The 144,179-nt window shown below is 36.0% G+C and overlaps 1 protein-coding gene across 2 annotated transcripts; it reads right to left on the reverse strand.

Annotated features, from left to right (window-relative positions):
* Positions 1–25,243: 25,243 nt before the first annotated feature.
* Positions 25,244–116,495, reverse strand: SNX13 (sorting nexin 13). Of its 2 annotated transcripts, none has more exons than XM_016217022.2 (26): positions 115,899–116,495; positions 96,493–96,605; positions 93,041–93,143; positions 90,809–90,898; positions 89,641–89,762; positions 77,763–77,884; positions 77,571–77,672; positions 76,191–76,279; positions 71,793–71,876; positions 69,857–69,995; positions 69,380–69,468; positions 65,603–65,702; positions 64,336–64,529; positions 56,556–56,660; positions 55,831–55,963; positions 53,624–53,661; positions 50,602–50,671; positions 46,402–46,574; positions 41,441–41,548; positions 40,886–40,996; positions 35,983–36,144; positions 34,448–34,519; positions 31,837–31,982; positions 31,502–31,570; positions 29,635–29,747; positions 25,244–28,784 (listed from the first exon to the last, which is right to left on the reverse strand). In XM_016217022.2, the coding sequence occupies exons 1-26, from the start codon at positions 116,493–116,495 to the stop codon at positions 28,537–28,539; spliced, it is 3,492 nt and encodes a 1,163-aa protein (XP_016072508.2). In that variant the 3' UTR covers positions 25,244–28,536. The 2 variants fall into 2 exon arrangements, with proteins under 2 accessions (XP_016072508.2, XP_016072509.1); XM_016217023.2 differs by having other exon boundaries at positions 46,402–46,541; positions 115,899–116,005.
* Between the last annotated feature and the right edge of the window lie 27,684 nt (positions 116,496–144,179).

Raw genomic sequence — 144,179 nt, forward strand, 5'->3', positions numbered from 1 at the left:
TAAAACCTTCTCATAGATGAGATGGAAAAGGAATAGAAATCACATGTTAATTATCAAATTAACAACAAATATTCCAAAAAAATAATCCCATCATTTAAAAATGCTGAGTTTATTATTATGATCAAAAATGTAAAAACTAATAGGAAAAAATTGTTTTTTGATGAAATAATGACAGAATAATAATATCTTGGTGACAATGAAATAATTTTTTTTAAAAAACTGATAAAAACTGACCTGAGAAAAACATAAAAATGAAATTGACACTGACTTCAAACAGTAAATATACTGACTTAAAATTGATAGAAAAATCCAGTTAGGCCAAGAGAACTGAATTTTAGAGAGATAATGGTCATACTGAAGAAAGTTCTATGAACTGGTTAGGAGTCATTCCCAGGCTATGTTGTTAAGTTTAAAAAAATTAAAGTTCAAAATAGTATATATAGAATTCTACTTATAGTGTAAGAAAGTCATAGGGACAAAGATAAGAAAATCTCTCAGTCTCTCTCTCTCTCTCTGGCTTATGAGAAACACAGGAAAGATAAACCAGCTCATGACAATAGTTACCAGTAGCAATAGGCAGGAATGAGGTGGAGGAGACAGGAATGGAAGTAACACTTTTCTGATTGCAACTTATTTTTTAACTTGACTTTTATACCAGATAAATGTTTTACATATCCAATAAATAAAGTTAAATCAGAAATGATAGAAAAAGTAAACCCTAAAATTAAACATAACCAGAAAGTAATTATCCCAACTGTATATATAATTAATAACCTAATCACACAGAGAAAATAGCTACTATGTGTAATTTGGAAATATTATAAACTTATCCTGAGAATGTGGCAAATGTTATCTTTTAAAAACCTGCGCCTTGGGGCATTGTTGTTGTTAGGTAAGGTGGCTATGGCTAGGCAATTAGTTAAGAAATCAACTTGGGAGAAGACAGAGGGGAACCCAGAGGATGTGGTGCCAGAGGGCACCTGCGAAAAAACCCGATTCATAGACTTCCACTTACTCCCCAGGGAGGGGACGGGAGCATGGGTTAGCTGCTCTCGTCTTCCCTACAGCAGTTTTGGGGTTTTTGCTCAATACTTTTAGGCTCCTAACCGATTCTCATTCTACCCTATGAAGAAATAACCGTTGGCCTCACTTTATAGATGAGAAAACTGAGGCTTTTAGGTGTTAAGAAACCGCCCCAAACTAAGGAAATGAAGCCTGACCCCATCCGGTTACCCCCTAAACTGGAACATGTTTAAAATGTAAAGTAATATTCGAGGCTCCAAGGGAAAGAGGTAATTTTCAGTATTATTCTAGGCTCTGCATTCTGTAATGATATTGATTAAATGAAGGACATGGTCTTTAAAAAAAAATTGATCTGTGCTTTTATTTTCCAGTCGCCATTAAGAAGTAGAGAAACCAGGATTTTGTTTTGTTATTAAATAATTGCTAATAGTCTTTGACTATCTTTATATAACAGGTAGATCAATTATCATTGTTCTAAAAAGACACTCAGAACAATAGGTATCCTGCCATTTGATAAATGATTAAATGCTTTGATAAATTCTTAAAATGAGTTGAAGATGATGGGTGAGTCCATATGAACCTCATGACAGTGTTCTTAGAATTTAAAACTTAACAAAAAAGTACCGAGAAATATTCTGTACTTCATCATAATGTGGCAGTTTGTGCTTATAAATTACCCTCAAGTCATCATACAGAGCAGAGGTCCAATTTAACAACACCGCTGAGCAATATTTGTTTAATGGTATCATTCTTACTGGCTACAAAATCATTAAAAACCACGGTACAGTTGGCCCTGGGAAGTCAAAATGTGAAGATTTCACATCAGCTTCTCTAGCCTGAACTGGGGGCCCAGCCTGCGTGTGCGTGTGTGTGTGTGTGTGAGGGGACAGGGAGGGGCTGCGGGAGTGGGGGTGAAGGCTGGGGGCGCCCCATGCCATGAAGCCCTTCACTTCAAAGGGGCGGCCGGCGGGGAGCAGGTGGCGGCCTCTCGGGAAGGTGCGGGGACAGTTGCTGTGCTGGAACACACATGTGGCGAGGCGGCACGTGAGGGGGGCCGGAGGTTCAAAGGGAACCTGCAAGTCACAGGTCACCCCCAATCTGTACCTCTCAACTAGGATTACACTGTCAGGCATTTGAAAGGGAGCGCCTGCCCTTTCCAAGGTCAAGAGCCACAGGCTCCGGCGAGTCTGTAACGGATCTGACTCGGCCCCTGGCATTACTGCCGAGGACGGGCCCAGTGCAGCGCGTGACACTCGGGGAGAAGGAACCCGCATTCCAGGGGCGTCCCGGGGCTCTTCTGAAGTGTCTCCAGGGCTAAAGCAGCCACGCCAGAGGGCTCATTGAGCAAAGCTCACAAAGAACGCTGACCGCCCTCCAAACTGGCCCCGGGTCATTCCTCCAGCGCTGCCATCCGGTACAAGAGGACAGCCTCCTGCCACTTGGCCCTTGCACAAGGTCGCCGATCAGGCAGCGACAGCATTTATAACCACCTCATGTATAAATGGCATCCGGCTTCAAGACATCACCCTTTAAGCCCTGGCCTTTTTTCTTGGTTAGAAAAAAAAAAAATAGACTGTTCCTAGGTTGATTTAGATTGAAGGGCCCATATGCAGTTGTAGCAGAGTCGAGTTGGTGAACAACCTGTCTTATGCATGGTGGGGATTGTTTCCTTATACATTACGAAAAGCAAAATAACCTAGTCATTCCTTTTGTTAATTAACTGTGCGAATATCACCAGTTGTTCATGGGTCTTTGTGTTCTGGTTTCTTACTTTTGAGAGCCCCCAAGCCAGTCTCAATGGAGGTATAGAGCATCTATGAAAAATTTTGCCCAGTTCAACATAACACCTTAACTAGGCTGGTTAAGGATTACAAAGTCAGTCAAATGTTTTGTTCATGCATATCTTGTAGATCTCATTTCCAAAATTAAATTTGTTTGAGTGACTTCTGTTTTTCTTTAACTAAATACATTGAAAACATCTGCAAAATGTAGTTACAATTTTGAGGTTCCTTGGAGGAAAGACCCTGTAGGCTGAAGAAAATCCACTTTTTTCTAGCTGTCATCAGACTTGTGCAGGTGATATAAGCCACCATAACTCAGGCCTTTTCTGGTGCTAAAAAATCTGGAGAGCTTAGATAAAAGTAGATTTTGCTTTGAGGATAATATGTGAGGTTTATCGCATTTCATGTCTCATCTTGCATGGTTCAGAGTGTCCATCAGCACAGTTCCACAAAATAACAAGTCCAGTCCAATAAATGTTTAAGTCATGTTCTCTCTGCCTGGGTACCCAGAAATGTTAGCTTATTTGATTTAATTACTGAAGAGGGTAATCAATCAAACACTATCGCCAGAAAATTTCAAGCTATGCACGCTCAATAAAATTATTCATTTAGTTGCCAGAAAACATGCCAAATACTCTGGCAGAAAAATCAAATTATCTGATTATATTTGATTAAAGCTGAAGTGAAACCAATGGGGAGAAAACATCGATTGTTTGTAGTGAAATCCCAACAGGGAAACAGCTCACATAATAATGCTGCTATTGGATAATGTTTAAGACACATAATTTGAAAAACCAGGTCTTTAGTGACAATAGGGACTAAAAAAAATTCAATTTGATTATAAAGGTCTCAATTTCTAAAATGCAAGCATTAACTTTTTATGATTTTCAGCAAAGAATAACAATGAGAATTCATTACCCAGTGGATGGGTGAGGTGGTTCACCATGGGGAGGGGCGTGGGGGGGGACAGGGCATCCAGCTGTATGGGGCAGGTGTAAGGTGGCAAGGCCGGCCACAGTGACACCCCAAGCAGCCACACCATGGCAGAATTCTGGCTGTGCTTTACCTGTCCTGATTCCTGCCCACAGTCCTTTCCAGCTTTCCCTTAGATTCTGTCAGCTGAGCAACACTTTTAATAGATTCAATTTCAGCTTAAATTAGCCACATTTTGAGCATTGTTTGCAACCAAGAATCCTAAAAGTACAAAATATGATACAAAAGCACAAAAATGTGAAAAGGAGGTATGGCGAATAAAGGAATGTAGAATGTAGGTTTTATTTGACTGGAAAATACAGGGAAGAAATAAATAAGAACCCAACTAATTTCTCTAGCTGGCAACTTTCCTTAGGAGATTGTGACAGGACTGACAAAACAGTTGAATTTTGTACCGTAGGATGCCGAAACTGTTGTATAAAGTGAAATAGGAAAAATTTATGATCTTGGAACATATGGCTGTTTATTTCTCAAAAAAAAAAAAAATAAGTAAAAAGGAAGAAAATCTGGGCAGATGGTAGCCTATTTGAAAGCAGAGAGCTTGAACATGATTCATCTGCTCAATCCACCAACTTCAGGGTTTCCTGGTATCTGAGTTAATACACTTTCCTATGATACCCCTCCCTTGAGTTAATGTCAGTTTCCATCAAATCCCTCCTAATGGAGTACCAAGAAAATTGGGTCTTCATCTGCTCAGGAGATGAGGGCCTACTATGTGTACTGTTGCTCATAGTGGGACCACAGAGAGCCTGCCTCCCTTCTCTATACACAGTGTTGACTGAATTTTGTCTTGACTCATGCTGAGGGGCCAGGCATTCGAGGGCTGGGCTGCCCAGGCACAAGTCACCTCCTCATCAGGACTCATACTTGCTCCCTCAGGTTCTCTTGGCAGCCCTGACCTCCAGGACACTTGGACATGTATTTTTACATTAGCTTCCATGGCACAAGCCCACAGTGCCCTGCCTCATGCCCTTCCCTTCTCTCCACCTATTGCTACTGCATCGTGGGGAGCCAGGAACCGTCTTAATGGTCAAGGGTGTGCACCCTGGACCTGCAGAGTTCATATCCTATGAAGAGTTAGCATCCCGTGGGGTAAATCTTTGACCAATGGGAAACGGGGATTGTCAGATAAATTATTCTCCTTTCTCCTCTCAGAAGAACTGTCCTAAAATGTGGTAGTTCATGTCCTCTCAGAAGATGGCTCTGTGGGGTGGAGCTGTCATTCACTCTTGATATCAAATGTGGCCGGTCTTGTAATGCAGTTCCTTGTATTTGGCCTCCCTCCTCCTCTGCCTCATTTTCTATCTCCTTCCCTCCTGCTTCCATGGCATTGAACTCCTTAATGATGTATCTGAGTATAAGATTTTCTGCCTCTATTTTCTACAGAATCAGGACTAAAATATCCCTGATATTTAAAAACAGATCACTTATTTCCAATCATCTTCTTAAATTTCAGCCTTGGCTCCTAATCTACCCCCTAAATTAAAAATGTGCTATAATCAAGTTGTATCTGTCAGTTGTATATTGAAGGTTTACAAACAGCAAATAATTTAGGGGAAGGTCTGGGAACTAAAGTGGTGTTTCTTTGAGTCCAGACCCCAAAAGAGGCCACTCTGCCAGCACTCCTCACACGCAGCCTTGGTGAACTCCCTGTTGTCGGGCTATACAGAGCTCTTATCTGTGTGTTTCCCACCCTTGCAAAGACCTTTCCTATTTATAAAGCTTCTTTTCCAGTTATGCACAAACAGGTACTTTGACTAGTTTCTCTCAGGTCCCAATGGAACCCCTCACCCCACCCCAGAGAGAGACTCTGAGCTTGGCAGTTATATTAGCTTTGGAAGCTACATCTTGACCATCTCGACTTTATGCGTTAAATATTAGCAGATGTCATCGCCAGAATACACTGTGTCAGAGCTTCTTAATCTCTTCTAATAAGTCAGATAACAAACCTGTAAATAAGTGTACTGACTACTACATTCTCTCCTTACATCTATTTTTCCAAGAGTATCGATGAGAAATGAAGCGACTAAAGGTTGTTATTGTTTGTCTGTTTGTTGATATAGGCCCCTCCTGTCATAGGAGAGGTAAAGTTAGAGTTAAGATAAAAAACTGCCTGTGCTTAAAAGAAATTTCCCATACCCGAAGCATGTCAGCTAACAGGGGCCAGGCTCGCTGCTGAACCTTCTCGCATCAAGGCTCTAACAGGGCTTCTGCGGTTTCACAGTTATTTTCTAATGCCATCACGCAATTACAGTGCATATGATGGAAATCCAAATCACTCGCTCTTTTTGCTTTATTCCACACATTCCTGAGTCCAAATACCACCATCAATGATGTATCAACAGATCTAAATTTAGGGGAAGAATCAACACTCCATTTCCAAATGATGGGGATTAACAAAGACATTGTTTTCTCCAGCAAATATTTGGATTAAACGGCTCAATTTATCCACTATGTTGATGATCCAAGTTTCTGCTAGAAATTATTTATCTCTAAATAGCAATCTCAGCCTATTTACAGAAATAATCAGCAACAGAAAGAGTTTAATTACTCCTGTATGAAAGCAAAACTCTGGTAATCAGTCCAAGAATTCCAGGAGCGGTGTGACAAAATGCAAAAGAAACCAACACCCCAAAAACAAAGCAAAACAAAGAAACATGGTTGGCTCAAGTTAATAGCTCAATTTCAAAAATCGAGAGGAAGAGACTTTTATAAAATAGAAGCTGCACGTAAAATCAAGGTTACAGGAGACAGTGGGACAAAAAACACACCAGAATATTAGCTGTGCTCTCAACTATTCACAGGATATATTTCCTGGGTCTGAGCAAAGTGGTAGCCTTTAGGCACCAGCCCCAAACCCATCCTCAGGGAACCCATGGGCTTGGAACCCAGCCATCAGGTTAACAGGTTAACAGCCATTGGCAGACAGATTTCCTGAGACTATGCCTTTCGCCTGAAGTGGGTAGCAATACCTATTCCAGATTAAGAAGTTGGGAGAGTTAAATAAAATTTAAAAATGTAAAACAATGATCATAGACCTGGCACAATTCTTCAATAAATTATAAGTCATTTTATTATCATTATTTTAGGAAAATCTCAAGTGCTCACAATGTGGTTTTTTTTTTCAGATAATGTCCTTCTTGCTACGTACTCTCATCTGTCCCTCACTATGGAGTTTAGGCTCATTTTGCCTCACCTTCCCTGTTTATATAAAAATGAGACAGGTTATTCTATTCTGGTTTTTTAAAGAGAGCAACTAAAACTAAATGTTTTGACTCTCAAGTCATCTTGATGGGCCAAAGCAGGAGATATACTAATATTTAATAATATATGCTAATCCAGTGTTTCTCCATGACAGCATTGCCCTTCATGGAAAATTCTGGAAACTTGTAGGCACATTTTTGGGTGTGCCAATGACTGAGGAATTCTATTGGTATTTAATGTGGTCCCAGAGATGCTGGACATTCCAGAACTACCAAAAAAAGCCCCACATTCCTCTAAATGTTCAAATATTTCTCCAGACATTCACATGAATAAGAAAAACATACATCATATCTTCTCAGAAACATCTGAGACAACACCCTACCATTGTTTCATAGATAAATACAAAATACACATGCACATACTGCTTTAAAAACTCAGAGATGCAGGACAGAAATCATTTACCAGCTGGAATGCGAATATTTCATTATTTTAACTAATATATCCATATTTAACTAATATATCCATAGTGGAACAAACCATCTATCAGCCCTGCAAATGTACACGAGTACTTTCTTTTTTAAACTGAGGCTACAATGACTCATCAAGATTAACTGAACATTTTACAAAAAACACGTAATGGAATTGTTGCAATAGAATTACCATCCTTGTGGGAGTCAAATGAGGGGTCTGAAAGCTATGCATATTGCCACTGAAAGTTTTAAAAACTCTTTTAATCAGGTCATCAAATAGTACTAATGATCACAGATGGAGAAAGTGATCTTACCAGGTGTATGATGGGCTTTTTAGTGTGACAAAGGGGGGGAAAATCTAACTGAAATAATGTGTTGTCCTCCACTGAAGAACGATACTGTTTTAGGAATAACTAATGAGATGCTGGAAGGTGGCAAAATTCAGCTGCTCAGTAAAGAGCCGTCAGATGAACATGTATTTTGCATGATCATCAGGCTTTTTACTTACATAACAGTTTTAAGGAGAAAAAGTTGTAAAGGCAAAGTTTTTCTTTAAAGTTATAGGCAATGGATAGCTTGAAGAGTTGTCAATGTTTGAAACCTTTACAATTAGGGAAAGCATTACCTTTCCCAACACTGTTACTTCTGCAAAAGGTAAAGTTGCAACTATAATTGGTTAGAACATAGTATTAAAAGATAAAGTGAGGCACATTAAAAATTTTAGGTTTATTTGAGCAAAAATTGATTCAAAATGGGCAGCATTCAATCTAGCAGATAAAAAGGAGCTCCAAGGAGCTGTACACAATGAGAGATTTCTATAGGCAAAGGGGAGCCAGGGACAAGGAATTTATATTGGGCAAAAACACACACAAAGCCCTGGGTTGGCTGTTGCAAGGTTACTCTCCTCTAGGGGGTCGGCAGGGACCTATCAGGCTGGTTTCCTACTGGGCTCCTCGGGAGAATTCTTACTGACTGGCTTAAGATTCCATTTCTGGGAAAACGGAAAACGACAATTAAGTCTTGTTTTGGTGACATGCGACTCCATTTTGAGCCTGTGTCTTGCGTTTTAACAATAGATTTATAGTAGTTTTTAAAAAGTAGCACCAAATATTTTAAGAATTGATGTTATTATTCCTTGACAATTAATCGCTAAGAATTATGAGAGATTGACAAATCAATAGACACTACCAGCTCTAGTTATAAAATAAGAGTAGTCTTTTAAATGACAGATTATTTTATCAAATGCTCAGTGATATGAAGACGAGTTTGTACATCTTACTCTACAAAAGTAAATAAGTTGACCCTTCAAAGGAAATCATTTGAATTTTTTTTTTTTAGTTTAATATTTGGTACTATTGTTGAGTACTACTGTTGATTTTTATTCTACCAAATAAAAAATTAAGAAAACTAAAATAAAATATTATGAAATTACATTAACCCTTCTAAAATATATTTAAAAGCTTAAATGAAATCCTTAAGCTGGAAGGAAATGAGATTATTAAAATAAAAGAAAGCTTAATGAGAATTAATAGACAAATTTACGTAATTTTAAAGTAAGCTTGACCACAGAGCTTCTGTTTTTACAGCAATTAGAAAATGATCGGCTTAAACTATTGATTTGAAAATATACTATTTCTATTTTTCCAAGTTACGCTTACTCCTGGGGTACATCCCAACATTCACATCGGCAAGAAGGGCAACCTAGCTGCCAATTCTCACCCTGAGGGTTGGTGTTTGGTGGCTCAGAGGTTTCACATTCGAAGGAAAACCTTGAGAATCCTTTCTGCACAAGCAGAGTTTCTGTCCCACTGGGGTGTCTGCATGTGTGTCCACCGGAAAAAGCCCTCTTGTTTCCTCTGACACTGGTTTTTGGAAGGACAGTAGGGTATTCCCAGCATTATTAATGCCAATTGACACTTTTATTTTTCAAAGTTTTCACTCTGGTTTCTTTGCTCTGTCACTACCTACATGTGATAATTGGTTGGTCAGTAACTAAAATTACTAACAGCAAACAATCAAATACATAGATGAACTCCAACATCAACCCTTCAAAAACTAGGAATTACCAGCCCCCCACACCAACCCCCTGCATTGCCATCAAATTCAGAGAAAAAAATATATATTTTATGCTATGGATTAGCAGACTTTGTGAGCCAACATGGTTTCCTAGGGCACATAAAAGGGAAAAAGTTTTACTGAGATTGGTATTTCTATGCTTTTTTGAGAAATTTTACTTTTCACTTTAATCAAGCTGTCGAATTACAAGCATGGAGGTAGTTACAAGCAGAAAAGTTGTATTATGAGCAAAAACCCCTTGAAATTAAAAGAAAAATGTTGGCTTATTTATGGGTATTCCAACATAATTTCAATATTTTCTTGAGGGAAGAATACTCCTCTAAAAAAGCAATGTGGATTCACACCAACAGCGGGAAATAAGCGTGTAGTTATACGTGAAAGGAAAGGTGTCAGGCACTTTTCTCCGTATTTAAATGTGATATCATTTATGTAAGACGGTTCTGTCAGTTTGTTCCAGATGTTTCCTTCAGCCCTACTAATCGCCCATTTAACTATGAATAAAAAAGATTTGCTTCTTTCTCGTTATTTCTGCAGATCAAGTTGAGCATTTCTCTCAAGAAACAACTAATGTCTTTAGGACCCATGGGAAATAAAAAAACATATTTCAAAACAAAATTTCTTTCACCGAATTTCTTTCTTAGATTAATTTACCTTTTGCTCTCAGTTAGACTCAGAAATTCCAGTCTCATGTAGATATTCCCCCAGGGCAAGAGCAGAAAATATTCTGTTGATTTCCCTGATTATAAGAAAAGTGATTATCCAGGCATAAAGTTTGTTTTGAAAAATTCTTGGATTTCTGACAGCAAACATTTATTGGGACCTTTCCAGTGCATGTTTATTACAAACTACAATGAGGTTTATGGAAGAGCTCATAACTTGATTGTTGCCCCAGTAGAATTACAGAATTGCAAAGAAATTACAGAGTGACAAAAAAACTAATAATCTGTCATGCATATAAAAAATTATAAATTTTTAAATAATTTATAAGCTTAAAATTTATAACCTCTCAACCACCACAATCTCATTTCTAGATACACATTCATGCACCTAGAAAGCATTCATGAAATTTTCTGACAACCATAATATTCCCCATGCTGCTAATCATTTATGGTAGAAATGAACTGTTTATTTCAATCTATTTTTTATTAGCTTTGCAATACACAAAGGGAAAAAGGGTAATGACATAAATATCAACGAAAATTTTGTGATCTGTGGATTTGGGATATGTACTTCAAAACTAGGATTGTTTTCATGCTTCATATAAAATGGTGACTGTTATGAAACTGTAGAAAATAAAACACAAGCTGTTTTGTTGGGTTTTTTTGTGTGTTTTTTCTATTAAAAAATAGTGTATTTTCTCCCTAAAACATGGAGGGGGGGATAAAGATTTTGAGGACGAGTTTATGAGACATGTACTGATTGTTCAGCCCACTTATGTGAAAGTAAGACTGTCTCTACGTGCTCGTAGGCTCAAGTCACATCACATCTGGGCTTGTGCTCATCAAAGTGTAAAACAATGTTTGCTCTGATGGAAAGATGTGGGATGAATGCTACTCAAAACTTCATATTTTTCTTGATTGTTTGAGTAGCTTTCCAGGAAAAACAGATTCTTTCATCAATATAGTCAAAGCATGGACTGCATCTCCCAAAATGAAAATTTTGCTTCTTGGTCCACTATTGTGGTTCCAACTTGGAGCAGGGCCTCCTGAGCACCTCAGACAATGGCTAGGGATCCCCTTCTTGCACCAACAGCCCATAGCTCCTAAGAGCATACCTAGGACAGGAGCTGGAATAATAAATATCCTATGGAGCTTTTTAGTTACCAATGTCTGTTTGCAGGAACCTATCAGTTATCACCAGATTCTCCACCCTCATCCCACCCAGCTGATAACACTCAGCAAGAGGCTATGCTCAGGTTTGAATTAAGTGTTTCTGGGGTGGAGCCTGGATGTTTGCATTGTGAGCAAGAATATCAGGTGATGCTGAAACACAGCAAAGTTTCAGAGCATCTGGACTTGGTATGTCCCCATGAATGTTCTCTGCAACGGAACAGAGCCTCCTGTGTCCCACCCATCAGTCTGTCTTCAGCATCCTGAGATGACTCCTCAGGGACGCAGTGAACCAGAAACATGTCAGAACAATGTGGCTTAGAAAGCAGGCTGAGCCATTAAGAAATGGCTCCCTCTTCAGCAGGTCCACAACCACAGGTCCCTGTAAAATTCCTTCAGGCTCGCTCCCTAGCTCAGGAAGGTCGAACAGCATTGGAACATTCTGGCCAAGGATCCAGGTTTTGAATTCTGGCTTCCTCATTAGCTTATTTGGCTGTTGGCAAGCTTAGTTACTTTATCTCCAAAACAGAAAACCTACTTCATTAAGATTTTTTTTGGAATTTTCATTTAATAACAGTTTTATTGAGTTCTAATGCACATACCATACAACTCACACGTTTAAAGAATACAATTCAGTGTCCTTTAGTATATCCACAGTGTTGTTCTACCATCACCACTATCTAATTTCAGAACATTTTCATAATCCCCAAAAGGAACTCCGTACCCATTAGCAGCCCCCCTACATCTCCCTTTCCAGGATAGGTTTCCCCATTTGGAGCATTTTAGATCAATGGAATCATACAGTATGTGGCCTTTTGTGACAGCTTTCTTTCAATTATGATGTTTTCAAGGTTTGTTTGCACTTACCAATATTTATCCCTTGTCATCGCCAAATAATATCCCATCGTGTGGCTATGCCACAGTGTCTGTCATTCATCAGCTGGTGGGAATCGTGTCGTTTCCAGCTTTGGGCTCTTTATTACGAATAGGGCCGCGTGGAGCATTCGAGCGCCAGCTTTCGTGTGGGTGCACGTTTGGGTGGAAGGCTCGATCACGCGGGAGCTCTCGGCTTAGCATTTTGAGGACCCGCCAGACCTTTCCCACCAGCAGTGCCCGAGGGGCCTCATCTCTCCACGTCCTCACACCCATTCTTGACTAAAGCCCTTCTGGTGACTACGCAGCGGCGCCTCATTGCGGGTTTGAGCTGCATTTCCCCGGTGGCCAGCGATGTTGGGCATCTGTTCACGGGCTACTGGCAACTTGCAGATCTCCTTCCAATGAGTGTTCAGATCCTTTGCCCATTTTTAACTGAGTAATTTGTCCTTTTATTAGTGAGTTGTAAGATTCCCTTATATATTCTGGATACAAGTCTCTTATCAGATACATATGATTTGCAAATATTTTCTCCCAGGGGGTTGTCTTTTCACTTTCTTGACAGTGCTCTTTGAAAGAAAACACTTTTCGTTTTGATGAAGCACAATTTATCTATTTTTTTCCTTTGGTTCCTTGTGTTTTTGGTACTGTAGCCTATTCCAGGGTCATGTAGATTTACTTCTATGTCCTACAGAATTTTGGTAAAGAGTAACTGAGATAATGCTTGTAAGTCCTGGACATGTAAATAAGAGCCGAAAGTAATGATCATAATTGATATTATCATTCAGAAAATCCTCGGCTCTGTCTTCCACCCTGATCTGGTTTCTCTGGTTCCCACCCCAGTGCCCTCTCCTGGATTTTCTTTGTGGTCTGACCGGCTCTCTGGCTTCGATTTCAGTCTCCTCCTGACCCACAGCATCAGGAAACTACAAGACCTTTAGTTGGAAGCAAGTGAGCTGACCGACCCTTGCTTGATCCAGGTTCTGGAGTGTCCAGGAGGGGGCATCAGATAACCAGAAGAGAGGCCCCTGGAAAAATCAGCCTTAATCACATGCTGTATCTACCATTCACTGAGCACCTGCTGTGTGATCTCCTGTCTATATTATCTCTAGTCAGTGGAACAACTGTGGGCATAAGTATTATCATCCCAATATTATGCATGAGCCAGCTGAGTTCGGGGAAGTATGGTAACTTTTTCAATATTTCGCAGTTTAGTAATCGATGAGCTGATTTGACTATTAAGCCTGTGGTCTTTCTTTTATGCCAGCAAGTCTCCACCTGACAGGACAATAAGAAATCTTGAAGCAGCATTAGAACTTTCTTCTTTCTTTAGTAGCTCTAAACAGCATCAACAGATTAACAAGAATGTGCTAAGAGAATATGCACTGGACTTGGAGGACACTGACAAAACTGGAAATCAAGTTCACTGGCCGCAAGGACTTGCAATATAAATAAATTAGAATGCAACAGTCAAACAAGCAACAAACCCTGGAAGCAGTTATGAAGTAATGATGCCTCAATAAAGTCAACCTTTTCTCTGGGCTGGGTTATGATATTTATTATTGTTGAACACTGGCTTCAGTTTTAAAAAACTTGCACCTGATCAATTTCTCTCAGTCACTATGCTTAAGACTTGACTATCTACCTACCCAGGGGACAGTCAGCAGTGCTTTCTCAAAATGCTGCCTGGGATCACTTGCAGCAGAATCCCGGGTATGCTCATTAAAATGCAGGCTCCAGAGCCACCCCCACAGTTGCTGACACCCAGGCCTGCTGCCTCCCGCTGCAGCTCTAAGCCCCTGTTCACTAAAAGGGAGAAACATCAAGTAGCAGAGGTCTTGCTCCATCACTGGATCTCACCAACTGCCTTTGGGGAACAACAGCTCCCACTTACTGTACTTTCTGTACTTTATTGTGATATACAGGTGAGGGTTGGAGGAGCTCGCCATTTCCACAAAACCCACTATTAAACTGCCCTTTGTCCCCCTGCTATGAGATGCCCTCTTTATCACCAAGTAAATTCTCCTATGTATTTCGGATCAAATCTGGACTTGCTGTGTCTCTCTCTCTTATCATGAGTCCTAAACAATTACTTAAAAATTTATAAAGCCAGTAAAATTTATATCATTTGTCACATAGTGATAATAATAACTAACATTCCCATAGCAATTACCATGGGCCAGGTAATATTCTAAGCCTTTTACCAAGGTTTTCCACACACTGAATTCTCACAACAATCTCATGTTGTGGATACTATCAACTTCAAACCCATTACGCAGATGAGTAAACAGAGGCCCAAGGTCAAGGTCATGCAGCTTGAAATTGATATTATTAGCCAAAATCTGAATCCACAGGCAACTAGACTTCATAAGCTCTTGGACAATATAATTCCTCTGCTGGAAAAAAATGATTTAAAGCAAAAGATTGGAAAAAACAAACCCGTATGTCTACCAACAGGGGCCTGGGTAAAGAAATTATGATTTTTTCCCCCCAAACAATGAAACACAGCAGTGAAAAACTATGAAGACACTATCACTAAGCTGAAAGGCAAGATGAGAATGTATATAATATGCTGCCTTTATGTTTAAAGCATTCCTTTTTTCAAATTGATTTTTGTTAGATCTTTATGTCCTGGGAGTTTAACCTTTGGCTGTGACAATTTTTCCCAGTTTGTCATTTGATTTTTATATCCTCATGGTATAATTTGCCATGCCACAGTTATTTTTACTCTTTGTACTTGAATTAACCTTTCATTTTATGGCTTTTGGATTTTGAACCATCTAATTAGGAAGACCTTCCCCACTCCAAGGATACAAAAGAATTCTCCCAATGTTCTCTTCTGGTGCTTTCAAGGTCTCTTTATAAATGTGGGATTTTTTCTGTACTTTAAGTTTATTGTGATATACAGGTGAGGGATGGAGGAGCTCGCCATTTCCACAAAACCCACTATTAAACTGCCCTTTGTCCCCCTGCTATGAGATGCCCTCTTTATCACCAAGTAAATTCTCCTATGTATTTCGGATCAAATCTGGACTTGCTGTGTCCCTTTGGGGACCATGTTTTTGATTTACGAGGCAGCCAGAGGCCATTGCCTTTGTACTTAAATATTATTTCAGTCCTAGAGTTAAATTTATGGCCTGTTTAATGAGCCAAGTTATTGCCAACATCCCTCATCAACCTGGGGAAGTTCCAGGAGTATGAACAGTGGTTTTACAGTGTGACTTTAGAAGGCAGCAGATCTAGAGAGACACTGTCCCTGTTGATCAAGATCTTGTGCCCCTCCCCTGAGGAGGCTTTCAAAGTCCTATCATTCTGTCCACTCAACTCGACAGGCATACAGGTAGCCTTTGGAAAACAGCAGCCACAAGGATTGGGTTCAATTCCCATCGTCTGCACCAAAAAGAGAAACTGCACTACCTCTGGCCATTCGCATCTCCTTGACTTTGTCTGGAGGTTGCAAAACCAAAATCAGACTTTCCAATTTTCCAAACTCCCAACTGGGCGTGTGTGTCTGCTGTTGGCTCCCTAGACCTGCCTGGAGTCCCCAGAAACCACAGTGAAACAGCAGCTTGACTCAGGCGCAGGGTGAGAGTGTCGCATTTTTCATGTCACAAAGTTCCCAGGTGGGCCACTCTGACCCAGACTCCCCTGAAGCCCCTAGAAAGCCCGGTTTGAATGGGCTGTACTTTCTGACCATTTTTGAACTTTGCAGACTCCATATAAGACTCCCCGTCTTAAGTTACCAGCTTGTGGTGGGATAGAGCAGGGGCAGGAGCGCTGGGCCTGGAGCCTGCGTGTGACCTGGCCAGTGCCCCGGCGCAGTCCCCGCCCGTGACAAGCTGCGGGAACCGCGGCCGGAATGTGGTGCGTGCTCTCCAGGCCTGCACGGCGGGGAGGAAGGGGCGAGTTACAAATTGAATTGGGAGGTGTAAAATGCTGCGGGAAGAAAACCAACCAGGATGGCTAAAACAGATGCCAAAGGGCGTTTGTTCACAACTCCGGCGCGGTTTCATTTCTTTGTGTATGATTAGCAGCTAAGCCGCATTAGGGAAAATTTCATGCTCCTTTAACCTTCGGGTGTCCTGAAGAGAGAAAGAAAGAACACCTGTTGCCGAAAAGAGTTTCCAAGAGAGGAGGCTCTGTTCCCCAGCAATCTCACAGGCTCTACGATCCCACACTTCGGATGGATCAAAAGACCCTGTCTTTGCCCTGGCTGGGTAGCTCAGCTGGTTAGAGTGTCGTCCCAATATGCCAAGGTTGCAGGTTCAATCCCTGGTCAGAATCAACCAATGAGTGCATAATTAAGTGGAACAACCACAAAATCAGTGTTTCTCTCTCACACACACACTCTCCTTTCCTCTGTCTCTCTAAAAATCGATCAATCAATACAAAAGATCCTGTCTTTTAGAAACCAACCTCTTCAAGGACTAGCTGACTAGTACAACTGTCCCTTTATTGTAATTTTTACAATTTATTGTCTGAGAATCATCTCATTAGGTCTGAACTTTTTATTAGACAGACCTTAAGAAGTCACAAGCCTGCATCACTATAGTTCTAATCAGTTTGTCATAGTCCAAAGCATCTCTCACATGCTCCTGATGATTCGTGGATTCTAAACAGGAGACCCAAGGGGCAACATTTCTAGACAACAGCCACACAACACCATCGCACAATGAGCTTTGGCAGCACAGCCTGCAGGTAAACACTGGGTTACAATTAAGCCACTAGTGACCGGCTCTCTGGCTCCACTGGTCCTTGCTGGGAGACCTGCACAGGCTTCAAATTTCCCCTCAACTGCCCTAGGAGGCAGCTTATGTGTTCCTCAGCCTGGTCTTCCTGCCTCGCCTTTAGTTTCCAGCTTTCTTCCTCGCCTGCTCTGGCTTGCTGCGTGTGGCTAATGCCTACACAAGGTACCCCCATGGCTGCTGAGGCCTCATTGTCACATCTTTTCGTCCACATTGCAAACTGGAGCTCTGTGCCAAGGGGTTGTTTCTTAGTGCTGACACCCAAGTTCCTGGTACCTTGTGCTCTCAGGATCCTGGCTTGATAAATCTTTGACCTGATTTTTCATTATAGCCTTCACCTAAATACTCAAAGTGAAAACAGGACTTGAGGACCATCTGACTGAGTGCCAGATATCTATCTTCCCTTGAGGCCCATCATTCTTTAATCTTCTGTGCTTAGAGGAGGTTCTAAGGACCCTCTTCCATCTCAAAAGGCTTCTCAGACCTCCATGCCAATGGGACCCCAGCTAGGCTGCTCCACCAGTGCTTGAGGCAGGTCTAAGTCCTAGGGCAAACTTATACAGGCCTTCTGCTATGAGTAAAAGCAACATTGACATAAAACAACTTTGAAAGTCTCCTCTCTTCTTGAAATCGGCGTTCTGAATGTGTAATCCTTATGGGTGTAAGACAATAATTCTACCTCTGGTATATATTGAAGTTCACCTGAATTTCTTTCTCAACCCCTGGAGGGGAGCAAGAGTTGATCGTTCATAGGGACTGGTCTGATGTACAGCATTGATAATGTCCTACATTCCTATGTCCAGCCCAGTTTTGGAGGAGCCATCTGCTTCATGGTGTTATATATTTAGGGCTCCCAGGTCCATTAACCAGTGAAGTTCATGTGCTTATATACCTCATGGGCCATGGGTTTTCCTGTCCTTTCCATTTGGCCTCGCTGTAACTCCGAACCCAGTCTCTTTGCTGCCAAGCTTGGCTTTGCAGCCAGTGGCATTTCCCTCACTCTTTGGAGGCAAGATGGCATAGTGAATTCTGGCTCCACAAAGCCTTAACAGTGTGGCCTTCCACTGATTATGAACCTTCCCCCAATGAATCTCTGCAGCTACAGAATGGGGATAATTAATAATAATAATAATAATAATACTTACCTCATGGTAATTTATCAAGGATTACATGAGGCAAAATATGTAAAAGCATATCAAATGTTAAGCATTCTTTAAATGTTAGCCAGGAATATTATTATTCATGAAAAGGCCTGCTATTAGCCCTCCATAAAGACCAGTCTCATGAATGACACTCTAAAGGGCCACTCTGAAGTACAGAGTTAGAGGATGTGATGTATAAGTACCTGGCTATTTCTTTGAAAATCGGCTCTTGGTAAATTTATCTCCATGACTACAGCTCAACAGAAATAAATTGAATGAGTCCATAAATGGAAGGCTCTGTCACTGTCCCCTTCCCAGCACCAAGATGAGAGGGTGTGTGCCCTGGACCATGCGGCTCAGTTGGCTGAGTGTCCTCCTATGTCACACCCAGAAGTTGCTGTTTGATTCCCAATCAGGGCACATGTTTGGGTCATGGGCTTGATTCCCAGTAGGGGACATGCAGGAGGTAGCCTACCAGTGTTTCTCTCTCATCCATGTTTCTCTCTCTCTCCCTCTGCCTCTTTCTCTCTAAAATCAAAAACATTTACAGCCCTAGCTGGTCTGGCTCAGTGGTTAGAGCATCAGCCTGCAGACTGAAGGGTCCTGGGTTCAATCCCGACCCAGGGCACATACCTCGGTTGTAGGGGCTGGGGTGCATGGGGGAGGCAACCGGTTGATGTGTCTCTCCCCCTCCCACTCTCTCTGAAAAGCAATGGCCTTGGGTGAGGATTTTTAAAAAATTTAAAAAGGCTCAGAAGAAAAACCAATGGCTGAGGCTGGCAGGAAAATAAGCCCTGCACAGAGGCAGGGCCAGGGCCCCGAGCTCAGCTGGGCCTCGGGCCGCCAGCTGGCAAGCAGCTCACAGTTGCTGACACGTGCTCCGGTCTTCAGAGCCCCCGGGAGCCAAAGCTGGGGTGGCGAGGTGAAGGGAATTCATCTCACTCCATCTCTGGGCCACACCCTTGGTTCCATGGGTCCCAAATAGTTGCCCTGTGACTCCGAGGTGTCGCAGAGATTTTGGATAGATCCCCCCTTGAAATGCCGCCCTCGGTACGTTCTTCCTTTCAGATCGCCTGGGCAACGCTTTCTGACCAAGCTTCTATTCAGAGTCCCTCTCCCTTCCCTGAGGACACACAATCTTCCAGAGCGTTCTAGAGCCTCTCCACATCACGTCAGTCCCATGTGCCCAAATGTGCCTGAATTCGAGCATGGGCGGGGCTGAGGCCTAAGCTGGCCCCTGCCCCAAAACAATTTTGTCAGTGACCAGGGTCCCAGAGCCAGCGGGTCACAGAACTACTACTTTTGCCACAAAAGTCTGATCCCAAGGCCCTTTTTCTTGCCCCCCCCCCCCACACTTACTGTCTCCCTCCATGAAACAGTACAAGTCAGTGACATGTAGGAGCAGTAGTCAGGAAGGGACAAGCCTCACTTGTCACAAGACAGCTAGCTAATAGATGGCTCTCTTTCCCCACAGTTCCCCTCCAGCAGGGGGCGTTAATGAGCAAAGTCCTTAAAAACTTCAACGTACCAACTTCAAAAAGTGTGGTTTTGGTATAACCCCAAACTAAAAACTTCTGAAAGGAAACATAAGGGAATATCTATGGTATTGAGTTGAGCAAATTTTTTTTAGACAAGACAGGAAAACAAAAAGAAAAAATTGGTAAATTTCACTTCTTCAACATTTAAAACCCCTGTTCTTTGAGACACTTTAAGAAAATTAAAAGATGAGTCACAGACTGGGAGAAAGCCTTCGTGAAACACACATCTGCTAAAGAACCTGTTTCCAGAATATATAGAGAACTCATTAAATTAATGAGAAAACAAACAGCTCAAAAAGAAATGAGCAAAATATTTGAGCACACACTTGGTCAAAGGAGAGATAAGATGGCAAATAAGCATCTAAAAAATGCACAACACATTAGTCATCAGGAAAACACAAATTAAAGCCACAATAAGAGACAAACATACACCCATTGGAATTGCTAATTAAAAGAAAAAATGCCAACTGCTGGCAAAAATGCAGAGTAACTGAAACTCTCCTAATTTGCTAGTGGGAACGTAAAATGCTACAACCACTATGGAAAATAGTTTGACAGCTTCTACTGAAATTAAATATATACTTATCATATAAGCAAGCATTTGAGTTTCCTTAAAGAGCTAACAAACATGCCTATTGGACTTTTTAAAAATTTACTTTCTGAAAATTATCTGGTTCTTTTATTTTAAATGTGTAAGTCCCACTTAGCCTACTTATGCAATCAAAATAGGAGCTCCATTAAATTTAAGACTTTATAACTCAATTTATTATAAATTAGGAGATAAGCAGAGGAATAACACATATCTATCAATAAACATATTTTATAAAATATTTCATATCCATGTGGTAAAAGAATTTTATCCAACTCCTAAGCAAACTAGGTAACTTTGGAGGAATTTAGTGATGGATTGCTTCCTATTATATATGTGTGTGTATTTTGTTTGCTTTTGACACAAAGCTCTTTTTCATATCTTCATCTGGTTCGTTGTGAGGTCTTGTTTGTTTTTAAAGAAATGAGAAAGGAAATTCAGCTGCTCAGCATCCTTCAGGCTGCAGAGGAAGTCCTGAAGCCCCTGGCAAGTCAGAAGTCAATTCCCCGTTCCATCTGCAGCCCCACACCACACACACGCACTGACAGAATTTCCTCCTTGGACTTGAGGAAAATTCTCAGGTCCCAACTCTTGTTCTAAAACCACATGAAACTAATCTCAACTATTTCTTAAATGTTTGTATGCACTCTCTTTTATTTGGTGGTAAATCTGTATTTTTGAATTAGATATCCCCAGTAGTGCATATGAATAAGTTCTTCTGCTCAATTAATTTCCAGAAGTTGAGAGACACCATAAAGTAGGTGAATGCCAGCCACAAACACAAGATTAGTCATAAAAAGACCATTTGCAAAAGGCTAATAATTGCTTGTCTTTTACAAGGAGAGATAAGGCTTTTTCCCGTCCTATTACACACACAAACACACACGGGGGGGGGGGGGGGGGACAGGTGCACTTCTGCAACTGCATCCAGGAATCAAAAATAAACAACAAAACTCACCAATTTGTTGCAGCAGCTTTGGGAGCTGGGAGGCCAGAGAACAGGATTACAGGGAGCCGCTTTCCTTCCAGCAGGCACAACCATTTTTTCTCGAATGCGTTTTAGCGTGCAGTACTGTGTAAATCAGACAAACCGCACAGAGCGCCCTACCTGGGCAGGAGAAACAGCATTACGGCTGCAGGCTGCAACCCGGCCGCCTTCCTAGCCCCCCAGGTGGGACCCACTACTGGCCTGATTCAGCCTGCGCCTGAAATGCCAGCAGATGCCGAGAATCGCAAGACAGGCAAACAAAAACACAAATGGCTTTTCGATGGAGAATCAGAAGTTCAGGCAGCAAAAATCAGCTTCCTAACGTTGCTCGCACCAATGGAGCTATAATGCAGGCAAGCTGTGCGTAATCAAAAGCAGAACCAGATTTGCCCAAGGCCCAGAAAAAGAACCAGGGGGGAAATAGAAGAGTCAACAAGGAGGAGAGCTTTGATAGTTGAAGGAGGCCCATCCACGGAGGCAGTCAGCACAGAAGGCGAGTCACCTGGGCAGCCCAGTGGATCTCCCACCTGTCAGAGGAAAACTCAGAAACAAGAGCATTTAGGACAGGCGTTCACTTGCAAAGGAGTCTGAAAGGGAATTGTCAGGCTTTAAAAGGACTGGCTCACAAAATAAAAAGACAAGGTATTTGAAAGGAAATTATCCCTCAAGTATAAATGACAGTTGAATTCACAGCCTGGTCATGAGAGTGTAAACAGCAATTTTTTCATTTAATCATTCATCTCACATCTTCCGAGAAAAACCCTGGTTTTATTTATCTCTGGTTGCCAAGTCCTTTTCTTCCCCTACCCCATCCTTACCTACGAGCTGCTCATTTAAAGAAAGGCAAGGTAAAATATTTGGTCCTGCAGCGAGCGCCCCGCTCCTCAGGCAGACTCAGGAACCCTGTTTACATTCTCTCCACAAGGCAAGCCCCAAAGAGGCCGGGTGTTTGATTATAAAGACAGGTGTCCATAGTTAAAGTCCTCAGTCCCTACTTGATCTTGTTTTCGTGGCTGAGAGCAGAGATTAGCGGTTCTCAACTAGTGGCAGCTTTGCCCCATACATCAGCTGGCCATGTCTGAAGGTGTATTTGGTTATTACAGCCGGGGGTCGGGGGGATGCTACTGACATTACCTAGTAAATAGAGCCTGGGATGCTGCTAAATGGACCACTGCATGTCCGAGTTTTCCCGTCTACAGACTGAAGACAACGGTGCCTACACCTCAGAAGGCTGTGATTGGTAAGTGCTATATAATTGTTTGCTATGGGAATCTTTATTGGAAACACACAAATCTGTTCCTCCAGCGTTCTATATATCCATACATATTCATGTCAATACCACTTGGTCTTTTTCCCCTCTAATCTACATCTAAATTCTTTCTGCCCTGTTTCTACTTCTAGGTACAGAGGCCCCTACACGGGATAAATCTGACTGACCTTCAGTGAGACTCATCCCTTTCTATCAGCCATTTCTTGACATCAAGGTGTAGAGCTGGACAGAAAAGAGTTAACACAGCAGGTAGGACTGCTGTCCTTTGGAAGGGTTACTTACACGGTTGGCCTTGTTCTCCAGTATCTGAGAAGTTAGATTTCGGGGGTATTCCTACAGTTCCCCAAGGTGATAAAAAAGGCTCCCTGTGCCTAAACTGTTTGCACAAAATACCGAGTGTCCCCCAAACATGTATGCACTTTAACAGCTGATACCTCAATTTTGAAAATGAGATGCACTTTAATAAGTACCGCCTTTAGAATGACTCAAACTGTCTGTACATATATGGGGATACCCTATACATGTGGTTTGTGCAGGACGCAGGCTCACCTTCTGAGAGGCCGGGATTTTGCTGTACGCCTGGCAGAGGGTGCCCACCTGCACTGCCCCTATGAAGGCCACAGGCAGTCTGCCCTGGCCGGGTGGCTTAGCTGGTTGGAGTGTTGTCCCGCACACTGAAAGGTACGGGTTTGACTCCGTCAGGGCACATATTGCAGGTTTAATCCTCGGTCCGGGTGAGCATGGGCTGCAACCTATAGATGTCTCTCTCTCTCCCTCTCTCTCTCCCCCCATCCCCCCTTCCTCTCTAACACTCAAGAAGCACATCCTTGTGTACGGATTAAAAAGAAAAAATCACAGGCAGTCCTGAATGAGCTTTCCCGGTCGGCAACACTCCACACTGTCAGTCACTGCCGGGGGTAATCGCATGTGTTCTTCCAGGCTCCTGGAGAAAACCTCGGAAGCTCGGGCCGGGCTCGCCCCACGCCCCGCACCCCTTCCCTTTGCTCCTGTTCTGCATCCCTTCGCTGTAACAGACCTTGGCGGTGAGTCCGACCATAGGCCGAGTCCTGCGAGCGCTCTCCGTGAAGCCCCAGGCGGTGGCCTTGGGGACTTCCAACACACAGTCCTGTTGATCTACTCCACCCGCTATGCAGAAGGAAATGTTTACCAACTTAGAATATCACGTTCCATACATTCCTCATGCACCGTGCATTGGTTGACAGACATGAGTTGATTCTAACTTTCATTCTATTAATTCTTTCCTGTGAAGAACTAGGTTTCAGCTGCTGTTTTCCCAGATCAAACACAGTATCTGCCATTATATGTGGGTTAATGTCAGCACACATCTTAAAGCCTGAACTGTACAGTATGACCTCTCTCCCCCTCCTGCGCATCCTGTTTCTCTTTTGATCCCATCAGCAAGGTCCTTGTAAGTATCTTTCCCACTGTCCCCACTGTCATGAGACATACTTCATTACCTCACTGAGTTCATTACTCTGGTACCTAGGGCCAGATTCAATTCTAACATCTACTATATAATCAGCCATTAATTTTTCATATTCCAAAAACTGAACTGTTCCACGTGAATGACAGGCAAAAAAAATAAAATCTTGTGTCCCAAATCCATCATTTTTTTTCTGTCTAGAGTTTATATTCCCTAACTAAAGATGCCTCACCTTTTATTTCTTCCTGGTTTTTTTCAAACCATGTTCCCTGGGAACACTATCCTCAAGCTATTAAAAGGTATTTATGAAAAAAAGATTCCATGATTAACCAAGTTTGGGAAGTTAGGTAAACAAAGTTAAACAGATTCATTTATTATAAAACTTTTCAGCCTGGTGGCTCAGAAGCTGAGCATCAACCTAGGATCCAGGAGATCTTGGTTCGATTCCCAGTCAGGGCACATGCCCAGGTTGTTGGCTCAATCCCCTGCAGGGGGCGTGCAGGAGGCAGCTGATCATTGACAGCTCTCTCATCATTGATGTTTCTCTCTCTCTCTCTCTTACTCTCCCTTCCTCTCTCTGAAATTAATAAAGATATATTTTTTAAAAAACAAAACAAACAAAAAGCCTTTTTAGAACCTTTGATGTAACCATTTGAATTGTGAACATTTTAGGGTTTTGGGTAGCATGTAGATTTTCATAAGTTACATAAAGTATAAAATTATTCTCCCAAGAACATCCTAGAGGGATGAAAATTTTACAGTGCACACTTGGAGAAATACTATGCCTGTCCCTGGTGGGGTAGCAGTAATCACATCTGATGTCTGAGACATCTGTGGATACAGGTCCAGGGAGGCTGCAAATATTCTGACCAACCAAATACAGTTACGCTGCTGAGTAAAGAACAAATTGCTTTTAGAACGGAAATGTCTAAAATATTAGGGAGACTATAAATTAAAAATGAGACCAAATAAAAATTCTTAATGGATTATTAGATCTTTCTATGAGAAAAATCACAATTCTGAATAACAGGGAAGGGTAGAATTTCTTTAACACTGTGGTGGTAAATTACTTGGCCCATAAAAGGAAAACCAAATTCAGTTAGTTGTAGGTCAGTAATCACTCAATAGCTCATCTAGCAAACTGGAACTTGCATTGCTTGATTTCTAAAATGAAAAGAAAAAAAAAAACATACACAGAGAAACTAAAAATAAGACCACTGAGCAAGCATTTTTTAAAGCAATAAAAATAAGTTTCTACTAAATAAATTCAACAAAGAGGTTTGTTAATACTTTATTAGTATTTTCTAATGGACAGAACATAACACAAACCAAATAAAATTTTTGCTCTTTTTAGTTCAATAAAAATAACTGACATTCTGATTGTAGTTTCTTCTTTGTTAAAGAAGGAAAGTATTGATAGAATAGTTAGGCACACAGTTGACACTTACTGTACAATGATATGCACAAGTTATCTTTTAACAATTATAATCCTAAAATGTGCTCTTTATATTTTTCCCTTGTAATACAGGAGTCATGCTCCTATAAGCAAAACTTACTATTAACAAAAGAATTTTACAAGGAGTGACAAAAAAGACTTTTAAAACAAGTCCTTAAATAAAAGGATGCAGCAACAACGGAATGTAAGTTGTTGGGTTAAGAAGACAGTTTAAATTAGATCTCAAAACATTAAAAATTCATTTATTTTACAGTTACTCAAATACACATGCATTAAATGAAAATATTGCACAAAATTAAAATTTTAGATTGTGAAATTTATATTGTTCTTAATTTTTTAAAAATCGGTACACCTTCTGGTAGCACTTAACTGTTTGATTTTTTTATTCCAAACACCAGCAGCACAACTTATAATGAGCAAAATGAAATAGTCAAGAAAGTTTTAATGTTTGTTTAAAAAAAAATTAAGGCTAACCAAGTGCATCCATCGGTCAATGGCACAATTATTTTCAGCAACTATTCGAAACACTCAAATTATAGGAAATGCCCATCTAATATATTTAAATCATACAATCCACTTTCTTAGGTAAGTAAACTATTAAAAGTTAGTTGTGATGGTTCCTAAATAGTTTTTACCTGAAAAATCAGAAAACCCAAAGAATGATTACTTTTGAAGGTTTTTGCCTAAAGGCACCACTGACTTAAAAAACACATTCAAAAATCAAATATCAGAAGACATAAAGCCTCTTCATGTATATTCATATATGCAATAAATGCATTAAATGTAATAACTTTATTAAACATAGTACACTGTACTTGACTTATGGGTTAAGTATTTTACACACAGCTTGACCAAGTCATTCAAAAAGTATCTCTAAGTTTAGCATGACCATGGCTCTCTCTGATGTAAAACACAGATGTGCACAGAGAAGATGCACAACTGTTTACATAGACTACCATTTGACATTTCTGCCTTTGAAATATAAACTCTTTTAAACAAATTATTTTAAAAACTCATTTACTCAAATATTTTTGGTGTGATGCAGTTCTCTTGCAGGGCTCTGTTATGAAAATTTGTAATCTCACATGACATTTCTTTCCCTGGTTGATGGCCAGTGCTCCTCACATTATCTAGAAATGTTTTTCACATGTACACACTAGACTCTTACATGAATTCTTCTGTTTACCCTTAGGTTTATTTATGTCAAAAATATACTTGAACTGGGCAGGGGCATATTTGAAAATCACTGCACTTGTGGCCATGCTGATGTTTTTTACAGACATGTTTTACACAGCCTCACTTTTAAAGCCTGGGGCACGGGGAGGAACCAGGGAAGGGAGACACACTGAGAAGAAGAAATTTCTTCCACCAGAGTCAGTGAGGAAAATCTTTCTCTTTTGCAAGTTGCAATTAAAGGGATTTCACTTATGCAATTCTGAAGACATGCAACACACGCTGAATAGATGCATACAACAAGTATGCACACTAGCATCATTAATAAATATGATTATTATTATAAAGCTTTAAAGGAAGGCTTTACTCTGTTATTAGGCTTCACTCTTTAAATAGGACCTCAGAGAAAACAAGACAATAATATCTTGTCCCAATCTTAAAGCTCCCAAATAACTGGGATACCAATACTTTGTCCCTTTATCTTAAGCACCCAGACGTTCTTTTAATACCCGGATCTTGGCTCAGTGGTCTGATAAGTAGCTTCACTATTTTAAGGTTTTAGTGTTAAATATTTTTAAAACAAAAAATGCTGACACACCCAAACCCTTAGTCAGTGGAAGTATTTAAAACTATGCAGAAATCCTGCATACAAGGGATAGAAAGACTTCCAGGATGGACACACAGAAAGTGAGAAAACTATGGGAAATGCAGAGGCTCCAAAACTGGAAAAGGTATTTTGTTGTTGTTGGTATAAAATTATTTTAGGGACTTAAGTGTATACACTGAGGAATTTTGCCAACTTGCTTTATTTAGTAGAATTTTACATTATGCAAAATATAAATAAAAGCATATTTTAAAAAATATTATAGTTCTGTTTTCATTATTTATTTTCATATATGTACACTATAACAGAATTAGGAATTTGTATGTTTACAGATGACTAATAAGCTCATTTAATCCTTTGATTTGCTAGTTTTGCAATCACCTAAGGTATGTCTAGATCACACAATTTAAAATTATCATATGGTAACTTTCAATAGAGTGCTATTTCCTTTTAAATTTTCATATTTTTAGGACAGAATTTATTTGGCAGTTCTTTCAACAAATTATACCCTACTTTATAAACAGTGATCTCTTAAAGATAAAGAAAACTGTAGTGATTTTGAACATTAAATGAGAGCCGCCATATGCTTCTTTTTGCACACAGAATGCCAAAAGAAAACGTGGATTGAGTACTGTAAGAGCAAAAGAGAGCCCTTAAAGCACATAAGAATCAATTAAAGTTTGTTTGATACCAGAGAACAAATCCAATCATTCTGGTTTTGATTGGCTTTATTTTATACTAGATTTAATTTTATGTCACAAAGCTGTAATTTGGGGTATAAGGTTACTTCACACTTTAAAGGCATTCTGTCACTTTTCCCAGACCCAAAACAGATGTTCCAAACATCATTCACCTGGCTAATCCACAATATGTTCAAATTCCAAGAGAGACCTATAAAATCATTATGCAAAACAAATCCCTCCAAATGGTACACTGCAGTCTCCCACTGTTGAACAAATTAGCCAACTGATCTGTGAACCGTTGTTTTGTGCTTTCCTTAGCTCCCCTCTACACACACTGCTCTGGCACTTTGTCACTGCTGGAGATCGCTGCTTCGTTTGAAACTAAAGAGGTCAACATCATTCTTGCTTGAGATGGGGGCAGTATCCTCTCAACGTCGCAAAATATGCACCAAATCATTTAAGACACGGCAACTCTCTTGGTAGTGACTGGATTACAGACAGGGATGAGAAGAACCACAGTCTTGCGGGTGTGTTAATAATCTATTTGAGACACTAAGAGACTGGTGCAGGCACAACAGTATATGAGTTAAGCCCCAGAAGATCTGTCCACACTTCAGTTCTGGACAAAGGAACACCAGCTTCACAGATTGGAGGGTCACCTTTTCTGTAAAGAAGGCGCTTGAGATGTTTGAAGTTTCTGTTTGTATTTCTGCATCTGCATTGACCGTGAATGCAGTTTGTTGAAAAGTTCACGAAATTTATACTGTGGAAATAAGGTTTCCAAAAAACCTTCCAAGAAGACATAGACCATTCTCCTATTTAACTGGTTGTGCTGAAACATTTCAAAAACACGAAGAATACCTTTCCGTGTTGTCTCAGCCCCAATAATGTGCTTCAGTTCATCTACATAGGGGGAAAATAAACATAATTCATTATCCACATTAAGGAAACAAAACAGAAACTATGCTCTAAGTTAAATCAAGAATGTAAAGAACACAGCAGAGTAACTAATAGTAGGTGTTCAGTTAATGCATTTCAGCTGTAACTGAGGCTTAGAATTTACACGTGTGTGTGCACGCATCCACCCACTTATGCGATAGACACTGGGAGAAAAGACAAAAGGGACAAAGTGAATTTAAGTTAGTGAATAGCAGTGTTCTGAGGAAGTAACAGAATGGCACTATGTGTACTTTCTTTGGGATCATGTTTTAATAAAGATTAATAATGGATCAATCAGTTGTTCCTATGTAAAAGGATTTTTTGAAAGAATTGGTTTGTTCTCTTAAGTAGAACAAACATTCTTCTTGAAAACCTCAAACTTCAGATTCCTTTATTAGCCCTTAAATCTGTTACATATTTTATCTGTCATCAACTTATTCTCAGAATGTTTCAAGGCAGCAAAGTGAAGTGGTTAAAAGCACCACTTTTTTTCAAGTGGTTAAAAGCAGTGGCTTTCAGGTCATTCAGAGCTGAGTCAGAATCCCACCACCTGCTCACTAGCTATAAACTCTGGGCAGCTTACTTAACCTCTTTGAGCTTCTGTTTCCTCACATATAAAGCTATAACACTAACAGTGCCTACCTTCATAATAATGTCATGAGGATTGGTTAAGAAAAAATGAGGAATGCTAGAACAGTGCCTAGTATATGGTAAGCAATCAAATGGTAGTTGTTACAATCAAACTAGCATGCTCAATGCCAAAATTCAGAAGAACTACAAATTAATGAGATTTTTACCCAACATGTTCACTCACCTGGCATAATTGAAAGTAATTTAGTTTTTCCTGCAATTCTTGTTCTCATTCGGATAGCTTTATCTCTGCATGGAACAGTTTCTGCTAAAATGCCATTTGGCCAAAAGGCATCTCTATTTAAAAAGATTAAATAAATTTTGTAATCATTGTCTTTTTCTAATGATACAAGTTGGTAAAATTATTCTAATTTTCTATAGAAAACACAAAGTAAAGAGGAAACATTTCTGAAATTTTATATAAGTATAAAATCCAACAAATAGTAACTAACTACAAGGTTCAATTTTAGGTATAAAAGGATATACACAAGAAAGATACAGATGAATTTTACCCTGAAATAACTTATAAACACGGACAAATGGTAAAGACAGCAAAACGGAATACATAAATGACTATATCACAGTCATTTAAACTCAAAGTAGGCCTCTCCTCTCATTGAGATTGAATAACTCATCTAAATACAACCCCACGACATCCTGAATTCAGGCAACTTCGAGTTAATCTCCCTCAGGTCCCTTATAACTAAGCCAACATAAAAAAAACTCTGCACCCACACCTTACAGCTGGATTGATTACAAGGTTCCTTTCACACATATAACCCATTCTCCTTCACTTTCACAGCATGCTTAATTCCTGGTTCCTTATTTATGAGGCCAAAAGCAGAGATTTAAGCACAATAACTAAGCTTCCATCTGGGAATCTGGTCTAAGGGAGAGAGAATCCCCAGAGCAGTCGTTCTTAACTTTACACATTAGAGACACCTGGGAGCTTTAAAACACTCTTAACGTGCAGGCCTTCCAACAGATTAATTAAGTCAGACTCTCTGGAGATGGGCCCAAGCACCAACACTTTTTAAAGCTTGTTTCCAAGTGATTTCAATGTGCAGCCAAGGTTGGGAATCACTGCTCACGAGGAACATCATTTACCTGGCCTGAAACAGAATCAACGTGTCAGGGCAGTGGTCCAATTTTTGGACACAGTATGGTATAATGAGGAAAACTGTAGCTTCAGGTTAGAGAAACCCAGTTCCCTATTTCCAGCACACAAGCCTCTGGGCAAGCTGCTTAACTTGTCTAATCCTCGATTTCCTCATAACAAAATGGAGACAAAAATCCCTACCTCGCGAAACATGAGAAAATCAGAAAGTGTACATAAAGTAGTTGGCACAGTACCAAGCAAATGGGGCTCAGTACTGATAGCTCCCTTCTTGCTTCTGCTATTTCAAAATACAAGATGCCATGAAGATTTAAGCCTTGCTTGTCTTTCATGTCTAGAGAAGAGGTCTCCTTCTCTGCTGTTCCATGTTTTTCTTCAGGAGCTGCATCTGAGTCCCTGGTGACTGGCAAAGTGCTAGGCACAGAGGAGGGGCTCAGAATATTTTTGTAGAATGAACATATAAAGTGGAATACTACTGCTCTTAATCTGTATTCTTTTACGAGGTTCAGATAGTTAAAAAATTAGACTATGGCCAGAGACATACATATTTTTAAACCTTTTCATTTAAAATTAAGGTTAGCAAATACAAGTGAGAAAAATTAATCCCAACACTAGGTATTCGATTATATACAACCATGCCTTGCCCACACTAATATTTCAATTATTTTAAAGCCACTTTACTGTGAGAAAATGTAGCCTGACATTTTAAGAATTTTCTTTTATACTTTTTTCTATTCTGGTTTTAAAGAAAACAAAGATCAATAGGCCCATGTAAAAAATGTTTATTACAATTCTTCCAAGTCTTTTGGCTCATTAGTGATAACTAAAACCAACTTTATGGCCAGGAAGAAAAGAAAAGCAATCAAAGTTAATCAGCAATAACTATGCTAAACTCTGTACTACCTGAAAGAAGTGACTGTGTCTTAAGATATACCTGAAACGTTTCACTAAGTCTGCTACTTGCTCAGGTGAGGTCATCCAATCAACATGGTCGACTATTTTTCTGAAAGTAAAGAAATTTAAATAAGTGAGATCATTTAAAATGAAATAATTTAAATTAGAAGATGAATAAAATGAACACTACTTTCATGGAGTACGCAACTTAGTTTGTATACGAATGCTCTCTGAGAGAGGCAGACTGCTTTAATGATGCTGAAAGGCCCAGAGGAGGAGATTCCCCTGTGAAGGTGGAGCAATCTACATCCAGAAGTAAAGTTTAACAGCTAAGCAAGGTCAGCCCTAAGTGGGGGAGGGTAAAAAACATGGCACCTATTGATAGTATCGCCGTACGTGGCTCGAATAAGCTGTTGAAGTAGGTTTTTGATATTTCTTCGCAGCCACTGATTCCTCTCTTTTAAGTCGAATACTTCATCCATGAGAAGCAGCATTACCCTCAGTGGAATATTGTCATCCACCTGACAATGCATGAGAAGAGATAAATGCATTTACTTGAGTTACCTGTGCACCTTAGATAGATACTTGTACAAAATGACTGCTGCTATTTCACTGTCAAAGAACAAGCTATACTATAGCTTTCATAACCTGACATTTCATCATAATTTAGAAAGACATTTTTAACACTCATTTGGACAGCATACAGAAATTTACAGCCCTACAATGATGAGTAAATTCCATGACTCTGATGATGGTCTTGGGGAATGATTTGACTCTTTTAGTAGAGTCTGTGCTACTTTGCTAAGGCAAATACCAGCCCCTTGCCTATATTCCTGGGGCATCTCTTTAAAAAAAACCAAAATATTCTCAATATTTCTCCTTATTTAATACAACAAAACACAATCTATACAGAATACTGTGTTTTGCTTGGTTAATGAGTTGCATGTATTTAGGTATTTTCAGGGAAAAGAACTGAATAAAATCTAGTACACAGCTAAGCTAACATTACATAAGACATATTTCACTACTAGAATTTTCTTTTCACAAGTAAAAATTTGAACACTTTTATAATGGGAATATTTGATTAATGATATAAAAGTAAAGGAAGACACTTAGAATGCTTTGATGTAAATATATATATAGCCAAAACAGGTACAGATTTAGAAATGCAACAAAACTGCATATACAAGGTGTCCCAAAAAAAGTATACACACTTTAACAGCTGAATCTATTACATTTTGAAAATAAAATGTATTTTAATAAGCACTACCTTTATAATTATTCAATGTGTATACATTTTTTGGGATACCCTGTAATTGCCAGTTAAGTTCATAACTCTTCACTTAAAATACTCTCTCCATTGATTTCTTCATCAATGTTGTAATTTAAATATTGAGAAAATAGCATGAGTTATGCATTTTTCACTGTCATGTTATTAACATTTTTTTAGTGTGCCTTCCCTTTCACCACATACTGAAAACTCATAGCTTAACCAAGAGGAGGGGAGACATGGCAGAGGGGCAGTGAGGAGAGACACATTTCATTACCGAGGCAAAACACTGTCCTATTGTCTGATCAAGTATATTCGAGTTTGGTGCCACATGACAATTCTAAGTTAAACTGTAAAAACCTTTAACAAAAGGTACAATGTTATGGATATTATACCAGCACAACTCATAATAAAACATTCTGAAACAGTCTTAATAAACAAATAAAAATATTATATTTTTAAAAACAGTTTATCATAAAGAAATTTAATGAAAAACTGAAGGGAAATAATTATAACTTTAAAATAAATCTGCCTGATAGAGGAGAATACAGCACCCAGACCCAAATATATACAATAATCTGATTTGTGACAAAGGAGAAGCACAGAAACGGGGGAAAGAGAGTCTTCTCAGTAACTGGTGTTTGGGTCAACTGGACCCCTACATCATTCCATAGACAAAAATCATGCCAAATATAAATGTTACATGGTAAAAACAAACAAACAAAATTAAAGAAAATCACATATCTTTGTGACCTTGCAATAGGCACAGATTGTATACACCGAACAAAAGCACACAAGGAAGATATTTGCAATACACAAATCTGACGTAGAACCGATATTCAGATTATATAAAGCACTCTTACTAATCATAAGACAAAGACAGCCAAGACAACAGAAAAAATGGGGGAAAGTGCTAGACACAAAAGACAAGACACCCAAAAGGCCAATGAACATATGAAAAGGGGTTCAATATTTCACACAGTCATCAGAGAAATGAAAATCCATATGAAATACAAACACCAGAATGGCTAAAGTAAAAAAACACAACACTAGCAGGCTGTGGACCACTGGAATTCTCATGCATTGCTGGTGGCAGTGTAAGTGGAACACACACTTTGGAAAACTATTGGACAACATCTATTAAAACTGAATTTTTGCATACCCTCCAATCAAGCAATTCTATTCCTAGGTGTAGGCCCAAAGGAAACAGGTTTATTTTTTTAATCAAAAGACACATACCAGAATGTTCATAGGAGTACTATTCATAATACAACAAATAAATTGTACAACAGTTACAAAATGGAGTACTGTAAGGCCACGAGAATGAAGAAAGTACAGTCACACGAAACAACATGAAGAGATAATCACAATGCTGAGCAAAAAAGGCAGACTTAAAGGAGTACATACCTTATAGTTTCATTTATATTAAGTATAAAAGCAGGGTAGAAGTCAGGATAGTGATTACCCTTGGTGGGGAGAGGATAGTGACAGGAAGAGAGCATTAGGGGCTTTCTGGGGCACAGACAACAACCTGTTTCTTGTTTAGTGTGCTGATTACATGGGTATGTTCAGTTTGTAAGAATTCCTCAAACTCAACACTTACAATATATGCATATTAATCATAGCTATACATTACTACACTTCATTAACATGTTAAGATCTGTAAAGTATGATTTGAATCACAACTGAATACTATCAAAAATAAAATTAACTCACAGTATCATCAAGTTGAGCTGAGACTCGACAATGTTCAGGATCTGAATCAGCCTTCGGAATTAAAGGAGGCATCTAACATTAAAAAAAATAAAAATAAAACAGAACAAAGTAAACACTCCGACAGTGAAAGAGCAAAATACAATAATAAACCAAAATGATTATCAAACATAATAAGTGGCATTTGATTTGATATTTGGGACAATATATAAACAAAGTATATTGTAAAAAGTATTAATAATCTGAAATTAGAAACCAAAATATAAAAGGGTGGCTACTTCATTACTGAAATATTTTTTTCCTTTAAAACACTTAACTTTTTAGTTGGAAGGGGAGATTACTTAGTCAAACACCCATAATTTTTAGAAGAATTTAAAGCTAAGAAAGGTTAAATGATTTAAAGACCAAAAGTTAGTAACACAGCCAGGGAATAGAACTCCAATCTTTCTTTTACCACAGAGAGCTTGATAGTATGTTAACAGGGTGACAGAACTAATTAACTGATTGTTGGACAGAGTAAATTACGGTAAAAGAAAAAGAAGAAAAAAAAAAGGACAGAAAGACCATGTTAGCTGATAATCATTTATCATCACAGAAAGAAACATCAAAATCACCTATTATCACCCTTCATGTTATTGGTGAGGAGAAAGAAGCCTGGAAAAGTCCAGGGACTTTCCTATGAAGTCATAAGGGCGATTATCAGCAGAAGGGGCACTGGAAATCCTCATTTCAGTGTGAGTGTACTTCCCATGATTAGAAATAAAGATGAAGCATTAGAGAAAGTATGAGAACTAACAGAAGAGTATGACTGATACACTATTTTAGGAGTTGTCTCTATAGTAAAAAAAGTCTGTGTTTCTATATATTTCCTCTTCATTCAAACTGATCTAACAAATAGGAAACTGTAATAGCTACATGTTTTCTTTTATAGTCTTGATTATAACCTTAAACATTTAGGTCAAAATTATGAAGGTACAAATTATGAAGCCACAAACTACTTGGTCCACTGCCTATATTTGCTAATGTAATGAAAAAGATTCCTAGGAAACTCTTCTACACCACTCAGGTACAGACTGGCAAGCATGGTCCCAGAGGCTCACAATAGTGAAAGACATTTCCTCCCTTTGATCGTTTATATCAGGAGAAATCAACCTTTATCTTTCCTCATGAATACTAGTATAACTAACTTGCACAATAGCTTTTAATTGTTTTGTTATAAAATTTAATAGCATTACAGGATTGAAAAAATGGCATAATGGAATAAAACAGAACAAAGAGTGTTAACTTTACCAATTTTAAATATTTGTTTTAAATAGATTTTAAAATTCTACCATAACAGAGACTGAGGAGTGACTGGATTTTATAGTATTCATTTCTGATAAGAATGTACTCTCTTTAGTTTTTTAAATTCTTTATGAGACTATGTGCTGGAGGACTTTGGACTTCCGTGAAAGAAATAGGTAAATCTAAGCAGGGGCTCAATAAATCTTAGTTGACTTAAAAGTAGTTTGCTTTAGACATTGCTGAAAATCTCTTACCTTGAAAAATGACTGCTTTATATCTTGACCTAATCTTTCTGACATTCTGCCCATGTTGTCCGACATTTTGGTCATCCCCTCTGCCAAGCTATCAGGAAGGGATTTAACCGCATTTGAAACGTTCCTCATAGAATTTCGAAGTGGGTTTACAAAAGTGTCCATCTACAGGGAAAAGATATTACACCATGACTTCACTATATCAGATTTGTTATTCAACTGAGAAGCCTGGGAAAACACAGCGTGTAATACATAGAAGATGCAATAATTAATTTTCCAGTCTATAATAGTTCACTTCATTTTAAAAGTATGTAACTGTTGTCTTCGATGTGTCTTAAAAATGTATTTTCACATACAAGTACATGACAAACTTGAGTGATAACATTATTGCTAGAAAATAAATATATATAAGCGTTGGCTGCCTTCTTATTAAAGAAATTCTGAAGAAAATAGTTTTTCAAAACAAAAACTGATGCAACTGGAATTAGCTATTAACATCCTTCTGCCACAATTCAAAGCAACAATGATACAGATATTTTTAGGAGCTACCGAACAGTTAACAAGGCAATAAAATAAACTGAAAGCTGAAATAACTAACAAGTGACTACTTAAATTTTTTAAAAATAATTTTTAGGATTCATACATCCAATAGAAGAAATTTGAAATCCATTATGAAGAAAAAGAGAAGTTACAAACCAGACATGTAAACCATATTTTAGTAACGAGAACAGAAACTGTCTAAAAGAAAATATGATCAGAGATATAAAATGAAATCATCTCCAGAGGATTTGGAAGCATTAAAATAGAACTGTGATTGTACAAATGTCAGATAATTTCAATTAGGAAAGAACGCTACATCTAAAGAGGCCAAAGTAGCTGAATATGGAACTTTCTGAGACCAAAAAAAGGGGAGGAGACCAAAAAAAAGGGGAGGAGACCAAAAAACCCAGTCATACAAGAATATTTTCTAGAAAGTGTTTAGTCTCATAAAAACTACCACAGAAACAAATTATGTGCCATGCAAAAAGCAAAAAGCAAATAGTAAACAAACCAACAAACCACTGTTTAAGGAACACAGCACAATGTTAATACAAGGTATCAAGAAGACAAAACTCCTTCACTCTTATATGCTTTATAGTGTCCATCAAGAAAAACATTCTGAAAATGTAGAGTAATACAGTAATAACAACAAAAACTGAATTTCAAGGTAACTGTAAAAAGGATGGAGTGTTGGTTACTCCCTGGCCTAAGCTGAGCAACAGAGCTATAGACATGCTTGACGGGAATCTATGGGGGACACTGTCAAAGTAGAATTTAGAGTAGAGCCAAAGGACGGACATCAGGACGAAGAAGGATGTGAACATTACTACTGCTGAAGAGAGATGGAAATAAAAATGAAGCTAACTCTTGTGTGTTCACGTGCGCTTGCGTGTGTGTGTGAATGTAAAATTATGTTTGTGTGTGTGTACGTGTGTGTGTGTAATTCTAATTCTATATACAGTAATTTTTGGTTAACCAAGACAGTACTCAAATCAGTCAAAACATTATTTCCAACACTGACATTATCACATTTTTATTGCCAAGAGTTTGTGTTGTTTTTTTAACTATAATGACATTATAAATGAACTAAGTCATAAGAACACAAGCAGAATTCTTGAGAGAGATAAACATGAGAATACCACATTTAAAATGCACAGCTTGAGGGAAAATTGCCACCTTTCTACTAAGATAATGTTCACAGAAGAGGTAGAATTTCAGAAGCATAGAAGGCACGGATTTCACTTTAATCCACAACCCACATTAAAAACTATTTGAATATCCTCAAAAATATTTTAGAATTTTATATATCTTACACTTCAGAAACATAATTTTAGTAGAAAAATGGATTCAACTAGTACAACCTTTAAAGTTGGTTAAATGAATACAACCTCACATGCTATCTAGGTATGAGGATAAACTACAACTGATAGAAACTAAATCTATATCAAGAATTAGAAAATTACTTAAGGCCTGGCTGGTGTGGCTCAGTTGTTGGGTGTCATCCCACACACCAAAAGCTGCTGGTTCGGTTCTTGGTCAGGGCACATGCCTGGGTTGCGGACTTGATATATGGCTCTAACATTGATGTTTCTCTCTCTCCCTCCCTCTCTCTCAAAATCAATAAAATATCTTCCCCCAAAAAAGACTATTTACAATAGTTGCTTGTGCACCATGCCAGACCTACAGAATCCATTTATCTCCTCCACCCTTTTCCCTTGTCTTTTCTTTTTCTTTCCCCAATTTCTGAGGGTAAAGCCCAACCATCTATATTAGGATAAAGATTGGGGGTACCAAGCAGGATATAGATAAATCACAGAAGACTGATGCCTAACCCTGAAGGAATTAGAATTTTAGAAGCATAAAAGCAGAGTCCATCACCATATGATAACATTTTTAACAACAGGATCTGTCTTAAAAACAGATGTTTAAAACAGAAAAAGAAAGAAACTTGCAAATTACCAAGCAGAGGAGTAAATTATGGATTGCTGGCACCTACCTGACTTACAAAGATGTTACCTATTCATTCAATTACCATCTCAGTTGAGTTATTTGTATCAATAACAACACAATCAAAGGAATTTTAACTTAAATTTAGGTTCCTAACTATAGCCTAAAATGCCTTCACACTGTGATATAAAACTGGACAGAAAGATACTGTGTGTGTACAGAGAAGACTGCTTGTCAGTTACTTTGTCATAGATTTTGCAAAGGTAGACAAATTGTATGATCAAGTTAATGTTTTACAAAAAATTATTTCTCAAGCTCTAAATAGCTGATAAAATGTTTACAATGTTTCTAATAGCTATTCAATTCCCACTAAAATATAATTAAGAAAACATATTAAACTATAATTTAGCCAAAAAGAAAATGTAGCTGAAAACCCCTAATTCTTGATATGCATAAAAATTATTCTGACAATCTAAAAAGCTTCAGGATGACCCTGGTCATTACTGAGATGATTTTTTTTTTTTTGGAAAAAGTATGTTATTGTGGATTTCCAAAAATGATTCAGAAGGGTCTTTACACTCTAGCAGTAATTTTTTAAAAGGTGATATATAACTGTTTGGATATATAAAAGCTACTGCTTGTTAGTAAAAAGTATTGTGTACATTTAACAATGATTCTTTTATTTCAAAAAGCTGTTATCATTTATTAGCTTATCTTAAAATTGATGCAATCTTTTAAAAAAAAATTTACCGATTGATTTTTAGAAAGAGAGAGAGAGAGAGAGAGAGAGATACTGATTTGTTGTTCAACTTATGCAGTCACTGGTTGATTCTTGTATGTGCCCTGACCAGGGACTGAACCCGCAACCTGTATATCAGGACAAGATGCTCTAACCAACTGAGCTACCTGGCCAGGGCTAAAACTGATGCAATCTTAAGAGAAAATAAGGTAAACATAAAAAAAGATGACATGTATTAATGCATCTCTATTGACAATAAAACCATTTAGAGCTGGAATTTAAACTCAATCACTTCAATCATGAATTACAAAGATAAGACCACCACATTTTTTTCCTATCATAAGGTTCAGGACCTGGAGTCATTAGTAAAACAAAACACTCCACCTAGAAATGTTAACATCCATTTGGATGTTAAAACCTAACAACTTCATTCACATGAAGTTTTTTTTTGCTTACAGTTAATTCATATTCTGTACCAATTCCTTAATGTTTTTAATTTTTACTGAATTTATTGGGCTAACACTGGTTAATAAAATTCTACAGGTTTCAGGTGTACAGTTCTGTAGCACATCATCTGTATATTGTACTGTGTGTTCACCACCCAAAGTCAAGTCTCCTTCCATCACCATTTATCGCCCCTTCTCCTCTTCTACCCCCCATCCTCACTTCCCACTGGCCATCACCATACCCTTGTTGGATGTATACCTACAAGTGGAATCTCTGGGTCATAAACCAGATCCATCTTTAATTTTTTGAGGTAACTTCTTAATGTTGTTTTTTAAAGTTAGTCTTTTTAGGCAGGGCTGGGGGAATGGCAAGGGAGTCTTTTTTCTTTTTAATTTTCATTTTGAAATAATTTCAGACTTCTAAAAAGTTGTAAAATTAGTACACAGAGTTCCTTTGCCCAGCTTCCCCAAATGCTGTTACTGCTGCTGCTAATATTGCTGCTGCTACTACTAACATCCAACATTTATTCAGCTTAGTTAGGTACCAGGCACTGCAATACACAGATTATCTCATTTGATTGACATGATGCTCTAAAATGAGGATTAACATCTTTATTTCCTGAGAAAACTAAAGGACCAAAAAGGTTAAGTAAAAGTTGCAGGTCACAGATGGTAAACGGAAGAGCAGCGATTTCAACCAAAGGCTACCTGATACAAAGTCTGTGTTCTCACCCACTAAGCTGTCTTGCCCAGTTTGAGTACCGAACCATTTATTGTCTTAACCTAGTATCTTATTCCAAGTATAGGTCTTGCATACAAAAAGGAATTTTAAATAATAAAGATTTCACTTAAGAGGCATGAAAAATATATCCCATTTAACATTCTTCTTATCCTTTCTCCAAGCAAGACAGTCCCTACTGGTAAGAAGCAGTTCCCTTCTGAAGCTAATGAAAAGCTTGTGACGACCTGTGTTAGGCAAACCTTCCTCAATGTATCATTTCAAAGTTTTTTTTCCCTTTCTTTGGAGCTACTGCTGGATTTAATTCACACGTAAAGACAGGAGTTTATACTTATTAGACACATCTACCAATAGCAGGCTTAATAAAACACACAAGATAAACATGCCAAGGTACATTTAATAAAACTGTCTAGTTTTAAAACATACATAAATTTATTTTCTTATATCAAAAACAGAATAGATCTGTAAAGAAAATCAATGCAATGGTCTGCTTACCTTGCGAGCAAAATCCCCTTTCCCTTTACTGTAGGCTTTGTTCTCAAGGAAATCATATACATAGTGAGCCAAAGCTGGGGAGGCTTTCATCATTTCAGGAGTTAACAGTAACTAACAGGAAAAAAAGGGTAAAAAATTTTAATTTTACACTAGAAAAACTATACAGTTAAAGTCATTAATAATTATATGACCATTAACAGTATGATGTATATTCTCCCCACCTGCTATTTTGCTTTCAGTATATCTAATGTGAAAGTTGTCCAAATATATTTACTATTCCATTTTCAGGTTTTATAACTAATCTTAAGATCCACATTAGTAAACTGTTATGTTATTCACATACTAATTTCAAATTTAACATTAATAGAAAGTACAAAATAATAATCCATAAAAAAACTTTTACGTGTTATTAAAACAAAATATTACTTTCACCAACTGTTCATGATACAACCTAACATTCTAGCTTAGTTCCTTCAATGAAGCATGTTTTGACATATTTAGTTCATTGGCTATATTAAAATGAAAATCTATGGGCAATAATACACATGAACTTACCTGCAAATATGCATTAAGATCCTTTTTTCTCTTTTCTAAAAAATCTCTGTCCATATTATTAAAAGTCTTTTTACCGGGAAGCTTCAATATACTCGACAGATTTTCAAACTAGAAAACAAAATACATTCAATAATCTTAATTTTTTACTAACAGATAAAAATATTTTCCCAGTGACAATCTTGCTACATATCAAAAGCATCTTGAACAGATCACTTTGCAATATATTTTATTAAGCAAAAATCAGAAAACAGAAAAATATTTTCCAAATATGTCCAAACCACAGTTCTATATTTATTATAAATTAATTTCAATAAAGAATGACACACATGGATAACTGATGAAGATGGGTGATATTCACATGGAGTGTCATATTAATACTTTCTCTAATTTTGAGATTGTTCAAAATTTTTATAATAAAACATTTTAAAAAATATTGTCCTTAACAATCCTTTGGTTTGTGAATAAAGTATTAGCAAATAAATTTTAATGATCAAAGTTATGAGTTCCTGGCTCATTAAAAAATCTTATAAAAATATTTTTATATTGATGACATCAAATAAATTAATCACTGTAATGGCTAATTATCAAAAGTAGAAAACAAAATGTAAAAATATAGCTTAAGCTGTATAACAACTCCATGTATATACAACTGTAGTACTACACTGATACTTTCCCACCAACCACATGAAAAATAAACCCTTAGATTACTAACAAAAAAACTAAGAGCCATCAGCATTTATAGACATTTGGGTACCCCTTCAAAGTGCCAGCTATGTAGTAATCTGCTGTGCCTTGCTGAAGCACAGTTTTAACCACACTAGCTGCTAACAAACAGTTTAAGAGTGAAGTAATTTTAGCCAGTGATTGTGCCTGGCCCACAGCCTAGCATCTGAAGCTTTAAGCAGTCTCATTGCTTTTCCCATGTGATACATATTCTGAAGTGAAACAACTTTCTAAAACCATCCTATGTTCAAAACTTCATCCACTTCTGGTGCAGAGATTAAAGAGAAGAGGAAATGAAAAGGTGTAGGATAATTTTCATTCCCAAACTGGAAAGTTCTGATAAATTATTAAATGGAATGGCAAATCAGATGGTTGCTTGGAGCTATAATGTGAACAAGTTCATAGTATGTTACACATGAAACGTAGAAGCAGTTCTTTTGCCCCAGCCAAGGCAAGAAAAACAAACAAGCGGAGAGGCAATTTTCAGGGGAAATGGTATGCTGCAGTGATACTCACAAATTTGGTGATTCACAAAACTATCAGAATAGGTCCTCCTTGGATATCAAATGGCCAATCAATTAATTTTTTTAAATCATACCTCACAGAGTGAATTTAATTTTTCAAGGTGTCCTAAAGATATTTAATTTCCTGGAATATTATTAATCTTCGTTATCTTAAATTATGGACTCAATTTTACAGAACACACAGTTTATTCTCGCATTACCAATATGTTATGGGCTGAACTGTAGTTCCCCAATATGAAGGTCTACTCTCCAGTACTTCGTGATTGTGACTGTATGAAGATACAGCCTTCAGAGAGGTGATAAAATTAAAATGAGCTTTTAGGGTAGGTCCTAAACTAATCTGGCTGTTATACTTATAAAAGGATGAAATTTGGATACAAAAAAATAGAGGGGATGAGAGCCCGTCAAGAAAAGGCCATGTGAGGCCACAATGAGAAGGGCAGTCAACTGAAAGCTAAACTGAGGAAACAAAGTAACCAACAAGGAGATCTTGGCCTTCCAGTCTCCAGAACTATGAGAAAATAAATGTCTGTTGTTTAAGCCACCCAGTATGTAGTATTTTGTTATGGCAGCCCTAGCAAACTATACACCAAAGGAATATAACAGTATCTAGCACAACAATTTATTTCAGAAACTTTAAAATATTAAACCTTATTAATAAAAAGAAAAAAATTCAATGCTACAATAACAATTATTTCCTTAAAGTCTAAATTATCAAAATCCTTTTTAAATTATCTGTCTGGAACAGAAGCATATATAATTAATAGTTTTCTCAAATATTGTTATTACAAAAGGAAAAAATGGGAAAATTTTATACTTCATGTTAATTTACTATAAGCTTGGTATTTAAAGTATTATTTATAAGTACAAGGTAGCCCATTCCAGAAAATTAATATAATTTCCTCTGCCAAAAATTCACAAAAATATTTTTATTTATTTATTTTTTAAAAAATATATCTTTATTGATTTCAGAGAGAGGAAAGGAGAGAGGGAGAGAGAGAGAGAGAAACATCAATGATGAGAGAGTCATTGATCGGCTGCAGCCCGCAACCCGGGCATGTGCCCTGACTGGGAATGGAACCCCAATCGCCTGGATCCTAGGTCAACGCTTAACCACTGAACCATGCCCAGCAGGGCCACAAAAATATTTTTAAAGGCATGTGAAAGAAATTAGAAATTTACCTAAAGAACCCTAAAGGAATTTACCTAAAGGAATTAAAATAAAGAATAAAAAGTAAGAGTATTTCAATGTTCACAAGAACTCAAATACTATATGTAAATCACAGACGTTCCAAAAACCAAAGATTTTATCTTTCCACATTGAGTATGTCAGGTTTAGATTCCTGACACACTACTGGAAAATTTAAAAAGCATGCTTGGGAAATTTTGTATCAGAAGAATTCAAAATGTGATTATATCCAGGCGCAAAAATATTTTTACTCAGTTATGTTAATGCATACTTAATATCTTTTAAATCCCTACTATTTTACCTATACTTATATACAGTTCACCCAATAAAAGACATGCACAGCATCTACTGGAATGTAAACTCCTGGAGGCAAGGACTTGTCTTGTTCACTATTATATTCTCAGCACTGAGAGCTGTGCCAGACCCATAGGAAAGGCTGGATAAATATGTTAAATAGATGAATGGGTAGTTCAGCCCATTTCTAAAATAATATGTTTCAGAAATTTAACATTTTCATTATTTCCTTTTAATTGTATCAATCTTTATCCATAAAGTAACAAATTAGACTTCTAAAAATATTTTAAGAAAATAAAAATGATAGTTCATATCTCTAGACTTGAAAAAAGTTATGTCACAAAGTAAAATAAAATGAAATCTATTTTAAAATTAATGTAATACTTTAAGAATTCAATGCAGTTAAAATTTGTGTCAACAGTTTGTATTGTTACCAAATGGTGAATTACAAGTCACCACATTTTTCTTCTGCTGTTACAGGGAATTTGAGTTTAAAAAAAATCGATAACGCAGAGCTAAAAGGCAAACACCCTGAGTCTTATTTAGAAATGCTTAGTATTTTGCTTAAACCTAAATTTACATTCTTGACAAGCTTAGTTTTTAATTTCTTAAGCTCTGTGAGCAATCTAAACACTTAAGTAATCACTATGTAAGGTAAACACTTAAGTAAATACTACTATGACTTTATAGCAAACACAGGGTCGAAACACATCCACTTTGCCTACACTGAGCCCTTTCAAAAATGAACTGTACATTATCAATTTCATTACATTTCTGGTTCTGCATTGAAAAGGGAAATTTCTGTACAAACTGTTCTATTTCTATTAAGTTTTTTAAAACTATATTCTTCGCTTACATTTGTAATATTTACAATCCTAGCCTAGAACATTTAAATTAGGCAATGATTATTCCTTTTAATAGCAGGAGGAAAATTAGAGCTATTCACACAAAGAAAATTTCATACTACAGAAAATTCCCATTAATTTGCAAGTAAATAAAATTACTTTGAGCAATTCAAATTTGTCCTCTTTGGTTAAAGTGAGAATGAGAAGAAATATCAGAGCTATGAGTTTTAAAACAATATCAAACAGATAATATTTGAAAAGAGTAAAAAATTATTTCTTCAATGTGGGGCAGAAAATTCTTTTACATCTGCAAACAAATCAAGAGAATCATAAAGACAAGATATACTCAACATGAACAGAAGAACAGACATATCCAAAGTTATTAATTTCCTTCTGAATATAATTCAAAATAGTCCTTTTAATATGGGCCTCTGGAGTCAACACTAACCTGTTTTTAATAATTTTTAAGCTATTAGTAGGTTATTTCACACTCATCCAAAAAGTATTTTAATGAGATCATCAGTGCCAACCATTTTTCTCCCACTACCATAAATGAAAAAGGTATTTTCTGATGACTAAACTAGTACAATGTCATTTCAAAGCTTTAGTCCACCCAGTCAAATATCACCATTAATTATTATAATTTGTATTGGTTTAATACCAGTTGTATATTTATAAACCTTTAATGAAATCAAACTCTCAAGAGTTAAAATTAATTTCATAGATCACCTATACTCCAATTCATATGATGGTAGTTTATTTTCTTCTAGGCTAAGGACAAGAAAAAATATTTAATAAAAAATAGAACAGAAACATTTATATTTGTTATCTTTAAGAGTTCTTATACTTCTATAAAGGATAACAAGAAGGTGGTATTTAGTAAAAATTAAAAACATTGTTTGATTAATGTTAAATTTAATTTAGGTTGTAGTTCTTAAAATAATTTAATGGATCAAAGATTTAACCATTACGCTATTAAATAAGGATGTAATTTAAAACCACTATAGATCTAAATTATACTGCTGAAAGCAAACCCACACAATGTCCTACAGTGACCCCCATCCTGACCTTAAACCAAGCCCAAACACATCTGCAAAGCATGCACGCGTGCACACACACAACTCTTAAAATGAGAAATATACACTCATTTTCATTTCCCAAGGTATACCACTGTTATTTTGTCTAGTCCACAATGGTTATGATTAAAGTCTGATTTATTGGTTAAATGCTCAAAATCATTCTAACATTTATGCTGATTATATGCAAATTCTTACCTTATTTTCTTTTACTTGCTTTGGTCAATACCTTAGCATCCTCAGAACTATTTAGAATCAAACATTGAATCAGGAAACAATTTACAGTACACAAACTTTAAGACCTCATTACCTGTTCAGTGATTCTCATGTGGAAGTCATGGAAGTCACTGTAACGACGATAGGTTTTCCACATCTCCTCACTGTTTAGATTGCGCCGATGTACAGTGATGGCATACAATGCGTATGTCTTGCCATGATCATTACAAACGCCTGCCACAGCATATGGGTCATAGTCAGCATATACTAGTCATTTAAAACAAAATGAAGAGGAACAAAAGACACAAAAAGGAGGAAGATGAAGAACAAAAACAAAAAGGACAACATGAAATGAAGAATTTGAAATGACAGACTGAGACAAAAGGATGTCACCAAGGGATAAAATAGATTCCCATCCTCTGTACTCGCACCCATAAGGTATTATACATGATGGCTACACTGCAAAATACACTACAAGCTTATGACACGACCAACCACACAACCAACCACACAGTGATGTCTACTTTGAACGATCTCCCCAAAGAGCTTTTACCTATATTATTAGTTATGATACCACAATACCACCGCCCAGGACAGCATTAACAGGACAGTATTAGGGCCTTAAATGTAATAGAGGAAAATAACAGAAATAAAACAATAACCTTTTGTACTAGCCTTCACTATTTAGTTATATTTCAATTAAAATCTCAACTGAACAGAAAGCAAAAGCCATAGGCTAAAATTTATCCGCTATTTTGGCAACTCTTATTTTTAATATTCAACAATCTACAAGCGTAGTTTATTTTGGAGATTTTTTCAAAAGGCATCTTCCTACTAATTTTCCACAAACCATCCAAGTACAGTAGTCTTTAGAATCAAAACTTGCTCATATTTTGTACTAACTAATCTTAAGAGGTGCCCCTTGAACCCTTTTCTTTGTCTTCCTAGTTTCTACTTTCTTATCTCTCTGCATTGTCTTCTATTCTAGATCAGTTCTTCAGGTCTATAAAAGCTTACTGAGTCTCCACTGTACTTATTCCACCCACTGACCTTAATTCCAATCACTATATTTTTTTATTTCAATAATTTTACTTGGTTCTTTTTTCAGTGTTGTACCCTTACCTCTATGAATATTTTAAACATACTCTCAGGCTAGGAGATGCTGTGGTATACAATCACTTGAGGGTAGATGAATCTAGACATACCTATGTTGGGATACAAGATAGGCTTTCAATTTCTTGGAGGTAATAGGTACTATTTCTAACCATGATCTTCACATTCTTTGTTCTTTTCCTGGACAGTAGGCTAAAATTTCTAGAATCTCTTTTCACATCAAGTTACTCTCGTGACTCTGGGCTTTATGCAAAGGTCTGGGTTCCAGCTTCCCATGGCTTTAGGCCCATTCTGCCTCTTCTATACTTTAGGACATAAAAATGCTGTCAAAATCAAGATAGCAATCTTTATGCTCCTATAAGCTCCTTGGCTTCAACAACTCTTCACTTCTCTAAATTTGTTTTTCCTCATGGTTTATGGCACCTGTAGATTTCCCCCTTTAGTTACTTGTATTTTATTGTTTTTAGCCTTTCTGTGTGTGGGAGGTGACATTTCCCATAATAGTTTAAACTACCATATTGACCAAAATTGCTCTGCTAAAATAGATTACACTGATTCATATTGTGAATAAAAAGTGGCCAAGTTTGGAGCTGACTATTTTTTATTTTCCATATAATTATGCAAAGAATTATCTGCGTAGCTTCTTAGTAAACTATTTAAATCACATAAAAGCTGAATATCTATACAGGCTTTCATCAAGTTTTTTCTGAGATTTACCACTTTTTACTCAAAATTGCCCTTCATTCCCTTTCCATCTAATATCAAGTGTTCCTGATTTGAGAAAATATAAAACTAAGGAGAAAAACTGGTTATGTTGCTCTAAGGGGCCTCAGCTATAGGTAACACTAGTTTTCACTCATCGCCTCTTCTGATCATCCTCCCAGAGACCTATGCATAAGAAACTGCAACACACTCTGTCATCATGTTGGAGAACCACCATCACTCAAGAGAGTAAGCATGGAACAAGGGAATGGCTTTAGCTGTTGTGGTTAAGATAGGTTTGGGAAAGGAAAACAGAAAGCAGAAGTCAATTAGGCAGCAAACCATAACCAATTAGGAGTTAATAAGAGCAAGGAGAATAGCACGGAACAGAAAAGGAAAGGAATGTAAGAAAGCATTCTAAAAAAGAATAATCAGGTTTGTCACATATTAATAGGCAGGTAGATCTTGGCCAGGATGCGTGCACAGTAGGAAGAATAATGAGGTTATTATAAAAGAAGCACAGGAGACAGAAGGTAATTTGATTTTAAAAGAAGATAAATGAGGTTACATACACTGATTCTGGGATGATGGTGAGATATTACAGAGGAAGTAGTAGGTTTTGTTTCCATTAGGACAACATTACTCATATCACATGATGTGCAAACTATGTTACTAATCTATAGCAAGATAAGAAAGTAGGACCAGAATATAAATCAATCTCTTCATTAAGCACATTGCTTAATTTAGCTAATATTTTTTAAAGCAAGATTTCTCAACAAAGGAAGCTGGTAAGCACTTGTCTATGGATAGCTCTTTGAGTAGCACTGCATGAGTTTCAGTTCTTCCTGTAATAAAGATGTTAAGGGCGTGTAGATCTAGCCTCAAAGAGACTCAGGAGGCCCATTGATAGCATAAATATGTATAGAACAAGCACTAACATAAAATCCCCATTATGTAATTACTAATATAATGAGTTGATTAGTCCCATAACAACCCTATGAGGTAAGAATTACAAATTACAAATTATTAGTATTATTAGTATTAGTATTAGTATTCACAGATGAGGAAATTGAAGTACAGAGGTTAAAGAACTCCCGCAATTTCACCCAGGTATTAGGTGACAGAGCTGGGGTTTCAACCCAAGCAATTTGGACAAAAAGTGCTCTTCACCACATATATGCAGCTTCTTTAGTATTTATATATGTTTGTCTGACAGGAATAACAATTTATTAAAAATGCTTAGCACTGTGCTTCCATACAAGAAGCTAATTAAAACTTGCTGAATAAATGGACAATGCAGTTGGAAAATTAGAACTCTCAGAGAAGAGAAAGATCCACATAAGAAATAGGACATGAGCACCTTCCTCTAGACATAAAAGCTTAAGGTCTTCAAGAAAGAAACAAAAGCACAAATACTAAACATCTGCACTTTAACAAAAGCTTTCACATTGGGAAAACAAGCCAACAAAGAAAATAGAGGTTTATAAAAGAATTTAAAATCTTAATGAAGGAAAAAGTTGGATAACTCTAGCAAAAGCTAGAAAGAAAAGCAACAAGACTTCTGGCTTTATTGACAGGGTTTCATCTAATGACCTTTCAAAGCAGAGTAACGTGTACACCAACTCCTTGTAAAAGATAAAGGTTTAGACAGCAATTATAGGTAAGTTACTCCAGAAATTTGGCAGAGAACAGAATGCAAAATGAGATTCCAGCTCTAGTGAGAAAAGAAAACAGAGATTAAAAAAAATAATGCAAATTATCTTTTAAACTGCACTTACACTGTAAATTTCATTTCAGTATCTAAAATGTAAGCATTAAATTGAACTGAGATCTATATCTCACTGTGTTTATACTTCAGTATGTAATCTGACACAACGCTTCTAAATTCTAGGACCAGGGAGAGACCACAAAAGAAAATGTCATTATCTACTACTTACTAACTTTATCTAATAACCTAATGGCAATGATGAATATTGATTTTTTTCTCAGTTCACTAACCATATTGCTGATTGAAAAATCTTAGAGGTTTCTCACCTAATCCAAGCATGTATTGAACTTTTGTAAACTCCTATACCCAAAAGCTTCATTTACCCAATTATCTAATTGGGCTCTGCATGCATGAAAACAAAATCTGAACTAAAATGTGTCCCCAAATGATTTAATAAGAGTTATATAGACAATTATCAGCTAGACAAACAAAAAGAGAGAAAGATTGGCTCCAGAGTTTATTAGCAATGCCAAATGCTTCAAACTTGAGCTTTTTAAAATGCTAACAGTGATAACCTTAGAGAAAGGATATACCCATATACACAAGTAAAAAAATCAAAGAATTTAATGAAGAACATGCTGCAGGGGAAAAAAGTAACTTAAAAATGAATACAGAACAGAATAATGGTTTGTAAAAATAAATGTGGAAAATAATATAAGAGTAATAATAATCAAAAATTTTAAGTAATAAATATACCACAAAGTCTCTTACCTGTGTCTGAAATGTAAGCATGAAGTTGTACTAAGTCATCAGAAGATACATTTGAAAGGTCATCTAAAGACTGGGGGGGGGGGGAATCAAAAATCAATAAACAAGATCTTTTTTATTATATAGAAAAAAGGTGTTAAAGAATTCCACAGCACATTCGCATTACTCATCTTTGCCGTATACAAGGTTTATGTTATTTGTATCCTCCCCCCTCCACAACAGTCCTTGCTAGTTACAGCACCACAAGAAAGAAAAGCCAAGATTAAGAAACTATAAAACAAAGTAATTTACAAATGCACTTAATAAATCAGATTATTTCTTCCTTCACTGTTTGTCCATATGCTAAAATTTGCCACTTCTCAGTTACATTCAATACATGGCAAGAAAAAAATGTGGATAAAAATAAGTGGACATATTCTTAAGTTAATGTTTCAATTTTTTAAATGCTGAAATATACTAAAGCCAACTCTGTATTTAATAGCGCTTTTGTTAATTTAAAAGTAATTTTAGTTAATTTAGATTCCTTACCTATAAAATGAGAATAGCACCTACATCATAGGGTTATGTGAGAATTAAAGCAGAAGACATGTAAAACATTTAAAAGACTAACACAAAAAAATGTTAACTATTATGACTACTTATTTTTTTTTTTTTTAATATATCTTTATTGATTTCAGAGAGAGGAAAGGAGATGGAGAGAGAGAGATAGAAACATCAATGATGAGAGTCACTGATCGGCTGCCTAGCCCGCAACCCGGGCATGTGCCCTGACCGGGAATCGAACCCCGATCACCTGGATCCTAGGTCGACGCTCAACCGCTGAGCCACACCCGGCCAGGCATGACTACTTATTAAATGAAGTGAATCCATAGCCTAAGATGGATTTGAAATAATTTTCAAAATTAATTTCACAAACAAAAATTATTATAAATTCATTGAAAATGAATCTTTTATAACTTTGGCCTTTGGGTCAAAATTTTAAAAATTTGCTACATATATATACACCCACACATTCAGAGAAAGGAAAATAGTCATATAATGAAGACAGACTGTACAGAAAAGAGTTAATATAGCAGGCTTGAAACTGCTTGAGACTTCTTGAAATGTTGGCCCTTGGATGGCATCTGGGAATTTAGATTTAGGGAAGGTTCCCACCGTTCATTACTGCTAAGAATGGCTCACACTACCTAAGCTGTTTACAATGTGGTTTACCCTGAACATCTGCTTTCCTTCTGGAAGTATGGAATTTTGGCTTATGACAGGCAGAAGGTGCATATGTGACATGCCTCCAATAAAAACCCTGGGCATTTAGTTTGGTGAGCTTTCCTAGTGGCATTTCACCTGTGTTGTCGCATTCACTGCTGGGAGAATTAAGTTTTTCCCATGGGACGTCTATGGGAGAGGAATCTTAGAAACTTCTGCCTGGTTTCCTCTGGGCTTTAGCCCACACACCTTTTCCCTTTGCTGATTCTGCTTTATGTCCTTTCGCTATGATAAATCCTAGCCATGAGTCGGACAATGCCGTGGTCTGTGACTCCTCTTAGTAAATCCTTGGACTTAGGAGTGGTGCTGGGTACCCTGACACACAAACATTATATGATTCAGACATATTTTACACTTTAAAAACCATATGATCTGAATGAACTTTGAAGCTCTAATGTGATATTACCAATTACTACTAAAAATCATCTAAATGACTTGAATGCAGCCATACTTACAACATAAAGCCATTTAAATTTGTCTATGTATTAAAAAAGAATCCAAAAACCTCCAGCTGCTTAAAAGCCTGAAGTTAACTGACTTATATGAATAACAAAATACTGCAAGTCAATGACCTCAAGTGTAACTTCTTCAATCCAGAGACTGTTCTGACTTATACCACTATTTGACAAAAGAGATGTATAGCTCTAATTTGAAAAAGCATTTATTCCAGATACGGAATAAAGAAAAAATTATTTTTTTTACTAGTGTTCAAACACTTGTATAAGCACTACAAATGTAAATACCAAAATATTTCAAACCAACCAAAGATTTTGTCACATTGGAAATTTTTTCTGTATAATGAAAATTATTGCTAACATTTTCTTCATACTCTAGGAGCTATTCCTTTTTGTTATAAAGCTATTGAATATAACAAGTAAATGGTATTGATACCAAACAATTTAGGAAAACATTTTAAATGTTACAAAATATCTGACATAACACTATGGCTGATCTTATGTAGTATTTTGTTAAAGGTTATACTTTGTACAGTAATAGAACATTTACTCAGTAAGGTTTTTTAGAAATAAGTGTATAGTACAGAAGACAACGTAAGATAGTGGACCTCTATACCACTTAGCTATTACAAAAAGTGAAAGAAAGTAATGTAGGTAGAAGGAAAAACACAGCAAACAATCTCCCTGCAAACTCTGGACTGAAACTTTTATAGGACACTAATATTTCTTCCTATCAGCATTTTATGAAATAAGTTATTAAATGGAAAGGATAGACATGCTATAAAAGAAGTGCAATGTTCAGTATTTCACACTTCACCTTGTATACATGAAACATCAATGACAGCTTATATGCTAAAAACATGTCATTCTTAAACCTGTAACCACAGATTAGTTGCTAAATTCACTATAAACCTCTCTACAATTAAAAAACCTGAATTTGTTATACTGTACACTTTAAGAAATATCTAGAAGTTTTCAGATACTCCAAATAGTTTTATAGTTCTTTTCTAAATATGAGAGAAGAAAAAACTAATTCCAATGTAAACATTTATATGTCACAAATTTAATGCCTATCATTGTACTAATCAGAGTCATTTAAAAATACTAAATGAAAATAAGTTTCATTTTTAAATTCTAATTCACAGACGCCTTATATGTGAATTTAACATTTCTTTAAAAGCACAACTTCCTCTAACACTAAAGGATGGTTTGGGGCTTCTAATATATTATTCACTTTCATATGTTAAGGCTCAACCTTTCATATTATTTTCAAGCCACTTTATTAAAGTACCCATAATAGTACTTACCAAATTTATGCTTCCTGTAGGAGACCCATTAAAAGATTCTGTGGGAAGGGAAATTCAACTTAGTATACAGTAAAACACTTTTGAAACATTTGTTTTATCTAAGGTCCAAACACCAAGAATGAAAGCCAAGTCAAGACATAACAGAACAGTAAAGAAAACTGTCACTCACTACTCCCGAACACCTGTTCCCTTAAGCCCCATGGGTTTCTCAGCTAGGAATTTCAGGTGAAAATATATATACAGGGTGAGGCAAAAGTAGGGTTACAGTTGTTTGTATGGAAGATAATATAATAATTAATAAATCATAAGAATAAACTCTGTATTTCATATACACAACTGTAAACCTACTTTTGCCCCACCATGTATGTATCTAAGTTGCCTCCACACACACACACACACGAAGGCATTAATGTATACAGAGAACAACTATTAAATATTTTATCCTCATAGTGCCATATTAAGTTGTCTAATGCAACATAAATATGAGAAAAACACTGCAGACTGAGTGTTGGGATATGTGATAAGTTATTTTGTTATTTCTGTCTCACTGGATTAAGAAATATTACAAATAAAGTTACCCTTTAGTGTGAAGAACAGACTTATTTTTAATATATCTTTAAGTCTACTTATTCTTGGTAGATGTGGTTCATAAACATTAGAAGTCTAGATTCTTAAATCACTACATAACTAATAGAACAAAATATATGTAAAACTCCACAGGCAATGCCATTTAATTAAAAGCAACTTAAATTATTTTAATTTATCTTTATTTTTGGAAGTATTACATTGCTGAATTCATTTATTAAATCTAGTAGTTTTCTGGTGGAGTCTTTAGGATTTTCTATGTACAATACCATGTCATCCGCAAATAATGACACTTTTACTTCCTCCTTTCCAATTTGGGTGCCTTTTATATTTTTCTTGTCTGATTACTATGGCAAGGACTTCCAGTACTATGCTGAATAAGAGTGGTGGAAGTGCACCACTCTTGTTGCACCACCAGTCTTGTTCTTGTTCTTAGGGGAAATGCTTTTAGTTTTTGCCCACTGGGTATGATGTTAGCTGTAGGTTTGGTTTGTCATATATGGCCTTTATTATGTTGATGTATGATCCCTCTATTCCCACTTTGCTGAGAGTTTTTATCAAAAATGGGTGTTGGATTTTGTCGAATGCTTTTTCTACATCTATTGATATGATCATGTGGTTTTTGTCTTTTAATTTGTTTATGTGATGTATCACGTTTATTGATTTGTGAATATTGTACCAGCCTTGTATCCATGGAATAAATCCCACTTGGTTATGATGTATGATCTTTTTAATATAATGCTGCATTCTGACTGTTGTAGCTTCTTCCAGCTTATACTGTACAGAATTTGGAAAATCATACAATTAAAGAGAAAAAAAACTATTTTTTTAATACAGCTTTATAGTTTGTGGTATACGCTCAGAATCATTACTTGTTATTCTCATTTAATCTTCTCAATAATCCTATTGTTAGTCATATTATTATTTACCATAAAAATATTTGCATGACAAAACTCAAAAAACATTTAAAAAAATTTTTTTAAATATATCTTTATTGATTTCAGAAAGAGGAAGGGGGAGAGAGAGAGAGAAACATCAATGATGAGAGAGTCACTGATTGGCGGCCTCCTGCACGCCCCCAACTGGGGATTGATCCCGCAACCCAGGCATGTGCTGTGACCGGGAATAGAACCATGATCTCCTGGACCCTAGGTTGAGGCTCAACCACTGAGCCATGCCTGGACAGGCAAAAACATTTTTTTTAAAGAATTCAAGGCTTCTATAGTTACATGTCCTAATCTGTTATTAAATTGTTGACATTTTAATTTAGTATAGTAACTAAATTTCGTCATTCGTTTATACATTTTTAAATATATTATAATTTATATTTGAACTTCAAGAACATTTTTTTTTAATATATCTTTATTGAGTTCAGAGAGAGGAATGGAGAGGGAGAGAGAGAGGTGAAACATCAATGATGAGAGAGTCACTGATCGAGCCCACAACCCGGGCATGTGCCCTGACCGGGAATCAAACCATGATCTCCTGGATCCTAGGTCGATGCTCAACCACTGAGCCATGCCCGGCCAGGAAAGAACATTTTTTATCTCATCTGAAAGGTCATTTATTTGGTAAGCAGAATAAATAGGAATACATATATATATGCAATGTGTGCCGCCTACCTCCATCACCATCATCTGATCCTCTGAAACTAGGGTCCTTCAGCATATCCAGCTCAGCTAACATGCGCACGTAAAGTGCGTTCTGTCTGAAGGAAGGATAAAACCTTTCATCTCGTAGCATCAATTCATACACCTATTGAGTAAATGAAGATATTCAATCATTAATACAGAAAACGTACTGATTTTCACTAGTAAGATTTTACCAAAAGCTAGACTTAGGTCTTGTTATAATGAATCACGGGCTCCATATCTACAAGATGTCACAACTAATGATTTCTCTGGTCCATGGGTACCTAAACTGCATTGAAAAGGGTCCTACTACAACATGTCACATGAGAGCAGGTTGTACATAATGTTCTAGGAAGCAGTGTTCTCTAAGACACAAGTCCACCTAAAGGCTCAAGCACATTAAAATAAATTTGAGTGATGTTATTTAATACATCATCAACTCATGAAATTCAAAAACTATGTATCTGGCTCTTCAGTCAGATTCAAATAAAACAGCCTAAAATAAGCATTTTCCTCATTTGTTAAATAATTAAATAAACAAACAAACATAACTGGCCTGCCTTTTTTTGTAATTGAGAAGCATTATTTCCATAACTCATCTGTTTAGTTACCTCTCTTTTATAACTTTCAACAACCTTTTTAAAAACAAATTACATGCATGTGGAAATACACATTTTTTTCAAGAAAGATCTATTAATAAATGTTGTATATAGTACCTTTCTTTGAATGTCATCGAAGATTTCCGGAGTTGGATCTTCATGATTCAAAGTATCTGCTAATTTTGCTACCAAATAATCATCAACAGTAACTCTTGGAGATGCCTAACAAACAGAAAAATAATAGTAATTATCTTTGGCATTTCTAAATACAAGTTAAGCCTTGATAATAGGAGAATTAAATAATGGAATCATATTATTGAAAGTAATTGGCAGAAAACGCTTGGTTGCTAAACGATAACTTGATGTTTAAGAAGGCTAAAACAAGAACTAGAATCTCCTCATCATCAGGTAATACAGTAGCCTGGTAGACAAGTATTTACTAAATCTGAAAAATGGAGATATTATTACATAAGATTATTATAAGGATTCAAAGAGATTTATGTAAACCATACAAACACAATGTCCAGCACATAGGAAATACTGTCATTAGGAGCTACTTTTTAGCATTCAGTAGTCCTGGATGTGTATTTACTGTAACTGCCAAAATAATACGCCATTGTTACTTACCGCTTACCACTAGAAACAATCCTTTTGAATGGCCTTTAGAAGAAACTATCTTAATCTTAAATTTGGTTTTATTCCACTGCGGCAAAGTCCCATTGTGATATGAGAGAAAATTTATCTGAAAAGTTAACCTGTTCCAACAACTTCCAAAATCTGATGTTCAATGTGAAAAATTACTGAAAGAAAAAAATTATGAAAATCTAGGAATATGGTTATCTTTAGGATGTCAACTTTGAATTTTTAGTTCTGAAGGCTCTGGAGAGTAAACAAGTGATAAGGATAGTAACTCCTAGAGAACTAGCAAAACAATGCATTGTTTAAATAATTTCTCCATGCTATCCAAGAAAGTACCTAAGGAACAAAATGAATAAATCAAGAAAAAGGAGAAGAGGAGAAAAAGTAAGTATACAGCAGGGTATAAATGTACAGAAAAATGACTATGGAAGTTCTAATGCTCCCTTGTTAATTCAACATTTTTTGGGGGGAAAGGGTGCTTATCTGTTGTTTGTGTACAGGAGGGTGGGGTGTGGTGTATGTGTATATGTTTTCCCCTGAAACAGGAAGAGGAGAGCTAAACAATGTGGAGTATGTGGCAAAAATTAGAGAGGAACATGATGTTAGTTGGCTTTGTACTTTCATTTGCCCTCTGAGCTCACTAAACTCAAGTTTCTAGGAAATAATGAGAGGCAAATTTGAAAATAACATTTTATATTTATTCAATTTTCCTGTAAAATCAGATACATAGAATTGGATTAAGGCTCTCTGATACAAGGTGACCAACACTATCAGAGAGCTATCATGGGTTACAACCTACCAGACTGCCCCACTCAAAAATATAGGAGAAATAGTTATACACGTTTGTTATTACTTTAACATAATAATACAAAAATGAGTGTTTTCCAAATTATCTATTAATCTGTATGCTTCACTTTTCTATTACACAAATATAGTTAAAAAAATAATAGGACTAGTTAACAATGGTAATTAGTAATTAATAGGACTAGTTAAACAAATAATATGAGAAATATATAAGAATGTATTTATAGTGTTTCTGTCCTCTGATACAGCAATTCATTTTAACTTTTTAATTATTAGATATTTAAATATTATAGGCTATACTATTCTGTATTCTTAAAATTCTTAAATGTAAGACTTAAAATGAGATTATACATATAATAGGACTAATTAAACAAATATCTATATTTAATAAAAAATTAACAATTACTTCTCTTTTTATTCCATGATCCCATAGGATATTTTTACTTTGTGTGTTTCCCTTTCAGTAAAACTCTGATCTGCCTGCAGCCTTTAGAACACCCTTTTCTTTTACACAGTGGTAAAACTGAGTATAATCAAATGTAAAAGTCACTTTCCCCTTCAGCTCTCCCGTTAAGGTTATTTCTCTTACCAGTCCAATGTGATGACATCAAGTTAAATATCCCTTCAATAAAATCATTTAGGCATAGAATAAGATTTTACTTACTAAAAACAGCAGGTTTTAAGAGCTGCAGGGATTTGTTTCCAGCTCTCCAAAAAATGTCCGTCGCCTTTGTAGCTAAAGGCTTGTTTGGTAGACCAGTTGTTTGTCAATTAGATCCTTTACATCTGGGAATTTATCATAAGCTACCTGTGTCTAAAATGGCCATTTTTTAATACTTCAAAGCTTAGTGATGTCATCATAAGTTAAACCTCTCCTCAAGGAAAATTGTTTTAAAATACACATATCCTTTAAACTTGTGAAGATTGAAGGCAGATTCTAAATAAATTAGTTTCAGTAAAGAAACAAAGAAAATCCTGTTTAAGCTGGCTGGCCCTTTCTGGTGATATTTTTTTGAGTTCTCAATAGTCTTGTATCCAAAAACCAAGTCATTTTTCAATGTATAAATTTTTGTTATAGCCTACATATCAACCACTCAGGTCAGTCCATCCCTTTCAAGATTCCCTTTAGCCTCTTCAAAGGTCATTCAATAGTTTTGGAGAAAAAATTCTGTTTAATCCTTTTTACCATACTCATTCCTGATGTATTTCTGAATTAAAGAAGGATATTATTCTTGTCTCATTCTTTGAAAATATAATTTTGCTGCAGGCCAACATTTTAGCATCTTTTCTATAACTGGCAACAACGCCCATCTCAAAGAGAAATGTATAAAGAAGAAGTTATTCCTGACATTTTTTATGTCAAAAATCTTATCATTTCTATGTTTTAAAACAAAAATTTTTTTTACAAAACCTCAGTAAGCAAATAAATATCTCCTTTTAGCAGTGTTATATAAAAGGAACACATGCTACTTAGCAGGTAAGATCTTTTTCTTTTTCTTTTTCTTTGCAAGAACTTTATGGACCAAATATAATTTGGTCAAATATATACTTACACTGTCTGCTAAACATGCAGATAGATGAGCAGAGTTTGTTTTATATTTTTACAGTTTATTAAAAATCTTAGAAATCAAGAAAATATCTAAAACTCCATTTTTTCAAATCAAAGTACTTAGGAGCTATGGCAAATACACTCATGTTTTTCCAATTTGATGTAACACAACATACTATAGAGAACATGATTGCTGGTAAGGTCTCACAGAAAAAGTTCTAAACTTTAAAGAGTGAAATCATGTTATCAAAATGTCCTCTCTTGCTTCCCCGCAGGATATTTCAGTTGAAACCTCTGAATCACAAGATATAACTCTACCCAGTTTACAAAATAATCAAGGGAAAGATAGGCCAATGCGTGTTCATTTGTGTGGTATGTCCAAGCTAATTCAACAGCCACTATTTTTTTGTTGTTATCCCCACCTGAGGATACTTCTTCCATTGCTTTTCACAGAGTTGAAGGGAAGGAGGGAGGAGGGAGGAGGAGGGAGGAGGAGAGAGAAAGGGAGAGAGAAAGAGAGACATACAGAAACATCGATGTGAGAGAGACACAGGAACTGGCTGCCTCCCATAAGCACCCCAACTAGGGAGCAAATCTGAAACCCAGGTACATGTCCTTGACCAGGAATTGAACCTGAGACCCTTCAGTGTGCGGGCTGACGCTCTAACCACTGAGCGCACTGGCCAGGGCCAACAGCCCTTCTTTTTAACTGATCACTGGGGTCTTAAAAGTATCTGTAATATTCAGCCTTCACTTTTGCTTTCATACCGTTCTCCACCATGTTTTTTGCACACTGTGCAGTGTGCTCTATTTGGTTATGTACTCTCTCTAATCCTGTTGTATGGTTCCTTCGATCTGTCATTAAAATAGTCCAGTCATTTAGTCTTCTTTTTCAGTGATGTCTAAGTCATGATGGTTTGGGTATTATAATCATTCTCATTTTCATTATCTGAACTTTTATAAAACATAACTGCAATATTCATAATGTTAAAAATTAAACACTCCTATCATAATACAAAGGCACAGGATAGGAAAAGTAAAAGATGAACTGTTAACACTCATGATAACAATGCACTTAAGTTGTACTCAGAGTGCTACACAATGGAAGATCCACTATAGTGAAGAGGAAACAATGGTTGCCACATTAGAGGTCAAGAGAAAAACAGCAGTGACTACAAAGGGTAGACTACCCATGCCATAGTCATTTGACACAAGAACATGTTGTTTCAGTTCTTATTTTTGGAATCATAGGATGGGTTTTGTACTTTTTCTCAATCTTCCACATCTATGGCTAAAATCTGGGACTTTTGGTGTCCCTGAGAACGGTTTCCTGAGACGAGGGATGTCTTCATTCAATAATAAAAAAAGATTATCTTCAAAAGAAGAAACATATTGATTTCTCAATGGAAACAATGAGACACAAAACAATAAAAAATCTTTAAAAAGCTGAAACCAACTTAAGTAACTTAATTTTCGGATTTTTCCATTATAATTGTAATGCATACTATTGGACTACAATAGAATTTATAACATACTTTAAGAATTAACATGCGCCCGGCTGACATGGCTCAGTGGTTGAGCATTCACCTATGATCCAGGAGATTGAGGTTCGATTCCCGGTCAGGGCACATGCCTGGGTTGCGAGCTCAATCCCCAGTAGGGGGTGTGCAGGAGGCAGCCGATCAATGACTCTCTCATCATCGATGTTTCTATCTATCTCCCTCTCTCCTCTCTCTGAAATCAATAAAGATATATTAAAAAAAAAAAAAAAAAAAATTAACATACAGAAGGCTTATACACTCCAAAGCAGTGTTTTCAAATAGCAGAAACTTGAATTTGAAACATGAACAACAATATTCAGAGCAGCAGTGCAATAGAAACCAAAATGCTCATAAACATTATCAATGGTAAATAAATTACTGTATACCTGTGTAATGAAATACTTCAGTGAAAATGACTATTCCTGCATGCATCAACATTATGGATTCCAATATAATGGTAGGGAGTGGGAGAAAATAAATACTTACAGTATCATTCCATTGATATAAAGTTTAAAAACAAAGCTAAGTCATATATGGTTTAGAACATACATGTATAGCAAAACTACATGAATAAAAAAGTGAATAACTACAGGAGCCTGGATTCATCAATAAGAAACAAGTGAACCTGACAGGTGATAACAGGTGGAGAATACACAGGGATCTTCAAAAGCACGTAAATGTTCTATTTCTTAAGCTGGATGGTATATAGGTGTTTGCTATACTTGCTATACTATTATTCTTTTTTTTTTAAATCCTCACCCAAGGACATTTTTTCAATTGTTTTTCAGAGAGTGGAAGGGAGAGAGAGAGAGAAACATCAATGTGAGAGACACACATAGATTGGTTGCCTCCAGCATGGGCCTGGGGCCAGGGATCGAGCTTGCAAACCGAAATACGTGCCCTTGGCCGGAATCAAAGCCAGGATCCTTCAGTCTGCAGGCTGAAGCTCTAACTACTGAGCCAAATTGGCTAGGGCTATACTATTGTTCTTAAAAATGCACTATTTAAGTATATTTCACAAGGCAAAAAAGTAAGCAAATTCACATATGATCAGTTTTCAAATAAAATTCATACTGAAAATTCAAATTTAATTTTTGTGCTAGTAACTATAGCTTAATAGGTATTACAGCATAGCCATTAAAAGTACTGAAGTAAAAAATTAATTAAGATATTTCTTTGGGTTAGGAAAAAAATACTGGAGCATGAGTCATCTTGAATCTTGGAAATTTCTACATCCATATTCACGGTATTGGTCTGTAGTTTTCTGAATGAAGTCTTCATCTGGCTTTGGTATCAGAATACTAGCCTCATAAAATGAGACAGAAAATGTATTTTTTTTTCCTATATGTTATGGAAGAGTTTGTGAAATATTAGTATTATTTCTTCTTGAAATATGATGCAATTCACCAGTGAAACTACGTAGGCCTTGGTTTTTCATGAGATGATTTTTAATTACTAATTAAAATTTTTTATTTATTATATGTTCTATTTTTTCTTGAGTCAGTTTGGCAACTTGTGTCTTTCTAGGCATTTGTCTATTTCATCTAAGGTGTCTGATTTGTCAGAGTTGTTTACATATTTGCTTACAGTCCTGTTCTTTTCATTTCTATAGGGTTGGTGACGCCCCCTTTCATTCATGATTTTCGTGATCTTTCTTTCTGTCTTGGCCAAACTAGCTAGAGGTTTATCATTTTTGTTGATCTTTTCAAAGAATAAATTTTTGGTTTTATTGACTTTTATCAGTTTTTCTCTTCTCTATTTCACAGATTTCCATTCCGGTCATTACTGTTTCCTTCGTTCTGTTGCCTTGGGTTTATTCTGATTTGCTTTTTTTAGATTTTTAAGGTGAAATCGTAAATTGTTGATTTGAGATTTTTCTTCTTTCTATTTAGGCATTTAAAGTTATACCTTGCCTTCTAAGCACTGCTTTAGTTGCACTCCATACACTGCAACATTGTTTTCATTTACATTCAGTTCAAAATAGTTCCCAACTTCCTTCTAATTTCTTTACTACCTAGAGGCTGTTTAGAATGTGTTAGTGTACAAATCTGTATAGGCTTCCAAAAATCCTTCTGTTGTTGATTTCTGATTAATTCTTTTATGAGAAAAGGACATACTTTGTATGATTTTCAATACTTTTACATTGAGAATTGTTGCACTGGCCAGGTGGCTCAGTTGGCTGGAGCAATGTCCTGAGCACCAAAATGTTGCAGGTTTGATTCTGTCAGGACACATACCTAGATTACAGGTTTGATCCCCAGCTGGGATGCATATATGGGAGGCAACTGATTGATGTTTCTCTCTCTCTCTTCCTCTCTCTCTAAAATCAATAAAAAAACATTGTAGGGTGAGGATTAAAACAACATTTTTTTTAAAACAATGTATCTGTAAATTGAGAGTTGTTTTATTGCCAAACTTATGGTCTATTCTGGAGAATGTTCCATGTGTGTTTGAAAATAATGTTTATTCTGGTATTGTTATGGTAAGTACTATGTAGATGTGAAAGATCTAGTTGGTTTATAGTGTTCTTTAATTCTTGTATATCCTTGGTGATTTTCTATCAAATTGTTCTATCAATTAATGACAGTGGGTACTGAAGTCTTAAACTGTTATTGCCGAATTACCTATTTCTCCCTTCAATTTTGTCAGTTTTTAAAAAAATGTTTTTATTTATTATTTTTAGAGAGAGGAAGGGAGAGTGATAGAAACACCAATGAGAAACACCATCGATCGGCTGCCTCCAGCATGCCCCCTAGTGGGGATCAAGCCTGCAACCCGGGCATGTGCCCTGACTAGGAATTGAACCAGTGACCTCTTGGTTCATGGGTCAATGCTCAACCACTGAGCCACACCTGCCGGGCAATTTTGTCAGTTTCTTGTTTCATGGATGTGGGGCTTTTTATGTTTCTGATTGTTTTATCACCCTGATCAATTAACCTTTTTATTATTATAAATGTTCCTTTTCTCTAGTAATAATTTTTGTCTTAAAATCTATTGTCTAATATTAGTATAGCCACTCCAGCTCTGTTTTAGTTACTGCTTGCATGATTTACCTTTTTCGTCCTTTTACTTTCAACTACTGTGCCTTTGAATCTAAAGTGTGTGTTACTTTGAATCTTGACTTTGTCATTTAGTATTTTCGTGACCTTGGCCAAGTTAATTCAATTTTTTGAACAATAGTTTCTTCACCTACAAAACGAAAATAATAATACACAATAAGACTTTTATCAGGATTATATGAGACAATGTTTCTGAAAAAGTTGTGCCTAGTGTAAGTAATGGATATTTATTAAGTACTATAAAAACTGTTATTAATGATACTGCCAAAGAAGATAAGAACACAGTAACCAAAATATATCCTCACCTTTTCTGATAAATACTGTTCATAAATTCCAACAGCAGCTGCTCTTAAAAGACCTTTGGTTTGGTTGGTTTGATGTTTTCCATCTTTCTGACGGCTTAATAAAACTTCTAGTTGTTGCTGGGCTGTAACCCGGTATCCTTCCACTGTCATCCAGAAGAAGAGATGTGCTTGACCTCCAGTTTGCTGCATATAATCTACCAAACCAAATCCATAACAACATAGATAATAATGTCACACACTTCTGGGTGCAAGTAGTTGTATGATAAGCTAAGAAGGATTAAAGTTTCAAATATTTAAAATGTTTAAGGTAAAAATATAGTTATATCATGAATTAGTTAAGCTAAAAAGACGAATTATGTAGGAAACACAAAAGCACATTTTTAAAAAAATCTATTTTTCATGATAAAATCTCGAGGGGATAAAATTGCTACACAAGGTTTCATCAGAAACAAACTGTTTCACAAACATTCAGCTTTTGTTCTCAATAAAGATTATTAATCATAATATGTATTAATATTTCCTTAAATGTTAAAAATAAGGATTGAAATCTTCAACAAATCAAATATATATAATTTTGTTAATCCTCACCAGAGGATATTTTTTCCATTCATTATTTTTTTAGAGAGAGTGGCAAGGGGGGGGGGGTGGAGAAAGAGAGAGAGAGACATGGGAAGAGAGAAATATCAATGTAAAGGAGACACATCAAATGGTTGCCTCTCACACACTCCCCAACAAGCGCCAGGGATCAAACCTCCAACCTTCAGTGCACGGGCTGATGCTCTAACCACTGAGAAACACTGGTCAGGACTGTATTTGTCTTTTTGATCATGAAAATTAAGATTCAGGAAGTTTTACTGAAAATATCCTCCAAATAAAAGGAATTTTGATGTAATAGTAATAAAATTCCCTTCCCACCCACATACAAAAATTATGCAAACAAGTGATATATATTGCATATTCCTCATAAAGTACTCTTCCTCAAATAATAACTTCAAAGTAGATTCTCCTTAGCTTTATTTTAAAAGCAATTTAGCAAATGCACATCAGAGTTATAATAAGCATTTATTTATTCAAAAGCATTTATTTATTGAAAAACAAAATAAATCTCTACCTATGTTTTCCAGTGAAAAAGGAACACTTCCAAGAATAGGGGGGAAAAGAGAGACAGATTTCACATGCTTAATATTAAGTATTTAAAATTTAATAAAATTTATAATTATTAAAAATTTTAGGGGTTATATTATTTTCACCAAATGGATTTACCTACCCATAAAAAATTGTAGTGCAACATTGTCTATGAGGATGCTGTCCAGAGGGACTGTGCAAAGTTTCCCAAAGTTTGCTGCCAGTTTCACAGTATTTATTTCCTACAGGTAAAAGGGAATGTAGGTTAATATTTCATCTATTCAGTCACTGGGTTAAAGATCTTTACCTAGGTGTAAAAAAATCAAATTACAAATTAAAATAGAATAAAAATAAAGTTTTTCCTTTCTCATACATGTGGCTTCCCAAGAAAATAGTCTCAGCTCAGTGAATGTTATTTCCAGAGTTGCTTAGTAAATATGTATTAAGTATGATATGCATTCATTTCTTCCAACACAAAATAAATCTAAATTACTGTATTTTCAAATATTCTCTATCTCTACATACTCCAAATGAAAATGAATATTTTATAGGCTCAAGAGGATGTTTAAAATACTTAACATGTCCAAGAATAAGCAAATTATAACATTTTTAAGTACATATTGAAGTCTATCTACTAGGAAAACAGAAAATATTCCCAAAGGGTAGTTTTGCTTCTAAAAGAGTAAAAACTCCACAAAATATTTTACAGAAATGTAAATGGAGAAAATGTATTTCTTCTCAGACTATGTAAACAATAAATTGCATATGCTTTTTGAAGTTATAAAGCACTGGTAACTTCCTACATATAAAACCAAAGGAGGAAAAAAGGGGTTCAAAATGTAGCAAATCTACACATCAAGCACTATGCTAGTACACTACACACATTACTTCATATAATCTCCACAACGATCCTACTGGATTAAGCACCATCAAAGCCATTTAAAATAAAAGAAAGCTGAAGATCAGAAAGGTTACCTATGATCACAAAGCTGGTAAGAATGAGTCTGATTTCAAAGCCTGCTGTCCTTTCCTCTAAAACCCATGATATTTCTGTGAACTATCTGTACCAGCTTCTCTGTACATATTCCCAAATCCGTATCTCACAACCCTCCATTTAAAAAAAAAAAAAGATAGGCAGGTTTTCTGAAAGTTAAATAAGCTGCCTTATTCAAGGACAGATACTAAATTAGGCAAAGGTAATACATAAAGAAGAAGGAAGATAATTTGAGGAAAGGAGGAAAAATAATTCTTGTGTAATTAGTGTCCCTTCACATAAGTACCGAATAATAACAGGTAACTGAATTAAAACATCTAGCAAAACACAAACCAGTGCCAGCACATGATTTCTCCTATATTTCTCCTGCCCAGCAGCAGCTCCACAGATAATAGGCTGGGGAAGAGTATTCACTATAACTTTATTTGTAAAAAAAAAAAAAGGGTATGATAAAGGGTCTTCTAAGAATTCAAGATGAGTAGCACAGTTAAAAAAAAATCTCTGTGGGGATTCTCAGGTTACTTCCAAAGGAAAATGCATGACCTGAACTATTGAAGAGGTAAAGCCTGGTATTCAAATAGAACTGACAGATTTCCAAACAAGGCACTTAATTTTAAAAGGATTCAATATAAAAAAGTGTATGGGCAAATAGACTTTAACTAATGATGATTAAGTATCACTAACTCTTAAGATTGAGATAGTGTACCTACTTAAAGAAACAATAAGCACTAGTGAAACCATATCATTCTTCTGTTCTGAATTTGCATAGGTATATAAACTAATTTTAAAATAGTCAGCTGAAACAAAGACAGGCATACATGCAAATGCGCACACACACATATACGACAAATGTGGGTCTCAAGTAATGTTAGTTAAAATTAATCTAGCAAACTAAACTTTTAAAAAAATATCTTCTATTCCTCAAGAAAAACTGCAAAACCACAAGACCAGAGAGAGAATCACAAATAAATTTTCAAAATTAGAAAACAAGCACAAAAAAGTGACACTATAAAAACTACACTTAAACATGTGTTTTCCTGTCTTACAGTCCCAAATCTCTGCTCTACTTTAAGTAAAACTCCTCCAAACAGTGAACAATAATTACTGTTTCTAATTCATCTCTTCCCATTTCCTCTTGGACTGACCCCCCCCATTAGAGTTGCTCTCCACTATTCCATCAAAATGTTATCATCAGATCAACAATAATCCCCTTGGTGGCAATTCTAAGTTTCATCTTACTCAACTTAACAGTAGCCTTTGACATTCCTGATCTCTCATGTCTTCTTTAAACACTTTCTACATTTGGCTTCTAGGATATCACACTCTCAGGTTTTCCTTCAATCTCACCAGCCACTTACTCTGTATCTTTGGGTAGATCTTCTACTTTGTCTTAAACTCTAGTAACTAAAGTGCCTCAGGACTGAGTTCTTGGTATCTTCTTCCTTACACTCACTCTTTTAGGTAACTTCATCCAGTCTCTTAACTTTAAATAAATATCTGATAACCCTGAGGATTCTCAAAGTTTATTTCCATCACTAACCTTTCCTTGAACTTGAGTTTACCAATAAGCATGTCTACTTGAGTGTCGAACTAAAACATCCAAAATTAGATTCACTCTTCCAAATCTCCTCCTCCCTCAGTTTTATCCATTTTAATAGAAATTGACACTATTCATGCAGCTGCTCAAGACAAAAAAACTACAAATCATTCTTGAGTTCTTCTTTAGTTTCTCACCCCATATTTAATCCATTTAATCCTGTTAGCACTATATCCAGTATCTACTTCTCACAAACTCTACAGACATCTCTTACAGGACTAAATGATCTCTTGTAAATGATCTCCTAGTTTCCATTCTTGCCCCTACCACTACACCACGATTTATTCATCACAAAGAGCCAAAGTAATCATTTTAACTCACAAATCAGATCACATCACTCACCAAGGAAAATCTCCAATGGATTCCCATCACAATTAGAACCTTAAAAAAATCTTACTATGGCAGGTAAAACCATATATAATCTACCCAAGGTTCCTCTCCAACTTCATTCCTACTAACAATTTCTCTCATTCATTCTATACCAGCTGCACTGACCTCCTCAAACTCACCAAACTTTCCTATCTCAGGATCTTTGCCTTTGCTCTCAGCTTGCCTGAAAGACTCTATTAAAAAATAAAATTCATAAGACTCTCATGTTATTTAGGCCTCCCTATGCTTAAAGGTCTCCAGATCTCTCAGTACTTACAGAAAACACTCCTAGACATTCTCTATGCCTTTACTTATATTTTTTCACATTTTCTTATTTTTTACATTATATATCAATTTACTTATTGGCTTACTTTATGACTCTGCAACTAAAATATAAGCTCCATGAAGAGAGACAATGGTTGCCGCAGGCACAAAATTCAATAAATACTGAATAAATGAAAGTGGGTAGATGAATAAATAAAATAAAATCTTTAATTATTTTAGCATTTTTTAGGCAGTGTTTCAAACTCTTCAGTGTGGTTTCACAAATACTTATACTATATTGTTCAAGACAAGTTTTTTTCTAAAAGTTCTTTTGTACAGTACTGCACTGGTTAATATCCTTTTTGTTATTTGCTAGAAATTTTAAAACTTTACTTTTATATTTTACATACAATATTACATTAGTTTCAGGTGTACAATATAGTAACTAGACATTTATATACCTTATGATGTGATCACCACCATAAGTCTAGTAATCATCTGCCCCTATACACAGTTATTACGATATCATTGACTGTGTTCCCTATGTTGTACATTACTTCTCCGTCACGTATTTTATAACTGGCAGTTTGTACTTATTAATCCCCTTCATCTTTTCTACCCATCCCCCCACCCTGCTAGACATTTTAATAAAAAATATTTATAATTAAATGTTAATTCAAAAATACTTTACTTACTTTGCCTGACTGCAACCGCTGTATTCTTGAATCACATACTTTCTTTACAAATAACAAACTATTTATTTGATTTTTGATAGTGTTGATATCTAAAAACAAACAAATTGATTATGAACTGGAAAGTGGTAATGTTATATGTGAAATACTTTAAATATGCACTTACTGTAATTTAACATAAAAACCAATGCATAGAGCAATATTTTACTTAATACCCTAAAATTTTATAGTGAAATTTATTTAATTAATATTAAACCATGCCAATTCTCTTTACTTCAGAGATAACTGCTATAATAGTTTCATTTAGAAATCATAATGCCTTATCTTAGCACATGTTAAAACAATAAGCCAGATTTCAATTTAGTCAAGGCAAAAACAACTAATAGCATAAAATGACATTTAGGTAAATTACAGTTTTGTTTAAAGATATAATAATCAATAATGAAGTAAAACATTCTTTTACTTAAACAAATTACTTACCATCACCAGCTGTATCTAGAGATCGAAGATACTGTAATTCTTCTACTGCCTTATCTCTGACTGCTTCTAGCTCTCCAATATTGTCACTCAATTTAATAATGTTCATGAAGGCCTCATAGTTGCAATTAGACTCACGGATCTGGAAAATAAAGTTTAAAAATCAGATAGGAGGGGTCTCACTTATTAAGGGAAAACAGAACTTTGAATGTCTTCCACGTGACAGGCACAACTTGTCATATTCCCAATGCTTGTAACAAAACAAAATGAAAATCTCTGTACTCATGGTACTTAAATTCTTGTGGGTCATAAACTGTAAAGAAAGTAAGTAAAATATACAGCACAACAGAAAGCAGAAAACCATGCTCAGAATGTTTAATAGCAAGGAAGCCATGACGGTTGAGCTATATCAAAGAAAGGTAGAAGAGTAGACAACAAGATCAGTGGTGAAGGAGGGCAAACCAGTAGGGTACAGTAAATGTTTTGACTTTGATTCTGAGTGGAATGAAAGTTACTTGAGGGTTTTAAACAGGCGAGAGGGATTCTCTGACCTCAATTTAACAGAATCACTGTGAAGATATGAATACTTTTTATTTTGTCTTTTTCTTCAGTCACTTGCTATTTAAGAATACGAATAGAGTAGATGGATATTTAAGTTGAATTTAACTTGAGTGTGGTTTCACCAAGCAAGTACAGTGAGAGAGAGAGATAAAAGGTAGTTGAGGATGTTGTGAAGGAACTAATCATTATTACTGCAAATAAAATTTAAACCAAGTAAAGCTGTAAGAGGAGCTACGAAAAGGTAGCAGACTTGGGATATACTATCATCATTTTGAATGGCTGTATAGTATTCTACTGTATCAATATACATAATTTATTAAACTAATCCTCTATGTGAGACACTTAAATTGCTCTCAATGTTTTAGTATTATAAAGCAATGTTTCTATTAGCGGCCTTAAATGTTGTTGCAAATTTATTATCACTTTAGAATAAATTTCAGGAGTAGAATTCCTAACCAAATGATATACATTTTTAAAATTTTACTTATGTGGATATGCATAGTTTTTTATAGACATTTTCCTCTATTTTTTTTTTAATCCTCACATGAGGATATTTTTTCCATTGCTTTTCAGAGAGTAGAAGGGAGAGAAGAGAGAAACATCAATGTGAGACACACTGATTGGTTGCCTCCTACATGTACCCCAACCTGAGCCCGGGATCGAGTCTACAACTGAGGTACATGGCCTTGGCCAGAATCGAACCCAGGACCTCTCAGTCCTTGGGCTGATGCTCTAACCACTGAGACAAACTGGTTAGAAGAGATATGCATATTTTTAAAGCTCTTGGTAGAGCCAGCAGGACTCTATAAAAGTTAACTAAAAAAAGAATATCAGGTTCTGTGACTTCCATGAAAGGGTCTAACTTTAAAAAATAACTCATCATCTATACACACAGGCAGTAAAATATCTTTTAAAATTTAAATAAGTAATAACAGCACCAAAACTGTAAAGATTATCTTACCTTTACACTTTTTTTAAAATATATCTTTATTGATTTCAGAGAGAGGAAGGGAGAGGGAGAGAGAGAGATAAAAACATCGATGATGATAGAGTTGTCATTGATCGGCTGCCTCCTGCACACCCCCCACTGGGGACTCAGCCCACAACCTGGGCATGTGCTCTGACTGGAAATCAGTGGTTGAGCATTGACCTGAAGCACTAAGCCATGCTGGCCAGGCATCTCTACACTTAAAGTGTAAAGATGACTAGCACATTCAACATAGTAGCAAACAGAAATACTGGAAATATACAGATTATCTCTAGATATGTTTTTATTTAATTTCTTTAATAAATTGTTACTTAATCATCCTAATTGCCAAATACTATTTCTACATTTTAAAAACCTGTTTTAAAGAGTTATAATTAAGAAAGTACATACCATCCATATGATATATTGATTAATATAATCAGGATCACTGAGTTGATTTATTAATGGAAGAAGAATTCCTTGTGCAAGGATTTCCTGGACAGAATTTTAAAAAACAAAACCAAATTTAATTGAATATACTTCTCAAATCAACAGCATAATATAAATTCCCTAACACAATACTGTTACTTAAGAAAAGTACAATACACGTAAAAGTAAAACTTGATAATCAACATAAGCTTACAAACAGATGAGCTAGTATACCACAGTTAAAATAAATTAAGTAAACTGAGATGAAGCTACCTATATCTGCGTGCATACATCTCCACAATGACACCTAGAGTTCAATGGAGAAAAGAAAAAAGACACCTCTAGTATGTTAGTATTTCTGTCAATTTTTAAAGGCAAAACATGGCAGTATAAGTATTTATGGATTCCTATATCTATATTAAAAATATAATAACAAAGAAGAAAAGGAAAAGATACACATCAATTTTAGAATAGTGATTACCTTCAAGGGAGAAACAAAGCCACTACAGTAAAATATTAATATTGGTTGAATCTGAGTAGTTGGTACATAAATGTCTATTATGCCCTATACTTGTCTGTTTGAAAATTTTCCTATTAGAAAATAATGAAAATAATATATTAACACAATTATTCACCATTCTCTAGACTATACCTTCCCATTTTTTACAGCTGTTTATGCTACCTATCAAAATTCTTCTCTTCCTTCAAGGACTGACTACAGAGTCAATTCTCCAGTTAAATAAACCCTGACCATTCCAACTAAACACTTTTTTACTTATATGTTGAAAATAACTTATACCCTGTATTTATGGCATTTATCACTTACCATTCTCTATGTAATTCTGTACCTTCCACTTCTCTAATACACTTACAACTCTCTAGGAACCTTCTGTATATGAATGAAACTAGTCAGTTGTTCTACTGATTTATGTATCTTCAAAATTATTTACCCTTCATTTTCTCAAGGTCATTGTCTTAAACATGGCAGACATTTGATAAATATAAAATGAATGAAAATAAACTAAGTATTTAGTGCTATGCTATTAACATATTTTCATCTGTTATTAATCTGTATACCTTTATGCCTGTAATATCTAAATTTACGAAACACTATTTCTTTAGAATACTGGAGAAGCTAAATAACTATAATCTTAACAGGATGTTTCACTTTTCTTAGTAAAAGACTGATTTACCTATTCCTTCTTTCCAGATCTCTAACTTCTCTGGGCCATTATGTAATATAAGTTCATAGAAGATGGCCTTCACTTTATTTTCCTTTAGAGGAATATTATAAATTCTACTTCTGTAAGCTGTATAAGTCTCTGAAAACTATTATACCATGATGAATCAATAATTTCAAGAGACACTAAAAAAGGCTCCAGTAACTTTCTGAAGTGTCCTTTGAAACATCTTACAGTCTCAAAAGAGAAGGAACTGCTTCTTTCAATTTGAGCTTTAGTCTCTAACTTCTTAAAAATTATTTTTAGTAATTATATAATTCCTTTCTTCAAATTATGTCTCTTTCCCATATGCTCAAATCTTAAAATGTAATTTGTAAGGAGAAAATACATAAACAAAAAACTTAAGTTTCTTTTCAAAATAATTTTTAAAAACACATGGGAAAAATTTTAAATAAATTTAATGCTTCTTATTACTTAATGCAATTAGTCAATCTGTTTTAGAAAACTACTTGGTCTTCTAACTTGCCTCAAAAAGGATTTAGTCAAGATGTAACCATATGACTCAACAATTCCTATGTAGGTTCTAGTGAGGCAAAGGATAGTACAAAGGAAAGAAGGCGTCTTTCATCCGTTATTTAATCTTAACAAATACATCTTTGTGGAAAACTTGAATTTAATTACCAGCAAAAGAAAACAGATAAAGTCCTATCAAATTAAAAGGTAAAAACCTAGTTTGCTGAATGCAGTGCTCTACAATTATACTGAATTAGATTCTACCAAAAAGAAATAATTGGTCTAAAAGAACAAGCTATGCTAAAACATATTTGCTCTTTAAACAATCCTACTTATTTTAAACTACAATCACGTATGACAAGGCAGATCTTCATTCGTGGATACTAAGAGTCAGCTTAATCTTCAGGGAGCTGCAGTAACATGTGCACCACTGCCAGCAAGGAAGGCAAACAGGTTTCCTCTTACATCAAAACTGATGTTCTGACTGGGTATCTGCTATGTGCCAGCTACTGGGATAACTACTAAGTACATAATAATGATAAATACAGATATATGGCCCCTGTCTTTGTAAGGGAAAGATGCATCAAGTGAGTAAATACAACAACCAGATTATCCTTTTAAAATATGGTAAATGCTATAAAGGAAAACAACTGGGTAATGACCTATGGTAGCAGGAAATTATGAGGGTGCTTTAGATTAGGTGGCCAGGAGAGGCATTTCTGAGGAAGTGAGATATGAGGGATAAATACAATTTAGCCAAAAGGATAAAGAAAACAATTCTGAAGGGGGGAGGGGGGGAGTATGAGACAGTCCTATGGTGGGGAGAAAAGGGCACTTACGGAGAAAAAAGACAATGTGGCTGGTTATAGTGACTGCACAGCACAAAGGCCAGAAAGGTAAACAAAGCCATACCACACCGGCCTTGTTAGCTTCTGAAAGAACTTGAGATATGAAAAATTTGCTAGAGGGTCATATCATTTACTGGGATGGAGAAAAAACTAAAAGGCAGACACGATATGGAGGCAAGAATAAGATTTCCATGTTGGACATTTAAAGGTTAAAAGGGCTGTAAGTCAATGAAATGGTGATTTCAGTGGGCAGCTAGGGCTTAGAAGGAAAGTCTGGACTAAAGATATAAATCTGGAAGATATTAGCATTTGAATGGCATTTAAAGCCTAAAGGATGGACGAGCAAGAAGCAAGTCCAGGCTTGAAAAACTTGGATATTTAAAAGTTAAATAAAAGTAGATGAGTTAAGGCATATAAAGATGACTAAAAAGGAGACCAAATGAAGAGACAAATGAGAAAAGAGTAATGACATGGAACCCAGGAAAGAGAGTTTCAGGAAGGAAAAGATTGCCAGCCATGTGAAATGCTGCTAAGATACTACCTAGCAGTGGCTGTCTAGAGGACGAGCTAAACAAAGATTCCGATGTCAAATAGATACTCAGCATGAATGAGTGCTACAATGGATTAGTAACATCTTCCTTAGTAGTAGAGGTGAATCAAGTGATAGACATGCCAGGTATTTACCACCCTTGAAAATGACTAGCCCAAATAACTGGTTTTATCGGTATATAATCTATTAGACTCTTCCCATCAAAACCAAGTATTTTCTAGTCACTTCAAAGTACCATTGCCCTAACTAAGAAGTGCGCTGAACTCAAGTTAGGTGGGTATTAGGAAACTGTGTGGTACTGCTTAAATAACAGCATACAAGCATAAAAGTACAACTCAGGAACTGAACTCCTGTTTTGCAGGAAGGCAGACTAAAGAGATCATAACTTTCATTTTACCCGTTCAACTATATAAGGTCTTATGTAGCTAGCATTTCTCAGTAATAACCAGCAGCCAAAGGCAAAATGTTATTCCTCTACATCTCCACACAGAATTTTTATCCAAAGGTTTATAGTCTGAGAGTAAAAAGTCCAACACTACTGTTCTCATTTGACTTATTAATTTTCCAATTACCAGTGGCAAAATCTCAGCTACCCAGTTTTTTTTCAAGTTTCTACCAGAAGCGTTTTTTTTTTAATTGAATGTTGTTGTTTTCCTCACCCGAGGATTTTTTTATTGATTTTAGAGGGAGAGGAAGGGAGAGACAGAGAAACAATGATCAGTGGCTTCCTGTACACACCACGACCAGAGATCAAACCCGAAACCTAGGTATGTGCCCTGACCAGTAATCAAGCCACAACCTTTTGGTGTACAGGACGATGTTCCAACCAACTGAGCTGCTTGGCCAGGGCCAGAAGTGTCATGTTAATCAGCCTAATTTAATTAGCATAAATTTATAGGTAAAGCCATGTTAAAGAAAATTTAAAACATCTTGGTATAACCAAAATCCAAGTACCTAACTAACTCTAAGTCAGGCAGTTCTCAAAGTGTTCTCCAGGGACCTCTGGGGAATCAGGGAGAGACAGGCATATAGTAATATTTTTCAAAAGAAACAAGATGTGATGGTATCATTTTAACTAATGAAATGTGTTTGTATATTCTTGTGTTTCAAAATGTCTTAGTTTTAATTTATAATATGGAAATAATGATAGATAAAACCAACATAAAAAAAGCTCCTTGGGGTCCTCAATAATTTGTAAAAGTGTAATAGGGTCCCGAGGCCAAAACTTTTGAGAAATGCTACTCTAAGTTTCTATACGGCCATTTATTTGGTATGAGTTTAAGCTTACCCTGACAAAGTATCGCATGGTCTTGTTCTGGAAATCTCCAGGAGGTAGCAGTAAATATAGTAAGACCTCACACAAATCCCTTAGGAATCCTAAAAATAAAAAGGTAGTTAAAATAACATTAGAAAACATGATATCTCCACCTATTCTTGATATAAAACACATAAATAAAGGTAGAAATAAGCAGTTTCTTGATTATACTGGCTTATTATTTTAGGAATTAATTAGTACATATCAGTATTCATTAAAAATTCCTCTATTCTCCAAATAGTAACTACTCATTAATCAAAATGGTATTTTTTATTCTGTTCAGTTACATCCCACTTTGTGAATCACTGAGAAACTTCAATTACAAAAGTGTCCCCAAAACAACTTTAGTTGAACTATGTATTCTGTACTCTACCACACAAATCAAATTATGTTTGCATACTTAAAAATTAATTACACACTTAAAAATATACCTGTAATTCTTCTTTCAAAAGAGAACCTCCACTATCTTGGCAGATAATAACAAAAGAAAAAAGAGTATGCTCTTCTAATTTACTGATTTATGAGGACCTGGTTTACATACAAGTACTGCACATCATTATATCTATTTCTCACATTTAGTTATTTCTTATCAATGCTATAAAATGGCAATTAAAAATTGAATTGCAAATAAATATAAAAAGGAAAGAAGAAAAAAGATGAAAAAAAGCAAATTAAAGAAATAAAAATGTTAAGCATTATAAAAATCAAAGAAAACAACTTCCATAACTAGAAATGCTTTTCTGTAGTTGTTCACATGCTGACACTTCATGGGAATATAATTATATAGCTGATGCTGTTCATCTAAAAATGTGCCAAGTAGGAAAGACTTTTAGCTGTTGCAAATCTAGGAAAAAAACAACACCCTTAGCTAAACCTTATCTGATCCAACCTCCCACAAAAAAGACAAGTTCATCCAACTCTAAAAATTTTATTTGAAATTATTATAAGCATTACCTTAGAAAATATTTTAGGGTAACATATATATTCTTGAAGTAGAAATAATAAATTCAAGGTGAAGATAAAATTACTATCGATCAAAAAAGTAAATTTATAATTATAAAATGTTTACGCTTGTTATATTTTATAAAACAAGCGAGGTGTCTTTAACGTATAAAGATAACCTTTAAAACAGAAAAAAAATTGGAAACTACTTTTAAGAATTAAAAGTATTTTAAGAATTAAACTATTTTAAGAATTAAAATATAAAATAAAGTGAATAGTAACAGTATCTTTACTACACTATCTGTCCTGTAAAAATAATTTAACCCTTTTATCTGTTACTGGTTCTGCTAACTCGTCTCTGACCAACTTGAACAGTTTCTATTCTCAAAAGAGTGAAAATGAAAACAAAACCTTCTTCATCTTTGGGAGAAGTGCATACTAGATCACGGCAAACGTCCTTCTCCATTTCAACTTCAACTTCAAAGAAGGTATCTACAAGATCTTCTGCTGTACCTGCACAAAGAAAGAAACAATTCAAGATACATGGAATGATAAGGAAAAACAGAATTTAAAAATCATAATTTTCAGGAATAAAGATATTACCTGTTACTTGATCATCTTTCTCTGTTATCTTCTGTTGAGCCTTTCTAAATACTCGTAGGTGTGTGCCAAAATCATCTACAATGCGTGTTGTAAAATAAGGTTGCCAGTCTATTTCTTTTGACCTTATAAAAAACACATTACAATAAAGCATTACTTAAATGCTTTTTAATAAAAAAGATATAAATTCATTTTAATGACCACTAAAAGACATCATTATCAGAGACTGGATTTATTTATACTGAGGTTTTGTTTATTTAATTAGAATTACATCTTAGCACTTCCTTTCACAAGACCCAAAGTGTATCAAAATCTATCTGACTAAGACTTCAAGCAGTATTAAGTATTTTATGTGCGAAAGCTTAAAGGTGAAAATAAACAGAAAAAAAAAATTTTTTCCAGTTAAATCTAAAATGAATCTAAGAGTTTTATCATGCAATTTCTCACCCCAGGCATAAGAATATATTAGGAATTCAGGACGTTTTTGCTTGCTTTTAAAAGAGCAGACAAACAGCCATCAGAGGGGAGGGGCATTGGGGAGCTGGGGGGGAAAGGTGAAGGAATTAAGAAAAAAAAATTATATACATATATACATATGAATGACACATAGACACAGCCAACAGTATGGTGACAGACAGAGGGAAAGGGGTAGGGGGAGGTAGAAGTGCGCAAATGGGGGGTAAATGGGGATGGAAAGATGCTTGACTTTGGGTGATGAACATACAATGCATGCTTTTATTTCCATCTCTAACATAGGATCTGATTCATTGCCTTTTAATCAGTCTCCCACGTCCACCCTTGTCTCCCCTCCATTCTATTTTCCATAGATCAGCCAGAGTGATCTTTTTAAAAATAAAAATGTGATAGCACAAAATAAAAGCTTTCAGTAACGCTCCATTGATCTTAAGCTTGAGCACAAACACTTTCTCTAAAATCTTATATACCAGGGACACCGCTTATTTCCTCATCATCATCTGTTCCACCCTCTTCCTTCCCTTCTGTTCTGCACATTCACAGGCTTTCTTCCCATTTCTCAAACTTAAATATGCCTTTTCTTATCTCAGTGCTTCTGGACAAAATATTCTCTCTGCCAAGTTTGCTCACCCTTGCCCACTCTCCACAAATTTCCCCTCTCTTCCCCGCATTCACTAGACAATTCCCACTTATACTTTAGAGTTCGTCTAGAACATCAATTCCACACATCAGCCTTTGTTGACCCTCTCCCTCTGCCTTATTCCTTCAGGTTTGGATCTCTGGTTATATATTCTCATGGCACCAAATTTTTCACTTTTTTATAGCAACCTGCAGTTAAAAACTCTATTGCTAGAAATAAACTCAATTACTGAGACAAAAATCTCAGGAAGTCAGGGACTTTGTTTAATTCTGTGTTCATTTTATTCACAGTGGTATCCCCAGCGGCTAAATAATGTGTTGAACATTGGGAGGCACTCAATACATATTGATTCATTGATTCCTCTTTCAGGGTCAGAACATTGTTAACAGGTGCTTGAAAAATGGCCACATGAGACACATACAACAGTTGTTTTTTACTTCTTAAAATTCTGAAATAGAATATAAACTGAGGGTTTTTTTGCCTCTCTAAATCCCAAAGCTACTTACTGCTAATGCCTAAAAAGGGCAATGAATGTCCCAAATATGTGGGCTGAGACTGAGATGATATAAATTGCTTCACTGGTTCTAACTACTCTAAGCAGTGTACAGCTTATCATCACAAAAAACACCACCACCAAAATCAACCAAGTATTTCTGTAAAAAACACTGGACTAGCATATGTGTGTGTGTGTGTGTGTGTGTATGTATATATGCGTGTGTATATATATGTATATACATACGCACGCACACACACACACATCCTTAATTAAAGTAAAATTCATCATTTCACTAGTTGTGAAATTCAGCAAGTCACATCACTTCCCAGGGTTTATTTTCTTTAAGGACACACAGTTTTAAGAGTGTATGATTACATGAACTAAATACCCATACACACACACAAGAACAGAGTACATGGAAAACTGATGACTGGTATGTACCTGTAAATAAAAATATTTGATCAAAAGAGGGAGTTATGAATATATTTCATTTTAACTTAAATCATATAAATCTTTCAGCATGAGGCTAAGACCTTTTACTTGACTGTTTTGCTTAGTGATATTAATGTAGCCTTTGTTGTGAATAAAACATTCCCACACTGTGAAGGTTATGCTTTCCAGTTTCTTTTAAGTAGCATGACAACTAAAGACACTTCTGAACAAATCTGAATGAAGAGTACTTCACAACTTTTCACCAATACTTCATAGTTGTCTTTTGCACACCTAATTCAACTGCAATCTACCTAGCAACTAGCTATAAGTAAAATTCCAAAGCAAGTGACAGTTTTCATAGGAACTACCTTGCCATACTCCTAGTTCTTCAATCTGCACAGGAGTAGATTAAATTATGTGATTATAATTAAAAGTATAACTGGGATAACAGGTTCAGAAACAAATACATTGTTTTTTAACACACTTAATTATCTTTCTCCTCTAAATCAGGAATGTTCAGCTCATACCACAGACCAATTGTATTAGATTTTCTAGGAGCAGGGCCCAGGGATCACATGACTTACTTCTGATAAGCTTAAAACTCAAAAGATAGGAACGGAAGTAAACAGAAGTACTAGAAAGTGGTCTATTAGCCTAGCCTTACTGCTAGGGGCATAAGTCAGTAAACCTTACAAAGTGAATGGAGAATACAGGCTAACAAAATATAAGTTAAAAGAATTTCTACTACGGTAGTACAGAATTGATACCAGTCCAAAAATAGTTAAAAATTTTGTTGACAGTAACCATACACAGAAATAAGTAGAGGTTAATTAAGTAATGTTGTAATTTATATAGGATTAAAGAACAAGTAGTATTTAAATGTGGAAAGAAACAATACAGGAATGAGCAAAAGAAATGGAATGAATATGGTATATGCCAGAGTCATCGTCTCGACTTGCCTGACTAGAGAAGTGGGTGGCTATATGGCAATCTTTACATTCTTGGCAGAATGCTTTCCTGGAAAAAGTCCTTTTCGTCAAAATGATAAAAGTAAAAACTGATTTTCCCATAGAAACAATCCTATAATAAATGTATGTTCCTGATGCCACATTATTTTTTCACAGAAGTGACTATTAAGACTTTTTTAAAACCAGTTAAGAATGTCACAGTATACTACTTACCGAATAGTGTGTGTATGTATATATATATACATACATATATAAATGGTTTTTTAAAGATATATTAATCAGTAAAGGCGAATATAATAACCAATCACATAAACTTAAAATAGTATGTATTAATTTCCCATATAAGGTTTTTTTATGTAGAAAAATCAGACATTTAAAAAAATCGTTAGTGTGGTAAAATTCCATTTTTCTGAGTAGATTCTGACAAGCATCTACAGGGAGTTTTTGAGAAAAGTTTTATTCCACTAGAGGGCTTTTTGATCTACTGACCCATGGTGATCTTTTGTTGAAAGCAGTGGCCTATGTGTGAAAGAAGAAATTCCTTCTTCCTTAAGCCAGTGAATCAGGCAGTAACTTCCCCCTCATAACTTACTATTAGAAAGGATATACTCTTTAAAATACATAAACCTTTACTTCTTTCCATTGTTCTAGAGTTCTTGAGAAACTACTCTGTTCCAGTGTCAAAAGAATCAACCGGAGATTGAATTTGAGTCAAATTTTAAAAGCACAAAATTATAAGTGTGCTACTAAACCCATTAAAAGAATTCCCCTTCTTCCAACCTCAATTCAGTCATAAATCCTGCATGTTACAACTCTCCAGAGCACCTTTGTTTCCCTTTTAAAATCTGTAAGGATTTACTTATAAGAACTGAACATAAAATAAACTGACTTTTTTTCAAAACCCTTTACCATAATCCTCAAAAATATATGGAGAATTCCTATTTTATTGAAGTTTAATAAGCAACTACACAAAGAAACAAGTCTCATTACCAATCTGCCTGCTCCCTTTACTGGGCTGCCCTCCTCCCAGTTGTGTGCTGAGTGGGAGAGCCAGAAGTGTGCATCTCTTTCCTAACTCCATGTTCATCAGTGATGTCATGCAGACAGCTTAAAATTAGCCATGGTGGGACTATTCACACCTCACAAAACTTATAGTAGTATACTTATAAAACTACAAATTTATTGTGTTTTCAGCATTCTATAAAGAATAGCAGTAATTTGGATCATTATAAAAAATTTTAAAGTTTCATCAATTCAAGATTTTTAACCATCAAGAAAAGATGAGTCTAAACTACGACATAGGAAATAGAGTCAGTAGTATTGTAATAACTATGTGTGGTACCAACTGGGTACTGGAAATATCAGGGAACACTTTGTAAAGTATATGATTGTCTAATTACTATGCTGTATGCCTGAAATTAATACAAAATAATAGTTAATAAAAAAGAAATAGGGCTGAAGATCATCACTTTTATTTATATTCCTTTTCTAGATAAAACTACCAAAGCCATGTTCCCATCAAAATAAGTATATAAGAGTGGAAGAAGTTTTATTATATCAATGACAATAAGTTTTTGAACTCCTTTCAAATTATGCATCCAAATCACATAGTTATATGTCATAAAAATTTAGTTTTAGTAATATATCAGCTAATAACTTGATTAGGTCCTCCTTTAATTCTGTTGAAATTAAGGAGTGGAAAAACCACCTGATTTCCAACTGGATTTGTTATGGAATCATTAGTTATACCCATTATTCTTTACTTTTAGTAAAGAATGATAAACTTAGAAAGGAGACTGGAAAACAGAAATATTAATTTTAAAACACTTCCGTCAATTCAACACTTTTTAAGTTGCTTTTATTTCTTCTCAAAGAAAAAAAAATAGACCAGTCTACTACACCTATGTTTGGGGTCAAGCATCCTACCTGACCATGTAGAAATAAATTAAAGGTTTAAATAAACTTTGTTATCATGTAAGATCTCCTACTAATAAAATAGACCTGGAGTACTTAGACCCAAAGTAAATTTAATCTAATTATTAACCCTACACACTATAAAAAATAACTCCCCAAATGGTATTCAAAATGTGGGGTGTGACAGAGTATATGAGTGTTTTTTGGAGGAGGCATGATTAAAAACAAACAAATCAAGATTAGTACCAACCTGACCTGGGAATCTCTAGTTTGTTACAACTGAAAGGGATCTGAAATAATTACCGTAAGCCCCTATAAATAAAGCCAGAACTTAATTTACTTAATCTAGATTACATAATGAAATTAAGACTTTATTTATAAAAAAAAATCAGGGTTCTTTTTCAATTCTGTGTTTTCTCTACGACACCTTAACAACATGAAACTTCCTGACTCATAAAAGTTACTTTACAAAACAGTGGAAATGGAGAAAAATGTAGGCATGCCGTTTTATATAACCATATTAAAGCAATGGTACCTAGTGAGCTACACCACCACATAGGAAGTCCAGGTCTATGTCCCAATGCTTCAGAGAAGTCAATATCCAGATGTTCTAAAGGACTTGGATCTCAGGATATAATGAACAACTTGGGTAGAGGAACACACATGAAGCACACTCTCCTATTTTAGGGGTGGAGTATAAAGAACACAGAGCTGAAAGCCATACTCGAGCTACAGGAAAGGGAAAAAATAACCTGGGGCTAAGTATGCATTCTCTTAAGTATAATGTTAAATAAAGTATTAAAAAATGAAATTCATGCTACCTATTAATAAACAAGATTTTTAGTGAATTTTTCTTGATAAAAAAAATAGTCCTAGGCCCAACAGTGAATATATTAAAATTTTATGGAAAAAAATTAACACAGAAATCATAAACGGGAACTTAATTTAAAAAAATATATTAGTATTCACTATTCTGTCATGTACAAAACACTATATTAAGCATTAGTTTCAAGATCACTTCCCAAGAAATAGAGGCTACCTATACCAAACATGTCACCTATAGTTGAAAAAATGATTCTTATATTTATGTTTTATTTATGTTTTCACAGAACATAAAAAGCCAAGAAACAGGTGAATTTATTTTTAAAAAGTCATCCTAGATATATTTATTGCTTATTACCAAATATTTCTAATAGATGCCCATTTTTAAATAATTTCCTTCTTTAGATTTTCTGCATCAGTTATAATCAGTCATGAAGCCACAATCCAAAGGTCACTGTTAATATTTCAGTGTATTTCCTTTTAGTCTCTTTGCTATCATACAGTTATAACTTTTTAGACAGATGAAATAACATAGTACCCACTATTCTGTATTATTTTTATTCTAATGTATTTCCCATTTGTTTAATAATGCTTCATAAATGATTTATGGCTGCAAAATTATCCATTCCAGAGGTCAGCAAATTTTTTCTCTAAAGAGCCAAATAGCAACTATTTTAGGCTTTGCAGGCCACATCATCTCGATCACAACAGTCAATTCTGCCACTGTAGTATAGGAACAGCCATGGACAAAATGCAAACAAATGAGCAGATTGTCCTATAAAACTATTTATGAAAACACGCAGCAGTACACTCAATAATAAAATTACAAATAATTTTAAAATGGGGGAAAGTGATAGTGAATACAGGTTATCTGAATAGACACTCTCTAAAGAAGATATACAAATGACTAATAAGTGCACAAAAAGATGCTCAAACCCATTAGCTATCAGGCAAATACAAATAAAATCCATAATGAAATGCCACTTTACACTCACTAGGAGGGCAAGGCAAGGATGTGGAGAAATTGAAACCCTCATACATTGTTGGTGGGAATGTAACACACTTTGAAAAATAGTGTGCAGTTCCTCAAAAGGTTAAACAGAGTTACTATACAACCCAGAAATTCCACTCATAGGTGGAATACACAACCAAGAGAAATGAAAACACGTTCACACAAAAACTTGTGCACAAATGCTCATAGTAGCATTCTTCATAATATCCAAAAGGTGGAAACAACTCATATGCCCACCAAGTGATGAACAGATAAACAAAAAAATGTGGTCTACCCATTCAGTGAATTGCTATTCTTATGAATAAGTACTAATACATGCTACAACATGGGTAAACCTTGAAAACACTATGCTAAGTGAAAGAAGGCAATCATAAAAGACCACATATTTTATTATTTCATTCATATAAAATGTCCAGCATAAGTAGGCAAATCCACAGAGATAAAAAGTAGTAAGTGGTTGCCTAGAGCTAGAAGCTTCTGAGGAATGGGGGAGTGACTGATAGTGGGTACAGGTCATAAAATGTTCTTACATTGTGATGATGGTTGCACAACTCTGTGAATATATTAAAAGCCACTGACTTTAAGGGGGTGAATTGAATGGTATATGAATTATATAACTATACAGTTGACCCTTGAACAACAGAGTTCTGAACTGCCTGAGTCCACTCATATATAGATTTTTTTTCAATAAATACTCAGCCGGCCCTCTATATCCCTGGGTTTTGCATCGAGGATTCAGAGGGCCAAATATATGCATTGTTCTATACCATTTTATATTAGGGACTTGAGCATCTATGGACTTTGGTATCCGTGGGGAGTCCCGGGAAAAAATCCCCCATGGCTACCCAGGAACGATTGTAGTTAAGCTTTGGGGGAGACAAAAGTTATATGCAGATTTTTGACTATGCAAGGGGTCAGCACTCCTAACCCATACGTTGTTCAAGGGTCAACTGTATAATTAACAATCCATCTATTCTGTAGATATAAAAACATTAACATTTCTCCTTCTTTTAAATATTTAGATGGTTCCTAATAGTTTTTGCTCTACTATAGTAAATATGACAATAATCATCTTTCCATTTAATATTAGTTTTGAGCTGTTTTCAAATGGTAAAGAATATAAAATGGCAAAAGAGTATAAACTTTACTGGTGCAAATGTCTATTATTTTTATTGTGCTTGCCTTTTGAACAAATTTAGGAACATACGACATTATTTCTAGGCAAAAGGTAATGAGAAAAATGGCAAAACTTTCAGAACATACTCCCTTTTGTTCTAGAAATAATGATACAGTTACGACCATAACTGCTGAATCCTGGGACCTACAGAACATCCAGACTTCTTCCCCCGAGGGGAAAGCCTTTCAGGACAGAATACAGTGGCATTAGAATATATCTTCTTTCCACTAATCTTGGGGTTAAAAGGAATAAAAATGGAGTGAGTTAGGAACCACTTTTCACTTTGGAGAGCAACAAGGTTCCTTGTTCATTTGTATCTCCTCATGGTTTCTACCACCTAATCTTATCCCCTTTTGTAGAACTTTGCTCACACTCTCTCTCTTTTCTAACATGTCCTTTATCCCTCTCTCTCTATCTCAATATACCCATTATTGAAGACTAGTTTTGGCCTCAATCCACATGGGGTCTTCATCAGTTACTCTGGTCTACTCTACCTCTAGATGAAAATTTGCTCAGTACCATACAAACGATGACTTATTTTCCATTTCATGTGCTTTAATTTTGTCTCCCCCAGCCCCACAATAAAAAAAAAAAGCTAAGACAAGGTCAAAGAATCTGTATCCATATCCTAGGAACATAATAAATAACAAAAATAGTAACCAAAATAGCCCTGGCTGGGTGGCCCAGTTGGCTGGAGCGTTGTTGCATATAGCAAAAAAAGTTGTGGGTTTGATTCCGTCAGGGCACATACCTTGGTTGTGGTTTGACCTCCAGTCGGGGCGCATATGGAGGGCAACCAATTAATGTTTCTCTCACATTGATGTATGTTTCTCTTTATCCCTTCCTCTCTCTCTTACAATCAATAAAAACATATCCTCAGTTGAAGATTAAAAAGAGCATAATAATGGTAACCAAGTTAACCTTTATTGAACACTTATTATGTGCTAGATCCTGTGGTATGCTACATGTACTTCACCCCCCACATGATCATTACAACAACCCTATGGGACAATTACCCCATTTTACTAATGCAGAGACTAAGGCACAGAAAGTCAGGTAACTTGTTCAAAATGTCATTCATTGATTAACAAAGACCTTATGAAATGTCTCATACACATCATCTCATTTGTCCCATACAAATAGTATTACTATTTTAGTAATAGATGTTAAGAAATTTCCTTTTAAATACACTGTAACTTAATGCTATAGGCAGAATTATAATACAGATATTCCAGGGCTTTCTGTCCTATGTCATGATATCTTATTTGAAGGGGGAATAAAAATACACAGGCTACTAAGTATTCATCAGCTAAGGCTCCAGCCTAATTCAAGTCCAGGCTGATAACACAGACTGCTACAGAAGAGGGGGGAAAAATTATGACATGAAGTTTAAAGAAAAGGTGATGGGGATCAAAAACAGGAAAAGCACTGCAAAGAGAGGAAAGAAAAGGTGGGGAGACTAAGATGAATAATCTAGATCATAACAGATATGATAGGGAATGGGGGGAAAGCAAGAACACTGGACTAAGAACAATCTGATTCTAATTCTTACTCTGCCCCCAACTCAATGGACTAACCACTTAATCTTTCTGGATCTTAGCTTCCTGATTTGTGAAACTGTGGATAATGGATGGCATAACAACTTAAATTTCTAAATTCCTTCACAATTTTTAAAACACTTCACAAGTATTATTTTCACTACATTTCACAAAGCAGGAATTTTGTTTGTCCCACTACTGCATACACAGCACCTGGTTGGTACAAAGTAGGCACAAAATATTAGCTGAATAGATGAATTTGATCCTGACAATAGCCCTTTGAGGAATGCAGAACAGGGTAGGCACCATTATGCTTATTTTACATATGAGAAAAATCAAGATTCAAGGAGTTTAAAATAGTTGCTCACAGTTCCACAGAAAAGTAGTAGAACAGGATGCAAACTCAGGTCTTCCAATTACTAGTTCAAAGTTCTTTCCATGTCAAAAATGTGTTATATTTTAAAATACTCTTAGGCAGTCAGACACAAGAATAATGAACTCATCTTATTCCCACCCTTTCAAAGGAAAATCATTACAATGGTGTTACTATAGAAAGCAGTAAATGACTGATTCAGAAGAGTTATCTAAAAGAATACCTAATGCTTATTATTGTTACATATATGAAATAAAAGAGATAAAACCCAATTTCTGACCTCCTTTGGTTATCCTTTATTATATTTCCTGTATTTCACAGTTAGTCTACATGCATAATCAAAGCTGGCTACCTTGCACATGTCTGCTGTCAATCATAAGGGAGAAGAAGCTCAAATCTATCGCCACAAGTACGATTATTGTTCAAACCATAAACCTTACTGCAGGCCTCCCCAATGACCTATGGTTGAGGAATTAACCTTCTACTCTAAAGCTCAGAATCAACTGAGTTATGGAGGAAAAGTCCTGAGAGAGCAGATGAGCTGGAAATATCTACGTGCACAGAGTGAGTTGCAGAGCAAATTAAGCCTGAAATTTTGCTGGAGGCAAAACTGACAAAACTGAAGCTGTCCTACTTTGGGCACATCATGAAAAGGCAGAGTTCTTTGGAAAAGACAATAACGTTGGGAAAAATAGCAGGCAGTAGGAAAAAGGAAGACCAAATATAAGACGGACTAACTCCATAAAAGGAGCCACAGGCATGAGTCTGCAGGAGCTGAGCAGCGCTGATGAGGACAGGATATGGTGGACATCACTCATCCACAGGGTCCTCAGTAGTCAAAGCCCATTCAAAGGTAAGGCAGCTAACATACACATAACAGAAATAAAGAAAACCAGTAAGAGCCCTAGGGAAAAAAGCTCCAAGATTCTCAAAAGTACAAGAAGGTATTTCAAGAACCAAAGTAAGAAAGAAGAAAGGGTGGCTAGAAAAAAACACTTTCAGATTTGAGAGTACTCATGGCCAAGGCATGCAGCCTAGGGCTTTGAGGATACATGTTAGTAGGAAAATCTTTATGTGCACTGGGAAGCAAAATCTTGGATTAAAAAAAAAAAAGGCCTGCAAACTCATAGAAACATAAGTCCATCCTTTCAAAAATAAATAATTCCTGGATATGAAATGGCCCTCCTCAAAAAATCAAGTAGTTTTACTAAAAGGATATAAACCAAAATATTTTGTTATATGGGAGATACTATATAAGTGGGTGTTTCTTACAGCAAAATAATCAAAATACACTTCTCTTCTATAAATAAATAATAAACTGAATAGTCTCCACTGACTTATGCTCCTTTGGTTTCTTCTTCCATTAAGAGGATTTCCATTAGGTATGTGCCTAAAGAGAAACTAATTTCCTTAGCACTCAAAGAAAACAGAGTATCTGGATAAGGAGAAATAAACGATCAATAAGTGGGGGGGAAGGCTCTGAAATGTCACATGATTGGTCCCTGAGAAAGAAACTGACATAGACTGAGAGAACAGGGCTTAATCAAAATAAACATTCTGTAAATGTCAAGGTTAAATTTAAAGGACTAACTCTAGTTCTATAATCCAAGTTATCTATATTCTACTATTCTACTTACCTTTAAATACAGTGGACCCTTGAACAACATGGGTTTGAACTACACAAGCTCACTTATATGCATATTTTTAAAAATTTACACAGTACTATAAAAGTATTTTCTTTACATTATGATTTTCTTAATAACATTTCCTTTCTCTAGTTTTATGGTAAAAATATATAATACAGATAACAGACAAAATAAATGTTAATCAATCACTTGTTATTGGTAAGGCTTACAGTTTGGGGGAGTAAAGTTACATGCAAATTTTCAACTGTGAAAGGGGTTGGGCTCCTAACCCCAGTGTTATTTCAAGGGTCAACTATAATTAATGTTCCCCTCTCGTTTAAGCTATTTTCCCCATTGGTACAAACAACATATTTAAGTTTTTCAGCATGAATACAATGCAGTGACCTTACCTAGTAGCAAACTGAATGAGTGCATTTTGAAGAGTCTGCCTAATTTCAAGAAGAAAAGATTCATCATCACTTAGTGTATAATACCAATACTGGACATAATCCCTCAAGGAAAACTGGATAACCTAAAACAAAAATATTGGGGGAACAAAAACAACTATTAGGATTTAAAAAGTAACAGTGGCAAATTAAAATCTAAAAAGATTATTTGCCAATTGATAATTACCTCTCTACACACTAAATTGTGGTGGCAACCTTTTTTTTATTTAAAAAACATAAATATGCCAAAAAACATTTCAAAAATTTTAAAATTACTTCGGTATCCCAATTCATACACTGCCCAAATTTTTTTTTACATTACTATCTACAGCCAAGCCTAACCCAAATTCGTAAAGACAGAGCTTGCAGAAAAAGTAAACTTTCAATGCTATAATATAATGGAGAGTTTTACTAGGTCTGATGTAATGAGATGCAAAGTAATGCCAGTGGTCCCTAATTCTCAAAAAGAAAACAATTTTTCCAATATTATATCGTCAGATTCCTTTCAGTCAAATTACAAAAATGACATACTTCAGTTAGGTCTAATACCTTTGATACTGCCAACAGTATTAAGTTAGCCAATAAATAGCAAATAATACAACTTAATGTATAATGTTTTTGTAATTCTGAGAAACTAAATATGGATTCATTTATGAAACTGTTAGAATCTTAAAGTACGCATTATAATTATCATATAATAAAAAAATCAGTGAAAAATACTATGGCGTAGAATAATTTTTTAAATTCTAACTTTTTAATGTTGTTGAATCAAAATAGGTATGTTTATTTTACAAAGTAATAAAGCTCACAGGGAATAAGGTCTGATTTACCAAAGCACTGAATCCGTTCATTAGCTAAAGATAACACTTTAATTGTAAAATAACTAGAAATATCATCAAATATATCAGTAAAAAGTTTTTTTCTAAATGCAAACTCAATCAAAAGGCTTTAATATTAAGTAAAATACCTCATTATAAATTAGTTCATAAATAAGGCATCTTTAAATATAGAATCCAAGAATAGCATTATATTTCTAGCATATTACATAAGTAGCAAAATTATTTAATATTTTCCAAAGAACTATACCTAGCACACAATATATGGAATTCAAATACCACATACTGAAACTCACTTGCTGGAGAGGTTCATCAATTATATTGGCACCAGTCAATCTTCTATCAATCTTTATAGTCCTGGCTTCCCGTTTCATTTCTTCTAAACACTTAAAGGAAACCATCACATCTTACTGTACAGTTTCTTGATTTAAAATCTATGTAGTTTACTTCTAACAGAACATTCATTATAACTTTCCCATCATTATCTTCAGGTAAATAAATAATCTGATTTCTTGAGACTAGCATAAAAGAAACACTATTTCTCAAGTTAACAAAACTACACATCCAAAAATACATATATTCTTAACTTAAAAAATTTAATAAAATCAGCAAATGAAAATATACAGATATACTGTTGCCATATTTCAATGAAACTTTAAAAGCATAAGTTAGTTTTTTAAGAGAGTTAAATTATTAATTTTCCTCTTCCCTTTTCCCCCTTCCCAAACCAAAACAGCTGCCAAAGGAATATATTTTAAATTGATTTTATTTAGGGATGATTTTTAACAAATAATGAAAATTAATTTCGCTATTTCTCTGTAGTCTTCAGAAAGAACAATGGTCTGGAAACAGGGTGAAAAGTAGTGAGACACTCTTCAATTAAAAATACAAACCAAAGCGCATATATATATATATATATATATATATATATATATATATATTTATATATTTATATATAACATATGCTTCACGTTTATATAACCTCTAAGATTTTTTTCATAAAGCATGCTTATAAATCATTTTAGAAAAATAAAATCAAGTCACTATTATTTATACCATCTACTAAAATACAGATTATAAATACTAGTTTTGACTATGATTTATTACTGTTAGGCATCTTTTTTTTTTCAAGATTTCTTTTTATTGACTTCTAGAGAGGAAGGGAGATGGAGGGGGAGACAGAAACACTGATGTGAGAGGAAAACAGATTGGCTGCCTCCTGCATCCCCCCCCCCCCCCGGGGATTGAGCCTGCAACCCTGGCATGTGCTCTGACCAGGGAATCGAACTGACAACCTTTCAGTGCACAGGACAATGCCCAACAAACTGAGCCACACCAGCCAGGGCTGAGATCTTAATTTTTACAATTTTTCCCATGTTCTATATTTATCACTCAAATGAATGGAAATTGTAAATGGTTAAGAAATGATTCAAACCAAGAAAATGTTCATTTCTTCCGAAAGATTTGCGAGCTATCTCAAAGAACACATATTAACAGGAGTTGTAAAGGAGGGCAAAAACACCTCAGTCGATTTTAAAAGTTACGGTAAGTATAGAAAAAAATTATTCATCAGTATGAAAATCAGTGGCATAGGGTTATTTCAGTAACGTAAAATAATACTTTATATATTATTTTCTCTGCACCTCTTATATCTTAGCACAAATTGAACAAAATAATGAAGTTAAATTCCTAGCATCAACTCCAGACCATTTGGCTCTCCTTATAAAAGATGAAGCCATTCCAATCCCACAGCAAGAATTGAAGCAATGCAAATCTGAAGCCTATCTATATTACTATCCATAGTACTCAATTCTGATTTTATTTATAAGATATGACATTAAAGAAAAGAATTTAAAAATAAAAATAGCAACATTCAAGGTGATATGTAATTGCCCTAACTTATTAAAATTATAACTAATGCATAGCCTAACTACAAGCTATATTTTTCAAGTGAGTTAAAGAAAAAGTACCCCTTTTCTCCCTCTGCTTCCTTTGCTATTTTATTCAAAACACTACATTCATTGACACAAATCATACATGTGATACTCTGAAATTCTCAGTTAAGATAGCAGGAAAACACTCCAATTTTCTGTCTTTACCTCAAATTTGCATTCCCACTTTTAACATCTGAGAAAATTTAAAAGGTAACTTGTTAGAATGCATTTTTCTAAGCACAATCATAAAGTCTCCCATAAATGTATAATGAGCATTAATGAGTTATAAAAAAATCTGCCAAACCATATACGGATGATCACATTTTAAATTATCATTGCAGCCGGGCCAGGCGTGGCTCAGTGGTTGAGCATCAACCTAGGATCCAGGTGATCGGGGTTCGATTCCCGGTCAGGGCACATGCCCGGGTTGCGGGCTGCAGCCGATCAATGACTCTGTCATCATTGATGTTTCTATCTCTTTCTCTCCCTCTCCTTTCCTCTCTCTGAAATAAAGATATATTTAAAAAAAAAAAAAAAAAATTATCATTGCACAGAACAGTATTTTAAGGTTTTGCATTCCTTTACCCTATTTACCTTAGGAATTCCAGTTGATGTTGGAGGAAGAAATGAGTGTTCACACTGCTCTAGGTACTTCTCTGAGTTTGTTTTTCCAAACAGGAGAGTGACCACAAAACCCCTGAAAAATATTTAATTATAGATACAAAAACAAAATTTTACTACAATCTAATACATCTATTACCAAATATATTTTTCAGATTTAACAGATCACTTATCGTTCACTAAAATATCAGTTTGCGACTTTGGCAAGGCAAGGAATTGACAGATTTTGCTACGTTCTGAAGCTTAAATCAACTGTATTTGTGAATTTACATAATAATGACTTTCAAAGTTTTCATCCAGTATATTTCATAAAAAAATCTCAGGGAACATTTTCAAATGTTAGGAAAATCAGTTCTCATTGAATAAGTAGGCTAATAAAAAAAAAAAAGACAAAAACAAATGAGAGCTAAATTTATAGCTAAATCATACACTTTCTACTGTGAACTAATTAACATGAGATATTAATATAACTTGCCACTATGAATACAGAACAAAGGCTATATATAAAAAAGTAATCCAACTTATGATTTATCAAATAAGCTTGGAATTAATAAGACAAAATTATAGGGTCAAGGTAAGATAAACACTGGTTTTGAACTACTTTACTATAAGTATTAACTAAATGCTACCAGTATTTCCTCTATTTAAAATTTACCAATTAAATCTAAGCACTACTAAGTAGACAGGAATCCAATAAGGAAGAAAAATAAATTTTAATTTTGTAATGATCATATAGTAATGTTAAAGAAATTCAAAGACTGTAGTGACAAGAAGGGAGCAGGGAAAAATTACATATGGGCATCCTCAACTATTGAAGATTCTCAATGTTTTCTGCTTTTTGTGGCTATCTGCCACTTCACTGATCTGCAGCACAGGCATCACAAAGGCAGGGAGGAGAGTGGAAAACAAAAATAAAATCAGCTCATGTCACTGATTCAGTTTTTGTTTCTTTTTTAAAAGGCTGGCCTCAGAATTATCAGTAAATTTCACCTGTGTTGTATCTGATGTCATTATTAAGAATCATGTTGGCTCTGTATTTCAGCTTTACCTGGTTAAGAGCACATTTACAGATATAATAAAATGTGTATATTAAGTAAACAATGTATTTCTAAAAACATCATAATGAAACTGATAAAACATAAACCTTTGTCCACAGTATAACAGTAGGGAAGTAGGCTAAAAAACAGTCTGATCTTCAAAGAACGTAAGTAATAAGCTTTAGCACTGAGGTTTAAGTAAAAACAGGTGCTACAAATGATTGCATAACCAAACAAACATAACAGAATGCCATTAAGTAGCTATATAATGATATGCCAAAATAATAACTAAATAAAACAAACAAAAATCCCTCAGTGGTTTTCTAATCATTTCTAAATGATTTGAATTATATGAAATGTTTTTACTTGAGATTGATATTTAAAGGCCTATTTTTGCTTTTAAAATTATAAGGCATTAAACTATATTAAGTTAAAGAAGGGACAATCATTCTTTGTAACTAGAACCAAAATAAAGATTTGACTCAGGTATGATAGTACTCATTGACCATAACTGAATAACCTAGAAGTGCTTAATTAATCTCTTCTTGAGAGGCTTGCTAGTATGCAAGTAGAAGTCCCCTACCGTGGCAGTGAGTTTCACAGTGAAACTGTTCACAGTCTGGAACAGAACATCAATTTATGAAATGCCACCAACTTGGAATTTCACACCCTACCATGTGACTTAATGTTATCCAAAGAGTTTTTAGTGTCTCTCCCACACTCTCAAATGTCCCATCTTTTTATCTAAATATGTTTACATACTTACAAGTATCCTCTAATTGTTTTGAAAATTATTCCTTAATAAATTAGTAGATGCAAAAAGGAAACAGAGGTTCCCATGACTCTGAAATGAATGCACTCATCACTTCTCTCTGTCCCAAATTTTATACAAAGCAGTTTAGTCTATCTAAAAGAAGTAATTCTCCACCTCTCCATTTTCCAAAAGTCCCTAGGTCTCCTACCTTCCTCTATAAACCTGAAATTTCCTCCTTTTCTGAAGTATTTTTCTCCTTCACTTTTCCCAAGGGCTTATTCAATTCGTGAAATAGAAGAAATCTCTCCTTCCACAGAAACACCTCAAAATAATCTCCTTTCCAATAAGTAAAAGCAGTTATGACCCTACATGGGAAAGATGCAACCATGCAGCTATGCAACCAATTAGCTCTGGCCTTAATTTAGGGCTAAGGAGTATAATTTAGAAGCCAAAATGCTACAGATCTATGGTCTTCAATCATCTTTATAATCAATAAAGATATTTAGAACTCCATTTATCTGATTCCTACTGCTTATTTCTTAATTGTTCAACAGTTATTTTATCTAAGCAATTCTAATAAAAACACTAAAACTAAAATAAAAAGTAGTTTTACAAATAGTCCTTTAATTCTTACTTGGTTCAACAATCAGTGGGTACACTCCCTATAAAATGGCTATGCATGACTTTCAAACCCATATCCTAAAAGAGGTAATAGGTAGTTAATATATTCAGAAGCCACCCTTTAGTTTCTTATACAGTTTTTTAGGCCATAGTTTATATAAGCTATTCAATTCAGCTAAGCCCTCTAAACCTATAGGATCAAATAACTCCTCCAAATTTGGGGGCTCTCATAAGATATTTTTAAAAGAACTTGTATTCATTTCACAAATAATTGCAAAAATTTACATAAATACATACATATACACATATATTAACAACAAAATGCTTATTTCAGCTAAGCTGGTTAGAGTATCTAAAACAAGCATCGCTCTTGTCTATACATTCTCTTACATGTAACTCATGCCTGACAAATGCTCTGCATGGGAAGCTATACAAAATCATGACTGAAACCTCTCTTGTAAAGGTTTATCAAGGTAAGATAAAAAGCATAAACATTGTAAACTAAATAACCATGAAGAGAAAACTGAAAATTCAGGTGTTTGTTTGAATTTTCTTAAATAAAATGACAGCATACACTAAGGAAAATAATTAACATTACTGTTTGAAGTCTAATCAATAACACAGTATCTCTATGTAACACTTGATTTGTCATCTCAATATAACTTACCTTGTTACTGTTATAATAGATAAGGTAATTTCAACCTTAAAGGAGTAATAACACCGAAAGGAATTTAAAAATCTTAAAAACTTTCCTTTATCACAAAAAAGTTTGTATCATTAAAAATTTTATTTTATTTTTGAAGATAACTAACCATATTTCTGCCACAAATAATAACCATCATCGCTTTATTTATATAAGTATCTTAATTTTACTTTTAAACTTTGGTAAAAAATAATCTGTAAAAAAAAGCATTCACAATAAATCATACTTCCATTTCTCTTGGTCATTTGTCTCAATTTTGAACAATAGAACATGACATATGAATTGTAAAATTATCACTGATTATACTTACCCACCCACAAAGCAGAAGATATAAAATGCCAAATAAAATATTACAAAGGGTCCAAAAGTTATTAGAGAAAGGACAATGCCAAGGCTTCCCCATCCCCATATGGATAGACTGGTCTGAAATAAAGCAAAAAAAAATTTTTTTAATAAATATGAATCAAAAAGAACCAACAAAATTTTTACATAGCTTTAAATTTCTCCTTTTGTATATTTATGGTATTGTTTCAATTACTGTTAAAGTATTTACTTTTGAAAATGTTAAGTATACTTTTGGAAATTTATCTCCAAGAAATGATATACAAAATCTGCGCATAGAACGAGATTTATAGAACATCAGCAATGATTTTTTTTAAATCTAGCGACAATGTAAAGGTACAAGAAATAGTTATACACATTGTTGAATAATATGCTGGAATGAGTAATGATAAAGTATTTATAAAAACATTTGGGTATTTATATATGCAAAAGCATATGTAAAGTGCAGATCAAAATTGTGCTTAAAACTAAGTTTAAACATAACTATAGTATGACAACTTTAAAAAAAAAATTCAAGGTAAGAAATCCGTATCTTACTGAAAATTTGTGACATTTTTAATTCAAACTGTATATAGAAATTTGTAAAATTATAATTACAAAACTTCCAACTTCCACTTAGCAAGATTTACCATGAGCTCAAACAAAACATCTCCAAAAATTCTCCACACTTAAAAAATAAACAAAAAAAACTATTTTGTTTAGAATTATGCTGTATTATCTAATAAAAATGCTCCTTTTGTTGACGGCAAACTGGATTTTAGCCATTTAAGTCATTATGAATAAATAAATGTATTCAACAAGTTATATCCATCTGCCTTGTATTGTGAGGTATACAAGGGAGCATTTGTCCCACTCTTTCCATCGAGAAGCACAGAGAAGACTATTTTATAGGAATGAGACAATTAAACAATGAACCCACAGAAAATAATAGAAAGCATTATAAATGCTAAACTAAACAAAATTAATGACCGAAAACTATGGAATAGACAGTAAGTGCTGTGGGTTATGAGAGAAACGACAGTTGTATTTATTCACTCATTCATTCAGTCATTGACTGCTTCCTCTGTGCTCTAAGTTCAAGGTGCTGCGGAAACAATAGTGAATAAAACATACCCTGATAAATCTACATTCAATAAGGGAAGAAAGATGAGCATACCCTCATTAATTTAAAAAAATGGCAAAGAGACTTTACACAAGGTTTGATTGCTTTCATGCTCCTACTCTGTACCCTACAGTAGTCTCCATGAGAATCTGGATAAAATTTCTTGCTGCTTGGAAATACTTTGCAGTGGTTACTTTGCTGCAGTCCAAGCACCGCCATTTGGTCTGAGCCTGGAGATGTTGTAGACCTACTTCTCACACTGCTGGGGTGAGAATGAGGGAAATGTGCAATTTCCCAATTAGAAGATTATAAGGTACCATCACATCATTCGTTGGCATTGGAATAAGTCTGTAGCTGGAATGGGGCACTGGATTGTGATCTTGCAGTTATTAGCGCATAAGCAGCCAAAATGCCTAATCCAGAAGTCAGTCTGTTAGAAAGGGAAACGGAAAGTGACCTCCTTCCTCTGTGTTACATGAGTTCCAGAAAAGGGAAGTCTGTTTACCTTGTAGTGGGATCCCTCTGACAGCTTTTTTTTCTCCCACTTGTAGTACAAGTTGGCAAAGCTTTTACCAGTGTTTCTAAACATGTTGCATTTTCTTCACAGGCATGTCATTTTGACTATTTTTTTTTTCAATCTTCTGTAAAGTAATGGAGGCATAAGTGGGTGGGACAGTTAGGACTCTGCTATCCTCTGATCTGGGTGTAGGATATATGCATATCTTTATAAGTTTACATTCCAGAAAGGGAAAAAAGACAAATAAGTAAGTAACTATACAGTTATGTAAGATAGGGATGAGTGTTATGGTGAAAAATAAAGCAACTTCCTCTGGTTGATCTAAGAAGCCCTCAAAGATTAGATGACACATGAACAGAAATCTTGGACAAGATTTAGGGAGAATTTATAATATTGAGCTTCCTACCCTAAAATAATATTTTTCCATTTATTTTTATCTTCTTTTATGTCACTGAGTGGTTTGTTGTTGCTGTTTTATTTCTTCTATATAGGGTTGGTACACACCACAGTACTGCCAGATGCCCAACTATGGGAAACAGATGCTATTTCCCAAGATTCACCCAGTCTTATACACGGACTTCCCTGAAAAGTTCTCGTAAATTCTCAGGAAAGCAGAAACCAGACTATGACCCAGATACTTTATTCAACCTGCCTCCTCGTGAGACTTGATCAAATATTAGCTATATTACCCTTTCTTTACACAGTTAGATTTATGCTTGCTAGTCAGTTTTTCAAAGTTAAACAACATATTAAGGATATATTCACAGGTCTTAAAAATAAAACCAAGCAAAGTGGCTATCTCTGGGGATAAAGGAAGAGAGCTTGCAATTGTAGGACAACACATGGGAGGCTTCTCACAGACTCAGTAGTGTTCTGTTTCTTAACCAGGTGTTTGCTTTTTTTTATTTAATATGTCTTTATTATTTTCAGAGAGAGGAAGGGAGAGGGAGAGAGAAATAGAAACATCAATGATGAGCGAGTCACTGATCAGCTGCCTCCTGCACGCCTCCCTCCCCCAGCTCGGGATCAAGCCCACAAACCGGGCATGTGTCCTGACCGGGAATAGAACCGCAATCTCCTGGATCATAGGTAGATGCTCAACCCCTGAGCTATGTCGGTTGGGCTGCTTTTTAAATTGTATAAATGTTTTATTTGTTCTTTTGTTTGAATTATATCTTCGACAATTAAAGAAACTATCAAAAAAGAATCACAGTATGGGGAAGATTATTTAATGCAACCATTAGTTAACATGGTGGAGATGCTCAACTGTCTAAAAACTCCTTTTCAGAATCTTGTAAGTATGTTATTCATTTGAAAACAGTGGCAAATTCACCAAAAACAAACCCTTATTCATTCACTTAACAAATATTTGTGAATACCTACCACATGCCAGGTGTTAGTGATTTAACAGTGAACAAAATAGACATTACCGTCACATTAAAAAAAAAAATCTTGGTAAGACCCTTTCCTTAATTTAGTTTGAGAGAAATTTTTATATTCTAATAAAATTAGAGACTAATAAAAGTAAACATTTCCAATCAAGCAAGTTTAGTGCTCATTTGCTCTGTAGGTAATCTGTTCATTGAAACATCAGAATAGTGAACTGGTCAAAAATAAGTTTTATGTTATTCTTAGTGTTCCCATATATATAACTGGCTGAAATTACAATCTTATTTGGTGATATTAAGAAAAACATTTGCCCTAATACCATTTAAAAATTTTGAGTTCTAATTATTTCCTCAGATAATACAGGATAAAATTTAGGATAATTTGGTACTATGTCAGAAACCCAAGTACTACATAATCTTGCATTATTTCAACATGCATAAGGATAATACATCCAACAGTCTATTTTTAATATCATAAGCATTTCACCTTCACCAACTTTCATGCAGCTCTACTTTAGTCATAATAGTCCACACTCTTAATTTCATCATCACCTTGTCTTCTCTGAATGGGAAATGGGAAAATTAACTTTTTCCCTTACCACAACCTTCCAGTTCTAAATTAGTCACACCCACTGCCCCTATTTCATTTCCATTCAGAGCTGTAAACTACTTTCTCCTTACTTAGCCCACTTCTATATTCACTTCCCTATCGAGACTGGACCCACGGTTCACCATTTCAACCATTCTCTTGCCAGTATCCTCATTTATCATATTAGGGTGTAACTGCCTGTTTATTTTCCTGCATATACCACCATACACTATAAGTCACATGAGGACATAAATTGTGTATGTTTTGTTCAATGAGGTATTCTTAGTGCCAAGTATAACATTTGGTACATACAGTATATTGTCAGTAAGTATTACTATATACACAGATCTTCTGATTAATAATCTAAATCAATGTTATATAAATCAAGATTTTTCTTCCCAAGTGATAATCTTCACTCGTTTATCTTCCTTTCTGATCATTAATTGGCACCTTAACACTTAGGTCCCACCTGCCCTTGGTTTCTCTGTCAAATCAATTCATTGAGCAACTACTATCCATAGGACAGAGGGAAGAGAAGAACATAAAATGTAAGAACAACCAGAAATTAATAGTAAAATTAAATAAACACTTCAAGAAACTTATCAAAGCAGGAAAAGACAATTCACATCACTATCCTGAAGAGCACTTTTTAAAAATTTAATGAAAATTCTCTCTCATGTGTGTTTGAACAAGAAAGGTATGAAAGTACCCAGAACTGTCTTTAAAATGAAGAAAGCAAATAATACTTTTACTTTTTACTAAATACACTTCTGCACTGATTTACTTTTCAAAAAGCATGTGATTTTTTAACAAAAACTATATTACAAATATTTTATTATTTTGTTATTTATTTTTAAATATGTTTTTATTGATTTCAGAGAGAGGAAGGGAGAGAGAGAGAAACACTGATGAGAGAGAAACATCCATCAACTGCCTCCTAAACACCCCCTACTGGGGATTGAGCCCACACCTGGGCATGTGCCCTGATGGGGAATCAAACTGGCTACCTCCTGGTGCATGGGCTGACACTCAACCAACTGAGCGACACTGGCTAGCATACTTTGTTATTTTTAGACTGCACATACCACTTTTCTACAAGACACACCATATCCTTACCTCATTTTATTAACATTCAATTAACAGTCATTTAAAACATTTAAGTGAATACACTATTATTTATTTCTATCAAACAATGATCATAAAGGCTGTCATAAAGCTTCTATTCCACCAAATGAAACACATGAAACTAACATCCTATTTGAGAAGGCAAAACAAAATTGTTGGTCCAATTATGGTAATAACAAGGAAAAAGCTTAACATACACAACCTTTAAAACAAATTTGTATGAGGAAAATCTTAAAAAGAAAAAAATTATATGTATTTGTATACTGTCAAGGTTCAATTATGTAAGTAGTAAATAAAAATTTTTAAAACATTTAATAAGTATGACACTAAGAAGATGGAGGTGATGACGGCAGACACACTACGGCAAGTGACCGCAAAGAGGCAGCTGGACCACAAACAGAGATGTACTCAAGAATATTATGATCTGAGCTATGATTCCTGAACCTGGAATGCTGATAAAATAACAAGCCAGCCTAGTAAGGAATCCTCAAAATTAAGACCCAGAGACTCAGAATGTGCTTGGAGAAAAAAATCATGGATAAGCACCCCAATAATCATGAAATAATGCAGACAGGAATTCAGCAAGGAGGAATTAAGGGATTATACAGGTAAAGGAGGGGAGGGTTGGAATTGTATGGTCTCTGCTTTTGGAAGATTCTTCCTCCCCTCAAGGGTGTGGCTAACCATGAAAACACTCACAGCAGGGCAACTGAAGACAAGAACACTGTGGTGTTTTGGGTTACTGTAGTTCCCTTCCCCGCTACAGAGAACAGTGATTGTAAATTATCCAGCATTGCTACAATGTAAAACCCCAACCCCTCTTCTCCCTCAAATTCTCAGTAGTCTTCTGTAAACACACACACACACACCATCTAGATACAATAACAAAACTCACAAAAAATTATTTTTCAAAATTTAAACTAGAAAAACTATAATGGCTTAATTTCAGCCGTACTTTTTATCTATTTATTTTGTCTTGCTTATGTGATACTTGATACCATCTCCTGAAGCTAACTAAAGAAAATGCATTGCAAAATTTAAAAATAGCTTTTGACACCAAAAACACAATCAACAGAAGTAGATAAATTTCACTACAACAAAATTAGAAAATTTTGTGCTACAAATGATACCATGAAGAAAATGAAAAGTGAACCCACAGAATGGGAGAAAATGCTTGTAAATCATCTATCTGATAATGAACTTCTACCTGAAATATACAAAAAACTAAATAAAAAATAGACCAAAAAAAACAATTTTAAAATGAGACAAGGATAAGGGCGTTTCTGTTTGGGGTAATGAAGCCTACAACTTATTGTGGCAATACATACACAACTCTGTGAATATACTAAAAGCCACTGAATTGTACACTTTAATTGGATGAATTGCATGATATGCCAATTATATCTCAATAAAGTTATTTTTTAAATTACTACTTACTGGTTAAACAACAAAGAAAAGTAAAATAAGCAAAATAGGCTAAAGGCTAGATATACAGAATAGATTCAAGATATAAACAATTCTAAGAAATAAGTATTTTAAAAAATAAAGTGCAGAAAAGGTACTATCTTGAATGCACTGGTTCTCAGCCAAGGGGAGTTCTTCCCCCTAAGAGGCATTTATCAATGCATAAAAACATTTTTGGTTATCAAAATGGAGTGAGGGGGCTATCATAGCAGCCAAGGACGTTGCTGTGTGCATCCTACACAGCATCCTAATGCACAGGACAACCACCCACAACAATGAAGAGGAAGAAGGAGAAAGAGGAAGAAAGATGGGAGGTTATCTATTTTGGATTAAAGAGACATAGTAATAATATTGCTAGATTAGATAATGGTTCAAACTGGGGAAATTTTTATATACTAAATATTAGATGATAGTAGGGAATTGCTTGTAATTTTATTCAGTGTGACAATAATGCTATAGTTCTGTTAAAAAACTCCCTTATTCTTGGGATATTCAGGAAAGTACTTTGAGGAGAAGTGATATAAAATATGCAATTTAATTTAATATGGTTCAGCTACAATAACAACAAAAATGACACAGAGAATCAGGTCTGAAGCAAACATGACAAAATGTTAAGAAATCTAAGTAACTGATACATGGATTGATTCTGATGGCAATATTTCTTAAGATTTCTGTATGTCTGAAATTTTGCATTATTAAAACTTGATAAAAATTATGAATATTTTCCCCTAAAAATATGGAGAAAACAGCTTAAATTTTTCTGATTAAAAAAATTATAAATCATTGTATAATCTAGAGCCAGGAAAGATCTTTTTTAACATGGTAAAAATCTGCAGGAAAAGGATCACTTATTTAACAACATAAAATAAATGTATATTATAGCAAAAAAATCCATAAACTTATATATATCCTTGTAAAAATATATAAACCAATTATAACAAAAGGTTAAAATCCACAAGAAAAGAGGTTATAAATCATTACGATATAGAGCAATATTTCAAAAGGAAAACAGAATAGGAACAGGCAATTCAAAACAAAATACAAATGGCCTATAAGCAAATAAAATATTATCAACCCCATCAATAATCAAAGAAATTCAACTTTTAAAGCAAAAATATAATTTTCACCTATGTGATAGACAAAGATGAAAAACTTTAAGTCAAATTTGTTCATGATGAATAAAAGCTAAATAAAATATTTAAAAAATAGGAAGTGTGCTGTTGACATGGGTTTTAACATACAATTTTTAATAGAGTATTCATCTATTTTTATTTTATTAAATATATTTAATCAGGAGAGAGGTTGAATTTTATCAAATGCCTTCTTGGTATTATTTCCGACAATACTCAGGATTTTTTTCTGCACTGACCAATCAATAAAGTTATGTTATAATAACACTTCTAAAAAATGAGCCATTTTTGCTATCTGCAATGACTCCTACTTAAGTATAGCACAGTCTTCCTTTAATATACAATCTTACATTAATCTATTTTACTTACAACTTTTACATGAATATTCAAATATAAAATTGTTCTTTAAATTTATATTAAGTGAAGACAGGTGGGTATACAAATTTGTTTGTACATATGATCCACTTTAAAAAGTGTACAAATATAACACAGAATACTGAAGATAGGAAATGTAAAATGTGGTTATTCTGGGTGATAAAATTACAAGCAATTAATATTTCTTTTTTATATTTGACTTTATGCTTCAAATTTTATAACCATAAATTATTTTAAAAACTAACTACCAAAAAAGCTATCTTTGTTTGAAAAATAACTAGTTGTGAATGCCTACATAAAGAAAAGGAGCCCTCTGTATAAACTACTTGAAGTTCAACAACAGAAATAAGTCTTCGAATTAAAATGATAGAATCTCTAACAGGTTACCCTACTCCTGTACCTAGAAGGCTAAATGTATCTGAATAAAGGAAAAAAAAAAACTGAATTTCCTCCAATGGTTTGTGAGAATTTTAAAAGACTGAAAATTATGTTACTAGATTTTTCAATCCTATTCTTAGAAATAATTAAACATTAAAAACTGCCAGGCTGGCATGGTTAAGTGGTTGAGCATCGACCTAGGAACCAGGAGTTCAAGATTCAATCCCACCTGGGGCTCATGCCCAGGTTTCCTGCTTGATCCCCAGCAAATGCATTTCTTATAAAATATTTAACAACAAAATAATTTTTTTAAATAAATCTTTATTGATTTCAGAGAGAGGAAAGGAGAGGGATAGAGAGATAGAAACATCAATGATGAGAGTCATTGACCAGCTTCAGCCCGCAACTCGGGCATGTGCCCTGACCTGGAATCGAACTCCTATCACCTCAATCCTAGGTCGACGCTCAACCGCTGAGCCACGCCTGGCCAGGCGACAAAATAATTTTTAAAATTACATTTAAATCATTTCTTTAAAAACCTCTCTCTGAATAATGGAATTTTAATTCATTATTTTTTCTTGAAACAACTATGGAAATGTTTTAATGGGGAAGAGGGCATTATTCCACTATATTTTTCAAGGCCAGAAAGAAAACATCAAAAGGAAATTACAATCTTGAATACCCAAGTTCCTTAATAATTTTCCTCCTATTCCATAAATTCTCTGTTCTTTTTAGATCCTGTCATTATGACACTACACTGAAACAAAATTATTTTGATATAATACAGTATTGTGCTTGTCATTTCTAACCCAACAATCTGTCTACTCCCTACCCACTCTGTTTGGGCCACATAAAGATCCTCAAACATCAAGACCATTCTCTATCATTACCTCATGAAAAACAAGCTGTTATGTGGCAATTCATCTTAAACTCCTTTAACAAAAGTGAATTAGAAAGAAAAGGAAAGCATAGATTCAGTTTATATCAGAATACTTTCAGTCACAAAAATGTTCCTCTACTAAAGTATACACAACTTTTACCACAGCATTTCACTGGTGCAAAAGTGAGATAAAACAGGTGTATTTGTAAACGGTCCCCTTTTCCCCCCTCATTCATATAAGACTGTAACAATACAAGAATGAAAGTCCCAATACTCACTACTCAACTTCTACTTTTCCCCATAATATGTAATCCAAGGAGAAATCAAACAACACAGCCTATTACAGTACCAAGAGCTAGATCTTCACTTCAATTCATAGCCTAACTGAACTGTCACCAATCTCCTACCCTTCATTCATTCCTTATGATAAAGGGCACCCTCTAACGCATCATTTATTGAGTGTTTAGGATTGGCTAGGACCTTTGCTAACAACTTAATATATTATAAATATATGTATAAATATGTAGATTATAAATACATATTATATATATCTAATTCTCACAACTCTATAAGTTATATTACTAACTATTCTATAGATGAGGAAATAGCTAAGTCATAGAACTGAACCATGAACTGAGCTTGGTTTCAAATTCAAGCAAGTTCTGAACCATTATTTTACATTGACCACTGACTCTCAAGAAGGTTTTCAAAGGAGTGGGGGGAAGGTGGGCAAAATTCTGCACACAACATCTGAATAATCAAATAAAAGCAATTTATTTTTTTTATTTTTTTAAATATATATTTATTGATTTCAGAGAGAGGAAGAGAGAGGGATAGAGAGACAGAAACATCAATGATGAGAGAGTCATTGATCGGCTGCCTCCTGCATGCCCGAGTGGGGATGGAGCCCACAACCCGGGCATGTGCCCTGACCAGGAATCGAACCCCGATCGCCTGGATCCTAGGTAGATGCTCAACCGCTGAGCCACGCCCAGTCGGGCTAAACGTAATTTATTAAGATTAAAAAATTCAGTTTATCAGAAAAACCTAAACTAACTAAACTGACACTGACACCTTCAAGTCCTGGTACTCTTTAATACGATGTAGATTTTGTAGGTATTAGTATTCAGATAACTTCCAGGGTATGTTCTAGAGTTGATACAGATTCAGATAAATTTTCTTCACATTCCTGAAGGCTATACAGTAACTCAGTATCAGAACAATGATCCTGAAAGTACTATAAGATGCCTTAATTCACAATAAAAAATAAAGCTCAAAAGTGTTCATTAACTCGGAGATTATGAGTCTTTTTAATCAAGATAAATTCAGACAAGAGGCATACAATCATAAAAGGAAATTACACTAAGCTGGATTGTTTTAAAAATATATATAAAATGTTTTGTTTGCTTTCAAAATTAACAATGAAAAATATTTTTAAACCCATAAGTGAAGTATAACTTAAAAAATAAAAGTTAAATTCTCTATTGTGGCCAATTTGATTTATTTGAGACAGGAGGAAAAGGTAAAGGTTGGGGAAAAACGGAGAGAGCAAGAGGCAGACCTACAGACATAGAGTAAGATAATAAAAGACAGAGAGTGGGAGGTGAGGAGGTAGAGAATCAACACATCCACTAAGTGACAGGGTAAAAAAGGAAAAAATTGGTATAGAAAGGAAAAGAGAGACAGACATAGATTCACCCACAAAGGACCTAGATAATCTCCAGCTAAGTAAAATGTTGTTATAATATGAACACCCCACTCCTCTTTGAGAGTAACAGTTTACTGTACTATTACATGAATGCAGATAAGCACCTACTGTATAAAGGGGCTGAAATTATTTATATGCTTAATACCCATATTCAGAGTTATAAGTACAAATTTTATTTGTAGTAACTCAGCCCTAAGTTCTTTTCTTAACCCACTACACAGTTCTCCTAATACCAATCAAACCAACTACATACTTTTTACACAAAGGATTTTAATGTTCCTCACCTTTCTATTCCCTATAAAAGGAACAATTCAATAAAAGAGCTTATATAAATTTAGAGCTACTTTACATAAAATGTTATCAAACTGACAAGAACCACAGTGCTTTCCATAGCAGAAAAAAATATATAACACTGGCATTTTTAAAACATGAGATTATACTACAACTTTCCCTTTCACTTCATCTATAGTAAAAGCTTTAATGGCCAGAAGAAATTATTGGTTAGTCAAAAGTTCTAGTTATGACCAATTCATATTATAGAGGTGTAAACTCTTAATTTCATCCTGAATTCAGTCTAAATCTAAATCTTAATAAAATACATAAATTAGAAAGTTAATAAGAACAGAAAGAGAAGAATTAGATCATCTGAGCCAAAGAACATTTTAAAACTTCCTCAATGAAACAGAGCACACAAAAACAGCTTCAAACATTAAATTCTAAGTTACAAAAATAAACCACGTGCTATTTACATTTGAGGACGTAATAATAAAACTTCACATTTATTGAGTGTTACTGTGGGAAACACTGTGCACAGTACTTAAAATGTGTTATTTCACTGAATACTTATAAAAACCTATGGGGCTAATAAGTATCATCAACTTACTAGTGACACAGATAAGAAAACTGAGGCTCAAAAAGTTAAAGCCAAAATGCTCTGAAGTGACAAAACTTAGATTCAAAGCCAAATAATCAGACATAAGCCATCATTCTTAACCAAAAAGCATATATTCTTCTTCAGAAACCAGGAATATTCAATTTATGATTAGAGGTATGTGTGTATGGAGAGAGAGGTATAATTGATTAACACTCTGAGTCCCAATACAAAGACAATCTCACTAATTTGAGGAGTCCTGTATTTTCTGCATTAATTCCTATTACTTGAATGAATATTCTCAACTATCAGACATTAACTTCTAGAGCTTTATTTGGTTCATAAAATACATTAATAAATTAAGCCAAATGGATTTTCCTAAAATTGCTATGTAATCAGCACATCCACTATTTGTAAAGTATACTATTTGTTTCTTTTTCTGTATATTTGTTGTGTTCCACCTCTCAAGTTCCAACCTCCCTCTAGCCCATTTTCTCTTATTCTAACTTGTACCAAGATTAGACCACTGCAATGGTTTAAGTGTTGAGCACTTAGGTACTATTAGTCAAGAAAAAGCATTAGGTGTTAGTAATTAAAATAACATTGATATAAAACTAGTTGATTGTATTAATAGTTGCAATCTGATTAAACATCCTGAGAAAAATTATGAGAACAAAATGCCATTTCAAACTCAGGAAAAGAAATCAAGAACAAATTCTAACGTACAGTATTATGATTTAAAGAAACACTGGAGAACACATAGTATCTTAAAATCAGTCCATGATTTCCCAAAATGTATGTAATAACTAAAATGAGGTGAAATTTTATTTCATACTTAACTCTTCCATTAAAACTGTAGAACTTCAATCAGTTTTATAATTTCTAAGCCTCAAATGATGGTGAATCCAAAAGCCATTCTCCACATGCATATTGTCACACAACTCTAGCCTGAAAATAAAAGTCACAATACACAGAATCACACACTCTCTCATGTGCCAAACCACAGTCAGGACAAAAATAGCCCCAGGGTTCCAGGAGCAAAAGGAATTCAGGTTTAAATAGAGTAACATTCAAGGACTCTCCAACAATGCAGGGCTAAGGTCAAAAGCAAAGCAGGATTCGCCTTAGGGATTTCACAGAGGTATCAGAATAAAAAGGTCCCTCAGGAAACTGGAGAAAACAGTGCAATATGCCCACAGCTGTGAATTACTCCATTTGACATATATGAGTCTTTAGTACTAACTTAAAGATCACTAGACCAGTTTAATTTTCACAGTTGAACACAGCAGAATTACTACTGAACTTTTCTGGCACACATTATTTCTTAATACGCAATGCAACTGTATACGGATGGAACGATCTAACATTAAAATAACAAGTGAGAGGCACACTTCAGTCAAGAGATTGTGGTAGCAGCTGCACTCCTTGAAAATGTGCCCCCAAATTTTCCGATTTGTTGAAATCCATGACCAAATGTTTACCCATACTTGCAACTTTCAAGACAGCATACAAACTGTGAAACATTCAACAAAGTGCCACAAAAATCAGAATTATTGTACTATTATAAATGAAGCTTTCTTTCAGTTTATCTCATTTAGGAGTGCATTTTTAAGCTGTATACATGAAGTCATAATAAAGTTTAAAGCTGTACAAGGTACAAGATAAAATCCAAGTTGTTTTGCATTTATAATTGGCTATATGAAGATAACATCAATCTATTCAGATTTTTTTTCATGTAGGAAAAATTAAGACTTTCATTCTAACTAAAAGCTTGATATTCAACTTTTTTGGTCAATTTTTTTGTGTGTTTTGTGATCCCAAACACAATATTAAACCACACTGCACTATTAAAAAATGTCTACTGGACACTAATAGGAAACAATCCTTGAAGGGTAATTAATGTGATAGTTTAAATTTACCATAGACAATGATTGTCTCGGTAATTTTTCACTTTTACCTTAATTTTACTGCAGGAAATATTCAACATTCATTCAACAGATGTTGAGTGAGGACTACTAAGCATCCAGTTCTGTTCCAGGCACTGGGAATACAACTATAAGGCCCATCTTCAGGAGTTTACAGTCAAGTAGGGAAGAAATGAAAAATAAGGAAATAAATGAAAGGTGGGTGGAGACTAAGTTTACTTTCAACAGGGTAATAAAATTCAGCTGGGTCTTTTGGTAAAATTTGGTAGACCTCTTAAGGAGATTTTAAAGTCTTTTCAAGAAGAAGAAAAAAGACAAATTCACAGATTTTTCTTCTTCTCTGTTCTCACTTTTTCTTTCACTTCACACTATGAATTAGCTTGGAGCAAAAACAGACAGTAACTAGCTCATTTTAAAGTTGCCATCTATCCAAACTGGTTGCTTTACCTGGAGTTATAAAGCTAATACAAGTAATTACCTTTTAATTACATTCTCCAACCTTTTATTCCTCTTCACTTTTCACCCTTTAATTATGTTATTTGTTTTATTCTGACAAAATACCTCAAAGGCTTCAGCTGAATGATGGCCAAACTGGCACAATTTAATTCTGATAGTTAATTTTCTGAGGGCAGGTTTTAGGTCTGACTCACCACTTTAGCAGCAGAACTGAGCATGTGCCTACCACACAGTAGGTGTATTTGTGTTTGGTGGACAAGTTAATCCACAAAAATCAATGTCCAGAACAAGTCATAGCCAAAGCCTTATAAAAATTATCCTAAACAACAGCTTTTCCTTTTAAGAGTACCAGGATTTTTAAAATTACCAGGATTGATTAAAAATAAAAATTTCTGCCCTAGCCAGTAAGGCTCAGTGCTTAGAGCGTTGGCCCTCGGACTGAAGGGTCCCAGGTTCAGTTCCAGCCAAGGACATGTACCTCGGTTGCAGGCTTGATCCCTGGACCCACTCAGGGTGCATGAGGGAGGCAACCAATAAACGTCTCTCTCTCACAATGATCTCTCCCTACCTCCCCACCCCCACCCTCTGCTTCCACTCTCTCTGAAAGGCAATGGAAAAAATATCCTCAGGTGAGGATTTTAAAAAACAAATAAATAATAAATAAAATAAAAGATTTTCCACAAATATTTATGAATATACACACACAAATGACTGCTAACCTTCAAATAAGTAAACCTCTTACAAAATATTTTTTGGAACTTCCCTTTCAGAAATTCTTTGGCATCAGTTTACCAACCACACAATAAACTGCCCTCATTACTAGTTTGCAGGACATGCTCTCAGTCTATTTTTTTCCTTTCACTTCTTTTAGTCTATTCCCTGCCTCTCCTGTAACTACACCTATGGCTAGGGGGGACACCTTCTTTTTCCTGGAATCCACCCACCACTGAGAAGCTAGTGAGCCATAAAGCTAGAGAGAACATAGGACCTGAATTCATATTAGTACAAGGCATATAGAGAAAAAGCTGATGTACTAGCCATTGTTATTTGTATAATGATAGACAATTTACAAAGAATTATATACCCTCTTTCATTTTATTTGATCTTCACAATGAGAGAGCAGTGTAGGAAGGTGCTATTATTATTCCAGTTTTACAAAGGAAACTAAGGCTCAAAGTTCAAACTACTTCCCCAACCCAATGTCACATCATAAATAAGTGAAGTTGGGACTCCTCCTTATACTGCTTAACATATAGCTCATTTGTGTGTTACCTCACTACTGTGTTAAGTATCACTTGTTGACAGACATAAGTATGCATTACCACACCTCCAGCCTATTTTTTCACTCAATTTTAACCACTTTATTAAAAGTGGTATGTTAAGAGTTGTCCACTTCCTTTAGTTCAAAGCTCCCTCTCCTCACATTTTATATCTCTTAACAGCCTTTGAATGCCAATGGACCTAGGGTGCTTTTCCTGGTTAGTTGCCTTTACAATATCATTAATTAATAATTAAAGAAATAGCTCATGTAGTTTAAGGAGCAATCCATCACAAGAGTTATTTCTATTAACAAATATATTAATCATCAAAATCAAGTCATAATTTTTTACTAATCACTTATTATGAGCAAGAGTGTATAAGTTGTGTGTGTGTGTGTGTGTGTGCGCGCATGTAAAAAGATCCCTGCACCTTGCTCAGTGGCTAGAGCATTGGCCTGGGCACCAGAGGTTTGCAGATTCGACTGCAGGTCAAGGGCATGTACCTGGGTTGCAGGATTGATCCCTGCCCCCAACTGCATGCAGAAGGCAACCAATCCATGGGTCTCTCGTAGTCAATGTTTCTTTCTCTCCTCTCTCTCTTTCTCCCTCCCCCATCCCTTCAACTATCTCTAAAAATCAACGGAAAAAAATATCCTCCAGTGAGGATTAAAAAAAAAAAAAAGATCCCTGCAAGTCCAGAACCCCTTCCTTGATGAACAATTCATCAAAACTCAGATTTCCTAAAATAAAATAAACTCTTTAAAAGTCTCCATATTAGAGTTTGCCAGATAAACAAAACCAATACATTGAACAACTCTGCCAAAAAATGCAAATTCTATCACCTTATTTAATAGTAAATCACCTATCAAAAGCTATAAGGAGTCCTCCAGAGAAGAAACCTATGCAATTTCCTTTAGGCAAATATAATCCAAATGTATTTGAACCACAAAATTTTACTCCCTTAACAACTATTAACCTGGGACTTCTAAAAGTGCTGCAGTTTAACCCTCCTACAAAGGCGTGTCTGTGGTTCCCTGTCTTTGGACATTAAGAAAAAAAATAAATGAAATAATAAAATAAAAAATAAAATAAAAATTAAATTAAAATAAAATAAATAAAATGATAAAATAAGTAATTAAAATAAAAGTGCTGCAGTTTACACCTTTTCCCATCAGTATTATATCTGTTAACCACAAAATCAAGAATTAATAATGCTAGTATATAAAAATCAATGAATCTGGATATAAGTAACTTAACACAAATATAAACCATTTTTATTTAACATTAACTAATGCCCCATATTTGCACACAACCAAAACAACTATTAAGTTTAAATAACTACAATTTTTATTCACTATTTTTAAAAGCACAAGACAGGTGTTGTAGAAGTGACATTAAGAGTAAGAAGTCCTAAAGGGGACAAAGACAGTAGAAAAACAAAAAATTTCACCAGCATTAAAAAAAACAAGACAACCTCCTGGAGCTGTATTTTCAATTCACACTAATCTATCGTATTTCCAGGTTTCAAAGTTCATTGTACAATTTGCTCAATTGAGTAATTTTCTCTTTTAGCTTAATCTAAAATAGCCCTTAGTTGATCACTTGCATGGTTTCTCATTTCTGAAAAGATTTCAAAGATCTATTTTGACAAAAAGCACAAATGAAAAACATATGCATGTTTATCATTATTATGTTATTATGTGTCTACATACTTGGAATCCCCACCTTGGTTCAAAAAAAACTAAAAATAGTATATTGTTGATTATCAGCTACAAAAAATTAATGATGCATTCCCTACTGAGCAACAAATACAGCACACAATTTGGAGTAAGAGGACTTAGGTGTGACTGCTGGCTCCACTACTTGTTACAGCAAGCCACTTCAACTCTCAATCTGGGTCTTCTAATCCAGCTAATGGAGATTGTATCACCTTCTTCAATGTCAAAACATAAAAGAACCAAGCAGATAACACAATCACCACTTTCTGAGCACAGTATATGCTTGTTGAACATGAGACTTTCATTTTAGTTCTTCATTATACATTTTAATATCTAACATAAATTAAATCACATCTCCTAAAACTTGCTTATCTAAAGTGAGCGAGTGCTAAAAGAAGCAGTAAAAAGGAGTCCCACGCTACTAATTTTTAGCAACTAACACTGAGTAAAAATGTTATATCTAAAATATTTCAAAATAGGACTATTCCTGAGACTTGTTTAAACAAACAAACAAAAAAGCTAACAGTAAAGCAAAAAGTCTTTCTCAAGTAATGGCAACTTCCAGTTTATATACTGACCATATTCAGACAAGAAAATAGCCTATTTTAAAATATATCAAATGAGTTGAAAACTACTCATTGAGAACGAAATGGTCCGAGTTCTGTACTGAGAGTCAGATAATGCGGTTCTAGTTTTACCTTTGGCACTAATAATTGTTTGACCTTGGACAAGTCTCTGGACTTCAGTTTTGTAATCTATAAAATGACTACTAAAAATCATAGATAAGATCCAAGTACCATTTAATCTGCACCTTACTTTAGAGAGGCACTTTAGTGTCACTGACTTACTTTAAAATATGTCACGGAAACACAAAATTATTTTAAAGTACAAAAGCTTAGAAAGTTCCAAATTTTTCCAAATCAAGACACTATCATTTTACTAGCAGACACCATGAGTTCATGAGCTAACCTAAGCCAAATTTAATCAAAAGATTATCTCATGAAACACTGCCCATTAGAGACCCCACTGAAAACTTATTATAAGACTAATTGCTCCCACCAAAATATCATGCTGAAGGTAAAAACAGAACTTCTGCTACTTCTAAGGTTTTTTTTAACCTAATACTGCTAATGACAACAGAAGCTTCTGATATACCATAATCTTTGGGAATGAAATAAACTCCAAGAATGAAAAAATCTGTGGAACTTAGAAATTACAGTGAAATACAAACTACTAGAAATAAGTAGTTCATGAATTAAAACCAATCAGTAAGTATTTAACAAAAAACATCATATGCCAGGTTCTGTGCATAGATTATTACGTACACACACACACCAAAGTAGGAAGTTCCTCAGAGTTAACCAAGTTGGAAAGGCAAGTAAGTCTTTTACTATCACATTTTCACACTGCCCTAACAAATGTTTTTATTTCCCTTTTGGCCCAAGTAAGAATACTTCCCATTGCCCATTAAAACTGTCTCGTACCCCTTAGTTCAGCCCCAAAGATGCCCAAACTAGTCCCTGACAGCTGACACGGGAATCCTTACAGGACTTCAAGGGGGTAGTTTTTAGGATAGCTCCTTAAATCCACAAGCTTCGGAATTTATCTTCAATGATGCCCACAGCAGCACATACCACCACATACAACCGCGTTCACTGTGACAAGTGCCTAGTCCCATCCATTATAGTTCCTAAGGTATTGCCAGTAAAGGCAAACTCTACTACTTGAAAAAGTCTGCTTTTTCGCCATGGACATTAGGCACTAGAAAGGGAAATTGACTGGCTAGTTATAGCTGCCCTATTTCCATTTCAGGTTCAAGGAAAAAACTGGTCCCGGGAGAGAGCACCAAGGAGCCTGCAGCCATCAAGAGGGTGGATGCTAAACAGAACTTTCTCATTCCCACGGTTTCAGTGAAAGGTGACTGGGTGTGGAAGAGGCGGCGGGGGAGGGGGGGGGTTCCCCAAGTGTCGCTGGAGGAAAGAGAAGGTCCACTGCACGGAGTCGTCAAAGGTGGGGTGGGACACAAACCGGTCTGGCCGAGGGACGAGCCCAGGATGCGGAGCGAGCGTGGAGGTGGAGGGCCGCGGAGGCCGGGGACTGGAGAGGGGAGACCTCGGACAAGCCGTGGGGAGACGGGGACCGGGGGCAACCCGGGGACCCACGATGCCACAGAGCAGCGTGGAAGGGGCACCACGGAAGCAGCGGCAAGTCGGGAGGTAGCGACAGCAGGAGGGAGACCAGTGCCGGGGCGACGGGCAAGTGGCAACTGCGAAGGAAGAGCGCAGGCAGCAGGAGGCGGCGGGACCGTGTTGAGTCAGCACTGCTCCCATTCGGGGGGCACTTGTAGGAGCCCCGCTGCTCCTCGGGCCCCGCGGCCCGCTGCCGAGCGAGGGTCGAGCCCGCCGGCGCGAGAAACAGTGGTGTCTGACGGGCTGTCACCGGCCCCTTCCCCATTTCACAGGTAAACACTGGCCGCCGTCGCCGCTTACCTCTGTTAACATTATTACACCCCGGGGAAGTGAGCTCCTCCCTAGCCTCGCCGCATGGCAACAGCCGTAGCAGCAGCGAAAACTGCCCGAGCCGCCGCCAACGGCGGCAACAGTTCCTTCAGTCCTTTCCCGGGTGGCGGCTTTACTCGGCTTCGCTGGCTTCCCCCCGGCCCGGCTGCTCGCGACGGACGCGCCGCCATCTTGGAAGAGCGACGTCCGCGTCTCCCGGCGACGTGCGCTCCCATTGGCGGGCGCGGGAGCCGCCGGCGTCTCGCGAAGGTCTCCACAGCGCCGGCGCGCGGAGGAGCGGAGACTGGCGTCTGGCGGCCCCCTCGGCGCCGGCGGCGGAGACCCTGTGGCTCGGCGCCCGGGCCGGCGAGGGGCCGCGGCGGGTGGGGCGAGGCCCCAGCGCCAGGCCAGCCGGGGAGCCGGCGCGCACGCCTCTGGGAACCGCTCCTCCTCCGCCGCACGCCGGGGTCGGCCGGGCCTGGGGTGGAGGTGGAGCGAGACCGGCGGAGGCCGAGCCTTGGTCGGAGGGCGCTGCGGAGCTCGCGGACAGGGCGGCAGACGTCCCGGAGAAAAGCTGCCTCCTCGCATTGCCCCGGGCGGCGGCCGAAGAGCCCGCGGGAGGCCCGGCTCCCTCCGGGGTCTGAGGCTCAGATGGGATCCAAAACTGCGGCGCGCGCTGTCGCTCTCCTAAACTTGGACAGAAACTTCCCCTGTCCCCACGGTCCTCGGCGAGCTGTGTGCCGGGGTGCGCGGCGGGTCGTGGAAGTGATACGGGCGTATCGTCTTATCATCTTTCCCCGGCTGCCGGCGCCGGGACCGCCGCCCATTAGTTAATTGGCCAGCACCTGCCTAACAATGGCGGCTTTGAGACCTCTGAAAAAAATTAAAGCCACTTTTGTTTTTTAACCGCCGTCTCAGCACAGCTTCGCCGGCTTCTTGACCCCCTGTTGCTGAGCTGTCGGGGTGCGCCCGGTTCCGCAGGTGTCACTGTCGCCGTCCCGCTCCGTGGGACCGAGCTCCGGAGGGCCCGCGCCCGAAGCCCCGAGACACCCTGAGCCCGCCGCGGGTCACAGGCGCTGACCCGCACCTGCCGCCGGCGTGTGCTACCCTGTTGGAGAAACCATTTTCCCGGGAACCGAGGAGTAAATTTTCAGAGCTGACACAGAGCACTTCCATCCCTTATTTACAATGGATACAGGTAGAAAAGGAAGGCCGGTAATTCCTTACCCCTTGACCAGCGTCTCCCCGCCTCCGTTAGTAATAACACTATTGGGAAAAGGAAATCTACTTTGCTAATAAAAGAGAGAATGCATTAATCTATCGCAAGACGTTAAGGAAAGGCCTTACCAACCTTGTGTTCTCTCTACGCTATTGAGTCCTCACCAAGGAAACGAAATGGTTCATTTCTGTAGCCAGGCAGAAATTAACGAAAAATCCTGATTGTGCTTCATTCTACTCATTGAGGACAAGTAGGTTTTTGTTGTTTTAACCTACATCTGATACATAATTTTCGTATTTCTGAGCCAGCAAAATTCTGACCTCTGCAACACAATAAAATGCGTTGCCGGTATTGACAGATTAAGCCATGAATAGGAAATAAGGTTGGAAAATACTATCTGGACTAAGATATTAAGGGACACCAAGAGATACTAGAGACAACATAGACCTGGAAAAAGATACTCTTCCAACCTGTAAATAAGAAAACAGAGAAGGAGGCTCATTAATATTTAAGATCCTAGCTAGTGAATTAAAACTGTAATTTAGGTGTCTTTCCTGAGAATTTAATTTTCTTCATATAGTTTTCCAATTCCACAAGCAAGGCATTTTCACTTATTTTTTAAATATATCTTTATTGATTTCAGAGAGAGGAAGGGAGAGGGGGAGAGAGAGATAGAAACATCAATGATGAGAGAGTCATTGATCTGCTGCAGCCCCCAACCGGGGCATGTGCCCTGACCAGGAATCGAACCCTGATCGCCTGGATCCTAGGTCGATGCTTAACCGCTGAGCCACACCCAGCTGGGCAGGTCCTGACACTTTCAACAGAGCCATCAATCATGACCTGAGAGTTTGATGACCTGCTTCACTTATTTTAAAGGTGATATAGACACAACTTGAGGTTTATACCAACCTCTAAATGGCATGGATATGCTTTTAACATATAAAAGTGTGTCTGTAGACCTTAGAACAAGACAAAATCATCAGCTCCCAGCTTTTTCAGCCAGAGTCCTTTCGGTGACCTAAAAAACATGCTGTCTAGCCTACCAAGTTCCTACAGTAACCTCTCTGACCTCATTTCCACTAAGCACTTTGTTCCAGCAGCACGCTCCTGTAACAAGGAATCCTCTTGCTCTGGGGCCTTTGCACTAACTATTCTCTTTATCTGGAAAGATCTTTCCACTAGATATCTGCATGGCTCCCTCACTTCTGCCCCATCTTTGCTCAAATGTCATCCTTTTCAAGGAAGCCTACTCTGACCATCTCATTTAAAATGCCCCTCCCCCACCATCCTCCCTTCCTTGCTTCAGTTTTCTTACTAAGCATTTACAACTTCTAACAAATACTTACTCTTTTTCTTATTGTGTCTTCCTTCCACTAGAATGTAAATTTCATGAGGTCAGGATTTTTCTGTTTTGTTCAATGATATTTCCTCAGCACCTATTCTAGAATTCAAGAATAGTACAATGGCACATAGTAGACAATAAGTATTTCTTAAATGAATGGATGAATCACTTCCTAAAAAACCCCAAAAGGAAAAGACCTAATTACAACTGGTAAAAATAAAATAAAAAAATCCTTGATGTTGAATGATTTAATTTTTTTAAAAAGTGGTCATTGCATGTTCTTATCTTGCAATTATGGGGGAATTACTTTTATTGTCACTAAGAATGCTGGAAAGAAGTTTATGTCAATTGTTAGCTATGCCATTCCCTTCACTGCATATATTTTCAATGGTGGCAATAGGAGGGGAGATACCAAAGATAAAATATGTTAAAAGCAAACCCTATATTTTAAGCATGCATCGAAGTTAATTTGCTAACAAGGGAAGCAACAAAGTGAATAAGATGTCATTTGAGAGAGTTGAGGAAATTTAGGAGTTATATAGTTGGGAAAGAACGCTTACAAAAGCAGCTAGCTTTTTTAAAAAGTAAGCACCTAATTTGGTACAGATTGCAGTTCTAGTCTATATGGTCTTAAAAGCATATCAGTTGTTTAGAGGAAACCTGTGAAAGGCTGATCTGAGATGCTGCGTTCTTTGGCTATCAATCAGAAATTTAAAAAACAAAACAATCCATCTTAAGAAACACATGATAAGGATACATCTGTGTCTATCATTGCAAAAGGTTTGACTCTCCAACAGCAGTGTCCAGCCTGCCTGAGGAACACAGGAAAGGATGACAAAAAGAGGTCAGGGCCAAAAATCAAGTGTGATGCTTTCAAACAGGCCACTACCGGTGATTTCTCAACCTCCAAGGAACAAGTCACAACGTTCAGTTTGCTTATTTTTTAGTTTTAAAACAAAAGAATTCTGCTACATATTCAGGTTGTCACAAATTTGCTATAATTCCTTTTGAGAAACAAAAAGCATAGAATCAACTTCCAAGCAAATTACATCTATCAAACAATTGTCACATTTAATCTTTTGATTTCTTAAGCCATATTATTAACTCCAGTTTCTTCATAATGCAGTGTCATTTACCACCTCTACTAAACACTACATAGTAGTATGCATTCAATAACAAGATCCAGTATCAAAGCCAGGGAATCAGTATTGAAGTAATGCATTGCCAACAGAGGAGATACTTTGTAAGAACAGACGACAGCAGGATATCCCGATTCTTTGTTACAGCTTTAGTAGGGCAACAGTAAGCAGAAATCTCAGGCCATTCATGTGTGATCTGATATCTAGCTTCAAATAGCCCAGCATGCACTTTTTTCTTGCATGGTATTTTTTGAGGAAATAGTGAGGCAAGTTAAGCCTAAAAGACACAAATAACATGAAGCTTTGCTAATAGCAGATGCAGCCATAATAATGTTCACAAGCCTCTTCAATAATAACTCCACAACGATACCAAGATCTAAAGCAAAAGGATCGTGTTATTTATATAGACATGGCTATATATATATAATATGTAGAGGTTTGTAGAATATTTCAAAAGTATTACTAAATCACTGGCAACCCCAGTCAATAGTTTATAAAATAAATATTTTTACATCACAAAAATTAGACCTGGAACACTTTTCAAACATATAGTTCTCAATTATGAATATTATTTTTCAGTACCTGTTATCAGCCAGGTGCTGTGGGAGGCATTTTACATATATTTAACAATTGAAAAAGACGATCACCACAGATGTTCCCCTCAGAGGCATGAGAGGTTTAGTAACTTTCCCCAGGTTACCTATCAAAGATACATACTACCAATATGATTTATCACTCAATGTTGACATGGACCACCTGGCTGAGGCAGTGTTTGCCAGGTTTCTCCACTGCAAACTTACTTTCCCTCCCCCTTTCCATACACTTAATGATCAGGGATTTATGCTGTTTCTCCTTAAGGTTAGAGTAATCTACAAGAATTCTTTGAAATTATATTGCATAGAAAATTTTTCTCATTTCCATTTTATTGATTCAATAATTTGTTTCTATGAGTATGGACTCATAAATATTTATTTTATACTTTGGTTTAAATTCAATACTATTCTTATTTTGTTACTCAAATTGTCCCAGCTTTGGCCATTGGCAGCTCTTTCAGTTTTCCTATATTTTTTAAATGTTCACCAATGTGAAGTGGTTTTTTGTTTGTTTTTGTTTTTGAACACTTCCTCACTTTCTGGCACTACATCATACCCCAGTCCTGAAATCAGCCATTTCTCCAGGGGACTTTGTTTCTTTTATTGGATAATGGTATTAGAAATCAAGGTGTAGGCCCTAGGTGTGTTATTTACTACTTGGGATGTCCTTTCTTTTTAGCCCTTGCAGTTGACAAACAAGGAAATATGTGGGTGTACACTAATCCATACATACAAACCTATCTGTGAATATTTCTGTATGGAACTATCTGTATCTGTATTAGGCTAAACAGATGTATCCAACTCTAACCCATTACCAGAAGGATCATTCTAAGATGGATCATCTCCCCTTTGCTAATCTGTAAAAATCCCTCTCCAACTGGTTCCTACCATCTGCCATCCATTTACTTAATTGTTCAATTTCAGTATACATGTATAGCAGTAAGAGAACTGTTAACCAATACCACCTTGTAAAACAACTGTATCAACTAGAGTACAATGCCTAGACACAGTTCCTTTTGTTTTTGTCTTACAAACCAATAACTTCCAAAAGTTGCTTAGTTTAGTTTAGCATCTTTTCCCCCACCCCCTTCAGTGAGGCCGTTTCATAAATTTGTAATACTGTTAGATTCTCTTGTTGCAGCCCACTTTCTTTCTTGAGATTCCTCAATCTCCTAAGTGATTTGATTTTTTAAATTGCGTCACTCTTTGTGCTGACTTGTGATAAATGTATGTTATATCATACAGAATAGTTTCACAGCCCTAAAACAAAGAAAAAGGGAAATACATAATAAAATTACTTTCACATTTTATTTATAGGCCCAAACAACTGATGATTTTATAGAAAAAAACTTCACTTATATATAGATAGAGATATCAATAAGGATAATATATATACACACACATATATATAATGTTAGATATATAATTCTCTATAATACTTCTATAACTTTTTACCATGTGCCAGGCTCTTCTAAGTACAACAATCCTATAAAATAGGAACTGTTGTTATTCCCATTTTACAAATGAGAAAATCAAGGCTCAGAAAGTTAAATTTTTTTTTGTCCCAAGTTAACACAACTAGTAATAGAGTCAATATTGAATGAAAAAATTGAAATATATACACACATATGTATGTTTATATATATGCTGTAGAGTTTCACAATTCAGAATTATATGTGGATATAGAGTCTTTAAGTATATTGAATCAGTTAACTTTAAAAACTAAAATTTTTCAATAATCTTGTCCCCAATTTCTTATGTGAATCATAAGAATTGCGATGAGCCTTTGACCTCCTGTTTTTGCCTTCAGCCAAAGGAGGAAATGAGAAAAGGAATCAGTGCTCAAAAAGACAAAACCTTATATGTCCCCATATTTAAGGCTTACCTCAGCTAGTTCCATCTTTACAGAGTAAGGGTGAAATCAAAGACTGTTGTTATACTGCTTCCTACTTTACTAAACTTAATGACTAAGGCAAAAAATAAGATTATTCTAAGAACCACTATTGTTTTTAAACAGTAATATATTACATTAATTGGCACAAAGTTACTTTGACCTGCTTTCATCCTTACATATATGGTGATCTCTCTGTTTTCAATAAAAATTTTAAATTTAAAACTATTTGTAATATATGTATACACAATTAAGTGGAAGAACTATTAGAAATATGCCCCGTAATATTGGCTGTAGAATGAAACGAATAAAAAGCTGAGAAGACCTGCATTTTGGTTCTGTCTTTGCAATTAAATAGGATTAAACCTCAGAGTGAAAATTCATCATTTGTTAAGCTTCAGTGTCTTTTTCTGTAAAGTTAAGAGGTTGAAACCTTTCATTAGATTAGCACTAATATGCTATGTACATCAAGGGAGTCGGGTGTTTTTGAAGCATTGGACAATGCCTTGTGGCTCAAGATCACATGATCTTTAAGGTTTCTTTCAGTTTTAAAACTGTGGTACCTTATGATAGCAAGTAAGTTACAAACCCTATCACTTTCCTTCAAGGAGTATATTCATCATTACCTTTTTTAAAAACCTTGCTACCAAGCAGCGATATGTGTATCTCTGCTGTGAACTGTTTTTACATATGGTAATAAACTTGAATTACCACATCTCGACTTAAAATGAGACACCTCCTCCTACCTAATCATGGTCATGTGTGTAAATACACATGAACAGAGAAATCAACAGAAATTTCAGGAAAAGGTCTAGTGTATAAAACCCAAAGCAAATAATCAAATACAAGGCATGTAAAATCAGGCTACTTATTCTGGAAAGCTATAGGACACTTACCTAATTCAAACGGGTAAGATTTATCTTGTTCACTAAGTCAGCAAAATGCTGAGGGCTTCACATTTTATTTTTAAAAATAGATGTCCTTTTTGGGTTTTCCTGTTGCTGGGGAAGTGTTCTTTCTGTTGCTCATGAGAGCTAAATGTTCTTCCTTGAATGGGACGTGTGTTTGTTTTTACAGATAGGTGTGGTAGAAGGATGAATGAAGGGATCCATTTTTTTCAACTGCGTTTCTATAAGTCAGATGTCTCCTTCTGGGTAAATGCATATGATTGACTACTTACCGGAGAATCCTTTAATAGAATCATGAAATTTGCTCATTTGTTTACACATTATTTTATTTGCTGAACCTTAAATGGGTTAACTATTCAAATTTTAAAGATCATAGGGTTATAGAATTCATGTTGAAACATCTATTACTAAGCAACCTCTAGTGGTTAGAAGGTACAAAGAGAACATTTATCATCTTTATGTTTTTGTCTGATATACTTTAGCCTCAAAAAAGCAAGGAAGAGATAGATGAGATCTGGCTTTCCCTAAAAATCTTATGATCAATACAAGCCATCTTGCTCTTCACCTTTGTATATTATTGTTTGCTCTGTTTAGGCCAGGAAACTGATAGAGGAAATATGACAGGCAAGCAAATCTGTACAAAATATTACTGTGGGACATTCTATGCTTAAAACTACATGGGGGAAAAAGGCTATTCATATCCTAAGCTTGAAATAAGAATTATAGAATTATCTCTAATGTAATTTTGTTAACCAGAAATTAAGTTCTATATTCTCACCATCTTAACTGTGTCAAAGTACGGTTAATTTCTTAAACAGGAGCTTTTATTTTGTTTGAAGCTCTGTGTCTGAGTAATTCATCAAATTTTTATTTTATGGTTATGCCAGAAATTTGGGTACACTGAAACTCTATGCTGTGAAAATATAATTGAGTTTCTGTCTTCCAAATTTCATTTTGTGTTTAGAAGCAAGCTGTTATTCTATGAGCCGTTGGCTTTTGGGAAAGGGAATATTTCAGGATATTTCTCTGAATCATTTTGTGGCATGATGAGGCTCTGCTGACCTTTCATTTCACTTTCCTAGTAATTTCATTTCCTCCTGGGCATTGAGGGAGTTTACAAATGCTGCCTTTCTAGGTGGAGTAGTGTAACTAGCTCCATGGAATGCAGCAATTCTCTCTCTCCACTTCCCAAGGTGACTGTGGATGCTAATGGTTGAGATAACAGAGACTCAAGATAGAAAGAACCACACAGGAGAACCTGTCCACTAGATCAAAAAAAGACCTTTGGGATTTTCATGAGTGGCAAATTCTTTTATTATTGTGGGTGGTTGTTATGGCCATTAGCAATACATACCCTGAACAAAACACTCTCTAACTCTACTTACTAAAAGCAGAAAGTATCTAACCTGAGAAATCCTCACCCTCTCTGTCCCCCCTTCCCCTTAAGTGATATTACTTAAGTAAATCCTCAGTAGTTACACAGTTTTTTAATAAGTCATGGCCTGGGTGTTACAGATTAGAAACACACACACACAGAACACCTAAAGATTTCTGGAGGGAGGGGACGAGCCGAAGACCCCACACCATCCAGTCACCTCAGAGAAGAAAACTAGGACAGTTAATGGAATAGGAAAAAGAGTGAATGAGAGACAGGCATGAGCCAGAATCAAGGACCCATTGCTCTGAAAATCCCGAGAGCCTTCCCAGAGTTGAATAGCCATTCCCGATAGATGTGACCAGACTGGGAACTAAGGAAGGAAGAAGGTCAGGTATTTGGCTCAAGAATTATATCAAGAAGGACTTTCTGGTAACCTGGGCTGTGGGGCAGGTTTTGCCCTGGGAAAGTCTTCCATCCTGCCCTCTGATGGAGAGTTTCTCCACACTGAGCGGTTCACTCAGAAACAAGGGAACTAATGTTTGTTAAACTCCTCCTCTGTGCCAGGTGCCTTGTATATCTGGTTACCCTTAATCCTTGTGGTAAGTATTGTTAGTCCCATTTTAAAAATGAGGACATCAATGCTCAGAAGATTTTTTAATATTCCTAAGAGTTCTCTGCTAATAAATAGCAAACCAATTTGAGTCTAGACTCTTCTGACTTGAAACTTACTTTTTTTCCCTGTTATCCCTCCCACAAGCTCAGCCTCAGAGCTAGGAGTTAATCTACTCTTTGAATAGCCAATAAAAGCTTATCTCTTTTTCCCAAACATTTCCTGCTTTTTACAGTCCAGATCTCATGAGGGTCTCTTTAAATAAACTATCATGATGACTTGCTTTTTCCAGTTCACCCACTTGCCCAAACCCCACTGCATCTCATATAAGAAAAGATAAGAGTATGAGTCCAATAGAGTTTCATCCGATTTCTTCTGTTAATTTGTCAAAATCAAACCACAGTTCTACTCTGATGTAAATACGCTGTACCTATCCTGATTGTGAAATGCTAATCTCGCAAGTTTATTTAATTTTTCTCATTGATCAACATGCATTATAAGTTCAGCTAGTGTCCCAGAACCCCCCTCAAGGCCTCTCTATCACTGACATCAATATGACTTTATCTGTCTGTCTGGTGTCTGTGAGCCCTGCCCTAGCCATGCCTGTAACTGCAACCCATGGGTCTCTGGTCCATTTCTCTCATTCTGCCTCCCTTTCCAAGTGAACTGCAGCTGTATTGTTCTGTTCTCCTTCACTTTTCTCCCTCAGAGGACTAAGCTTTTCCCCTTTTCTAGACCAATTGCATCTCCCGCTCCTTGTCTGCTTCTGGCATAGATAAGTCTGGCATTAATCAAATCTTCCTCCTCCTGATGTAGGCTAATCCCTGGTCCCTAAAGTATCCTTTGTGACCATGGTTATAGGCTGCTTCTGAGCCCCATTAGAGCAGAAAGAGATGACCCTGTGACCTGTAACCATGAAAAAAGAACAAGCCACAAAGCACAAATGGTACACTAACTTCAGCAGCAGGCCTACTTCACTGCAGCACAGAAACATTTACGAGAAGTTAAGTCCAGAGTTCAGTGCAAAATCTTCCATTTTTGACATCGCAGACAACTAATGCAGATTTAGTTTCATTATTTCATTACTTTCAGTCATTTCTGATGATTTTTCTCCTAAGCTCCAGACTATCTTTTCCTGGTTTATAGTCTCACTCACTACTCCTTTAGAACCAATTCCTTAGAAACATGTTCGGTGTACTGTATCTCACATAATAATGTTTTTCTTTGCTCCTTTTAAGAGAGAAAGCCACTGCAACTGAAAACATATACTAAGAAAACTGATAGGTTTTCACAACTGCTCAGTGTTTAAAAGTAACAAGTCTACTCAACACAGCATCAGAAACAAAATAATTACTAAATGACACTATTACCACACAGTTTTCAACTTAATTTATTCAGCAATTACTCTCATTTATCCATTTCTTTTATTGCTTAAAGCACGTAAGAATTTGAGTCACCAGAAAGCCAACAAGCAGACACTTCTGCATTCAATGCCAAATACATAAAGTAAAAATATCAAAAGCATTTTTCACTGTTATTTCCTTTATTCCTGTTTCTTAGCCAAATCATATTCAATATTCACTGAAAGGCAGCAATATATCTGAAATAAAGAGCATATTCCTAGTGTTCACTGTCCCACTTTGCCTAGTATAGTTTTTCAGGAGGTTATTAAAGCGTGAAAGAGATTCTGATGGAGTTTATAATGTGAAGAAGTGGAAGTCAGATTTTAATCACACACATGAGTGAAGGAGCAGAAAAGGCTTTCAGAGATTCTGCATTTGCTTCCTTTTTTAACTAAACTATAAAGCTTGTGGAAATTATATTTTTTGTAAATGTGATGAAATAACCTCTCAATCACTTGCACTATTAAAAGAGAATGGATTTGAAAAATCCAAAATGGTGAATAACCTAAAACTTGTCAAACTATAAAGCAAAGCCGTTCAAATTTGAGTATATCTAATACTGAATATCCACCTAGCTATATTTATTGAGCATATTGTTTTAGATAAGTCATAGTAATGCCATGGCAGAACCTTGATTTCACATGTCAGCTCTCTATTTAACAATAACTTCAAGTTATTATTAACTACCTTTTCTTCATAGGAATCATGCAAACCATCAGTAGGAGGATGCTGGTTCAGACGGCTCATGAGCTAGGGCAATCATTAAAATTCTTGGAATTTTACTAGCCAATTTTTAGATACAGTCATTATTAAAAATTAAAGCCTATAAACTTGCAATTAAATAAATTATATATAAAACAAAGGAATTAAATAATCAAAATCTTCACTTTCTAATTATTTTACTGCTTTTTACTATTAACTATGTTGTTTAGATTATTTATGTTTATAGCAAAAATACAATAGGATAGTGTACTAGTTCATATCTCTGCCAAACTCTTTGTTTAGTGATGTGGTGTTGGTAGCTTAACCAGGCTGTGGTGGCAGCATTTACACCATGGAGATTTGCAAATATTACAAATCAAGGCTTGAATTATTGTCTTCTTGATTTTCTAGAGTTAAGGAAGTGATCAGGAATATATTAACAATTCATATTAAACTGAAAAGTCATCATAACTAACTCTTACATCGTGAGTAACACAAAGATATTTAGGAATTATCCTTCAAGTATTAAAAACCTAATATCCAATTCAGCAAAGAAGTTACTCACACCATTAACCAATGAACAAAGTTCTAACATCTTAATTATTAATGAAAAAGAAAATATCAGCTAGCATTCACGTTCATCAAACACTTGCTTGTTCATTGCAACCATAGTTTAGCCAGGATACCAGAGTTCAGCAAAACTCAAAAGCATTAGAATAGAACCAAATAGCTGTATGCAAATAATACAAACATTTCACATTGTATCATTTTAATAAATTGTGTGCCACTCCCTCTTTAGATCAGTAAAAGATATAATAAATTTACATGCATCTGTAAATGGTTGCATACACTATTTTTCCAGAGAGCCATTTTACCAGCTCACCAATGTCTACCAGGGACACTCCTTCCTTCGCATAGCCTCAGTTTACCCATAGGTTATTCCCCTCTACTCTGCCTCACATTTGATTGGCTAAGACCTGAAAGAGTTCTCAGATAAAGGTTGAAAAAGGTAATTCCTTGACCTTTATCTCTATTCTCTTAGATTCTTGATGCAGGGAGTCATGGATATTGGTTATAATATTTAAGGTAACCTACCCTCTTTTATCTAGTTACAGACTCTGTTTCCCTTGCCACAGGGGTCACCATGGATTTGGACTTGATTAATTTCAGCAACAGCAATTAGTGGATTGACAAGTGACCTAAGCAGAGATAGAGACCTTCTCTGACTTTGGTACCTGGAATACTGTTTTTCCTGGGTTTGCTAAGCAGGATCTGCTGACGGGTATGTTCTCTATCACATGAAGAAGGCATCTCTGCAGCAGGAGAAAAGGAAATTAATGCACAAGAGAAGTATAGACAATCATAAAAGAGCAGTAAATAGAGTATATTAAGTTCCCAGATCCGGTTCTTCAAATAAGTATTGCTTCCTATAGCCCCATTTCTTCATTTCTGTGTGTTATTTCAACATCTTTCCAGCGACATGGACCACTGTATTTATCTTTACCTTAAGATAATACGAGCTGTTTTTGTCATACTTTCAATATTAGAGTCCTAACTAATACAAATCCCTATGCAGTTAATGGATAAGCTTCGGCAAGTCTGCAAACTGGCTGAAATTGAATGCAAGGTTTTCTCTGTGTTTAAGTGCATTTTCCTCCCTGGAAATAAGGTGCATAGGTTCCCTCAGAGTCACAAAAAGACCTATAAACTCACAAAAGCTGACTTAAGTTAATGTGAAACAAAATAAACTAAACAGCTTTCTGTGTCAGAATTTGCTGAGCACATACCACACCAAGCTAGAGGTTGTTACAGTCACCCGAGTAGGAATTTGAGTCTATCTTGGCCTGATGTTTCTAACCTAGATTTTAAGGCTTCCTTAGAGTTTTGAATCCCAAAGGCACTTAATTTTCATTTAATTCCGTTCTTGTTGTTACTTTCTTCACATCCTAGCCTATTTGTATATGTGTGATAGTGTTAGCATATTTCTCAAGAGAGGCTAAAATGGGAAGCATTTGTTACTTGACTTATGAAGCTTCAAGTAAGATGAACATCTAATAAGAAGCAATTATCTATATTCTATCAAAACTTTAAAAATGACTTTATCTATCTTTAGGAATAACTTTAAAGGAAATAATATCAAGCATTAACTTCAAATTTTTGATAAATATATCTCAGATATTTGAAGATTAAAATGCAAAATGACTCCAGGTAAAAGGACAAGGCATTAAGTTATAGCACACGGAGAATCGTTATTGGGGCAAATTAAAACTGGACTTAATAGGAATGAGAGAACCGTGAAATATAGGAAGCCCATCTTACTCTCTGGTGATGTTAGCTATCATGTGAAAAATAATTGTACTTGATAAAAAGCAAAATAAAGTGTTCCCAATACTATGCATTCAATACCTTTTACTTCAGAAAAAGCTAAAGCAATTTCAGAGGATGATTTTTGTCTAAAAAAGTAATTTATTGCTTGGATAAGCATGAAACAGAAGGCTGTGCAGGTTCTGCTCATCTAACTGAGGCAATATTTTGTTAGCCCTTGTGAGAGTTTTGGTTGATTGTACTTACTGCACCAAAAATAAATCATTTAAATCTCATTTAAAATATAATGGATACAATAAAGTAATACAGACAAAATTTTCTTTGAAAATAAATTTGTTTAAAAATTAAAATGTGGTACAGTTAAGTTTCTAAAAAAACAAAACACTTTGTAATCAGAGTCAATAGACAACATTATAAATATCCTGTGAAGGCCAAAGTGAATGAACAATTTAAGGCTTATGCAGTTAGACTAAGATGTCAAGTTAATTGGTAAGTCTAGTCGTGAGAGTTTAGGAGCTAAAGAGATCAAAATTACAGCAGTTAAACTTTGCTCTTAGTCAAAATTTAGGGTTGCTTCTCTAAATCATATAAGCCATCAAGTTGCCAGTTGAGAATGATGCACAGAAAGAAATTCTATTCTTAGTTCTAAGGCTGCAGGAGGTTGTACCTATTTAATGGGTAGTTGTGCCAGTGTGACCTTTAAGGCTTGCTCACATTCCTGGAATCCATATTTTTGTCTATAGACTATCTTTACAAATACTTCTTATGCTATTGGCTATAATATTATATATTCTTATATATATGTTATATATATTTTTGTCTGTATAATTGTCTTCACAAATACTTCTTATGCTATTGGCTATAATATTAATCCAAACATGTTTACAAATAGATTAATAGATAAGCATGACACAGAAAGCTATGAAGACTCTGATCACCAAACAGAAATATTTTGCCATCCTTTAGTATACAGCTAAAAGAAAGGTTTGGGTAACTAAGACTAAGGAATTGGCCCCTGGATGTTAAGGACCACAGAACTTAGACTTTCATGATGGCGATTCATTATAATAGAAGCGCAGATTAACACGGTTCTAGGTGCTCATCAAGTGCAGCCTGTCCCTACCTCTCACAGTATTGCTAATTCACACAACTGGGATTCTGCCTTTGTTTCCCTGCCTGGCAATCCACTAAGACTCTAGCTTGTTTCTCTAATATCCAAAGACTCTGCATAGAATTTACTATCATCTTCCCACCGAGATACTACTGCATCCTGTTCCCTGAATCTCCACACCATGAGTCACTGACTGATGACTGTTGTGAAATAATACCCCAGAACCAGACCGTCATCAAAATGACTTCTCAGAATTTACATTTCCCTGTACATTATACTGTTTATGCTCTGATGTGCTGTGAACTCCTTGTTTTGCTTGCCATCTCTATTATTATTGCCCAACTGGCTCTTCCCAAACAATGAATTCTGTTAGAATCAAGCCCAGGAATGCTTTAGACTATGGGCCTGGCTTCCTCAGCATCTTACTCAACAGTGACCCTTTCCGCTTGTAAACATGTCTTCCTTCCCCATGTCCAGTTCTTCTGGATAGAGTTAGATAGCTAAACCTGGGTGATTAGTTTAATCACCAAATTGCTTTTCATTATTTGGTGGTAGACATTACAGTGTTTACCAATATCAGCCCTCTTGTTCTGGAAACAACATGCATTGCACTGCTCTGCCCACCTTGTACTTAGGCAGCACTACCTTAGATCGAGTTCCCCGAAAGCAGTCTCTAAGACAAGAATGTGTGTGCAAATGATGTATTAAGAAATGTTCTCAAGGGAGACTGGTAAGGATTGAGAGAGGCAAAACAGAAAATGAAATAAAGTCAAGCAAGAGTATAAGCTCAGGCAAAAGCCCCACAGAGAGTAGGCTTTCGCATGAGCCCACAGGAGAGTTCTGGAGGCTACGGGATGCCTCTGAGTTATCCTAAGCTGAGGATGGGATGTCAAGGCATATTCTGCACAAGACGTTCATTAATCAACAGCCACTAGGGCATATTCATGTGAATGCCAAGCATTTCTGAAACTCTGTGCAAAGCAGCTCCTGTAGCTCAAACCTAGGCTGCTGAGAAGAGACCCAGGTGTTGGCCACTGAAAGCATGCAGACTGGGGATTTAAGGGGATACGCCAGGGAAAGACACTCTCTGCCTTGGGTGCCATGTGAGCAGTTACAGACAATGATTTTTAGATGGAAATTACTATCACAGGTAATTTGATTTTCAGTGTACAATCCTCCAGCATTTTCTTCTCTTATCTTAACAAATATAGAAGTCTACCTGCCTCAAACAATCCAACCTCACAAGATGGTGAAGTCTTGCCAGCCTGTATCCTTGAGTTGTCAGGGCAGAGACTCCTTCTGATCTGTGTTGGACACTTCTACTAGGTGAGAAGCTTAGGCTGTGTTTGTTATTACGGCACATCTCCTCCTATCCTAACTAACACATTATACATTCTTTATTAAGAAATGTTTGTTGTGCAAATACCATGTGTTAGGTCAATATTGTGCTAGAGAATATAAGAACAAAAGGAGAAAAAATGTTTTTCCTCATAGAGCCCATTTTACAAGAGAGTATAGTTAGTACCATAGTAGAGATAGGCTGTGGGATCCAGAGTGCTGTAGGAACAATGAACAGGAGACTGTAAATCAGACAAGAAAGGCAGGAAAGACTTCTTAGAGGAGGTTATGTACGAGTGAAGTTGTAAACCATGAGTAGCAATTAGCTACAAAATTAAGGAGGCGAGGGAAGGATGGTCATCTCAGGCAGTAAGAACATGAGATGCAAAGCTCAGGTCATGAGGCACAGGAAGCAGGGATGGCTCACTAAATATAGCAATACACAAATTAGTATTTTACTATTTTGTTTGTTATAACTTGGCTTATCAGATTGAACCATAGGCTAGTTAACTGACAGGAAGTCCATTCAAATGATGAAGTAGTTTGTGACCAAAGGCAAATTACTATTTTACCTCACCGTGTCCTGTTTACCTCCTCTGAAAGATGAAGGCACTGACTCACTTCATAGGGATGTTGTTTAATTAATATTTGAAGTTGCTTTGAAAATATCAAGCCCTTCTCAAACAAGAAGAACTAGTATAGCTTCCTTGGGAGCTGTGTTGACAAAAGCAGCATGATTTTTAAATCTTTATTTTAAACTTGTCTTTATTGTTGAAAGTACTACATACGTCCTCATTTTTCCCCATTGCCCCCTTCTTTAGACTGAAATAAATGTAAAGAAGAAACTAATTGCTGGCTCCCTTTCACCAGTACTAAAAGACTCTCTACTGCTATGTGTTTAATGATCTCTCACTAAAAAGAAAATGGTAAAGTTATGATCATTCCATGACAAGGCTGAAACACTTCACAACAGGTGGGGACATTTTCAAAGCATCCATCACTGGAGAAGGCTCCCAGGGAACCAGTACTCAGGTGGCCCATTTTAAAATTTAAATGCCAGTGATGTTGATGATAACTTAATATCCAATGAGAAAAGACTGTGTTCTAGAACTGTTCAAAGTGCTTTTGCAATTAATATTTTTTTAAATTCTCTGGACAATCTTGTGCAATAGGTCTATTACTATCCCTGTGTTACAGATAAGAAAATGCCATCACATTATTTACTAACATGGCCAGGGTCACTCAGTAACCTTGGTGGCTCCTGGCTCTGGCAGTGTTCCTGAGTCCTCATGTGGCTCTGAGCTCTGTTTCTCCATATCTTTTTATGACACCTGCAATTTCCCTGTAGGTCTTGTGGGCAAAACAATGCCTTTAAGGTGTCACCAAAACTTTTGTATGTTTTTTTTCCCTGATCACTTTTAGTTGCCCTATATATTTTCCAATTCCGTGTCCATCAGAATCATGGCAGATTTCTGACTTATTCTTCCCCTGGAACAATTGTGTGTATGTATTTTTTCATGTATAACTGTTCCTGTAACTTCTGCCAGCCCAAATCTGATGTCACTTCCCAGAATTCAGACAGAATGAGAAACTACCATAGGCCCATTTTACTGACCAGACCACTTCCCAGGGGTCTCCTTTGCCCATGTTAGGATATGACATTAAGCAATAATATGTACCAAAATAATCCCCTAGGAAAACATTTTTTGTTTTTGAACACATTGAATATGTACCCTCTTATAGCATATTTTCAGTGTTCTTAGATGTATTAATGTATGGAAATGTTCTGATCCACATTTTAACTTATCTTTATAAGCCACTCTATATTTATTTGGTATTCAATAACATTTCTTCCCAGAGAGAAAATATACAGTCTGAGGGATACCATTTTAATAAATCCCTTGCTTCTGGCTTTACATCTTGAATTTCTATGCCCATTAACCAAGGTCTGATACCATCACATACAATGGTTAAAATTCTTCCCTGAGATCATCAAGGCTGTGTCACAGAATTTCTTGCCCTACCAAAACTCAGAAGAAAACACAGGAAGCTAGAAGTCTTTGGGTGCAATATTTTTAAAGCAATATTGATATTGCTTTAGGTTTCCCCATATAGGATATATTCTGAGAGCCTCATTCAGACTAAAGCATAAGAAAAGCGAATATAGATCAACTGTCAAGTAAATTACAGTTGGTAGTGTTTGCGTAGTATAATCTATCACATCAATCTGAAAAGACACAATTATCAAAGCAGAGTTGTATCCACTTCTCAAGTGGGCATGTCCTATTATTTTCATATGCAGAGAATAGTCGAGTGATAGATTCACCTGTAGGACAGTAATGAAAATAATAGCTAATATTTATTGAGCACTTACCATGTGCCTGGCCCTATGCTAGTCATTTGACTTGCGTTATCTCATCCACCATTTTTCAAAAATCTATGACCCATATGTATATTATGTATACTAATCAACACACTGATAGATGGTAGAATTTTTGTATATGTTGCTTAACATTTCCATTGTGTACACTAAATAGTCTCAATTATAGGGTTTTACAAAATAGATGAAAATTTTTCTAGTCATCCTATATTGACATGCAGTTTTCCCATTTGTCACTTAATTCCTATAGAAAATATCCTTTCTAATCTAGGGGTTTAATTATTACTTCTAGTGAATTTTTTTTTCACGCCTAGCATTTAGCAGATGTTGACAAGAGTCAAAAATTACAAGTCTGAACAATTAGGAGAGATCAGAGGGGGAAAGACAGGGTCTGGAACCCTAGATCTTTATCAGTTCAGCTAGCAGCCAGCCAAAAGCCAGCAGTACATTGGAAGAGACATGAATGGGACTAGAAAGGGGGGAGAAAAAGAGACTTAACTTTGTGTATTAGCATCATAACGTAGGCTAAAGACAGTTACCTTTGTCCATTTCACACGAGATGAACTTGAAAGGTCAAACAACCACACAAAATCACACTGGTGGCAGAGCCTGAAGGCAAATCCAGATCTGATTACAAACCCTTGTTGCCTGGATCCATGACGCTTTTTTATTGCTGCAGTCTGAGGTGAGCTGACTTTCTCACCCTCTTCCCAAAGCAACCTACATCCAGGTTTTCTGATGTCTTTTGCAATTCATGGTCGGTGTGCAGTGAAAATCAGATTTACGTGCTGAGGCATGGAAGCAGCAGGCGAAGTCTGCGGACTCCGCAGCTTAACCTTTCAGAGTTCAAATTCCTGCTTTACTACTTGTTGCCTGTGTTCCCCCGGGCAAGTGTCTTAGACTTTTTATGAGTAAGTTTCCTTACTGCAAAACTGGGACAATAACAATACCTAGTTTATGCAGCTTTTTAAAAACATGCAGTAATAAATACTGCAAAGCACACAGAATAATGCCTTTCACACAGGGAGTGTGCAATTCACGTGGTAAGAGATTCCAACATAAATAGCAAAACACAAATTCTATGATTGGACAGGAAGGCCATGAAGATCGAGCCCTGAAATCCTCTAAAGTAGATGGCAACAGCTTAGTGGAAGGAAAAGAGAGAAGGGAGAAGGCGCGTAGGGACTTGTAGGCAAGTTGAACCAAAGGTCAAGTGATGAGAAAAGAATTTCAATTTAACAATCCAGAAGCTGCTGGGAGTGAGGAGGAACCCTGTCTTGCCTCCTCTAGCTGATTATAGAAACAGGAAGGCAAGAGCTTCCTAGAGGAAACAGATCTGCAAAGACCGCTGCAGAGAGCCTAGAGGAGATGGAGGGAAGCCATGAGATTGGGTAGGAGCAAAAACAGATTTGCCCTCAGGGGACTGGGCCCTGGAGGTCACAAAGGAAAGGATGGAAACCAGGGGGAAAGGAGCGTTGAAAGAAAATTGTATGGATAATAAATGTGGGCTGGGAAAGTGGGTGGGGAAAATAAGAATGAAGAAGTACTGGAGTAGGAGAAAAAAGTAGGACGTCCTATGAGGCAGAAAAGAGTCAACAGCCTGTTTTTCCAGGCACAAAGAGACCTCAAGGTAAATCAGGTACGCGGCTAGGGTTGAAAACTGCCTGTGGGTAGTCAGGTGATAGACCTGCAGTCATAGAATTGTGCTGGCAAAGAGTTACGTACCTTACTTCTAAACCCTAATCTCATAGTCACCCTCTGTCTCACCCAGAAAAAAACCCTACTCACAGTAAGACAGACACAGACCTACAGCTTGATCCATGCTACACGTGAGTGGTTGGGATGTAGAAATCTTCTCCACACTTGTGGGCAGGTGCAAATTTAGGGTGAGAACGTGCTGTTCACAATTGATGAAGCTGCACGGGCTCTATTATGGCTACTATATTAATGCCAGGGGTTCTGACCAGGGTATGATTTTAGAGCAACCTACTTAAGGAAGTGAAAATATCAGCTTTCCAGGCCTCAGAACAAATATGGTCTGGAACATTTAAATGTGGTATTTAAATCTGAATCGTTCACTCAGATTTTGACAGTGATCCTGGCGAACGGTAGAAGCCTTTGGCTCCCAGTGCGGCTGTAAGTGAAGTAGGAAATCAAATAGGTTTTGAATGGAAGAGCTGGGCTGGATATATTTTTGTTCCAGGTATTGATAACATGACATTCTAAATAATCTGACTTTTTGTTTTTGGAGTACTAACATATGTTATTACAGGATAGGGCAAAAGTAGGTTTACAGTTGTTCACATGGAAAAAATGCAGTAATTAATAAATAATAATACAAGAACAAACACTGTGTTTTGCTTACTCACAACAGTAAACCTACTTTTGCCCTACCCTGTATATTAAATATATTTTCCCAAAGATTCATTTTTTAAATAACTATAGCCAATGACTAGCAACATATTTAACTTCTTTCTAGTAGCCTTGTATTTTCCTTATAAAAATATTACCCCTTTTCTTGGGCACAACTCCCAAATATATGACATTAACTTTCAGAAGTAAAGGATTTCTGCGTACATGTAAATATTGAGATATTAAAAGATCTGAGGTTGATAGAATAATTTTTATATTATATTCTGAACTGAATTAAAATCCCAACTCTAGGTGGCAGTTTACTCCATCACTTGCTTATGTTCATTTAATAAGCAGTAGGTTCATTCACGGTTTTTCCGTGAATGCATAATTTTGTGTAAAAATTAGTCCTTGGCTCTCAATAGCTGTTAAAAATAGATTTGATTTTAGGAATAAAATCATAGCTTGACGTGCAGGTTTTCCATGTGTCTTGTCATTCTTGGTTTCATTAAGTTTATTGGATAAAGCAAAAAGAAGATGAATATTTTAACCAATTTTTTGGAATATAATCCTCAAATCATGCCACAGTTCAATGACAAGGTTGTAGTTCTATCATGCAGAATAGAATTTAATATAAGTAATTTTTCCATGAATAATTTTCAGAAATATCAAGGATGCTCAGGACTCCTGATTTTCTGAAATTGTTTAATGGTATTGACTTATAGAAGGAAAAATATCCTACGGATAAGGAAAATGATTCATATCTGTGTTTCTTTGCATCTCATTAATGAAAACAACCAAAGTTAAAGTTCAGTAGGGTCGTCAAGGACGAAAATACTCAGGCTGCCCATTAAAAACTCTGCTTCCCCCAACCCACTTACCCAAAAACCACAGCTGTATGAGTTCTGTTTTGTTTTATGTTTGTAAGGGCCCCAACAACAAGACATGCAGAATAACTCCCATCACTTCTCACCCAATTAATTTGCTATACTTCATAGTTCTCTCATTTTTTATTCCTATCAAGAGAAAAATGGGTAAAGATTTAAACTTTGTCCAAAAATTAGATTTTCTTTAAAATGGAGATGATAACCGTACCTACTTCTTTGTGTTGTTGTGAGCATGAAATGAGATCATGTCTGTACACAGTAACTGCCACCTGGCATTCTGTACATATTAGTTTTCTCTCTATCCCTATTTTTAATTAATAAAGGGCACCAACTAGAATTGCGAAGAGACTGGTCAGCGTGACAAACTCATGGCGAGCCGTTACTTACGGAGTTGCATGCCTCTGGCTCACCGGGCTTAGCCCTGTCTCTATGTTCTCCTACATGTAAAAGGAACATAGGAAGAAGCCATATGGCGGGGGCATCGGGGGTGAGGGTGTTAGTCACTGATGTGGGAAAATGCACAATTTCCAAAACGTGTCTAATTGCTTATAAAAATGAACATAAAACTGTCTTTGGCAAAGCTGAAATGGTTTTGGCATTTCTCCTTAATATTTACTGCATATGTGTGAATATATATATATTTATTTATTTATAGTATATGTGGATGGAGAGAGAAATATGCATTGTAATCCATCACCATCTCCACTCTCATTTTATTGAATGATCTTCAGGGTTTCTGTAGAAATCAAAGGTACCAACCTTAATAATAGATTGTAATCTTTTATTTTACTCAAGTTCCATTTCTTAGTTATTCATATAACTATGTCTAAATAAAACATCCCTATGGCAGAGCTTCCTAATTGGAATGCCATAGAGAAAATAGACAATAGGCCTGCTGACATATTGATCCTTGAAGGTGTCAGGGCTGCCAGGTGGGGCCTGGAGCATCCGTGCATGGGGCCCTCAGCACTCAACAACCTCACCCATTTAACACGGGGTGCTATACAAATAGTATTACTTTTGTGTATCCTCATGTGAGAAAGGATGGGAAGAGCTATCCTAGCATAACAGGGTATTCTCATTATCAAGGGCTGAATATGTTCCATAATTACATGACCTGTCAATAATCCTCCCGAAGAAAAGTACTGATCACATGCAAAAACTTTTGATGACTCCCCATTGCCTATTAAGCAAAGCCGAGCTTCTCATGTGGTATTCAAGCCTCAGTCTGGCTCCAGGCTGCCTTTCACGGCCCACACTGGAATGCACTTTCCCCACCTCCTTTCCACACACCAAATCCTGTGCAACTCAGGTGCAATTGTCTCTATATAGCCTTTCCAATTTCTCCCCTTTTTTAAGTAACTTCAACATTTTATTTTTCTCTCTGTATGATCGTTTCCATGTTCTATAAGCATCTTATATTTCAATATTAACTAAGATTAAGCTCAGCTCCATGTAACTTAAAATCACCAAATTACTCAAAATAAGAAGAGTTTAAACAAATAATTTTGTTTTCCAGTTCACATAAGTAAAATCCAGAAGGAGGTACCTAAGAGCTATTTCAGTGCCTCATAGCATCACCAACCTAGGTTCTTCTATGTCGTTACTCTACCTTCCTTGGCACGTGGCGCCAACCTCATGGTCCAAGATGTGCTCAAGCTGGGCAACCTAACTAGCTGAACGAAGGGAAGAAGAGGAGCACCACCTTTGCACTTTGGAGACCCTTTCTGAAAGTTGTATACACCGCTTGCACTTATATTCCATTAGCCAGGTTTGAATTACTTGTCCACATCTACCAACTAGCTCAGCTGAAAATTCAACATTTATTCTGCATGCCCACATGCCTAATTTTTTTTTTAATTAGGTGTTATATTATTAGAGGAGAAAGGAGACAATATAGGGGACAACTATGAATGTCTGTTCCATCCACCCATGAGAGTATAAACTTTTTGAAAGACAGATCCATATTTGAAAGACAGATCCAACTTTGTAATCTGGGAATGAGAAAGAATGGCATATATATTAATATCAAATGAATGAATACATGCATAAGAGTAAGATATGAGGATATTAGTCATCTGCTCTTTTATTGACCCAATCACTTGAAGTAACATTAAATATAGAGCTTGAATTTATCTGCACTCGATTTTATTTTATGCACACTTGACAACAGGACATTGAGAACCAAAGTGATATTTAAATATAGGGAAGTGAAATAAAAAGAAGTTACTCTAAATATTCTAAGCCATGAGAATCTGGAAATTGTGTGTATTAGACTTGTATTAATACCAAATTTAAATGCCATTATTGGCAAGCTTATTGTCATTGTTCCACTCCAACTGCCTGCATGGGTATAGATTTGAAATTTACAAACCTGACCCTACCTAATTATTGGAAGCTTCGGGACCGTCAATTATAAATTAAAAGAAGAAGAAATATGGATCACTCTCCTTGTTCCTTTCTCCATGAGGCAGTGACAGGTTGTGTTAATTTGTCACTGACAGCTACTTGGACTTGAAGGAGCCTCTTGGAATATACATTTCCACTTTTTACCGCCACCAGTGGAAGATGTTGGCTTTGGAGGAGTTAAGACATATCTTCCAAAGGTCTCACACACTATAATTTATCATTTGATTTCTGTAGCTCCATTATTAGATTGTAATCTAGGTAGAAGACTGTTGAATTTTACTTTCTAACTCTCTTCCTATGGGTCATTATTTAGTCCTATAGAATTTGTTATCATCTGAAGCGTGTCCTTAAAAATACACAGACACACTATTGTGAGAAAAGGGTCTTTCATTTGGGGAGATAGGAGGAAGAGGAGGGGAGTGGGAACTAAAAACCTATAGAAACTCAAAAATAAGTTGCACCTGTGTCTCACATTCTCAAAAATGACTACAATCTATTAACTTCTTTGACTTCATTTTATGTGCCTATCACTACAGAGCAGGCTTTATCACCAAAACTTAGACTTTATTAGGTTTTAATTAAATTCAGAACTTTAATCTTCTGTAAACTGACGAGAAGATTTAATATTGAATACACCCATTTATTCAACACATATTTATTGAGTGGCTATAATATATAAGGCACTAACATCAACACCTAAAATAAATACAGAGATGAATCCCATATCAGGTTGGCTCTCAGGAAGATGACAAGCCTGTCACGTAAAATAAATGTACAAGAGGTATTGGTTAGCATTAGGCTTAGATGTGAGTAACAAGGAAACTCAAAAGAGCGATGATTTAAAGAAGATATTTCTCTTCCATTTAAAGAAATCTAGAGGTGGTCAGTACCAATGGTACTGACAGGAATACTCCCCATGCCTGGCTTTCATGTCCAAGGCTTGTTCTTGGCCTCATGTTGCTTTTGGGGATTCCAGCCTTCATGACCAGTCAGCAGGAAAGGGGAAGGGAAAGAGGAAAGGTATACACTCTCTATTCGTTTCCTAAGGCTGCTTTAACAAATTGTTACGAAACTGGTGGCTTAAAACAACAGAAATGTCTTCTCTCACAGTTTTGGAGGCCAGGAATCTGAAATCAGGATTTGGATAGGGCCATGTTCCCTTCAAAGATGCTTGGGAATCCTTCCTTGCCTCTTCAAGCCTCTGACGGCTCCAAAGATTCCTTGTCTTGGGGCTGCGTAACTCCAGTCCCTGCTGTCTTCTGATTGCCATTTTCCCTGTGTGTCTCTGGGTCACAAAAGGCCCTTTGCCTTTCTCTTGTAAGAACACTTGTCAATGGATTTAGAGTCTACCGTCAAGTCAGGATGATCATGTCTGAGGATCCTTCACTTAATTATATCCACAAGACCCTTTTTAAAAATAAGGTCACATTTACAGTTTCCAGGTGGATCTACCTTTGGGGGAGTGACAATTTGACAATTATAGTCTCTCACTTTAGTAATGCTTCCTGAAAGTTGTGTTCATCACTTCCACTTTTATCCCATTGAATAGAGTTTATTTAGTGTCCATACCTATTTATATGGGCAGCTGAGAAATGTAGTCTTTATTTTAAGTGACCATGTATTTAGTTTGAAACCAGGAGTTCCATTAATAATCACAGTAAAAGTGATATGGTTTTACCAAATCAAGAAAATGTGATCATGTTTTACTAAGGAATTACTTCGAAATGTTATTTTAACATACTGCCCATTTGAGTCAATGTTATTTTAATAAGTTAGACTCATATGAATTAGAAAAATTTTAAAAACAAATAACTTCTTGTGACGCAGAAGCTGTAAAAGCCCTGCTAGGAATTTGGTACACGACAAATTCCATAACTGCCACATCTTCCTGCGGTGTTTGTGAGGTTTAGCGACACTAGTCTACAAAAGTCTCTTCAGCACCTCTTCCAGTTGCTGTTCTCTGCCTCAATTCTAGTTCCTAATAAACTCTGAGAATCACAGACTTGTTTTTTAATCAAGAAAGAAATCAGTTTACATTTGAGAAGAAAAAACTGTTACGCTCACAAATCTATAATTTGGAGGCTATAAAGTGCTTCTTTTTAAAAAGTGGCAATTGACTATATACTTAGTTGAATCAGATGGAATGATTGCTATAAAGTTGAAAGAAGTAGCTATATCAAGTGTAAGGGTTTTAAATGAATTGCACTACAGGAAGAGACATTTCTGGGACTCAATCAGAAAGCAGCTTAATATTTGAAGTTCTGGGTAGTGGATCTTGGTTTATAAAGCCAGAAAAAATAAAGCCACCAAGATACAAGTAAGGACCTAAGTAAGTATCCACAAACCTAATGAATGAACGCGTTGATCTTGTAATCTTAGACTTTCCTCTTATTGTTAAAATTTTCAGTCAAATTTGGGTCTTTTTGCAAAGATTATTTGAGTGTGTGTGTGTGTGTGTGTGTGTGTGTGTGTGTGTGTGAGCCAAGAGTACACTTAGACTATCAATGGAAATTATTTCTTCATATGGCCCCCTTTGCTTGGCTAGGGTTTCTTTTTACCACACTACTGAGGTTCCATTTTTGTACCCCAAAGTAGAATGCTTCACCTTAGAGAAAAATCTGGCATTTGCTACATGTTGCACAAAGAAAAATGGTTTTAAATAATCAACAATCTCATAGAAGAAAGTGATGGGAGAAAGAGGAACCTTTCTCAGGGTACACAAAACAGAATTAATTTAAGAAATCATTGGCTGTCAAAGTTACCAATCGGGTTCAGACTCCTAGTCCCATTTCACTCTCTTGTGCCTTTGAACTGCCCATCAGGGCAGACTCTGGTATATGAAAGGGAAACGAACACTTCCCTTCCTGTCCAGAGTATCCAACATAAAGATGTTAGCCATCAAGTTGCAAAAACTCCAAGCTGTAAAGCTACCACCCTCTGAGTGTATTATACGCTGGGTTTTGTCCAGATTTATTCCATGTGCTACCATTTAGAAAACCCAGGTGCTGTGTATAGCTGAGTTCTGTGAAGAATTTTCCATTTAGCACTCAGTGTTATACATGGGCAATTCTTAAATTTTAAAACCTTATTTAACTTTCGTTATTACTAAACTTTAATATTATAGTATTAGTCAGACTTATGGGAACTGCAAAACAGGAAGTCTAGTTTTCTTTCCCTTGTTTCCTTAGAAACAAGCAAATTTTTAAAATAAAATGCTCCCCACTTCCCTTTTAGTATCTTTTTCTCACTATCTCCTCCTGGTCCACTCAGATCGGCAGTGTCTTCTTCCTGCCCCAAGCGCCCTTTATAGGCCTCTCCGAGGCCCCGCCCATTCTCCAGGGCACTCACTGGTCCCAATTATCTTATCTCCCCCACTGGAGTCCAGACTCAGGTCTCCCCCCCCCCCCCAGCTTTCCTTTAGATATTGTGAGGAAAGCAATCTGATTGAATTAGTTTGAATTCTTGTGTCAGTGAGTAATAGTTTCTTTTGTGTTAATTCCTACTCTGAAACTAAGGGGTTAAACCAGACGATTTTCAGTGTTCCCTTTCGTCCTGATGTTCCTTTATTTTACAACTAAATAAGGGTTGTATAAGGGAAAGGTATTTTCAGTCACAGGCCCTTTGCCTCCCATAGCTGGTCTACTCCAGGTTCAGCTCAATTGCCGTTCTTGGACCACTTGGACTTTAGGCTGGAAACATGTAAGAAGTTCTAGGCCCGCGCTACCCAATAGAAACAGAATGTGAGTCATTATATTTTTTAGTTCTATTACCCACTTTTTATAAAGTAACAAAAAATAAATAAAAGTAATTTTATTTACCCTGACATATCCAAGAATTATAAAAACATAATCCTCATAAAAATTATTAATGAATATTTTACGTTATTATTTTCATAGTAAGTCTTTGAAATCCAGTGTGCATTTTACACTTATAGCACATCTCAATGCAGACTAATGACATTTCATGTGCTTTATAGACAGCCACATGTTGGTAGGGGCTATCATATTGGACAATGTAGTTCCAGACCATGAATCTCTACTTTGGCTGCACAGTAGAATCATCTGGGACATTTTAAGAGCCCTAATGTCCAAGCCAAACCCTAGACTCATGAAATTAGACTCTATTGGGGTAGAACCCGGCTGCAGGATTTGAAAAACTCTACCCAGGTGATTACAATGGGCAGCTAAGTTTGAGAACCCTCTAGACTAGTGTTTCTCAACTTTGGCTTCCAACACTTGTGTGGTTTTTGTTTTAAATAGCAACGCCCAGTCTCCGCTCCAGA

This window comes from Miniopterus natalensis, chromosome 10, assembly GCF_054644295.1.
Source record: "Miniopterus natalensis isolate mMinNat1 chromosome 10, mMinNat1.hap1, whole genome shotgun sequence".
Lineage (NCBI taxonomy): Eukaryota > Metazoa > Chordata > Mammalia > Chiroptera > Miniopteridae > Miniopterus > Miniopterus natalensis.

What these genes read in the sequence shown, in the direction of transcription:
- SNX13 (XM_016217022.2), bottom strand. Translation starts at nt 116,495, where the DNA reads ATGCGAGGAGGCAGCTTTTCTCCGGGACGTCTGCCGCCCTGTCCGCGA. An exon ending in CCATGCGATACTTTGTCAGG is followed by an intron (nt 71,877 to 76,190) that starts GTAAGCTTAAAC and finishes AATTCTGTCCAG; the next exon opens with GAAATCCTTGCACAAGGAAT. An exon ending in TCTAGATACAGCTGGTGATG is followed by an intron (nt 69,469 to 69,856) that starts GTAAGTAATTTG and finishes GTTTGTTTTTAG; the next exon opens with ATATCAACACTATCAAAAAT.